Genomic DNA, 144,179 nt, shown 5'->3' on the forward strand with positions numbered 1-144,179 from the left:
ATTTGAAAATGGGTGTGCTTAATCCTTGATTTTGGATGAGTTAATGTTGTTAAATTGTTAGAGTTTATGTTTTAAAAGTGTTACTAGCATCTTTAGCATCAATTTGATGTGTAGGTTGATTTGGAACACATCATTAACATGATTATTGGTTTTGTGATTCTTGATTAGGGTTTGATGAACTCTAAAAGGAAATTTTGATGCTTTGAATGCCATGAAATGTTATTAGTTAGTGATTAGTTGTATTGTATGTTTCATTACCTTCAAAACGGCATATCATATGTGTGAATTGCATTCCCGAATCTTAAAATGCGTTTTGTAAACTTGAAACGATGATTTTGAACATTTAATGACCACTTGACGAGATTTTTGGCTATTGTAAATGATGTTTTTGCTTGATGAAAAGTGGTTAGTTGTATTCCTTGTCAAAATACCTTTCCAACGATATAAGATACTTGTTTTGGATGTTTACGGTTTAGGATTTATGGGTATTTGAAGTTGGATTCGTGGTTGAGTGTGAAAACTGCCAGAATTCTCTGCACAGGTAATGGCGCGGCGCGCCATACACCCGCGCGGCGCGTTGATGATGTGCGAGGTGTATATAAAATAGTTTATATTTTTACTAGGAAATACTATTAAATATGCTACAATTTTAGACAAGTTTTAATTATTTATTTACAAATGGGATATACCTAAACCTTGCTACAACACTATAGGCAGTGTACCTAATCGTAGAGTAGTATAGTTTTTAGTAAGTCCGGTTCGTTCCACAGGGAGCGGGCTTATTGCACACTATATTTTTAAACAACTATATTTGTACAAAATATATATAATTATATATAATAATATATAAAAGGGGGTTTACCGTTTAATGACCGGTTTGTCGATTTATATTTTAAGCGAAGCGTATAGTAAATGACGATATTTAAATAACAATATAAAATAAATAACAATAATTAAAATGACAATAAATAAAAGTACTAGGAAAAATGAAATAAAATATATTATGCTTATTTAAACTTCCGTAACCATGATGGTTGACGTGTTGATTTTAGTTTTATGCCCATGGGTTAATTGTCCTTTGTCCTGGATTATTTAATATGTCCGTCTGGTTTTTGTCCATAACAGTCCATCAGTCATAAATATAAAGTGCGAGTGTCCTCGTCAAATTATTATTATACCCGAAGTTAAATATTCCAACTAATTGGGGATTCGAATTGTAACAAGGTTTTAATACTTTGTTTAATGAATACACCAGGTTATCGACTGCGTGTAAACCAAGGTTTTACTACTTTGTTAACAATTACACCAATTACCCTTGAATGTAATTTCACCCCTGTTTTAATTATTCTAGTGGCTATTAATCCATTCCCGTGTCCGGTTAAATGAACGATTATTCGTACATATAAATACCCCGCCCATCGTGTCCGATCGAGTGTATATGGTAATTTATAGGGACGCCCAATTGTAAATCTTTATATTAACATTAACAAACTATCATTTAGTTAAACAAATATAAAGCCCATTAATAGCTCATAGTCTAATTTCCACAAGTGTCGTTCTTTTGTCCAAACCCCAATTATGGTACAAAGTCCAATTACCCAATTTTAGTAATTAGCCCAACATCATGATTACTTCGGCTCAAATAAGCATAATAATAACTTAGTTACGAGACATTAATTTAAAAAGGAGAACATAACTTACATTGAGTATTTATCGCGTAGTGTTACACGAACAGAATTTCGACTTCAAAAACCCGTAAAATAACCTTTACATAACCCGAACTAATCTAATATAACACTAATCTATACTATATATATATATATATATATATATATATATATATATATATATATATATATATATTATATATTTATTTATTTATTATCTTATGGAGTATTATTATTATTATTTTTTTTTACTCGGCAGAATTCGCGACCTTTTATAGGGATTCTGAAATTTCTGTGCTCCGCGAGTCGCGGCACTTTGTGCCTAAGAACTCCGCGAGTCGCGGGGATATGGAATACAGCTCACACCCCTTTGGATCTTCTTTGCCGACGTTTTATATATATAAATATAAAATATAAATAATTAATATAATTATTTATATATTATATTATATTCTTGTGCATAGTAGACTTGTAATTTTTAGTCCGTTGCGTCGGGCGTTGATAGTTGACTCATGTCCTGGTTCCGGATTTTCGAACGTCCTTGCGTACAATTTAATATCTTGTACTTTGCGTTTTGTAACTTGTACTCTTGTCATTTTTAGACGTTTTTCATCAATAAATTGAACCTTTTGAATTGTATCTTGAACATTTGAGCTTTTTGGACGTTTGTGTCTTCAAATCTTCGTTTTCGCCTTTTATCTTCGCACTTATTTATTTAAACAATTACAATGAAAATATAATACAATTACATATGAAAACCTATTATTTAGGAGGGATGTTGCTATGAAATATATGTTCCTTTTTAGCCTTATCACGCGCCAAAGTGGGCTGTCCAATTTTGTCAATTTTCGAATAATGTTTGCTATGCTACGCACCCCCGATTCACATGAGACTTGTTCTAACATGCTTATACATGAATAAAAACCTCAGAAAAATAGTTCGGGACCGAACCCGAACGTGTTGACTTTTTCGTTGACTTTGACCGACCAAAGTTTGACTTTTTGTCAAACTTAACCAAATGAGTATGCAATCTTTCTAACATGATTCTTTACTTGTATCTTGCATGAAACTTGATAATTTGATTCACATGCTATATAATCGAGTCATAACGAGCCATAGGACTAATTGAACACATTTCACCCGACCTTGTGTCGTAACCGGTTAATTGATACAACTTATTTGTTTAGGTCAAGGCTAAACAACTATCATGCACACGTTTACTTTGTGAAGTACTTTTATACTCGTGCACTCGAGGTGAGATCATAGTCCCACCTTTTCAACAACTTTATATACTTTTAAATTGTGGGCTGAGAAATATATACTTTGTTACATTTTGTACTACTTACTTTTATACTTTGAACATAAGTACGATGAAACAAACATTCCACAGCGAGTTAGAACAAAAATCCTCAATTCGATTATCATTAGTTACACTTGCAGGGTGTAAGCGAGAACTTATATTGTGTGGCCATACGGGTTTGACAAACCCTCATTCAAACGGTTCACTACCGTTTACGAATGGAATATATTTTCGAGAAACAGTGTATGTTCTAACACTATTGTGATGGGGTTCTATGGAAGGAATGTTAAGCATTGATAATTGGGTGCTCGCGAACCAACTTTTGGAATGCAACTTTTGGATGATCAATTTATGGAAATACTAAATCTTGTGGTTCAAAATATAACTTTTATTAATACACCTATGATTTCACCAACGTTTTTCGTTGACAATTTTCTATATGTTTCTCAGGTTCATACATGGCTATTTGATACATGCTTCCGCGTACTTTCATACTTGCTTGGGGTCAAGCATACATACATACTTACGCTATTTATAGCAACTGTGATTTTCAATTAATTATGTCGCAAGTTATTTCATTTATACATTACTATTTTGTAATCTTAAACTTGTTGTCGATCCTTTTGGTAAACTGAACTTTGCGAGTCTTGTACTTTTCAAATGAATGCGACGTAATTTTGGTCAAACGAGTCTCATATAGGGACTACGACCACGTAACGGGACCTAAGTTAGCGGCGCCGTCAATGACGATTTTGTCGGGTCGCTACAACAAGCATCACTTTGGTGAATGTGGCAAGCTAATTTGCCATCGGTGCCAAGGAGTTGGTCATAAGGGCAACGAATGTAAAAGTGTCGCCCCCATCGCTCAAAAGGGGCCCAATACACCAAAGATGGGCACTTGTTACGAATTTGGCCAAACGGGCCATTATAGAAATGCATGCCCGAAGAAGAAAGATAACCCCAATACGCGCGGCCGAGCTTTCAACATCAACACCGAGGAAGCCCGAGATGACAATGAACTAGTCACGGGTACGTTTCTTCTCAACAACTCTTATGTTACTTGTTTATTCGATTCGGGTGCCGATAAATGCTTTGTATCCAAGACTTTGACTCATTCTTTTAGCACTCCACTGCTTCCATTAGATACCACTTATACCATTGAAGTGGCCAATGGGAAACTATTGAGTGCCGACACATATTACCGGGGGTGCACATCAAACATTTTGGGTAATGAGTTTGAAATTGACTTGATACCCATGGAACTAGGAAGCTTCGACGTAATAATCGGTATGAATTGGTTAGCCAAAACAAAATCTCACATTCTTTGTGATCTTAACGCAACCCGAATTCCTATCGAGAATGGTGAACCTTTGATTGTTTATGGCGATAAGAGTTGCACCGGACTCAACCTCGTTTCGTGCCTTAAAGTTAGAAAACTACTCCGTAAGGGTTGTTTTGAAATTCTTGCCCATGTTAAGAAAGTCGAGTCCGATGAGAAGCATATCGATGATGTGCCAATTGTTAGTGACTTTTCCGATGTATTTCCCGACGAATTGCCGGGTCTTCCACCTCATCGACCGGTTGAATTCCAAATCGATCTTATTTCGGGAGCCGCACCCGTAGCACGTAAACCATATAGACTTGCTCCATCCGAAATGCAAGAATTGCAAAGTCAAATCCAGGAACTACTTGACCGTGGTTTTATCCAAACTAGCCATTCACCATGGGGCTCTCCGATTTTGTTCGTTAAGAAGAAAGACGGATCCCTACAAATGTGCATTGATTATCGTGAACTAAATAAATTGACGGTTAAGAACCGATATCCCCTTCCTCGCATCGATGACCTCTTTGATCAACTACAAGGGTCTTGTGTATATTCAAAAATCGATCTCCGCTCGGGTTATCATCAATTAAGGGTTAAGGGGGAAGATATCTCCAAAACCGCTTTACGGACTCGTTATGGTAGTTATGAATTTCTTGTTATGCCATTTGATCTCACTAACGCACCGGCGGTGTTCATGGATTTTATGAACCGCGTGTGCAAACCGTATCTTGATAAATTCGTTATTGTGTTCATCGATGACATCTTGGTCTATTCTAAAAGTGAAGGAGAGCATGAACAACATCTCCGACTTGTGCTTGAACTCTTGAGACAAGAACGACTCTATGCCAAATTCTTCAAGTGTGAATTTTGGTTGAAGGAAGTTCAATTTCTTGGTCATGTTGTAAGTGATCAAGGTATTAAAGTCTGTAGTGACCCGAACTTTTCCATGTTAATATATATATTAAATGAAATTGTTATTTACATGATTAAGTGTTTCTAACATGTTAAGCAATCAAACTTGTTAAGACTTGATTAATTGAAATAGGTTTCATATAGACAATTGACCACCCAAGTTGACCGGTGATTCACGAACGTTAAAACTTGTAAAAACTATACGATGACATATATATGGTTATATATATAGTTAACATGATTTTATTATAAGTATGTATCTCATTAGGTATTTTAACAATGAGTTATATACATAAAAATGAGACTATTAATTTAAGAAACTCGAAAATGATATATATAACGATTATCGTTATAACAACGTCTTACTAGGTACATATGAATCATATTAAGATATTGATACACTTGGTTAATTATGTTAAATGATAAGTAAATATATTATTAAGTGTATTAACAATGAAATACATATGTAAAAATAAGACTATTAACTTAATGATTTCGAAACGAGACATATATGTAACGATTATCGTTGTAACGACATTTAACTGTATATATATCATACTAAGATATATTATATATCATAATATCATGATAATATAACAATTTAACATCTCATTTGTTATAATAAACAATGGGTTAACAACATTCAACAAGATCGTTAACCTAAAGGTTTCAAAACAACATTTACATGTAACGACTAACGATGACTTAACGACTCAGTTAAAATGTATATACATGTAGTGTTTTAATATGTATTCATACACTTTTGAAAGACTTCAAGACACTTATCAAAATACTTCTACTTAACAAAAATGCTTACAATTACATCCTCGTTCGGTTTCATCAACAATTCTACTCGTATGCACCCGTATTCGTACTCGTACAATACACAGCTTTTAGATGTATGTACTATTGGTATATACACTCCAATGATCAGCTCTTAGCAGCCCATGTGAGTTACCTAACACATGTGGGAACCATCATTTGGAAACTAGCATGAAATATCTCATAAAATTACAAAAATATGAGTAATCATTCATGAATTATTTACATGAAAACAAAATTACATATCCTTTATATCTAATCCATACACCAACGACCAAAAACACCTAAAAACACTTTCATTCTTCAATTTTCTTCATCTAATTGATCTCTCTCAAGTTATATCTTCAAGTTCTAAGTGTTCTTCATAAATTCCAAAAGTTCTAGTTTCATAAAATCAAGAATACTTCCAAGATTGCAAGTTTACTTCCAAGTTTTCTAAATCCATTCCAAGTAATCATCCAAGATCAAGAAACCTTTGTTACTTACATTAGGTTATCTTTCTAATACAAGGTAATAATCATATTCAAACTTTAATTCAATTTCTATAACTATAACAATCTTATTTCGAGTGGAAATCTTACTTGAAATTGTTTTCGTGTCATGATTCTGCTTCAAGAACTTTCAAGCCATCCAAGGATCCTTTGAAGCTAGATCTATTTTTCTCATTTTCAGTAGGTTTATCCAAGGAACTTGAGGTAGTAATGATGTTCATAACATCATTCTATTCATACATATAAAGCTATCTTATTCGAAGGTTTAAACTTGTAATCACTAGAACATAGTTTAGTTAATTCTAAACTTGTTCGCAAATAAAAGTTAATCCTTATAACTTGACTTTTAAAATCAACTAAACAAATGTTCTATATCTATATTATATGCTAACTTAATGATTTAAAACCTGGAAACACGAAAAACACATAAAACCGGATTTACGCCCTCGTAGTAACACGGCGGGCTGTTTTGGGTTAGTTAATTAAAAACTATGATAAACTTTGATTTAAAAGTTGTTATTCTGGGAAAATGATTTTTATTATGAACATGAAACTATATCCAAAAATTATGGTTAAACTCAAAGTGGAAGTATGTTTTCTAAAATGGTCATCTAGACGTCGTTCTTTCGATTGAAATGACTACCTTTACAAAAATGACTTGTAACTTATTTTTCTGACTATAAACCTATACTTTTTCTGTTTAGATTCATAAAATAGAGTTCAATATGAAACCATAGCAATTTGATTCACTCAAAACGGATTTAAAATGAAGAAGTTATGGGTAAAACAAGATTGGATAATTTTTCTCATTTTAGCTACGTGAAAATTGGTAACAAATCTATTCCAACCATAACTTAATCAACTTGTATTGTATATTATGTAATCTTGAGATACCATAGACACGTATACAATGTTTCGACCTATCATGTCGACACATCTATATATATTTCGGAACAACCATAGACACTCTATATGTGAATGTTGGAGTTAGCTATACAGGGTTGAGGTTGATTCCAAAATATATATAGTTTGAGTTGTGATCAATACTGAGACACGTATGCACTGGGTCGTGGATTGATTCAAGATAATATTTATCGATTTATTTCTGTACATCTAACTGTGGACAACTAGTTGTAGGTTACTAACGAGGACAGCTGACTTGATAAACTTAAAACATCAAAATATATTAAAAGTGTCGTAAATATATTTTGAACATACTTTGATATATATGTATATATTGTTATAGGTTCGTGAATCAACCAGTGGCCAAATCTTACTTCCCGACGAAGTAAAAATCTGTGAAAGTGAGTTATAGTCCCACTTTTAAAATCTAATATTTTTGGGATGAGAATACATGCAGGTTTTATAAATGATTTACAAAATAGACACAAGTACGTGAAACTACATTCTATGGTTGAATTATCAAAATCGAAAATGCCCCTTTTTATTAAGTCTGGTAATCTAAGAATTAGGGAACAGACACCCTAATTGACGCGAATCCTAAAGATAGATCTATTGGGCCTAACAAACCCCATCCAAAGTACCGGATGCTTTAGTACTTTGAAATTTATATCATATCCGAAGGGTGTCCCGGAATGATGGGGATATTCTTATATATGCATCTTGTTAATGTCGGTTACCAGGTGTTCACCATATGAATGATTTTTATCTCTATGTATGGGATGTGTATTGAAATATGAAATCTTGTGGTCTATTGTTACGATTTGATATATATAGGTTAAACCTATAACTCACCAACATTTTTGTTGACGTTTAAAGCATGTTTATTCTCAGGTGAATACTAAGAGCTTCCACTGTTGCATACTAAAATAAGGACAAGATTTGGAGTCCATGTTTGTATGATATTGTGTAAAAACTGCATTCAAGAAACTGATTTCGATGTAACATATTTGTATTGTAAACCATTATGTAATGGTCGTGTGTAAACAGGATATTTTAGATTATCATTATTTGATAATCTACGTAGAGCTTTTTAAACCTTTATTTATGAAATAAAGGTTATGGTCTGTTTTAAAAATGAATGCAGTCTTTGAAAAAAAAACGTCTCATATAGAGGTCAAAACCTCGCAACGAAATCAATTAATATGGAACGTTTTTAATCAATAAGAACGGGACATTTCAGTTGGTATCAGAGCGTTGGTCTTAGAGAACTAGAATTTTGCATTAGTGTGTCTTATCGAGTTTGTTAGGATGCATTAGTGAGTCTGGACTTCGACCGTGTTTACTTGAAAAATGATTGCTTAACAAATTTTGTTGGAAACTATATATTTTTAACATGTGAATATTATGTGATATATTAATCTCTTAACGCATTTGATATTATGTGATAGATGTCTACCTCTAGAACAAGTCCCATTGACTCACCTAATAATAATGAAGAGTCAAATGTAAATTGGAATGATTCGTGGACTGATTCACAAGTTCCCGAAGAGGAACCGGAAGAAGAGTCGGAACCGGAAGAAGAATCGGAACCGGAAGAAGAATCGGAACCGGATGAAGAAATAGAACCGGTGGGGGAAATAATAAAACGGTTAAGTAAAAGAAAATCCTCAACCAACCGACCAAGGTTAATTATGGTCAATGGTGTTTCCGCCAAGGAAGCAAAATATTGGGAGGATTACCAATTCTCCGATGAATCGGATTCCGACGAGAATTCCGATGATGTTATAGAAATTACCCCAACAGAATTTAAAAAGGCAAAAGAAAAATAATAAGGGAAAGGGCATAAAAATAGAGAAATCTAATTCCAACCCCGATGAACTTTATATGTATCGTCAATCCCCGAAGTCCTTAAGTTGTAACAATGACCCGGGAACCTCTAAACCACCAGGTTTTTCTAAACCAATGTGGAAAACGACGGCTCGTATTAGGGGAACATCATATATCCCTAGAAACTTGGCAAAAAGAACCAAAACCGAAGAAGAAGAAACAAGCGAGTCGGAATAAGATAGTTGTATTCGTGTGGTGTAATATATGTAATATAGTGTGCTTATGCTTTATGATATATGTAAAAATTGCTTGTATTAATAAGTATTTTTTTTATGAATCTAACTCTTGTCTATTTTACAGTATAAAAACACAAAATGGATAGACAACCCAATATTTTAAGAGACCTACCCGGAGACATGATTGATGAAATCTTGTCTAGAGTCGGTCAGAATTCTTCAGCACAACTATTTAAGGCGAGATCAGTTTGTAAGACATTCGAAGAACGTTCCAAGAATGCCTTGGTTTATAAAAGGCTTTCGTTCGAAAGATGGGGGATATCACATTGGGAAATCCATAAGTTACGATGTGTTTACTTTGACATATATATTGCGGGGAACCCAACTGCTATTTTACGCAATGGGATAAGAAATTATTTTGACTCAATATATCCGAATATTGGACTTCGTGATTTAGAAAAAGCGGCTAACATGCAACATAAAGAAGCATGTTATGCTTACGGATTAGTAATGTTCGCTTCTCACCAAAGTGAGAACAAGAACATCGGGCTACAACTATTAAACAAAACGTTCCCACAAGTGACGGAGTCGGTAATTGGGGTAAGAAATGAGGTTTTTAGATTGTTACGGGACTGTTGGACATTACGTAACCCTCGTCCCTTTGACGACGTTACAACACGCTATCTTATCAATGGCCATAACGGTTATGTTCCACAAGACTAAGGATGGGAAGTAATCCTAGTAAAACCAGAATGCATGACTTGTTTCTGGACGTATAAATTACGTGTCTTTATTGCCTTTGCTGAACGACTTGTGTACTAGCTAGAATTATCTTCACAACCATCTTGTATCAAATTTATTGTGTGCTATATTTCATGCTATATGTAAAATAAGCGGTATTGTAAGTTTGTAAAATATTGTGTAAAAGTTTGAACGCGAAATATTATTATAATCAGTTTTTCATATAGAATTGTAGTAGTTGAATTGTATATTAGCTACTAAGTATGAACTTAACGGGTAGGTACTACCCGAATTTAAACTTATAAAACGCTAATATGAAGAAAAAGCTTTTATAAATGAGTTCATATTATGCTACGAAATACTATTAACTACTCTTAATATTCTGTATGATTAACTTGTTCCATTTGACTATTTTGAAGGAAATGGCACCGACTACTCAACACACCGTGAATATGAATGAAGAGGAATTCCGTACTTTTCTAGCTTCAAACATAGCCGCAGTACAGGCTACGCTACATACCAACAATAACCTTGGATCTAGCAGTACAGGAAATCGTGTAGGATGCACCTACAAAGAATTCACTGCCTGCAAACATTTGGAATTTGATGGAACCGAAGGACCGATCGGATTGAAACGGTGGACCGAGAAGGTCGAATCGGTGTTTGCCATAAGTAAGTGTACTGAAGAGGACAAAGTGAAGTACGCTACGCATACCTTCACAGGTTCTGCGTTAACATGGTGGAATACCTATCTAGAGCAAGTGGGACAAGAAGATGCGTACGCACTACCGTGGTCAGCATTCAAGCACTTGATGAACGAGAAGTACCGTCCCAGAACCGAGGTCAATAAGCTCAAGACAGAACTTAGAGGGTTACGAACCCAAGGATTTGATATTACCACGTACGAAAGACGATTCACAGAATTGTGCCTATTGTGTTCGGGAGCATTCGAAGATGAGGAAGAGAAGATCGACGCGTTTGTGAAAGGATTACCGGAAAGAATCCAAGAAGATATAAGTTCACACGAGCCCGCCTCTATACAACAGGCATGTAGAATGGCTTACAAACTAGTGAACCAGATTGAAGAAAGAATTAAAGAACAGACTGCTGAAGAGGCCAATGTGAAGCAAGTCAAAAGAAAGTGGGAGGAAAACGGTGATAAGAATCACCAATACAACAACAACAGCAATTACAACAATAATCGCAACAATTATCCCAACAATCGCAACATCAATCGCAACTACAACAAACGGCCCAACAACAACAACAAAAACAACAACAACAACAACAGCAACTACAACAATCATCCCAACAACAATAATAACCGCAACAACAACAACAACAACAATCAGAAGCAGCTATGCCAAAGGTGTGAAAAGTATCACTCGGGGTTCTGCACCAAATTTTGCAACAAGTGTAAAAGAAATGGTCATAGCGAGGCGAAGTGTGAGGTCTACGGACCAGGGGTTAATAGAACGAAAGGAACAAATGGTATCGAAATGAGTAATGGCGGAGCAAGTAGTGTCGGAGCAAGTTATGCCAATGTAGTTTGTTATAAATGTGGAAAACCGGGACACATTATTAGAAATTGCCCGAACCAGGAGAACACGAATGGACAAGGCCGCGGAAGAGTTTTCAATATTAATGCGGTAGAGGCACAGGAAGACCCGGAGCTTGTTACGGGTACGTTTCTTATTGACAATAAATCTGCTAACGTTTTATTTGATTAGGGTGCGGATAGAAGCTATATGAGTAGAGATTTTTGTGCTAAATTAAGTTGTCCATTGACACCTTTGGATAGTAAATTTTTACTCGAATTAGCAAATGGTAAATTAATTTCAGCAGATAATATATGTCGGAATCGAGAAATTAAACTAGTTAGCGAAACATTTAAGATTGATTTGATACCAGTAGAGTTAGGGAGTTTTGATGTGATAATCGGTATGGACTGGTTGAAAGAAGTGAAAGCAGAGATCGTTTGTTACAAAAATACAATTCGCATTATACGAGAAAAAGGAAAACCCTTAATGGTGTACGGAGAAAAGGGCAACACGAAGCTACATCTTATTAGTAATTTGAAGGCACAAAAACTAATAAGAAAAGGTTGCTATGCTGTTCTAGCACACGTCGAGAAAGTACAAACTGAAGAAAAGAGCATCAATGATGTTCCCATTGCAAAAGAATTTCCCGATGTATTTCTGAAAGAATTACCGGGATTACCCCCACATCGATCCGTTGAATTTCAAATAGATCTTGTACCAGGAGCTGCACCAATAGCTCGTGCTCCTTACAGACTCACACCCAGCGAGATGAAAGAACTGCAAAGCCAATTACAAGAACTTTTAGAGCATGGTTTCATTCGACCAAGCACATTACCGTGGGGAGCTCCTGTTTTGTTTGTCAAGAAGAAAGATGGTACATTCAGGTTGTGTATCGACTACCGAGAGTTGAACAAACTTATCATCAAGAACCGCTACCCACTACCGAGAATCGACGACTTATTTGATCAACTACAAGGCTCGTCTTTTTATTCAAAGATTGACTTACATTCCGGGTATCATCAAATGCGGGTGAAAGAAGATGATATTCCAAAGACTGCTTTAAAAACACGTTACGGTCATTACGAGTTTATGGTCATGCCGTTTGGTTTAACTAATGCACCAGCTGTGTTCATGGACCTTATGAACCGAGTGTGTGGACCATACCTTGACAAGTTTGTCATTGTTTTCATTGATGACATACTTATTTACTCAAAAAATGACCAAGAACACGGTGAACATTTGAGAAAGGTGTTAGAAGTATTGATGAAGGAAGAATTGTACGCTAAGTTTTCAAAGTGTGCATTTTGGTTGGAAGAAGTTCAATTCCTCGGTCACATAGTGAACAAAGAAGGTATTAAGGTGGATCTGACAAAGATAGAAACTGTTGAAAAGTGGGAAACCCCGAAAACTCCGAAACACATACGCCAGTTTTTAGGACTAGCTGGTTACTACAGAAGGTTCATCCAAGACTTTTCCAGAATAGCAAAACCCTTGACTGCATTAACGCATAAAGGGAAGAAATTTGAATGGAATGATGAACAAGAGAAAGCGTTTCAGTTATTGAAGAAAAAGCTAACTACGGCACCTATATTGTCATTGCCTGAAGGGAATGATGATTTTGTGATTTATTGTGACGCATCAAAGCAAGGTCTCGGTTGTGTATTAATGCAACGAACGAAGGTGATTGCTTATGCGTCTAGACAATTGAAGATTCACGAACAAAATTATACGACGCATGATTTGGAATTAGGCGCGGTTGTTTTTGCATTAAAGACTTGGAGGCACTACTTATATGGGGTCAAAAGTATTATATATACCGACCACAAAAGTCTTCAACACATATTTAATCAGAAACAACTGAATATGACAGCAACGTAGGTGGATTGAATTATTGAATGATTACGACTTTGAGATTCGTTACCACCCGGGGAAGGCAAATGTGGTAGCCGATGCCTTGAGCAGGAAGGACAGAGAACCCATTCGAGTAAAATCTATGAATATAATGATTCATAATAACCTTACTACTCAAATAAAGGTGGCGCAACAAGGATTTTTAAAAGAGGGAAATTTAAAGGATGAAATACCCAAAGGATCGGAGAAGCATCTTAATATTCGGGAAGACGGAACCCGGTATAGGGCTGAAAGGATTTGGGTACCAAAATTTGGAGATATGAGAGAAATGGTACTTAGATAAGCTCATAAAACCAGATACTCAATACATCCTGGAACGGGGAAGATGTACAAAGATCTCAAGAAACATTTTTGGTGGCCGGGTATGAAAGCCGATGTTGCTAAATACGTAGGAGAATGTTTGACGTGTTCTAAGGTCAAAGCTGAGCATCAGAAACCATCAGGTCTACTTCAACAACCCGAAATCCCGGAATGGAAATGGGAAAATATTACCATGGATTTCATCACTAAATTGCCAAGGACTGCAAGTGGTTTTGATACTATTTGGGTAATAGTTGATCGTCTCACCAAATCAGCACACTTCCTGCCAATAAGAGAAGATGACAAGATGGAGAAGTTAGCACGACTGTATTTGAAGGAAGTCATCTCCAGACATGGAATACCAATCTCTATTATCTCTGATAGGGATGGCAGATTTATTTCAAAATTCTGGCAGACATTACAGCAAGCATTAGGAACTCGTCTAGACATGAGTACTGCCTATCATCCACAAACTGATGGGCAGAGCGAAAGGACGATACAAACACTTGAAGACATGCTACGAGCATGTGTTATTGATTTCGGAAACAGTTGGGATCGACATCTACCGTTAGCAGAATTTTCCTACAACAACAGCTACCATTCAAGCATTGAGATGACGCCGTTTGAAGCACTTTATGGTAGAAAGTGCAGGTCTCCGATTTGTTGGAGTGAAGTGGGGGATAGACAGATTACGGGTCCGGAGATTATACAAGAAACTACCGAGAAGATCATCCAAATTCAACAACGGTTGAAAACCGCCCAAAGTCGACAAAAGAGCTACGCTGACATTAAAAGAAAAGATATAGAATTTGAAATTGGAGAGATGGTCATGCTTAAAGTTGCACCTTGGAAAGGCGTTGTTCGATTTGGTAAACGAGGGAAATTAAATCCAAGGTATATTGGACCATTCAAGATTATTGATCGTGTCGGACCAGTAGCTTACCGACTTGAGTTACCTCAACAACTCGCGGCTGTACATAACACTTTACACGTCTCGAATTTGAAGAAATGTTTTGCTAAAGAAGATCTCACTATTCCGTTAGATGAAATCCAAATCAACGAAAAACTTCAATTCATCGAAGAACCCGTCGAAATAATGGATCGTGGGGTTAAAAGACTTAAGCAAAACAAGATACCAATTGTTAAGGTTCGATGGAATGCTCGTAGAGGACCCGAGTTCACCTGGGAGCGTGAAGATCAGATGAAGAAGAAATACCCGCATCTATTTCCAGAATATTCGTCAACACCTTCAACAGCTTAAAATTTCGGGATGAAATTTATTTAACGGGTAGGTACTGTAGTGACCCGAACTTTTCCATGTTTATATATATTAATTGAGATTGATATTTACATGATTAAATGTTTCCAACATGTTAAGCAATCAAACTTGTTAATACTTGATTAATTGAAATATGTTTCATATAGACAATTGACCACCCAAGTTGACCGGTGATTCACGAACGTTAAAACTTGTAAAAACTACATGATGACATATATATGGATATATATATAGTTAAAATGATACTATGATAAGTAAACATATCATTAAGTATATTAACAATGAACTACATATGTAAAAACAAGACTACTAACTTAATGATTTTTAAACGAGACATATATGTAACGATTATCGTTGTAAAGACATTTAATGTATATATATATCATATTAAGAGATATTCATACATGATAATATCATGATAATATAATAATTTAAAATCTTATTTGATATTATAAACATTGGGTTAATAACATTTAACAAGATCGTTAACCTAAAGGTTTCAAAACAACACTTACATGTAACGACTAACGATGACTTAACGACTCAGTTAAAATGTATATACATGTAGTGTTTTAATATGTATTTATACACTTTTGAAAGACTTCAATACACTTATCAAAATACTTCTACTTAACAAAAATGCTTACAATTACATCCTCGTTCAGTTTCATCAACAATTCTACTCGTATGCACCCGTATTCGTACTCGTACAATACACAGCTTTTAGATGTATGTACTATTGGTATATACACTCCAATGATCAGCTCTTAGCAGCCCATGTGAGTCACCTAACACATGTGAGAACCATCATTTGGCAACTAGCATGAAATATCTCATAAAATTACAAAAATATGAGTAATCATTCATGACTTATTTACATGAAAACAACATTACATATCCTTTATATCTAATCCATACACCAACGACCAAAAACACCTACAAACACTTTCATTCTTCAATTTTCTTCATCTAATTGATCTCTCTCAAGTTCTATCTTCAAGTTCTAAGTGTTCTTCATATATTCTACAAGTTCTAGTTACATAAAATCAAGAATACTTTCAAGTTTGCTAGCTCACTTCCAATCTTGTAAGGTGATCATCCAACCTCAAGAAATCTTTATTTATTACAGTAGGTTATCTTTCTAATACAAGGTAATAATCATATTCAAACTTTGGTTCAATTTCTATAACTATAACAATCTTATTTCAAGTGATGATCTTACTTGAACTTGTTTTCGTGTCATGATTCTGCTTCAAGAACTTCGAGCCATCCAAGGATCCGTTGAAGCTAGATCCATTTTTCTATTTTCCAGTAGGTTTATCCAAGGAACTTAAGGTAGTAATGATGTTCATAACATCATTCGATTCATATATATAAAGCTATCTTATTCGAAGGTTTAAACTTGTAATCACTAGAACATAGTTTAGTTAATTCTAAACTTGTTCGCAAACAAAAGTTAATCCTTCTAACTTGACTTTTAAAATCAACTAAACACATGTTCTATATCTATATGATATGCTAACTTAATGATTTAAAACCTGGAAACACAAAAAACACCGTAAAACCGGATTTATGCCGTCGTAGTAACACGGCGGGCTGTTTTGGGTTAGTTAATTAAAAACTATGATAAACTTTGATTTAAAAGTTGTTATTCTGAGAAAATTATTTTTATTATGAACATGAAACTATATCCAAAAATTATGGTTAAACTCAAAGTGGAAGTATGTTTTCTAAAATGGTCATCTAGACGTCGTTCTTTCGACTGAAATGACTACCTTTACAAAAACAACTTGTAACTTATTTTTCCGACTACAAACCTATACTTTTTCTGTTTAGATTCATAAAATAGAGTTCAATATTAAACCATAGCAATTTGATTCACTCAAAACGGATTTAAAATGAAGAAGTTATGGGTAAAACAAGATTGGATAATTTTTCTCATTTTAGCTACGTGAAAATTGGTAACAAATCTATTCCAACCATAACTTAATCAACTTGTATTGTATATTATGTAATCTTGAGATACCATAGACACGTATACAATGTTTCGACCTATCATGTCGACACATCTATATATATTTCGGAACAACCATAGACACTCTATATGTGAATGTTGGAGTTAGCTATACAGGGTTGAGGTTGATTCCAAAATATATATAGTTTGAGTTGTGATCAATACTGAGATACATATACACTGGGTCGTGGATTGATTCAAGATAATATTTATCGATTTATTTCTGTACATCTAACTGTGGACAACTAGTTGTAGGTTACTAACGAGGACAGCTGACTTAATAAACTTAAAACATCAAAATATATTAAAAGTGTTGTAAATATATTTTGAACATACTTTGATATATATGTATATATTGTTATAGGTTCGTGAATCAACCAGTGGCCAAGTCTTACTTCCCGACGAAGTAAAAATCTGTGAAAGTGAGTTATAGTCCCACTTTTAAAATCTAATATTTTTGGGATGAGAATACATGCAGGTTTTATAAATGATTTACAAAATAGTCACAAGTACGTGAAACTACATTCTATGGTTGAATTATCGAAATCGAATATGCCCCTTTTTATTAAGTCTGGTAATCTAAGAATTAGGGAACACACACCCTAATTGACGCGAATCCTAAAGATAGATCTATTGGGCCTAACAAACCCCATCCAAAGTACCAGATGCTTTAGTACTTCGAAATTTATATCATATCCGAAGGGTGTCCCAGAATGATGGGGATATTCTTATATATGCATCTTGTTAATGTCGGTTACCAGGTGTTCACCATATGAATGATTTTTATCTCTATGTATGGGATGTGTATTGAAATATGAAATCTTGTGGTCTATTATTATGATTTGATATATATAGGTTAAACCTATAACTCACCAACATTTTTGTTGACGTTTTAAGCATGTTTATTCTCAGGTGATTATTAAGAGCTTCCGCTGTCGCATACTTAAATAAGGACGAGATTTGGAGTCCATGCTTGTATGATATTGTGTAAAAACTGCATTCAAGAAACTTATTTTGTTGTAACATACTTGTATTGTAAACCATTATGTAATGGTCGTGTGTAAACAGGATATTTTAGATTATCATTATTTGATAATCTACGTAAAGCTTTTTAAACCTTTATTGATGAAATAAAGGTTATGGTTTGTTTTAAAATGAATGCAGTCTTTGAAAAACGTCTCATATAGAGGTCAAAACCTCGCAACGAAATCAATTAATATGGAACGTTTTTAATCAATAAGAACGGGACATTTCACCGACAACATGGATAAACTCGCACAACTTTACATTAAAGAAATCGTAGCCCGACACGGTGTACCCTTATCGATTATCTCTGACCGAGATGGCCGATTTGTTTCTAGATTTTGGCGTACTTTACAAGAAGCGTTGGGAACACGTTTAGATATGAGCACCGCGTACCATTCGCAAACCGACGGACAAAGCGAACGCACAATTCAAACCTTGGAATACATGCTACGAGCTTGCGTTGTCGACTTTGGAAAAGCTTGGGATAAGCACTTGCCTCTCGCCGAATTCTCCTACAATAATAGTTATCATGCGAGTATTAACGTCGCACCATTCGAAGCTTTATATGGCCGAAAATGCCGTTCACCTCTTTGTTGGGCCGAAGTAGGTGACACACAAATCACCGGACCCGAACTCATTCATGAAACAACCGAGAAAATCGTTCAAATCCGAGATAGGCTTAGGACTGCCCGAAGTCGTCAAAAGAGCTATACCGACAAATGACGTAACGACCTCGAATTTCAAGTCGGTGATCGTGTAATGTTAAAAGTCGTACCTTGGAAAGGTGTAATCCGTTTTGAGAAACGCGGGAAGCTAAACCCGCGGTACATTGGTCCTTTCGAAATCTTGGAGCGTGTTGGAACCGTTGCTTATCGTTTAGATCTTCCGCCTCAATTGATCTCCGTTCATCCTACTTTCCATGTATCTAACTTGAAAAAGTGCCTTGCCGAACCCGATATCGTCATCCCTTTCGAGAAGCTTACCATTGATGACAAACTTCATTTCGTGTAGGAACCGGTTGAAATTGTGGACACCTCCGTCAAAACGTTAAAACAAAGCCGAATTCCAATTGTCAAGGTCCGTTGGAACGCCAAAAGGGGACCCGAGTTTACTTGGGAAAGACAATATCAAATGCAAAGGAAGTATCCTCATCTATTCGCGAATTGGGAAACGCAAAATCTCGAGGAAGAAACAACGACTACTACGCCTACTTAAATTTCGGGATGAAATTTATTTTAAGGGGTAGGTAATGTAACATCCCGCCTTTTTCCGTTCACTTTTCCGTTTATTTATTTTAAGTCTGTTATATGACTATAACATCTTCCGTTAAAATGCGTTTTAAATTATCTCGTTTAGGTAATTCACGCACCCGCAACCGAACTCGAGGGACTAGTTTCGCCAAGGGAGCAAAGATGTGACTAGCTTTTGACTAGTCAACACCCACCTCCCCATTCTTTTCCATTTTCATTTTCATTTTCTTTTCGTACTTCCACATTTTCTTTCAATTCTCCATTTCAAAGATTTATCATCTAAATCAAATCGATCAAGCTTCAATCCAAACAAATTGCATATTTGGGATCCTTGCAACTTCCTCTTCGATTCCATACCGATTTCATTACATTTGGGTAACTTTCTAAAATCACTAGATTTTGTGTTCTTGATGTTTTTAACTTATAAAGTTGTTAGTTAGTGTCTATGGCTCAAGTCTAACATGAATATATGATTTATATGCTCGATCTCGTTATTTTAGTGTAACTAGCATGAACATGAATAGTGTGTGTTTGATTTTGAGTTTTGGATGATTTAATGTTGTTGTTATGATAAAGTGCAAGTATTAAATGTGTTCTTAGTATCACTAGCTTCAATTTGATGTGTAGGTTGCTTTAGAAAACTTCATGAACTTGATTAGTGATTTTGGGGAAATTGGGTTAGGGTTTGATGAACTTGAAATGGACTTTTGATGCTTTGAATGACATGAAATGTTATTTGTAAGTGTTAGGTTGCATTGTATGCTTAATCACCTTCGAAACGGCATATCATTCATGAAAATTGGTTGCCGAATCATCGAATTTCATTTATGAACTTGAATGCATTAAATGAGGAGCTTTGAATGTGATTTTGGTTGTTGTAAAAGTAAATGTGATTGGTGAAATGTGTTTAGTTGTTTTCCTTGTCAAAATACCTTTCCGATGATATAAGATACATGTTTTGGTTGTTTGCGGGTCATAAATGGTGATTGTTTGATGTTAGGTTCGTGCATTAAACTTGAAAACTGCCAGAATTTTCTGTACAGGTAATGGCGCGGAACGCCATATACCCGCACGGCGCGCCAAAGTGGGCTATCTAACTTGGTCAAATTATAAAAAATGTTTGCCATGCTACGGACCTCCGATTCACATGTAACTTGTTCTAACATGCTCATATATGATTAAAACCCTCAGAAAAATAGTTCGGGACCCGACCCGAACGTGTTGACTTTTTCGTTGACTTTGACCCGACCTAAGTTGACTTTTAATCAAACTTAACCAAATGTTTGTGTAATCATTCTAACATGCTTTTATACTTGTACCTTGCATGAAACGTGACAATTTGACTCACATGCTTTTGTAATCGAGTCGTAACGAGCCATATGACTAATTGAACGCTTTGACCGACCGTGTTTACCGATATTGATACAAATCTATTTGTTTAGGTCAAGACTAGCATTCGTTCTTGCACACGTTTACTTGTTGAAGTACTTTTACATACGTACACTCAAAGTGAGATCATAGTCCCACTTTTACTCTTTTGAACTTACGTTTGGGATGAGAAAACATAAACGTTTCTTTTTACTAAGTGAACACAAGTACAGGAAAACAAACATTCTATATACGAGTTTGAAAAAAAATCCTCAATTCGATTATCATTAGTTACACTTGCCGGGTGTAAGCGAGAACTTATGTTATATGGCCATATGGGTTTGACAAACCCTCATTCAAACGGTTCGCTACCGTTTACGAATGGAATATATTTTCGAGAAACAGTGTATGTTCTGACACTATTGTGATGGGGTTCTATGGAAGGAAATGTTAAGCATTGATAATTGGGTGCTCGTGAAACAAATTTTGGAATGGTTTACTATTATATCAATGTTGCAAATCTTGTGGTTCACTTGTACTTACTTACTTAAACCTATGATTTCACCAACGTTTTCGTTGACAGATTTCTATGTTTTTCTCAGGTCCTTGAACGTTTTGTGATACATGCTTCCGCTCTTTACTTTTGATACTTGCTTGGATGTCGAGTATACATGCATACGTGGAGCGTCTTTTGGTTACTTTTAAATTGTGTCCCATATGTTTCATTTGTACTTTAAACTTTGTAACGTAACTAGTTGTCGAATTACTTTGTAAACCTTGAAACATCTTTACTTTTGAAATGAATGCGACATACTTTTGGTCAAACGTTGTTTTAAAGACTTATGACCACGTAACGGGACCTAAGTAGACGGCGCCGTCAATGACGATTTTGTCGGGTCGCTACACTCTGACTCCTCACTCACTGTATAATGCGTTATATTATTTCTAACATTTGATGATTTCATCATCAAATTCAACAAATATATTTTATTGTGACTTCTTCTCGAAGCCTATTTTATTTTATTTTTATTATAAAAGTTATAAATTATTATAATTTAATTGTAAATTGTAAATTACTATCTTATAATTTTATTTTAGGTAGTTAAAGACTTACGATTTCGCAGATCTTATTGAATGATGATATTTTAAGACAATCTTCAACCATGATAACACAAATAAACAATATAGCATTCACAAAGTTCAAATGTATTCAAATTTAAATAACAAATCTTGTTCATAATATAACAGATTTGAATAGGTATAAGGTTTAAAGAAGCGGCTGCCAGCTTGCCATTTTAGGGTTTGATGGACTCACATGGAGATGAAAGAAGAGAACAGAGAAAAAGAGAGGCGTGATTTCGAAGTATATTGAAATTTAAAAATAATTATTTTATTTTTCTTAATTATATTTATAAATATATTAATTTCTCTTAATGACATCACTAACTCCATATCAAATTGTTTCTTTTATGAAGGAAAAATGCCTATTTATGACTCACCATGTTACTGTTTCTATAATCTTGAGTTAATTCGATTAGATACTAAGTATATACTAATCTAAATCTAAATATCTAAATAAATTATAAAATGATGATTATGTTATAATATAATATAAATGTAAACAAAGTCAAATATGGATGATCAATTTTTAGTATAAAAACTACATCAATGTAATCTTTTAAATACACAATAATTTCATAATCAAAATTCTCTACTTAGTCTCATTCTCTTTGTTCATGAATATTAGTAAATAAGTCTTGCTTGCAAAAGTATAGACCTTAATAATTATTAACAATAATTAGAATTATAACACGTTATCAGTACGAAGTGCTCTGTATAATCAAGGTTTATCTAAGTAAGCACAAGTCACTAATCAAGGTAAGAAATTCTTTAACGATATCTTCTATTATTTATTAGTAAGGTAAATATTATTATCATCATAAGTAAAATTATATTTCTTTAATCTAACTTTTATTAACTTCACTAACATTTATATTTATGTTATTTAAGTTATATGTGGTCGGTTATACCGCCTGAATTATATTTCTGTAATCTAACTTTTATTAACTTCACTAACATTTATGTTTATGTTATTTAAGTTATATATGGTCGGTTATACCGCCTGAATTATATTTCTGTAATCTAACTTTTATTAACTTCACTAACATTTATATTTATGTTATTTAATTTATATATGGTCAGTTATACCGCCTGAATTATATTTATGTAATCTAACTTTTATTAACTTCACTAACATTTATATTTATGTTATTTAAGTTATATATGGTCAGTTATACCGCCTGAATTATATTTCTGTAATCTAACTTTTATTAACTTCACTAACATTTATATTTATGTTATTTAAGTTATATATGGTCGGTTATACTGCCTGAATTATATTTCTGTAATCTAACTTTTATTAACTACACTAACATTTATATTTATGTTATTTAAGTTATATATGGTCGGTTATACCGCCTGAATTATATTTTTGTAATCTAACTCTTATTAACTTCACTAACATTTATATTTATGTTATCTAACATTTATGATTACTTATGCAATTAATCATTATTTATTTCATGCATACTAATGATTATTATTAAAATTTATTATTTATGCATAATATGTTTATTCTCTTAACCTTCATATTTATACTAAACGTATTTATACTAAATGTATTTATACTAAATGTATTTATAGTAATCGTATTTATACTAATAAAATTCTTTTATTAAAATTATTATTAATACAACGAGTACATAACAGTCGTTAACGTCAACTAACGACGTTACAACGGTCATATATACATAACGGTTGTTAACGTCAACTGACAACGTTACAACGACTATATTTTTCAAATATAAAATAAACATCTCTGTTTTCACATTTTCACAAATCAATCTTCATTTTCTCAGATTACCACTCTAAAAGAAAAAATATATTTTGTAAAGATGATTCACACAAGGATGATTTTTCCTATTGTATTGGTCATACTAACTATCATCATTGTTGCTAATATACCACCGGGTGAACCTATATTCTACCATGCTCTTGTGGTTTTATCATTTGTAATCATGCCATTATTCTATTGTTTGCTACTTATGAATTTAAAATGATTCTAATTTCATTTTATTATTTGTCTATGAATAGAAGTTGATTATGATTATGATTTATGTTGTTCATCTTTTTAATAATTGAAAATGTCGAATTTGAAAAGGCTTAAATTTGCTCATTTAGAATCAAGTGGGAACAACTACTTAACATGGGTAATGAATGTAGAAAAACATCTCGAATCAATCGGTATTTTAGAAACCCTTGATGAAAATAACAATTGTTCCAAAAAAGAGAAAGCAATAACAAGTATTTTTCTTAGCAAACATATTGACGAGTCCTTAGAATCTACATATTATATGATCAAAGATCCAAGTGTACTATGAAAAATACTCAAAGATAGATACAATATTAATTATCAAGAAATAACGGTGATCCATGAAAGAATAAAATTGGAGATGTTAGTAGACGCTCTTATAAGAATTTCGGAGATTCTTATTGATGATCTTGTAACGTGGATCATCAGTCTAGTATTTCTTGAATATATGAACATCTTGTTTAGCTCTACAAATAAGTCCCAAAAGAAAAGAAAACGAGAGTGAATCTGTTAAAAAAATCTTGATTAAATAAACCCTGAGCTACCTTGAGACTTGAATGGTTTGAATTTTCTAAGATACCTAGCTTGTTATGTATCACTCATAAATAAATGATTTTAGACCATAATGCATATGTTTATTAAATGTTATCTTTTATGTACTTCAGATTGTAACTTGTTTGCAGGTAATATACTTTGATTATCTTGCTGAAATATAACTCATTATTTGCTTATCTTATTTGAAGTTTTAGTATGAATCTTGCTAAAATACAACATCAATTAAATGGTAAACACCTATGTATTGCAGATAGTGGTAACGTACACACTATGATCAAATCTAAGAAATATTTCATTGATTTAAATCAAATGAAGGAATTATAAATACTATATCAGGTCTTGCAAACTTGATATTAGGAACGGAAAAGGCAAAAATTCATATTACCAAATGGTACGAATTTTCTGATAAACAATGTCTTGTTTTCTCTCAAATCAAAGAGAAATTTGTTAAGTTTCTCTGATATATATCATAATGGATATGATTATCAGTCAATGATAACCGGAAATGAGAAATATCTATGTAGCATCGAAAAGCGCATATGATTAAAAGCGCATATGATAAAAAACGCACATGATGAAAAGCGCACATGATGAAAAGCGCATACGATGAAAAGCGCAGCGCATATGATTAAAAGCGCATATGATGAAAAGCGCAGCGCATATGATGAAAATCGCATATGATAAAAAGCGCATATGATGAAAAGCGCATACGATGAAAAGCGCAGCGCATATGATGAAAAGCGCATATGATGAAAAGCGCAGCGCATATGATTAAAAGCGCATATGGTGAAAAGGATATATGACGAAAAGTCATATGGTGATTAATGAAAAAGCACATATGGTGATTAATGAAAAGCACATATGGTGATTAATGAAAAAGCACATATGGTGATTAATGAAAAGAATATTGAGAAAGAATCACCAATGTTTCTTGAAAGAATTCAAGGTTATATATATGAACCAATTCATCCATCATGTGGACCATTTTGATATTTCATGGTTCTAATAGACGCATCTAGCAGATGGTCTCATGTTTGTGTGTTATCAAGTGGTAATATGACATTTGCAAAGTTTCTTGCACAAATTATTAATTTGAGAACACATTATAGTGATTACACCATTAAAAGGATGAGACTTGATAATGCTGGTGAGTTAACATCACAAGCATTTAATGATTATTATATGTCTACAGGGATTGTTGTTGAACATCCAATTGCTCATGTGCATACACAAAATTGGTTTAGCTGAATCAATAGATAAACGCTTGCAGCTAATAACTAGACAATTGAAAATGAGTACAAACTCTCAATATTTATATGGGGACATGTAAATTTACATGATGCGACATTAATTCGCATTAAACCAAGTGCAAGTCATAAATATTCTCCATTACCAATTTAATTTTGGTCGAGAGCCAAATATTTTTCATCTTAGAACATTTGGTTGTGCAGTGTATTTTTAATTGCACCACCACAACAAATGGTTCCTCAAAGAAGGATGGAAATATATGTTTGATATGAAACACCTTCAATCATAAGATATATTGAACCCATGACGGGTGATGTTTTTACATCACGTTTTGCTGATTGTCACTTCAATAAAACATTGTTCCTTAGATTAGGGGGAGAAATGAAAAATAAATAAAATGATGTTTCATGGTGTGAACATCAATTAAGGTATCTTGATCCTCGTACAAAAGAATGTGAAACGAAAGTTAAAAAATAATGCATATGCAAGAACTTGCAAATCGATTACGTAATGCATTTAAAGATACAAAAAGAGTGACTATATCATATATAATAGTAGTAAATGCTCCAGCTCGAATTGAAATTCCAAAAGCTGGCAATAATGTCACTCTTGAGTCTTTGCCACGCATCCGTGGAAGATCAATTGGTTCCGAAGATAAAAATCCTCGAAAATAAAATCAGCTGATAATGAGGTAAAATAAAGTGTTCAAGAAGAACCAAATTTCAATACTCCTTCTGCAGAGGATATTGGTAATAAATACAGAAATTGCAATAAATTATTCAATATTATGGAATCGAAACGGAATGACAAATATTGATGAGAATTTTTCATATAATGACATCATGAATAAATATGATGATCTAGAACCAAAATTTGTCATTAAATGTCAAAATACACATGGCTAAGCTCAATGGAAAGGAGCAATACGAGCTGAATTAGAATCGCTCAATAAAAGAAAAGTTTTCAGATCAATCGTGATCATTTTTAAAGATGTGAAACCTATGGGATACAAATAAATTTTTTTTTTATTCGAAAAAGAAATGAGAAATAAAGTTACAAGATATAAAGCTAGACTTGTTGTTCAAGGTTTTTCTCAAAGACCAGGAATTAATTATGAGAAAACTTATTCTCCTGTTATGGATGCAATTACTTTTAGATACTTAATCAACCTGACAATTTCTAAAAATTTAGAAATGCATCTCATGGATGTTGTGACTGCTTATCTATATGGATCACTTGATAGTGATATATATATATGAAGATACCTGAAGGATTTAAGGTATCAGAAGTAACCAATGCAAAACCCAAAGAAATGTACTCAATCAAGTTACAAAGGTCTTTATATGAGTTGAAACAATCGGGTCGCATGTGGTATAAACGATTAAGTGATTACTTGATAAGCAAAGGGTATACCAATAATCTTATTTGCCCATGTGTATTCATTAAGAAAACAACATCCGGATATGTGATCATAGCCGTTTATGTCGATGATCTTAACATCATAGGTACAAATAAAGAGATCCATGAAGCCATTCAACTTCTAAAGAAAGAATTTGAAATGAAATATCTCGGAAAAACCAAGTATTGCCTTGGTTCGCAAATTGAGCATATGCCTAATGGTTTACTTGTACATCAAACAACTTAACGGAAAAGATTTTAAAACGTTTCAATATGGACAAGGCAAAACCATTAAGCACTCCTATGGTTTTTAGATCACTTAATGTTGACACTAATCCATTTCGTCCCTGTGAAGATCATGAAGATATCCTGGGACCAGAAGTACCATATCTTAGTGCAATTGGAGCTCTTATGTATCTTACAAATTGTACAAGACCTGACATTTCTTTTGCAGTTAATTTGTTGGCAAGGTTCAGCTCAGCTCTACCAAAAGACACTGGAATGGGATCAAACAAATATTTCGATACCTTCGAGGAACTACTGATTTAGAATTATTTTATTCTAACGAATCAAAACAAGATTTGGTTGGTTATGCAGATGCGGGTTATTTATCCGATTCACATAAAGCTAAATCTCAAAATGGATATGTATTACTAAATGGAGGTACCGCAATATCATGGCGTTCTCAAAAACAAACACTTGTTGCAACATCATCAAATCATGCCGAACTGATTGCATTACATGAAGCTGCTCGGGAATATTTTTGGTTGAGATCAATGACACAACTTATTACTGATTCTTGTGGACTAGAACGCGATAAAAGTCCAACAATTATCTATGAAGATAATGCAGCTTGCATAGCACAGATGAAAGAAGGGTATATCAAAAGTGACCGAACACAACACATATCTCCTAGATTCTTCTCATACACTCAAGATCTCATTAAGAACAACCAGATTGAAATGAGATATGTTCAATCCAGCAAAAACTCTGCTGATCTTTTCACCAAAGCACTCCCAACTGCTATTTTCAGAACACACGTTCACAATATTGGTACGAGACATGTTTAAAAGATGTAACAGCTCAGTAATATATACTTGGGGGGAGTCAACTCTATGCTGCACTCTTTTTCTCTTAGCTAAAGTTTTTCCCACTGAGTTTTCTTTAGCAAGGTTTTTAACGAGGCAGTACTAGTTGCTATTTAATAAAATTGTCATTCAAGGGGGAGTGTTATAATATAATATAAATGTAAACAAAGTCAAATATGGATGGCCAATTTTTAGTTTAAATACTACATCAATGTAAGCTTGTAAACACACAATAATTTCATAATCAAAATTCTGTACTTATTCTCATTTTCTTTGTTCATGAATATTAGTAAATAAGTCTTGCTTGCAAAAGTATAGACCATAATATAATAATTATAATTATGTAGTAACAATAATTGGAATTCTAACAGATTATATCAATATCAAGTACAGTAGTAATTTTACTATTTTACGTGAAATTCATTTTTTTATTTTTATTGTTAATAACTTGAAACTAATATCCGATATGTACCAAACTCTGCAACTTGCACACGAGTATATTGATGTTTCCCAACTTTATCACCTGTTCTTCTAGAGTACACATCCGTGCATCGATTCCCTCTCACATATACACGCTTTCCCCTTTTTAAATCAGTCAATCAAAAATTAATAAACATAAACCCTAAAATCAAAAGCCCCCAAAATCAGCTCTTCTCTCTACTAATCCAATTTATATATCCAGTTAACTACTTTTTTTTTTTTAAAATTGTTCTGTGGCTAATTAGATTTATTTATACTTAATTTCGTTAGTCGTTTTAAATAAATTGCATTGCTTTAAGCCTTTAAGTTCGCAATGGTTCCTTGGGGCGGAGTAACTTGTTGTTTGAGTGCTGCTGCTCTTTATCTCCTTGGACGAAGTAGTGGAAAGTAATATTTCATCAAAACCTAACTTTTATGATTTATTATGTTCTTATAACTGATTTTCAGTTGATCTGTTAGTGATTGTGTTTGAATCATGGTTTAGGGATGCTGAGGTTCTTAAATCTGTAACTCGAGTTAATCAATTGAAGGATTTAGGTTAGTAGTCTCATGCATTTCATGCTTATCCGTTTATTAAAACGTATTTTGTTTCACATTTTTGAAGTGATTGATTGTTTGTGAGTTGTAAAATTATAATGAGAAAAAAGTGATTCGATTTATTGTTATGTACAGTTATTGTTCAAAAGCTTTCATCCTGTTCATGTGAATATGATTTTTTACAACGTAGGCCATTACAATTGCAAGTTTTTTCTGCTTCCTTAACAGTTAACACCTAGAATTGTAATATTGTTAGCCAAAAATGTATCTTTGTGAACATCATTGAAAAATATGAGTTGTTAATAATCTGCTCTTCTGCATTTCAGCACAATTACTAGAAGCTGCGAACAAAGTTTTGCCCTTTGTCGTGACAATATCTGGTAGAGTTAGTTCAGATACTCCAATCAACTGTGAGTATAGTGGTTTACGAGGAGTAATTGTGGAGGAGACGGTAATGATTCAATTAAAATGCATACACCAACACACACACACACATACCGCGACTTGTTCAAGTTACCCGTGAGGGTCGAATTACTTTTTGTCCAAAAGTTACAGTTTTTTGGGTCGCAAGTATGACAACTAAATTGTTTTGTTTCATAATAATCTTTACATATTGAATATGTTTTGTTTTGGGAAAATTACATCTTGGACGAAGTATGACTATTAAGTTGTTTTGTTTTAGCTTTTGTTATTATTATTATTATTACTTCACCAGTTAAACATTAAACATAAATCTGAATTGAAGCAATTTTAGGTAATGGGTTGTAAGCACTAGGTACCACATTTAATATGCTTTATGGTTTTATGAGCACTGAGAAAGTTTAAGGCGCCTTACTTTATTACCATTTTCAGGCAGAGCAACACTTTTTGAAACATAATGATGCTGGTTCATGGATTCAAGATTCTGCACTTATGCTATCAATGTGTAAAGAGGTTCCTTGGTACTTGGTAAGCACTAAGCAGTTGTAATTTTTTACTCAACTGGTCTTTGGTAATCATAATACCTATATTCACCTGGTATAACTTGAAGACTCTAAAAGTGGATATATCTATTATATTTCTTTTAGTAAAGGTGACGGTACCCAGACAAACTATATACATAATGAAAATGCGAACATACTTGGAAGTGAACACGTATGTATACCTTTTGTTGTGGGTCAATGCAGGTTGGGCTGACTTGCCAATACCTTTCTATCTGTAATTTTATATCTCATAAATTATTTTAAAAACAATTGCATAAGCTGTTATTAAAATATAGATATTATTATATATATGTGAAAGGAATTTGCAATATGTAAACTCACAAGAGTATACAACTGTCTGTTATGTTATCAGACTGATTGACTCATTTCATTTTTGTGGTTAACATCAATAGTTTGTACCCATCTCACTTATTAGCAGTAGAATTGAAGTATATCAATCAATGTGACTCTTTATTACATAAACGTGTTTTTTCTAAAAGGGATTTTTTTTTTTTTTTTTTTTGCTTACATCAATGTGTTGAATTTACCCCCAAAAACGTTGAATTTTTTGTATTAGGATGATGGAAGTGCGCGTGTATTTGTTGTTGGAGCACGTGGTGCTGCTGGTTTGGTATTAACTGTTGGGAGTGAAGTGTTTGAGGAGTCCGGACGGTCACTTGTTCGTGGAACATTAGACTATTTGCAAGGTCTAAAGGTAATGTTTTAATGTGTTATAATTTATTTATTCTTGCACATGCAAGTGAATGCACTTTTCAGTTATTGGTTATGTAACAATATCACTGTTTTGAAGATGCTTGGAGTCAAACGAATTGAACGTGTTCTTCCAACGGGCACCCCATTGACGGTTGTTGGCGAGGTATGTTGTTTTCATGCGATTTGATAAATTTTGCACTAGCTAAATTAAAGAATACTTTTTTAGTACACTTGTTGGTTTGATCTTTTTTGAAAATAATGTTCACCAAAGTTGCTTTTAAATATATAAGACGACGTTCTTAAATAATACTCGACTTGTAATTAATGGAAGACGCTAGCCAAATTCGGATAGTTTGTTTGCATTAAAAGTAATATTGGCTCTGATCTTAAATATTTGGTTTTGGTTCGCGATGATAATGTGGATATAGTTGCAATTTGCCTTTCTTTTTTGAAAATAATGTTCACCAAAGTTGCTTTTAAATATATAAGACGACGTTCTTAAATAATACTCGACTTGTAATTAATGGAAGACGTTAGCCAAATTCGGATAGTTTGTTTGCATTAAAAGTAATATTGGCTCTGATCTTAAATAGTTGGTTTTGGTTCGCGATGATAATGTGGATATAGTTGCAATTTGCCTTTCTAATACTCCAAAAGTCAAAAGGACATTAAGTAAGCATGCATTTGTTGTTAACTATGATTATATGAATCTAAATCTATTTGCTGGATTGAATTTACCCTTTATATATATTTTTAAGAGATCTTATTTTTATTGGTCCCATTATTCTTTTGTGAAACTTCATTTAGAGTCTTTTCTTGAATTGCAGGCTATTAAAGATGACATTGGAACTGTTCGGATACAACGGCCTCTGAAAGGCCCATTTTATGTCTCTCACAAAACCATTGATCAACTCATTGCAAATCTCGGGAAATGGGCCAGGTTATCTTCTATTCACATTTGTTTAATATAAACTTTTTTATTTATTATTTATTATCCTTCTAAGTTTTACTGATAATACTGCTCATTCTAGGTGGTACAAGTATGCCTCAATGAGCTTCGCTGCGTTTGGTTTTTACCTGATTGCTAAGCATGCTTTTCAGTACATAATGGAAAGAAAACGCCATTGGGAGTTGAAGAAGAGGTATGAGTAGTGTCGGTAAAAATTTTCATCTGGCACATTCACTTATAAATGGGCTGGTTTGTGTTATGTTTTGTCTCTAATGGGTCAAACATAAATTTTAAAAGTTAGTTAAAGAGGAAATGGTTTAAAAGTCCCTCAATGTATATTTTAGGCGGCATACGATCTAAAAGATTTAAAACAGAGAAAACTGTTCATAGCATATTATATTAACACACTAATAAGTTATAAGTTATAATAAATAATAATAATAATAATAATAATAATAACAATAACGACGACGACGACGACGACGACGACGACGACGACGACGACGACGACGACGACGACGACGACGACGACGACGACGACGACGACGACGACGACGACGACGACGACGACGACGACGACGACGACGACGACGACGACGACGACGACGACGACGACGACGACGACGACGACGACGACGACGACGACGACGACGACGACGACGACGACGACGACGACGACGACGAGAAAGATTTTGGGTCAACCAGACAGGTTTTAAGCCACACAAAAATTACCAATTGTGATCTCCTGCCTAGACCATTTTGAAACCTTACAGTTTTTAGTCTATATACAAGTCGAAAACGTTACAAATGAAAAATTTGGAACTGATAGTAACTCTTTACCACCTTTTTTTATAATTTTGTGATGAAATGAAGTGTTCTTTTAATTTATACATCTAAATGCAGAGTTCTTGATGCAGCAGCCAAAAAAACAAATTCAGATAACGAAGGTTAGTTCATCTGTTTGATATTCATGAGCTTAGTCCTTGAGAACGATGTTTCTCTGTTCTAACAAAAAGGTCCTCTTCGACCGTTAACAAATAACTTTCAGGCTCAAATGGTAATAAGACAGAAAGTGGAATCAATGGTACCCGAAAGGATGGGCAAATGCCTGATATATGCGTCATATGCCTCGAGCAGGAGTACAATTCTGTTTTTGTCCCGTAAGTTTTCATAAATTTTTTATATTCCTTCTTTTAGAAAAATTTCTTATAGTTCTTACTATTTTACAAGGTTTTTGACTGATCACATTGCCACACAGTATATAATTTTGGAATATCATTATCATTATTAGTATTAGTATTAGTATTAAAAAAGATAAATTAGTATAATGGTCCATGTGGTATACCTTAAATTATGAATCTCATCTCTAGGTTGGGTATTGTGCGCCCCTTGACCGGGGTTCCGTTTCACTGATTGTCCCTTTTCCTATTGGTTGCTAAATTTGTTTGTCAACTCGCATCACATGTCTCATACAAGGGTAAATTACTTTTCCCAGGGATAGGGTGTGTAAATGTTCAACTAAGATTTTAAATTACTTAACACGTGGAAGCGTTATATATGTTTATCAAAACATTAGTAACTAATCATTAACTGAATTTTGCAACTTCAACTCACAGTAATCAGATCCAAAACGCAAATCCATGCACGCTGATATCGCCAAATATATACATGTTTTACACGTCCAATCATAGCAATAATTTGAGCAAGAAACGAAGAAAAGTCCAAGAGTTATGAAAGAAGGTGGTTTTGAGTATTTTAGAGGCTAAAAGATGTTTATTGATTAAGTTTGAAAGTAAGCAATTTTTAGAAAGTTAGAGTTTAAAAATCGAACAACGAGTGTACATTAGGGAGACTTCACGTTTCAGCATGGTTCCTCGAGTTTCAGTATCCTCGCGGAACGCGAGGATGGTTTTACCAGAACGCGAAAAGGTTGGAAATCACCTTTTCGCGTTCTCGTAAAACCATCCTCGCGTTCCGCGAGGATACTGAAACTCGAGAACCATGCCGAAACGAGGTCTCCCTTATGTACACTCGTTGTTCGATTTTAAAAAAAACTTTCTCCAATTTGCTTTCTTTCTTTCAAACTTGATCAATAAGCATCCTTTATCCTCTAAAATACTCAAAAACATCTTTTTTCATAACTCTTGAACTTTTCTTCGTTTCTTGCTAAAACATAATCAAAATGAGATCGATATTGCCATGATTGGACGTGTAAAACTTGTATATATTTGGCGATATCAAAATCCCCCATACTCGAACCTTGCTTGTCCTCAAGCAAGACTAAACTCAAAAACAAATTTTCTCTTCAACTTTGACAAACATCTTCTCAATTGAACTTTCATAGAACTCTCGAACTCAACAATTACCAAATGCTTCATACGGGTGGAATTGAGTTATAAGGTGGTGTGCCATTCCACAGTTGTCTTCGGTTCAAGACAAGAACACTACTTCCTCACGCGTCCATTTATCTCTTGTGATCTAGAGTAAGCACAATTGGAAGAATGGTCATGGTTAAAGTCCCATGTGACTTGGTACAATCGTTTTAGCTTGGCCCCAAAAGGCTTTCGTTTATGGTTTTAGCACCCAAGAAGGCTCTAATGTACGGGTTAACCGCGACTTAAGGCATGTGTATTCAAAGTTATCCCGATAACGAACAACACGAACACCATACTAACCCAATATATTACCTTTCGTTAAACTACCTCTCGGTTTCATCGAGAAGCGATGGGAAATCACTTGTCAATTGTGAGAGTTTAGTATCATCCACAGCCAATCTCAGTGACATAAGAGCATGTATCAAACCCTAATAAAATCTCTCCGGGATAGGAGAAAGATGGGAAGGATACAAGAATGACATTTTGTACATTTCAATTCATGGGTTACAACGGCGAAGACAATGCTATCGCATGGTATAAAACTTGCTCCAGCTTTACACTGTAATCAGTCATGCACTGGATAGCGGCCCGAATTACCCCACTAAGCAATTTTGGGTTGAAGGTTCAAGACCCTCTCTTCTCACGGTACCTTTACATCTTAAAATGATGGTGGTATGAAATGATATAGTTCAGGAAGGAAGTATGCTATACCAAGTAAAACAACACTCAGGAAGTATGCTATATCAAGTAAAACAACACTCAGAATACTTTACTTCTTATTAAGATGAAAAGAAACATCCTTTCAAAAAGTAGCTCAGTTTTGTTCAAAAATTGTTTTAAACTTCAGCCAAAAATTTTAAAAGCGGGTGAAAAACGTGATCAAAGAAAATTCACGAGAATTTAAGTCTCCCGCCGCACTTAAGATCATGTAATGTCCCCATTTACATGAAATCAGATAAAATAAAAAAAATTCGAGGGAACAAAAGTGAAAAGAGAAGAAAAGAAAACCCGAAATTTTTAGATCAACAGATCGTGGAAAGAAGGTGCACGATGGCGTTGGACTGACTGCCAGCATAAGAACATCGGCATCCACTCGATCATCATTACACATCAATTATAAGCAAGTAAGTTGCTGAACTTAATGTCAGTCTTTAAAAGATAAACACATTCCATCATAACCTTGTATCAAACAAAGATAGTACCATAACATGCATAGGGTAGTGGGGTGGTACTACCAAAGTACTTAACGCCCCACCTAATTAATCCACCTACTAAGTACATCACACAAATATAGTTAAGTTACAGACATCATGAAAATAGAAATAAAATACGAAGTCTAACATGCCCATACAAATCCATCAATAATAATAATAAGCATCTCCATACGGGCCACCACGTCCTAGGCGCTAGATTCCCTGATTGGGATGTGAGCTCGAAGATGCCCGCTGAGTCATCATCTCATCCATTATTACATGAGCTGCATCCCTGTCATAAATCCGCAAGGGAGCCGTGGACTCTGGCGACCAAGGCTCACGCGTACCATAAGGAGTAAATATGACATTAGGAGAGTACAACTCCATGTTATGCCGACGCCAATCATGATGATACAACACTTCGCTAATACCGTATGTAGTCTGACTCTCCACTCTACCTTTAATCTCCCCATTATAGATCTGCATATTCCGCATTTGCTCCATCTAAGTCCCAGTTAGTCGGTCTTGGTCCCCTATTACCCTGTCGATTACTCGGCTCAGTCGATTACTCGGCTCAGGTACATCATGGTCACCTTCAACCATCTCCTCATCATTAGCTTCCACATGTTCAACCCGTCGACGACATCTTACTTGGAATGGAATCGCCCTCTGATGCTCAATCGAAATCACCTTAACACCTTTGAATATACTCTCACCATCTCACCAACTACACTGACATCCATAACAATCATCTCCAAATCATCCCTAGCAAAATTAAAGGTATATGCGATACGGGTAATGAAGTGACCCCCTCGTATCGGGCTATTAGAACGTAGCCCACTTGTTTCAAGAAATACGCAACCCAATAAGCGATAGAAACCGTTCTTTTAAGTCTAAACTGGTGAAGGTACCAATCTGGTAAGGACATTTTCTCATTCCCATTCCGAGGATGAGTAATTGTATGGGCAATCATGCGGTAAGGAGCTCGGAGTCCCAAATTAGTGATATGACTACAAGTGCAATTACTTGGACTCCACTTTATACCGTCAGGTGCTAATTCTCCCCAACTTTCGAACCGGATCAAAGACTCGCGGGTCATGAATTTCACTCACTTTCTCGGCATTTGTAATACATTTGAAGTAAGGACACCTCATTTCGTCACCCGTGTAGATTCCCAAACACCAGGCTAGGGACATTTTTCGATTGACCCCTCCTAGCCTAAATTACATAAAATTCGGATCATCCGCATCTCTTGAATTTTGCTTAAACTCGTATGTTGCGTAGATCTCAACAACCAGTTCCCTATAGATTATCTCGTTCAAACTGAAGAAAGCTACCCAATCATTATACACCTCAGATTTCCATTCAAACATTCCATAATTTCTTGTTGTAAACCCCCTTGTTCCAAAGGAGACCAATCAACTACTCGGTGTGGTTCAAACTCCTTTCGCATAAGTTCACCTACATCTGCCCTACGCCTTTCCGCATCATTTCCATTACCCGTAAATCTCAAATACGGATGAAGACCTGCAGATGAAGAAGATCTAGAAGAATCTCATCCGCCTCTCTGTAAAATATCATCACAACAAAAGTATATTCCAATGGATACGTTAGCGTTAGTCATAAAACAATTACCTAACACCTTCAAACACGTAATAGTCACATAGTTTCAAAGTTCACTTAGCATCATGCTCAAAGCCTTAAAGTAATCGAGTAAATGTTGCATTTTCAAAAGCATCATGCAACTCAACAAAGACAATTCCCACAAATCATGAAGTCATAACAATAAAATCACCCTTTCATGGTAAGAAACATTTAAACTATATGATGATTCATATGCAATTTTAAACTCAAAAGTCAAAGCAAGTCAACACAATTCATCATAAACACATACAGAGTCTAAAAATGTAATTCACAAAGTAAGCATGGAGTCTAAACACATCACTAACATAAACATTCCCTACCTAAAAGTCAAACCGAATCTCAGCCAACAAAGTCAAAGTCCCCAATTCTCATGAACCCTAAAAATCAAAATAGCAATCTAAACAATCAAAACATGGATTCTTGGCAATATGAACATGTATAATGAACAAACAATACTCAATTTCATCTAAAACATCTCAATTGATCCCGAAAATTCGAAATCTCCAATTACACATAGTTATGAACTTTAGAAATTAAATCATGAAATTAAAGAACAACAAGCATGATAATCAAAGTGTAAACATGTTAAACATAAATAATCATCAACAAATTCGGTCATAATTAGACAAGAACACCCCCACACTTGTTCATCTCATAAACCCAAGAGATTACCATGAAATTAACACTAAAAAGTAAGAAAACAAGTAACAGTTATGTTAGATCATACCCCATACATGTTTGATTGTAAGATTATAGTAAAAAACTTAAGGAAATTGTAGATTTGAAGATGAGTTTTCGTGGGTTTTAGGACAGAAAAACGTAAGTGTGAAAGGGGAATGAGGAATGAATTGTGAAAAGTAAAAAACTCGATTTTTGGGACCTGAAAATTTCCGCGTTTCAATACTTGCCCTCGCATTTGAAACAAGATTTCGCGAAACGCGAGCCTAGCCCAGGTTTTAAAATAGGAGTTTTTCACTTTTTCAAAATTCATTCCTCATTCCTTTTTTCAAACTTACGTTTTTCTGCCCTAAAACCCACGAAAACTTATCTTCAAATCTACGATTCCTCAAGTTTTTCACTCTAATCTTACAATCAAACATGTCTAGGGTATGATCTAACACCACTCTTACTTGTTTTCTTACTTTTTAGTGTTTCATGGTAATCTCTTCGGTTTATGAGATGAACAAGTGTGAGAGTGTTCTTGTCTAATTATGGCCGAATTTATTGATGATTATGTATGTTTAACATGTTTACACTTATTGTGCTTTAATTTCATGATTTAATTTCTAAGGTTCATAAGTATGTATTACTTTTTAGTGTTTCATGGTAATCTCTTCGGTTTATGAGATGAACAAGTGTGAGAGTGTTCTTGTCTAATTATGGCCGAATTTATTGATGATTATGTATGTTTAACATGTTTACACTTAGATTATTGTGCTTTAATTTCATGATTTAATTTCTAAGGTTCATAAGTATGTATAACTGGAAATTTCGAATTTTTGGTATCAATTGAGATGTTTTAGATGAAATTGAGTATTGTTTGTTCATTGTACATGTTCTAATTGCCATGAGTCCATGCTTTGATGGTTTAGATTTGCTATTTTGATTTCTAGGGTTCATGAGAATTGGGGACTTTGACTTTATTGACCGAGTTGACTTAGTTTGACTTTTAGATTGGGAATGTTTATGCTAGTGATGTGTTTGGACTCCATGCTTACTTTGTGGATTACATCTTTAAAGTCTATACGTGTTTATGATGAATTGTGTTGACTTGTTTTGACTTTTGAGTTTTAAATTGCATATGAATTATCATGTAGGTTGAATGTTTATTACCATGAAATAGTGCATTTATTGTTATGACTTCATGATTTGTGGGAATTGTGTTTGCTGAGTTGCATGATGCTTGTGAAAATGCAACATTTACTCGATTAATTTAAGGCTTTGAGCATGATGCTAATTGAACTTTGCAACAATGACTATTACGTGTTTGAAGGTGTTGGGTAATTGTTTTTATGACTAACGCTAACATATCCATTGCGATACACTTTTATTGTGATGATGATCTTCTTCATGTGCAAGTCTTCATCCGTATTTGAGATTCACGGGTAGGGCAGACGAACTTACGCGAAAGGAGCTTGAACTACACCGAGTACTTGATTGGTCTCCTTTGATAGTCTATAGGGAACTGGTTGTTGACTTCTATGCAACTTAAGAGTTTAAGCAAACTCCCTTAATTTTATGCGGACGATCCGAATTTTATGCAATTTAGGCTAGGAGGGGTCAATAAAAAAATGTCACCTTTTTTAGCTAGCCTGTTCTTTGGGCATCTACCTTTAATTTTGCTAGGGATGGTTTGGAGAGGATTGTTATCGATGCCAATATAGTTGGTGAGAGTATATTCAAAGGTGATTTCGATTGAGCATCAGAGGGTGATCCCATTCCGAGTAAGACGTCGTTGAACAGGTGGAAGCAGATGACGAGGAGATGGTTGAAGGTGACCATGATGCACCTGAGCCGAGTAATCGACAGGGTAATAGGGGACCAAGACCGACTAACTGGGACTTAGATGGAGCAAATGCGGAATATGCAGATCTATAACGGGGAGATTAAAGGTAGAGTGGAGAGTCAGACTACATACGGTATTAGCGAGGTGTTGTATTATCATGATTGGCGTCGGCATAACATGGAGTTGTACTCTCCTAATGTCATATTTACTCTTTATGGTACGCGTGAGGCTTGGTCACCAGAGTTCACGGCTCCCTTGCGGGTTTATGACAGGGATGCAGCTGATGTAATATTGGATGAGATGATGACTCAGCGGGCATCTTCGAGCTCACATCCCAATCAGGGAATCTAGCGCCTAGGACGTGGTGGCCCGTGTGGAGATGATTATTATTATTATTGATGGATTTGTATGGGCATGTTAGACTTCGTATTTTATTTCTATTTTCATGATGTCTGTAATATGTGGATTTATTAGGTGGGGCGTTTGGTACTTTGGTAGTACCACTTCACTACCCTATGCATGTTATGGTACTATCTTTGTTTGATACAAGGTTATGATGAAATGTGTTTATCGTTTAAAGACTGACGTTAAGTTCAACAACTTACTTGCTTATGATTGATGAGTAATGATGATCGAGTGGATACCGATGTTCTTATGCTGGCAGTCAGTTCAGCGCGTGCACCTTCTTTCCGCGATCTCTTGATCTAAAATTTCGGGGTTTGCTTTTCTTTTCTTTTCACTTTTGTTCCCTCGAATTTTTCATTTTATCTGATTTCATTTCAATGGGGACATTACATGATCTTAAGTGTGTGGGGAGAGATAAATTCTCGTGAATTTTCTTTGATCACGTTTTTCACCCGATTTTAATTTTTTTTTTGTTGAATTTAAAAACAGTTTTCGATCAAAACCGAGCTACTTTTTGAAAGGATCCTTTTCCATCCTAATAGTAAGTAAAGTCTTCTGAGTGTTGTTTTACGTGATATATCATACTTCCTAAACTATATCATTTCATATCAACATCATTTTAAGATGTAAAGGTGGGTCTTGAACCTTCAACCCGAAATTGCTTGATAGGGTAAATCTGGGCCGCTGTCCAGTGCATCATGCACTGATATACAGTGTAAAGTTGGAGTAGGTTTTATATAGCGCGATAGCATTGTCTTCGCAGTTGTAACCCATGAATTGAAATGTACAAAATGTCATTCCTGTATCATTCCCATCTTTCTCCTATCTCAGAGAGATTTTGTTAGTGTTTGATTCTTGCTCTTATGTCGCTGATTATTAAGATTGGCTGTGGATGACACTAAACTCTCACAATTGACAAGTGCTTTTCCATCGCTTCTCGTTGAAACCGAGAGGTAGTTTACCGAAAGGTTATATACTGGGTTAGTATGTTGTCCGTGTGGTTCGTTATAGGGACAACTTTAAATACACATGCTTAAGTCGCGGTTAAACCGTACATTAGAGCCTTCTTGGGTGTTAAAACCATAAACGATAACCTTTTGGGACCAACGCCAAAACGGTTGTACCAAGTCACATGGGACTTTAACCATGACTCTTCTTCTAATTGTGCTTACTCTAGATCACAAGAGATAAATGGACGCATGAGGAAGTAGTACTGTTGTCTTGAACTCGAAGACAACTATGGAATGACACACCACCTTATAACTCAGTTCCACCCGTATGAAGCATTTGGTAATTGTTGAGTTCGAGACTTCTATGAAAGTGCAATTGGGAAGATGTTTGTCAAAGTTGAAGAGAAGATTTGTTTATGAGTTTAGTCTTTGTTTGAGGACAAGCAAGGTTCAAGTATGTGAGATTTTGATATCGTCAAATATATACATGTTGTACACGTCCAATCATGGCAATATCGATCTCAGTTTGCTTATGTATGAGCAAGAAACGAAGAAAGTTCAAGAGTTATGAAAGAAGGTGGTTTTGAGTATTTTAGAGGCTAAAGGATGTTTATTGATCAAGTTTGAAAGAAAGAAAGCAAATTGGAGAAAGTTCGAGTTAAAAAATCGAACAACGAGTGTACATCAGGGAGACCTCGCGTTTGAGCATGGTTTTCGAGTTTCACGAGTTTCAGTATCCTCGCGGAACGCGAGGATGGTTTTACCGGAACGCGAAAAAGTGTTTTTCCAGCCTTCGATCCCTGCCAGATATCTCTCACGTTTCATGTTCTCGAGTTTTGATAGCCTCGCGAAACGCGTGGCATTCAGATTTTTGGAAACATTGTAAATACTTCAATTAAACCCAACCTAAGCGGCAACTTTTTAGTTATGAATTTTTTCCCCAAGGTTACGAATTTTTTCCCCAAGGCTACGAATTTTCAAGGGTTTTGAAGATTAGTTATTCAAGTTTATTACTTTCATCATTGTTAACAATTGGTATTTTATTTCCCCATTAATTTTAGTTTTGTAATCATGAAGTCTTCTATCTTTAATTATTTCATTATTATTTGCACTTTAAATATGCTAGGCTAGTTCATTAGTGTGTTTGCTTGAATGTGAGTTACACTATTGAGATGCAATTTATGCTTTAACACTTAGGTTATTTAGACAATTAGATAAGTGATTTCAAGTGATTGTGTCATATGTTTAATTGGTAATCATGTGTTTCAAGTGATTATTATAGTTTGGGTTTTACGTGAGTTTAATTCAAATCAAGTCTCATTAATTTTATCAAATATAGTTTAATCTTTTGAAGAAGGTTTACTTGAGTTTATTGACTTTAATTGATTTAGGCTTTGTGAGAAGTCATAAAACTATATTCTAGGCATAATAATCGGTAATAATTGTAAAAGAACAATCCGTATCGATAGTGATCATTCAAGTAGAAACCTAGACACTGCTTTCTCTTTATTGGTTAATTCATTTATTACTTCACGTTATTTCGTTATTTGAAATTGAAACTCAAAACTCCCCTTTTATACTTTAGGATAATTACTAGTTTTTAGAATCTTAATTAAACTGCTCTATGTGGAATGAACCGGTCAATTTACTTGTTAGTTACTGCATGATCGGGTTTAGTTGCCTCATATTGTGTGAAAATTGTTAAGTTTTTAGGTAGTTATCTAAGGTACGATTTCACATATCACACGTAGGGACGACATCGGGTCGGGTTTGGGCCGGGTTTGAGCCGGATTTTTGGTGATCTCGTACCCGAAGCCGATTAAAAACATTTGTCCTAAACCCGGACGCACATACGTCGGGTCCCCATTTAGTCACTAACTAGCGGGTAAACGGGTTTCCCCACGGGTATCTGGGTCCCCATTTACTTACGAACTATCGAGTAAAAAGGTTACTACACGAGTATTCGAGTCTTTTTTCAGGTATACGGGCCGGGTTATCAGGTTTATGGGCCGGCTATATGGACTCAGGTATTTTTACGTGTATACGGGCCAGGTAATCGGGTTTGTGTCTAAAACCATACCTGGACCCGGACCCGCGAAAAATATAAAAAACATCCCCATACCCAGCCCAAGACCCATTTACCCGGCCCGGCCCGAACCCGACCCAAAAATATCGGGTTTCGGGTTTCCCATCGGGTACGGGTTTTTTTGCCATCCATAAATTTACACGCCTTGAGTTAACGCAAATCCATACACTTGTTAACATTTTTTCTTTTCGTCTGAGATATTTGTGTATTCGTAATATGAAATTAACGAACTGTTAATGGTTTGCAGGTGTGGTCATATGTGTTGTTGTGTGACATGCTCTTCACACTTAACAAGTTGTCCGTTATGTCGAAGTCGAATCGGGCAGGTGGTGAAGACCTTCCGTCATTGAAAAATTGGCTGCTTTGCAAATACAAGCACGAGTAATTGTGATCTTAAGGTCAAACTGATACTTTTGTTGACCATGAATTCAATACGTGGTCTTGCAAATTCCTCTTCGCATCTCTTTCAATGCATTTTGCTGGTGAACTCTTATTTTTTTCATCTTCTCAATAAAACTAGCATCAGTTGTATATTAAATGTCACTCCGTACATGTCATCTTTTCAAATTCTTCTCATTAACTCAATGGTGTAAATATATATTTCTAGCAATGATCAAGTTTTTCTAAGAGGAAATAAGATCACACAGATATTAGTCGAATGCTAAACGTATTATTCAACATAAAATGTACAGGCAAAGTAGCAACTATGTTATAGACTTATAGGAGCGATTGGTAAACAGTATATTGCTTGTCTGTTTCGATGATGATTTATTAAGGTTTCATTTAAGCATCATTAGAAGGGATGGTCTGTCCTATCCGAACACTATGCATACCACCATCCGATTGGGTTTGAAAAACTAATGGTCCACATTTATCTACATTAAGACGTGTTTTTTGCACATGTTAGAAACAAGATAGTGCTATCTGGTTTTACATAGGAGGATTCGGCATCTATATTTGGTGTCAAGTCATGGACCTTTGCGGATAGTGGTGTTATACTAGTGAGAAAGTAACCACTATCGAATTATTGGTTGTAAAGTGTCAATATTCCATACAGTAGATGATAATTAGGCTAAGGTAGTAAACTTTTTGAACGTTACATATTACATATTTACATTTACACTTACATTATAATCTAGTTATAATTATAAATTCTTCAGCTTTTGTTGTCAGGCTTGAAAAGGTTTTCCAGAATCTGATTCTGCACATTTGATAATTGGCCATTAACAGATTGTAACATCAGAAAAAGATGGAATTTGATTCTTTACCCATACCCAATATAGTAATATTACTTTGAAATTTATAATTAGAATACTTCCTAGTTACCCTTTGAGAGGAACCCTATGCTAATCTCTTTTCACATCATTCATAATGTGTAGCTAACTATATATCGGTTAGTTAAGCTTTAATATTAGTTAGACATAAGCAAGATAAGTTACGGAGTATCTTCCTTTGACCTGTAAACTTCGTTCTATATAGTTTATGTGGTATTTATGGTTAAGAACACTATTATCACAATAATAATCAAAACTAGCCAATAAAATGATGTGTGAGATTTTACACATATAGATAGACTTTGAAATGTTGTGAAAGTCGCTAGCCGTGGACTATTCTGACGTTGACCAACTTTGACTTTAGCTGTTTTTGACCTAATAAATCGACTTTTACTGATTAGATCCAACTTTTGAACGATTTTGACCCGTTGACTGGTGACTTTTGACCGAATTGGCCTCGAACTAGTTCATAATTCAGACTAGTTTACTTCTCTTGTTTAAGGTTTATGCATTTTCTTTTTAGATAACTCTTGCCCTCCTATGTGATGACGTTGACCAGTTGGAGATTAAAATGATCTGTTGCCAGATTCTTATGCTTAGAATATATTGTAGGTACCCTTACACGAGAATCTTAATCGAACCTTTTATGACATTTTCAATACGCACACTTTGAAACTATTAATCAATTGACCTGTTATTCCTAATTTGTTCGCTTCACTTGTCTCATAAATAGCCACACATTGTTACCAAATTGCTTCATATCACAGTCTTACTTTACCCGATGGCGAAAGATCAATCAAGCAAAAGCCTTTCAAGGAATTCATATCTTGAGAAGATATCTAAAGTCACCTTTGGTTTCCCACGTCGAAAATCACACAATCCCAAAGACAGTTACATTCCAAATCCTTCGTATGTAACCATTGATCCTCCGACCCGTTTTGTCACACACACCACACCAGTTTCTTCTTACCGACCCGTGTCAGGTGAAGTGAACCCAACTCCTAAAGACGAGCCTTTTGTTCCTCCTGAAGTAAAGCCACGCAAAAAGTTTGTGCGCTTTTCATCTGTTAACGTTAAGAAAAACGGAGATGGTGGTGTGAATAGGAACGAGTTGGCTGGTCAAAAGACTTTTAGTGAGGAGAAGTACAATAGTTATATTGATAGTGCAAAGATGAAGATGAGAGCTCCTTCAAATGTTTCAAATGAAAGAACGCTTTCTAGGCGTGAAACGATCAACGATATGTTTTCTAGTTATATTAGCCGAACAAAACTTAGGTTGAGAACTACGTCTAGTGTGGACAACTCTTAGTGAGCTTATAGATAAACACTCGAGACTACTAAAATAAGAATAGGTGGTGCCACAGTCGAACATCGTTACGACCTCCTCCTTTGTGTTTTATTGTTCAAAATACTTGGATGTTTCTTATTTGTTTGATTTTGTATCATATCACTGTGTGCTATGTTTGATATATATTCGCGCTAGACTAAGATGATGTGCATCAATTTATAAAAAAGGTCAGTGCGTCATCCTTCGCACCCTTCCTAAAAGGACCCTCCGCTCCTGGTCCTAACCCTTAGACCCGTACATGGTCAAATATGGTCCTCGTCTTGTTATATATGTTCAATTGTCCGTTCGATTTTGTATGTCATCCATGCTTTTAAAAACCGCTTCTCGGAAAGTACTCGGTCGGGACATTTTAGAGAGTAATCGGCAACTCAGGGTAATTGGATGTTGACCAAGTTTGACTTTGATTGATATTGACCGATTTTTCATGTGATCCCGAATTTTAGCCGAGTAATCCCCGCTGACCGAGTTTTAGTCTAGAGGGCATAAGTAAATCTTTGGTTTGGTTGGACACTTTGGTTCCATATAGGTTTTTATTATGATCGTCAGATTACTATAAATGTTTGTTCATCCGTTTTTTTGTATCCTATTGTATTCTTATTTATTTTGTAATTTGAAAGTATTATAGTTAAAACTTAGGATACGTGTTTTGTTAGGTTAATATTGCATCCTATCATTATGTGTTACTCCATCTTCTAAAGTATATACCTTTGCAATATTATCTTGTGTTACTGATTTGGATGATGATGTCATAATTGTCTTTCACTTATTTTAATCCATTGATTTCGAGTTCAATCATTGCCCTGTATTTCAACCATTGATTTGATAATTAAAAAAAAAAACTACTTTATTATTTTTAATTATTAAATCATAATTGATGATTTCATTTATTATTAATTATTCTGCGTAATGGGAGTTAAAACAAGTTAGATAACAATATTGTGTTAAGTCTTATCATTATTGCATAACCCTTTGTTCTTTGAAGTCTAAACTCTAAAGTGCGCCACTAATCAGCAGTTCCCTTTGAGTTGGTGTAAGTTAGGTAAATTTGGTATAGTGATTTTTTATTATTATTATAATTTTTTTTTTTTACTTGTATATGTTATGTATATACACTAAAATAAATAGAAAACTATTTAGCTGGTCTCTTTGACCTTTTATATCAAGCATGTCAAAATTTTAAGCCATTTGAACGGATTGTAGTTATTTTTAGACCAACATATGAGTGAAATTCTTGCACTTTGTGAGAACTAGCGAGAATCTTTCCACTACAATTTACCTCAAGGTTGATGTCATGAAGCAAGATTCTTTATCAAATTTGATATAATTTAAAATACTTATTTTTCTCCACAAGGTCACAACTTTAATAAATTCTTCCTAATAAATGTATAAACATACTACGGAATACTATTTATTTCTTGTTGATTGTAGCGTTGCATCCTGTAGACATCCACTTGTGCTGCTAGAAAAAAAAATACGGAAAATACAAAAAGCCAAAGCCTCGTGTCATCTTAGTGAAATTGCAGAAAAAATAAATAAATATAGTTGAAATTATATTATATCTTGTACTAAAGCATGTCATAAACCCCTCTAACAACAAGTACATTGGCTCCTTCATAGACGGTAAAATTTCAGGTAATTTACGTGTTGCAATTTACGTTAGAATTGTACATAAAATATATTTTTACTATACAATTATTTTATACACTCTTGTGACAAATTCAAAATAAAGATATACTTCGAATTTATGTGTGACAAACCATAAAAACTAATTTTAGAAATGAACCAAGAGAATTAATATTAATTAATATTTAATGTAAATATAAATATTACAAGCGTGACCTAAAGTTAGGTTGGTTAGATGATTAATTTTGAAGGCTCGCCATCGACTTTAATCAAAAGCCAAATGGGTCTCGCATGTTTACTCGATCTTGGCTATTTCCTAAAAGGAAAAATTGTCACAAAATTCATAATGTTTGACGGGTCCCTCAAATATTTAGCCACGTTGATTTCTCTCCTTTAATTTCGTGTTATTTCATGACTTTAAAATTTGATTGATTCTTGAATTTTTATTTTTGAAGCCCATTTATCTAATCTAATACATATTATATTATATTACTAGGTTTTTGAGCCCGTGCGTTGCACGAGTTTGTAAAAATCACGAAAAAATGTAATTTGCAGTTCATATTGGTATATAAATATCAATACTAAAAAAATAGGAAAAGTATAAGAGTTATTTAAGAGCTCGCAGTGTTGACAATTTTTTATATATATATATATATATATTTTTTTTTTTTTGATTTTAAGAGCCCGTGGTGTTAACAAATTTTAATAATTTTTTTTAGTTAAGAACTCGTGATGTTGACAAATTTTAAAATTTTTTTGAGTTTAAGAGTCCGTGGTATTGACAAAAGTAAAAGTTCTTTTGAGTTTGATTCCATGGTATTGACAAATTTTAAAAGTGATTTTGGGTGGCGTTAGTAACTTAATGACTACAATTTTGTTCACCATTAATATCTTTTTAATATATATATTATATACTACGTAATATTTAGAGTAAATTGAAAATTTGTAATGGAACGTAAAATTAGTAAAATATAAGTTATATTATTTTAGAATTATTATACACAAATTATTTTTTTTGAATAAAAGTGTAACCCGCGAGGTTAATTTTAGAAAAGTTTTTAGTCATTTCAACAAACTAATGGTACTCGGGGGACTCGTCATGTATAATTAATATTGTAATAGTTATATATGCGTGTTGATAAATATTTTATCACTTCCATATTTATTGATAAAAAGAAATGATTCGTTGGTATTGTATTGAAACTCTGTTTTGAATACAATTTATTGCGTCTTGTTCGTAAAATTATTTCGAGTTGAACGGCGATGACGGTGGAACATAACTCACGTTGAACAGAAAGAAAAATCCGTTAAAAATTTTTGATGGGTTTTGTTTGGTGAATTTATATTAAATATTGAATTTAACTTTATACCCCTAAAAATATATTTTATACTTTAATAAATTATAATTAAGAGGAAAGTAATTATAAATTTAAAGACAAAAAGGAAAACTTAAATAGTAATAACGAAAACTTAATTAATAAATTAAGTTTATAACCCGTGTTTTAAGTGGAATGTTGGATTAAGATAGGAATATACGGAGTATATTAATTATTAAATTAAATTATGTTATCTTATACTTCCCATATCATTATAATTAGATCATTATATACGGGATATATATTTATCTCTTAAGGTAACTATAATTTTTTAAGGTAACAATCTCCCATATTTTATTAATTATCCTAATATTTAATTTGATTTAATAATAAATTGACATGTAGGATTTTCTAATTCATATTTAATAGTAGAATGACACGTAGGACAATTTAAATTAGATTAATTGAGGAGATGACACGTAAGTATAAGTGCACGCGCTTTATATTAATGTATAGATACCTATATCTAAAATAGAGAGGGATAATGAATAGTTCTCAAGGGCATTTTCGACTTTTTTTTTTAACTTAACTAAATTTCATTTGCACAACAAACCCCCCACACTTCCTTAAAAAAATCAATTCGACCCCTCATACAAGGGGTAAAGTGTCAAATTACCATTTTCATAAAAAATCTTAAATAAACTCCACCCAAATATTCAACGAGCCATATCTTCTCGCTCGCAACGAGTCAAATTTTTCCGACACCATCGTTAAACTCGAAATAATTTTAGAAACACAATGTCACTAGCTATACCCAAAACGGAAGCTTTTTAAAAAATGCTAAATATTTGGGGTACTTTTCATGCACGTTGATTTTGCGTTAAATTTTTAAAAATCGACAATTCCATAGCGAAACGCGGAGATACACATATATTGTTAATTTAAAATAATATTTAAATCTTTCACGGGTTATACCTTTTAGTTCGACTCGAGTTGCGCTTCAACGACATCATCGTTAGCCACAAAATAATTTTACAAACTAAACGCAATAAAATACATTGAAAACCGAACCCCCAGCGCGAAACGAGGGTTCGTACACTAGTTAACGCTAAATGAAATTCTATCAAATTCATTCTGACGTGGTGGCCAAGTATGTTAAAAAAAACAAAAAAAAAAAAAAAAAAAAAAAAAAAACTCACTTTTGATAGAACTTTCAAAATCATTTCCTAGCACGTTAGTAAATATTAACGTTCCGAGTGATAGAATATTAAATAATATTTGACGTAAATCATAGATAAGAAATGTGTAAACATATATAAATCATTTCGAATCTAAACTGGCCACAACGCTATTTTCTTATTTTAGTTGTCCATTTTATTCATTTAATTAAAATAAAGTTAATTAAATAACAATAAAAATAATATATTATTATTATTATCTTATATATTGAGTTACTCCTCTACTTCTCACTTTTAAAGTTCATGCATAATTTTAAACTGAACATTGAGGTGACGCTTCGTCACTCCTTGTTCTCGAACACTTTTATAGCTTCATTTTTTTTTCACATTTTCGTGGTGACTTGTGAGGTTTCATGGCAGACGAGGTACTCATGCTCTTTTATTTCAGATTTTCTATTGATGATTCGATGTTTTATCGGGAATGCTTATAGGTGTTTTCAGGATTTAAAGTTTATCCTTGTTTATTTTTAGCTTGCCATAATTGTTTTTCAACCTTCTTGGTGATTAAACGTTTGTTTGGTTTATCTTGTTACTTTTTGTTTTATTGCAATTTATTTTTAGACTAGATTTCTTGTTCTCGATAATTTTATTTGTACTTTTTATCTTTGATTCTGTTATTTATACTGTTGTTTTTTCAAACAAAAAAAAATACTCACAATTAAATGAAATGTGTGAAATATAATTTAGCCACAACCATAAATAAAAATTGTTGCCAATTTAGTCAACATATATACACATCAGCAATAGTCAACTAATTAAATATCAACAGCTCAGCACACCCTTCAGTCCCTTCCACCCTAACCTAACTATCCCCTTTCAAATGCCCCCTTCTCCAAGTCTTTTATTTTATTTTATTTTATTTTTCATTTTTATTTCTTCAATCACGATATTATCTTTTTTATATTTCCACATGCATATATATACATACACATAAACATCTCCTGTATACATCTGTTATCTCTATTTCTCTCTCTAAAGTCATTAATTTCGTTAATATTTATTTATACAATTTATCAGAATGTCGCCGGCAGCCGGCGTTTCGTCAGTTTCCGATCTATCTCCGGCGGTAAATTCGGTAACGATGACGTCAGATACGGTCACGAAAGACGCAACGATCACGTGGTTCAGAGGAGAATTTGCGGCGGCGAATGCGATAATTGACACGTTATGCGGACATTTATCACGATTAGAAAACGGAAAATGTGAATATGAATCAGTATTCAGAGCGATACACCGCCGCCGGTTAAATTGGATCCCGATTCTTCATATGCAAAAGTTTTTTTCGATTGCTGACGTCACTCTCGAACTGCAGAAACTTGAAGATGAGAAAATGAAATGTAAAGGATGTGATGATATTGAAGAAGTTGTTCATGTTTCGTCGCTGGTGAAAGAAGAGGTTGTAAATTGTGATAAAAATGGCGGTGATGAAGCTGTTGATGATGATAGTTCACCGAAGAGTGAAATTACTGATACTGATAATACAGGTAATAATGATGATTATATTCGTTATTGTTCTTACATATTTATTTAACTTTTTTTTTTTTTTTTTTTGGAATTATAGATCATAGACATATGTACACATTTATTTAATTTAATTTAATTTTAAACGGAAGTTAGAAGAAATAGTATTTGATAAAATCAAATCTCGAATATTGTGATTTTATAGTATTTCTTTTTATTTAGATAATATAATAATAATATAAATCGATTAGTATGATTTTTTAATGTGTATAGTAGAAAGTATAAAGTAATTTATTATACTATTCGAATATATAATTTATTATTTTGAACTAATAACTAAAATCACATTTTTATTTTATACTTTTTATTTTTTACAATTGGGATCAAATTTTTTTAAAATAATAGATTTATATCGTTATTCTCTTCAGTAAAAGCGATAAATTAGCGGTTGTTGATATTTTCCCGAGGAGTTTTTGTTGGAGTCAGAATGCCGAGATTCGATTTAATAAAAATTGTCTTTACTTTTATTGAAATCTGTGTGGGTTCATTACTTTATACTTTTGCTAATTTATGAATTAATGTAGTAAAAGTCAAATTTTCCATTGTTTAAGAAGTGTTAAAATTGCAATAAGTTTATGTTTAGTTGAGTATTGGAGCCAGGTTTTATTGGATTAGGATTAGGATGTCTCAAGCTCCAATCTTTTCAACTTTTTTAAAGCCACAAGTTGTTAGGGAATAAAATAGCAAGCTTTTATTTTGGTTAGTACTGAGGTGAGGTCAATTTAATTTAATTTATTTTAATTGAACTTTGAGTGGATTTTAATCCGATTTTATTTAACTTGATTTTGGCTCAAGATTGTAGAAATGTATAACCAAAAAATTGAAAACTCAGCTTGCTTAATGGCTAATAGAAGGTGCATTTAGGGAGGAATTCTGCTAGTGGTGCATTTTAAGGGGCTACTTTTTGATCCATGTCATTTTGGGACAAAACCTAGAATCACGATTTTTTTAGTTAGCTTTACATTATTGACATTGTTTTAGAAGCCATAAGCTATATATTAACTGCTTTCGGGTTTAGTTAGCTTTAGTTCAGATTTTATCGGTAGGATTAGTTTACTGCCTTTGAGCCCCGTCCGCGTTTTCTGTTTGTATCTTGTTTTTCCTCTTTAAGCGAAATAGATTTTGTTATAAAGTTTTCGTTTTTTCGCCAAAAAAAAAAAAACCTGTATATTACTAACACCTCAATTTCTCAAATCTCTGTTTGCATGATTGTTTGAAGGATTATAATTTGATTGCTTTTACCAACTGAGATGTAGGATCTAAAGACGTGCAGATGTTGGTAGAAAACAACAATATATGCTCAAACCAAGAAGATTTGGAGGCCCGAAAAGCTCAGATCCAGTTGACAAAAGGGTTCATAGCCAAAGAGTCTGTAAGAGGACATATGGCAAGTTCTTGTTCAACTAAAATTTTCTATCTTTTAACAAAGTCTAGTATCAGGATGCATAAACTTAAACATACATTTATACGTGACAGGTAAACGTGGTTAGAGGTTTGAAGTTGTATGAGAACATACTCACTGATACAGAGTTTACTCGTTTGACTGATTATGTGCATAAACTTCGAGTTGCTGGCAAAAACGGAGAACTCTCAGGTGGATCCTGTGCTTCGTGATGCTTTTATAGTTAAAAAACTAGTTCATCCCTTTTCCGACTGAAGTTTTGACCTAGTAAGGGATTGAACAGGTTTGACAATTAATTTTCCATGCAATTAGAATTAGTATACCTTTATATATTTTAGAACAAATTCATTAGTCTTAAAAATAGACCGTAAATATATCTAGAAGAATTCATTAGTCCTCGTTTCTTTATTGAGGTTTTGATAAACTCTAGACAATGTATTATAATCCTTGGTTTCATTTATTTTTTTTCAAATTTGGATGTATTTACTATTGATAGAGTGATGCACCACAACCCTTTTTTGTTGACTTTCTGATGTTATAATTTAATGTCATTATTAGGTGAGACGTTTATTATGTACAACCAGCAGTCGAAGGCGATTAAAAGAGAACTGATTCAGTTTGGAGCACCCATATTTGACCCGATAAAAGACGATGGAATAAGCAAATCCCAAAATAGTAAGTAGATGCAACATTTTAAATATGTACAACTTTTTAAAAATTCAATTTAAAGTTGTTTCAAATATTATTATGTAATCATAGTTGACATATTAACTACTAATGAATGAATGGCCAAAAGAGTTTGGAGGTCAGCCTGACCCATTTTCCATCACACCCATATTACCACCTCTGATAGTAAGCAGTCTTTGAGTTTTCCTAACGTAACATGATGTCTTCCCTCGGTAATTAACATGTCAACAGGTAATATCGAGCCAATTCCAGCTCCTCTTGAAGGTGTCATAGACCAGCTGATCAAGTACAGTTTGATTTCGGAAAATAGACGACCAAACAGCTGTATCATTAACTTTTTTGACGAGGTATGTTATATATCCATTATTATAAGTAGGCATTCGATTACTATAATGCACTAACAGACGGCGGATTACTTTTTATGCAGGGGGAATTTTCACAGCCGTTCTTGAAGCCACCTCATTTGGACCAACCTATCTCTTCCCTTGTTCTCTCCGACTCAGTTATGGGTTTTGGGCGTACTCTAGTTTGTGATAAGGATGGAAACTATAAAGGACCACTCATGATTTCTCTTAAAAAAGGGTAATTAGCATATTACTACCATATTCACTGTTAAAATCAGATATGCCAAAATGGCATGTTGGGTTGGTTTTGAAACGGGTAAAACGGGTGGGGTTCAAAAGAGTTGTGTTTTTGTACCAGTAGAAACAGTTCAGGTTGGTTTGGCCTGAAATTCTCTTTGGCCCAATTATTGGAATTATATGAATAACCGGATTACAAGGTTTTAAGCATTAAGTATATACGTACTTTGGTCTATTTTCGACCCGTTTAGTCTGCCTTTTTAATAACTTTTTATTTCTACAACATACTACAAGAGGCCACGGTGAACTGACAAAAAAAGCCCCTGACTTACTGTACATAGCAGGGACAATCTGGTCATTTTGCTGCCGTCAAGATGATGCCACATGACTTCATTTTTTAAAGGTTTAGGTATAAAGGGCTAGAGGCCATGTTAAAATCAGATATATGCTGACATAACCTTTTGCAACCCCACAGGTCGCTGTTAGTGATGAGAGGAAACAGTGCTGATATGGCCCGTCACGCCATGTGTCAATCTCCAACTAAAAGAATCAGTGTCACCTTCTTCAAAGTTCGTATGGACTCCAACTTAAAGAACTCATCAGCAACCGGTGCAATAACAGTATGGCAGCCTAGTGTTCCAACACCATACCCAAGTAACCGGATACCAAACGGAACCGTTAAGCGATACGACTCATTGAATGCTGTTTCCAAATGGGGTGTATTTGGTGCACCACAACTGCTTATGCTACCACCAGTTCGTCCAATGGTCCTGACCCCAAGAAGGCTACCATGTGGTGGAACCGGGGTTTTCTTACCGTGGAGTGGCGGGTCAAGAAAACCAGCTAAAAATATACCTCCTCGTGCCCAAAGAGAACGTCTTCTTACCCTTCCACCACCCCCGGCTGAATCATACAAAGTGGACTTGACCTCTGTTTCAAGTCTTAACTAGCCATATCTAGCCTGTTCAGGTCAGTCTTTTCGTCTATAGCAAGGTGTTGGTGTTTGCTAAACGAGTCTTTATATTATTGGTGGTTACACTTTTAGTCAGTTGAAGCAGGAGATTACTAGATTAGGGTTAGACATTGGTGAGTGTTCTTTTCTTTTGATATCACGGCGAGTAATTTTTTTTTTTTTTTAGTGAATTGTAAGTTTAAATTTTGTGAATTATTATTATTACTATTAATATCCCCTGAATTCATGATTAGAAAGGTTCAATCATCAATCAGTTTCTCTCTATCAGCAATAACTGATTAGGTTCCAGATTAGATCTGGCAATGCAAGGAGGCTGCTATATAGTCAAACAGTTGCAATATGGGCGGGTTGGGTTGGGTTGACTGTAACACTTTTTCCAAATCTCTTTTCCAAAAGAGTTACAATATTCACATCAACAGGATTTGTTTCAGTTTCACTCGAATCAATTTCTTCTTTTACATCGTCATCGTCAACATCCCCACTTAATTCTTCATCATCAACACTCAATGATCTCATATAACCAGCATGTGTCACCAAAGTTTGAGGACCTACGGTGCAATTTTGTCTTTCATTCATTATATTCATCAACCTCCTCAGGTTCTTCACAATAAGTCCTAACGGGCTAATATCATTTTAAGATCAAAGGTTGGTTTTTGTCTTCCATATACACATGAACTGTGCATCCGTAAAGTTTTTAATGTTATTATCAAAATACAAATATAACTAATGCTAGCAACGAAAACAGACCTTCAATTATACAAGTTATGTGTGTCATTAAAAGTTTGTGACGTATCCAACTCATTAGATATGGTTTATCTGATCATCTTCTTGAACGTCATTATCTGATCATATTCTTGAACGTTCATTAGTGGTCTAACATTTGATGCTTGAATATGACTCCGGAAGAAAGATAACGAGTGTTGGGATTTTTTGATGTTTAGATGACAAGAGTTGTGATTCCAACACCATCAATTTTTTTTATACGTACACCACTAAATATATTTTATAACTAGGTTTTGAGCCTGTGCGTTGCACGGTTGCTCAAAAATCGTTTCAAATTAAATTAGTTATATATAGAGCTAAGTTTTATATTCTATGAGGAAGTGCAACATTAAAAGCCTATATATTTGAAATACTAAGGAAACATTATAGTTTATAAAAAAATATGATATAAATACTCGTTCAAATACAAGTATTTATTTATATCCAATTATATATGTCAACGACCCAATAGTTGGTTCATGCAATCATGCATATCATAGGCTCATTAAGTCCTCAACTTTTTAAACCTGAAATAGATAATACCAGGTACTTAATTTTATTACAACAATAGATATGTGAATGCTTTGAATAATGTAATAAAAGAGCCTCAATTATTTTAAATGATAAACAATTTGTATACAACAATAGTCTCGGTATGCATCCTCTTGTATGCATATATATATATAGGGAGAGGATCCAGTGAGAACTCAGCATGTGATATATATATATATATATATATATATATATATATATATATATATATATATATATAGGGAGAGGATCCAGTGAGAACTCAGCATGTGTGAGAACCTGAGAACTCCAATTAGAACAATTTTGGTGAAATTCGAGCAATTTTGATGAAATTCGAGCAATTTTGGTGAAATTCGAGCAAAAAAATATGGCGGGCGAGCAAAAATGGTGAAATTCGAGCAAAAAAGTGAGCTGCAACGAAAATTGTAGAACCTAATTTGTAGAACACCAAAATGTAGAACATGTTCGAATTTTCAAAATTTGTTCAAATTGGACATGATTTTGTTCTAATTATAATTTTGTAGAACATAAATGTGTTCGAATTTTTCCAAATTTGTTTGAATTTCACTTGTCTACATTTAAATCACTTGTTCTACAATTATATAGTTCTACAAAAAAGATGCAAGTAGATGCATCCATTCTTCATCCTCAAAAAACTTGTATAACATGTTCGAATTGAAAATTAATTGTTCGAACTCATCTTTTTTTCTTTGTTAGAATTCTGAAATAGATGCATAGATGCATCTTCAAGAAAACAACAAATTCAATTTAGGGATCTGCTTTCTTCAAAAACGCTAACCTGGATGATACTCTTTGTATATTTGTTATCGTTCATTTGGATTTGTTTCAAGAACTTGATCTTCTACTTCAACACTTCAAAGCTCAAATACTGCATCTTTTTTTTTTTTTTGCAATAGATTAGCTGTCAAATGAACAATCTTCGCTTACTGGGATTAATTTGGCTATGTTAAATTGTGAAAAAGTTAGTTCACATTCAATTAAACAAGAGTTGAAGGCATGATTACGAATGAAGTCCAAGAACAATGATTAAAGTAGCTCCTGGTTGGGCCTTGGAAAACAGAGTATCATACTTTGTGCTTTGATATTATCTAACATATGAGTATCATACTTTGAGATCCATTATTTGATAGTTTGTAGTTTTGGTTTTAATTTTTTTTTATTGTAAGAAGGAAATGATTATAGAGATGAAGTTTTTGATTGGGCCCTAATTGAAAGTAATTGGGGATCTGATAGTTGACCGCACCTTTTTTTTTGTTGCATCTTTCCAAACTGTTCGACTAACTTCCAATTTGTTCGTCCGCCCTTTTTTTTTTTGCTCGAATTTCGTGTTCTCAGGGTTCTCAGGCTAAAAAAGTTCCCATTTGATCCCTCTACTATATATATATATATATATATATATATATATATATATATATATATATATATATATATATATATATATATATATATATAGGGTAATTGTTGAAAATACACTTTTTTTTTACTTCAAACAAAATACACTTTTTAAAAAAAAATTGTCTTTTTACACCATTCGGTAGAGGGGATTTCCGTCTACCACCTTTATCTGTCGTCTACTACCATTTTTACAAAGTAGTCGACGGTGAGATAAAGGTGGTAGACAGAATTTACGAAGTAGTCGATCGTCTACTGCCTTGTTGTTGCTGTCTACTGCCTTGTTGTTGCTGTCTACTGACTTATAGACACTAACAAGGGAGTAGACAACAACAACAAGGCAGTAGACAGCAACAACAAGGCAGTAGACGGTCGACTACTTTGTAAATGTCTGTCTACTGCTTTGTTCTCGCTGTCTACTAACCCTGCCAGTAGACGGGAATTCGTCTACTACCTTTATCTCACCGTCGACTACTTTGTAAAAATGGTAGTAGACGACAGATAAAGGTGGTAGACGGAAATGCCTTGTAGACACTAACAAGGGAGTAGACAGCAACAACAAGGCAGTAGACAGAAACAACAAGGCAGTAGACGGTCGACTACTTTGTAAATGTCTGTCTACTGCTTTGTTCTCGCTGTCTACTAACCCTGCCAGTAGACGGGAATTCGTCTACTACCTTTATCTCACCGTCGACTACTTTATAAAAATGGTAGTAGACGACAGATAAAGGTGGTAGACGGAAATCCCGTCTACCGAATGGTGTAAAAAGACAATTTTTTTTAAAAAAGTGTATTTTGTTTGAAGTAAAAAAAAAGTGTATTTTCAACAATTTCTCATATATATATATATATATATATATATATATATATATATATATATATATATATATATATATATATATATATATATATATATATATATATATATAACTAAAGGTTGAGTTGACGTTTTTTGTTTAAAAAAAAAACCCCAATGTCGCTTTGGAATTGAATCACTAATCCCAATCTAGATAATATCATCTATGAAGTTTGATGACGCGTGATTTCAACACACAATAGAGAACTAACAGTACAACATTAGTTATAACTATAATGTCAATACAACATTAGTTATAACTATAACTCAAGTGTAGTAGCCATAAATACATACTGTGTAATAGCTAGGTAGTGTATATAACTCAAGTGTAGTAGTCATAAATACATATTTTGTAATAGCTAGGTAGTGTATACAAAATTGATTTTAACTATGTTCCATTTTATACTTGTCATCCGTTTTTTTCTAAATCAATATACATCAATATACGTAGTAGTATCAATTACTATCACTTATAATTTATATTATATTTATATTTTCTTTATCTAAAAATACGTTTGACTTTATCAATCTTTCTTGACTGTTCCAAGTTTTAAAGGAATAGGTTTATGGCCTTTGATTTAATTAATTTCATTAATCATTAATTACTAATATCAAATTATTAAAAGTTAATTAATATTCATAATAATTGTGATATGAACATGTGGAATTAACACTTGGCATAATATCCTATAATTAAGCCCATAATGACAAGTCATCTATTTTAAACTCTCTTTTATATAAGTATGTAGATGTAGATGTAGATAGATAGATGTATTATACGTCTTCATAACAACATACCGTTAAAAAGATGTGAATCATCTCCCAGAGGACAATGCTTGGTTATATAAGGCGAAGCAACTGTAACTAATTACGCTCGGCAGACTCAAGTTAATTTCTCAAAAAAAAAAAAAAAAAAAAAATAATAATAATAATAATTTCTCAAAACAATATTACGCAAAACAGTTTCCTAAACACCATTAATGTTTCCTGGATCCACAGAATTATATAGTTGGTATTTTGCACCATATATACCTTCAATAATTTAGACTGCCAAAAGACCGTGAAAAAGCGCATGGATTCTCAGTTTCTCGCCATGGTTAGTTATCTATATGTGATGACAAAATTATGATTCCTTAAACGATCGTCAACCAGCTTCTTCAATTGAAGTTGAGTCACTTGTCTAAAAGAGCATATAGTACAACTGACTTTTGTAGATCTCGGTCCACCTTGAAATGTGCATGAAAGAATCTTTTTCTCTGGCAATCACAACACAGATATGGTTTAAAGAAATTATGAAAAATGAGATCATAAAACGTACTAATCTTAAAGTTGCAAGGAGAAAATTTTACCTCTACAAAAGAATGTGTGAAAAGAAAATCTTTAAGATGTTTTTCTTCATTGTCGAATAGTATAATATGACTTGGTTGAGACCAGTTTTTTGCAAATTCTGACATGAAACCAATTGGGTCCATCATGAACGTGTCGGACTCATCAAGAAATCCCTTCACTTCACTGATAACGGAAGACCATAATATATTTGTAATTAGTAGAGAGATGGAAGATTCGACACATTTACTTTGTTCATGGGTCAATTCGGGTTACATTGATCTCTAGCGGGTCAAAAGGGTGAACTACTGAACTAAAATGAAATTAGCTAAAGAGGACACGGGTAAAACATACAAATATATGTATTCAGGTGTGGGTAAAGTTTGTACCTTTTTATGAAAGAAGTTACCTTTATGATGATGAATCAAGAAAATGGGCAGTAGCAAGTTGAAAGTTGCAGTGAGGAGGTAAGATAATTCAAACAAAATTTGGTTTGAGCTAACCCAACCCAACCCGAATGTCCTGTCTTGACCCGGTACCCAACCAACTTGGCACTCTATAGGGTTACATAAGGAAACCACATGAACAAATAATATATGTAGAACAATACATTAATATTGTGTATACCTTGGCGAGCAATCTAAGAAACGCATAGGAATATTTTGATGCAAGGTCGAGTAGTACGGAATAGCATGACATGGTGTTAAGAACAGTACGTTTTTCACGTTCCCATGTTGAGCCTCTTTAGCTAGATAATTCATAACGTCTTCACTTCCTCTCTGTATTATTTTCATTTTTATAACCAACGCTCAAGTAAAATGAATGTAACGGTAACTCAAGGAAAGAATGACATTTTCAAGAAACTGTTAAATTTTGATGTACCTGATGAATCATACTCATGTAAATGGCCATGGGAACATTTGTTGTAAGCAAGAAAAAAACAGCTAATTGTATTTTCCATGAGCTTTTAGTGCGATTGTTTGTAGTTTTCTTCCTTTTTTTACTAGATGAATCTCGACGGCTTAACATGGCTAACGAATACCCGGCGAAAGCTAACGATATTGGAAGTACGGGGAGGACAAACCTGTAAATTTAACTTCTATATAAAGAGTATCATCTATTTCGACCCGTTTACATACATATAAGCACAAATGGGTCAACTACAAGAACTTCACAAGTCTTTCAATAGAATGTTTTGTTTTTAAGCACACAACCACCAAAATTGCTTCATCCATATATTAAATTAATGTTCTTGTAATATTGTTTTATTAATCATAATTCACACTATTGTTCACAATCACTAATTCTTGTATTAAGTCGAACTGCTTTTACTTTATTGTGAGAATGATGATTTGTTTGTGACAAAAACTCAAAACGGAGCAGCAGACGAACCTGAATTCTTTGTGCCCTAATACACTATATAGCACTAAAACCCACAAAATGAGTCCTGATAGCTTCAAGTTTTTAGACTGAAATATTCCAATCACCAAAAACGGTAAAAAAGTAAAGATCATGACAGTAAATCCCTGACTGAAGTACCAATGCCATGGATGAGTTCCATAATAGTCACCTCCAGAGGAAAGAAAATTAAATTTTAAAAAGTTGAGGGGCACAAAAATCCATGAACCGTACATTAAACGGTCAAGTAGAAATGTCATTCCAAGCACAACAAACCTGACAAAAAATTTAGAAACGTAAGAAAATTCATGCAATCAACTATATATTCTTGTAAATTCAGGTTTAAGTTTAAACTCCAATGGTCAAATGGGTAGAATCGAAGTGATTAGAAAGGATGCAGGTCAAATGGGTGGAACCGGTCGAAACTCACACCAGGTGTAATTTTTATTGCATAAAACATACTAAATCTTTGTTATTACAAACATCATACAAGTCGATTTTGACACAGTAACTATTTGTATATTCTTTTGAAAAGTATTTCAGGCCAACATAAAGTGACCCGTATGAAAAACATACAGTAGGTATTTTGACCTGTATCCATTTATCTGACCTGTTTTCCCACATCTACTTGTATAACATGAATGACGATTTTAAGACCTACCCAATAGGAACGACTTCAAGAAAAATAAACTTCAGCCTATCACGGGACACAAAAAGCTCCATAAGACCAACATAAACCCATATAATTGCACTTGTGGGCCGAATGGCACAGGCTATGGCAGCTGCAACCAAGGCCCAATGTCTAGAACTTGGTGAAACATTGCTATAATTGACCCTCAAACAGGGCCAGTAATAGAGACTAATAACCGTAAGAACAGTCTCTAAACTATTGGATAAAGTGCGTGTAATACAATAAAACATGAACCAGTTTGTCAACTGTGCGAAGAGCTGAAATAGAGTTAAGTTTACCGTATGATACACTAATAAAGATTATAAAATTTAGTTTCAAGCATCAAAGCATGATTAAAAAAGGATACAGCCCATTGGGCAACATGACCACCATACAATACGTACGAGAATTTAAACAAGTAGAGATCACCAGAAGAAGACAAAATAGAGTGAAATAGTCGTGGAGCCTTAATCTGCGTAAGTAAAAAAATTACATAAGTATAGAAGAAAAAAAAAGTATCTTTCGTTATAAGATGAGCATATTAACATATGAATAGAGGTGTGATATCATACCATGAAAAGCGGAGTATCAATATGTAAAAAGGAAATAACTTTATAGAGAACTGCAAATAACATTGGATGTACGTAGCTACGTATACCCTTCGACCACTCCCATGTTAAATGTCCATATCTGTAAGTTAAGCAATAAAGTTAAACCTTATTTGTTTACAAGTAAACATACAATAAATCAACATACATGAAATCGAACGAAAAAAAATAGATATACCCAAAGGTGATTCGATGTGCAACTTCAAGTGCTTGCCAGTGCTCATCCGGGTTAAAATAAGTTTGCACAAAAAAAGAATTTGCCATCCTGAATATTAAACAGATTAATAAAACTTTCTTGGATGATGGAAATTGCTTTTTATCTTCTTGCGATGATTTGAAATTCGATACTCCATCTCTATGTGTCAATACATCAGCATTTGTCCGCTTCCTCATTACTAAATCAATTTTACCAAATAGTTAACCAACTAATAGATAACTAGAAGAAAGGTATAAAAATCCTAAATTTGAATATTTGAACTTACTAATAAATACTGTTTGTAGCAGATATATCGTCTATCAGTGGCGTAAAACTTCTATCAATGCAAGCAGTTGACTTCATGTAAATCATCCAGTCAATATTCAATATTAAACTTCAGCACTTTATGATAATGAGCAATTTAATCAAACTAACATTACAATCATGTGATAGTAAACCCTAACAATAACACAAAACACAACCTTCAATCAAATTTAAAATCTCAAATGGCAGTAATAGCTAAATAATTTGTTAAGGACTTAAGGGCATTTAGTCTATAGCATTAGCATGCAATATAATTAGACCTCATTTTAATTTTCTACTCACTGTGCATATAGCAAGATAATAATTACAAAGAGTAACACTTTATTTTCTACTAAAGATATATATAACTCACCAAACTTGCATTCTCTAAGGACTTTCATCGAACACCTTGGACGCACAAAATCTATATAAATTAATCAATATTCTTAGTAACAAATCCAACATGATAAGATAAATATTTTGTGTTTGATTTTACATATACGCTTAAAGGAGTACAAAAATAACACTAAATTACCATGCTGGGGTGAAGTTGTAGATTCAAACGAGAGCAAATTGAATCGGCCTCAAAATTAGCAGTGGTAGTCTTATTTATGTGCATAATTTGCAATAACTAAAGTTTATAGGGATAAAAAGAACTTTTCTGCAAGTTATATTTCGGTTTACCTTTTAAAAATTAAGTCCCCTTATTTACGGAGTTTGTCTTTAAACGACAGTTATTTACAGCCAAAATACCAACTTTAAATTAGCCTGTTGGGGTGATTGGATTTGCTTTGGGGTGTTTGGGTCGTTTTGTTTGGAATCGAATCGAGTGTTAAAGTCATTCCGGGTAGAAGGATATTTTAAGATCAATGTATCAGCGTGTAACGTTTATGATAATTTTTCTGTTTGAAGTTGATCTTTTAGCGTCATTTGAGCAGTGGCGGGTGCACGTGACTCCAGTTAAAAAGTCGGTAACACTCTCGTATCTGTATGTACTCTCGGTGAGTTATGGTTGTGTCTTCATTTAAATATTTTAGTTAGAAGTAATGAACTTTTGTACTAGATACTGTGAACTTGTTACACTACTCTCAACGGCATCGCCGATGCCGTTGGAACTTCTTTGGTGCTTCCTTTCAACGGCTCCATTGCTAGCGAATGTCTTTGAAGCTTCGTTGGAAAACCGTGGTGGAGAAAGTGATTAGATAGCATATATGAAAACGGAGCCCAAAACTTTTTTTTGTTGTACATTACTGATAAAAAGTGGTACATTGTATTAATTAATTAATTTTGTTGGGTCCATTTTATGGTAAAAAGGGTATGTCATGAATGTCAGGGAGTGTGATGGGTTATGTGATAGGAAGAAATTGATGAGGTGACGCTGACGTGGTACAATGTGGTTGTATGACGGGTGTCATGGTTGAAAGTATTCTTATATAAATACCTATCTAGATTATCTTTATCCATAAGTTAAATGGGGTTTTCACACTACTCGTATCATTTTACTTGGCGGCTAATATACTATGAGTGCATTGAGGTTCACATGTTCGTGTCCATAACATGTGAAGAATACGCTAAATATACTCAGTAACATTTTTCTCTATATTATTAAACTTACAATAATATTTATATCTTGATCTTATTTATAATTTAAAAAAGGTACAAGGTTTTTCTTGTTCAGACTATCCGGAAGGACGAGTAATCCGACCTCATACTCTGATGTACGCAACTCAGCAGGATTTCTCCATGACTGTTTCCAACCCACCCCTGACCACCACTAAATATTCGTTATATATGGGATTCGAACCTGAAACCTCTTGTGTTATTAACTTGTTAGTTTCATTTAGTGAAACCAACGATAAAATTTTCTGGCTTTGCTGACGTCTCTTCTTTTAAACATCTATCTAAAGCCTTTGAGTGGAAGGAAGTTTAGAAGAAAATGCGTCATTTTTAACTATTATAATTTTTAATTTGTGTTTTTCTCGGTAATACAATAATTATTTGTCTTTTAATTTTTTTTGTCTAAATGCTTTATTGTTTTTTTTTATCATATCCAATAGATAGATTTGATATGTGAACTAATTTGTTTATTAGGCCAACTATTATAGATATTTGTTTAGTGCTATTTATCAATTTTCAAGAAAAAAAATCTTATTCGATATAAGGAAGCACATGGTATAGAACGGTACCGAACAAGTTAGGTTTTGGTAGTGTCTCGACTCTCGAGGCCCAGTTTGTAATAGAAAGTTTGACCAAGGACTGAAGCATATATTTTCGGTTCAGTCTAGTTCAGTTATTGCTCACTTCCGTTTGGGATCGGTTCGATTCCTCATTAAGGGTTTGATTCGCTTCTTCAGTTTTGCTCGCAATATGCACACCTCTAATTCGATAAAAGCCATCATTCAATAGGCATGACTTGATAAATTTCTTCTTGTTTAAGCTGAGCACGTAAATCGATTATTGTGGTAAATTATCATATAACATTATTTGACTATAGAAAAGTAACATATTTAAAATGAATTAGTATAAGTAGGATCGTCCCCGGGGGGGGGGGGGGGGGGGGGGGTACGTATAACATACTGTGGGCATGTGACGCCATCCAATAACCCACTAATACAGAGCCCAATAGTTACTTTAGTGAAAAATAATTTGGCTGTGTATATGTGACACCATCAAAAAATGTGCACCATCTTTATACTAGTCCGTACTAAGCAAGTAAGCAGCTTAATTTTGCTAGTAGCCCAACAATTTTTGTAGGATGCCCAACTAGCCATTATTTATTTATTACTCCGTATTTATAATTTTTTAAACTAAAAAAAAATTTTAGTCAACAAAATATAATTTTAGCAGATGTAAATTTATCTTTATACACGTAGCTTAACAAATTTTCAACGATACATCCATATTTGTTTTAGGTACTGTATATCAATTTTACTTATATTTATAGTAATTGTTATAAAAGTAATAATTGGATGATAATTTTATTATTATTATAGATATTGCATAGTATATTTTTTTGAGTATAAATAGGTGTGTTGAGTTAGAGTTTATTGTATGTATTTTTTGGTTAACAAAAACACACTCTCTCTCTAGATTCCAAATGCCATCAAACTCTCATTGTACATTTTTCTATAAATAAAAAACCAATTACTCATACCTTTTGTTCAACCTTTGTTTTCTCCGTTTTACAGTATCTCTATCTCTATATACCTTCTACAGTCAAGAACCACTAAAGGTAGTTATAAGCCTACTGAATTATAACACGTTATCAGCACGATTATCTCAACATTTATACTAAATATGGTTGGCTCTGCCACCTAACTAATATATGGTCGGTTATACCACCTAAATGATATATGGTCGACACTGTCGCCTAATTTACATTTATGTTATCTAACATTTATTTATGTATACTAACATTTACATTTATGTTATCTAACATTTATTTATGTATACTAACATTTACAGTTATGTTCACTAACATTTATATTTATGTTATTTAAGTTATATATGGTCGGTTATACCACCTGAATTATATTTTCTGTAATCTAACTCTTATTAACTTCACTAACATTTATATTTATGTTATTTAAGTTATATATGGTCGGTTATACCACCTGAATTATATTTTCTGTAATCTAACTCTTATTAACTTCACTAACATTTATATTTATGTTAATAAGACCTCATGATTGTACGCAACACGTCATTTGACAACACGGTACTTTATGTACGCAACACGTCATTTGACAACACGGTACCATGGGTCGAGATTAATTCCGATCAATACGAATACGATGGGGTCTTTATATGTTATCTAACATTTATGATTACTTATGCAATTAATCATTATTTATTTCATGCATACTAATGTTTATTCTTAAATTTATAATCTTAAAAGTTAAAATAAAAAAAGTAGTTTGTATTTTTATTAAAAGTAAATCTTAAAAGTTAAAATAAAAAAGTAGTTTGTATTTTTATTAAAAGTAAATCTTAAAAGTTAAAATAGAAAAAGTAGTTTGTATTTTTATTAAAAGTAAATCTTAAAAGTTAAAATAAAAAAAGTAGTTTGTATTTTTATTAAAAGTAAATCTTAAAAGTTAAAATAGAAAAAATAGTTTGTATTTTTATTAAAAGTAAATCTTAAAAGTTAAAATAAAAAAAGTAGTTTGTATTTTTATTAAAAGTAAATCTTAAAAGTTAAAATAAGAAAAGTAGTTTGTATTTTTATTAAAAGTAAATCTTAAAGGTTAAAATAAGAAAAATATATTATAATAATATATATTATAACTTAATATATATTATAATAATATCATTAATAATATAATATAATATGAACCTATATTCCCTTATGATTTTATTATTTGTAATCATACCATTATTCCTTTGTTTACTACTTATGAATCTAAACTAATTCTAATTGCATGTTGTTATTTATCTACGAAAAAAAAATATTATGATTATGATTATGATTATGATTTATGTTGTTCATCTTTCTGAAAATAGAAAATGTCAAACTTATCAAAGCTTGAGTTTGATGCCTTAGACGTATCGGGAACAAACTACACATCATGGGTTATGGACGTAGAAATAAATCTTGGATCATTGGGTATTCTAGAAACTTTAAAAGAAAATAATACTTGTTCCGATCAAGATAAATTAAAATCAATTGCTTTTATTCGCAAACATATTGATACCACCTTAAAACATATGTTTCTCACTATCAAAGATCCACATGTTTTATGGGAAAGTATCAAGAGTAGATTCGATAATCAAAAGGAAATATTACTTCCAGCTGCGAGGGAAGAATGGAGAAATCTAAGGTTCCAAGATTTCAAAAAGGTAAGTGAATACAGCTCGGCCATGTTCAAGATCCGTTCAAAGCTTCAATTCTGTGGTCAAGAAATAAGTGATGCTGATATGATGGAGAAAACTTTCTCCACAATGCATTCTGCAAATATAACTGTGCAAGAAAATTTAAGATTGCAGAATTATAAAACTTTTTCCAAACTTCAAACTTATCTCTTAGTTGCAGAAGTTAATAAAGAATTACTGATGAAAAATCAAGAATCTCGTCCTACCGGTGCGCTAGCATTTCCTGAAGCTAATGCTATTAACAATAATAATAATAATAATAATAAAAGAAGAAATGCACATGGACGAGGGCGTGGAAGAGGTCGTAGCCATATTGGCCAAAACCATCATCATGGAAATTACCATAACAATAATAAAAATCATAACTATGTTCGAAATCACCCTTATGATAATGGTCGTGGTGGTGGTCGTGGTCGTGGTGGTCGTGGTGGTCGTGGTCGTGGACAAAGAAATAATAATCCACAAAATTATAAAATCCAAACACCATACAATCCCACAAATCACAATGTTGAAGAAGGCTCTTCAAAGAATGTTGAAGATTCTTGTTACCGATGTGGTAAAATTGGCCACTGGTCTAAAAACTGCCGAACAAATCAGCATTCTGTTAATCGGTATCAAGAATCCCTAAAGGGAAAAGGAAAAGAAGCAAATCTTGTGGATGACCTTGATACAAAAATCACTGAGCCAACTTGTGACTACTTTAATGAATAAATTTCTAATATCTATATATATATATATATATATATAGATATCCTATTATATGTTCTCGTTAAATAAATGGTTGTAGATTTTCAATCTACACCATATCTAGTTTACTACATATTTCCTTATTATGTGCTATCGTTTGTAACATGTTTTGAATGTAATATATTGATGAATTATATACTCATTATTTGTTTCTCATATTTTTTTTGAAGTTCATGATGTATACTGCTGGAGTAAAAAATCAGTCAAATGGTGGAGATATTTGTATTGCAGATAGTGGTGCCACTCACACCATACTCAAATCTAAAAAATATTTCACAGACTTGAAAGCAACGGAAGGAACTATACATACTATATCAGGTCCTGTGGACTTAATAAAAGGAATGGGAAAGGCAAAATTCATGTTACCAAATGGTACGAATTTTCTGATAAATAATGCCTTATTTTCTCCCATGTCAAAGAGAAATTTGTTAAGTTTCTCTGACATATACCAAAATGGATATGATTATCAGTCAGTGACAACAGAAAATGAAAAATATTTAAGTATCACTGATAAGAATCGTGTAATTGAAAAACTACCAAGACTTCATTCTGGTTTACATTATACACATATAAATGTACCTGAAGTAAATGTGGTAGTTAAAGAAAAATTATGTGATCCTGTAATGATCAGTTTGTGGCATGAGAGATTAGGTCACCCAGGATCAACAATGATGAAAAGAATAATACAAAATACACATGGACATCCATTGGCGGATCAAAGGATCCCTCATGATGCACTTATCCCATGTACATCATGATCACTTGGAAAGTTGATAATAAGACCATCACCTCTTAAGGTTGAAAAAGAATCACCAATGTTTCTTGAAAGAATTCAAGGTGATATATGTGGACCAATTCATCCACCATGTGGACCATTTAGATATTTTATGGTTCTAATAGACGCATCTAGTAGATGGTCTCATGTTTGTCTATTATCAAGTCGAAATATGGCATTTGCAAAATTTCTTGCTCAAATTATTAAATTGAGAGCACATTTCCCTGATTATACTATTAAAAGGGTGAGACTAGATAATGCCGGTGAGTTTACGTCTCAAGCATTTAATAACTTTTGCATGTCTATTGGGATTATTGTTGAACATCCCGTTGCCCATGTGCATACACAAAATGGTTTAGCTGAATCATTAATTAAACGATTGCAGCTAATAGCTAGACCATTGATAATGCGAACAAAACTCCCAGTATCTGTATGGGGCCATGCAATTTTGCATGTTGCATCATTGATTCGCATTAGACCAAGCGCAAGTCATACATATTCTCCTTTGCAACTTGCTTTTGGTCATCAGCCAAATATTTCCCACCTTAGAACATTTGGTTGTGCGGTTTATGTCCCTATCGCACCACCACAACGCACTAAAATGGGTCCTCAAAGAAGGATGAGAATATATGTTGGATATGAAACATCTTCAATAATAAGATATATTGAACCCATGACGGGTGATGTTTTTACAGCACGTTTTGCTGATTGTCACTTTAATGAAACATTATTCCCTAGATTAGGGGGAGAAATAAAAAATAAAGAAAATGATGTTTCATGGTGTGAACCTCAATTAATGTATCTTGATCCTCGCACAAAAGAATGCGAGATCGAAGTTCAAAAAATAATGCATATGCAAGAACTTGCAAATAAATTGCCTGATGCATTTACAGATACAAAAAGAGTGACTAAATCATATATACCAGCAGCAAATGCTCCAGCTCGAATTGAAATTCCAAAAACTGGCAATAATATTATTCTTGAGTCTTTGCCACGCCAGAAACGTGGGAGACCAATTAGTTCCAAAGATAAAAATCCTCGGAAAAGAAAATCAGCTGATAATGAGGTAAAAGAAAGTGTTCAAGAAGAACTACAAATCAATACTCCTTCTGCAGAGGAGATTGATGATGTCAATACGGAATTTTCAATCAATTACGCACATTCAAAAATATTATGGAACCGAAATGAAATGAAAAATCTTGATGAGATATTTTCATATAATGTTGCATATGACATCATGAATGATGATGATGATCCAGAACCAAAATCTGTCATGGAATGTCAAAATAGACATGATTGGGATCATTGGAAAGGAGCAATACGAGCTGAATTTGAATCACTCAATAAAAGAAAAGTTTTCGGATCTATCATTCTCACACCTAAAGATGTGAAACCTGTGGGATATAGATGGGTTTTTGTGCGAAAAAGAAATGAGAAAAATGAAGTTACAAGGTATAAAGCTAGACTTGTAGCTCAAGGTTTTTCTCAAAGACCGGGAATTGATTATGAGGAAACTTATTCTCCTGTTATGAATGCAATTACTTTTAGATACTTAATCAGCCTGGCAGTTTCTGAAAATTTAGAAATGCATCTCATGGATGTTGTGACTGCTTATCTTTATGGATCACTTGATAGTGATATATATATGAAGATACCTGAAGGATTTAAGGTATCAGAAGCAACCAATGCAAAACCCAAAGAAATGTACTCAATCAAGTTACAAAGGTCTTTATATGGGTTGAAACAATCGGGTCGCATGTGGTATAAACGATTAAGTGATTACTTGATAAGCAAAGGGTATACCAATAATCTTATTTGCCCATGTGTTTTCATTAAGAAAACAACATCCGGATATGTGATCATAGCTGTTTATGTTGATGATCTTAATATCATAGGTACAAATAAAGAGATCCATGAAGCCATTCAACTTCTAAAGAAAGAATTTGAAATGAAAGATCTCGGAAAAACCAAGTATTGCCTTGGTTTACAAATTGAACATATGTCTAATGGTTTACTTGTACATCAAACAACATATACTGAAAAGATTTTAAAACGTTTTAATATGGACAAGGCAAAACCATTAAGTACTCCTATGGTTGTTAGATCACTTAATGTTGACACTGATCCATTTCGTCCCTGTGAAGATCATGAAGATATCCTGGGACCAGAAGTACCATATCTTAGTGCAATTGGAGCTCTTATGTATCTTACAAATTGTACACGACCTGACATTTCTTTTGCAGTTAATTTGTTGGCAAGGTTCAGCTCAGCTCCTACCAAAAGACACTGGAATGGGATCAAACACATATTTCGATACCTTCGAGGAACTACTGATTTAGGATTATTTTATTCTAACGAATCAAAACAAGATTTGGTTGGTTATGCAGATGCAGGTTATTTATCTGATCCACATAAAGCTAAATCTCAAAATGGATATGTATTCCTAAATGGAGGTACCGCAATATCATGGCGTTCTCAAAAACAAACACTTGTTGCAACATCATCAAATCATGCCGAAGTAATTGCATTACATGAAGCCAGTCGGGAATGTTTTTGGTTGAGATCAATGACACAACTCATTACTGATTCTTGTGGACTAGAACGCAATAAAAGTTCAACAACTATCTATGAAGATAATGTAGCTTGCATAACACAGATGAAAGAAGGGTATATCAAAAGTGACCGAACAAAACACATACCCCCTAGATTCTTCTCATACACTCAAAATCTCATTAAGGACAACCAGATTGAAATGAGATATGTTCAGTCCAGCAAAAACTCTGCTGACCTTTTCACCAAAGCACTTCCAACTGCTATTTTCAGAACACACGTTCATAATATTGGCATGAGGCATGTTCAGAAGATGTAACAACTCAGGCGTTGCCTACTTGAGGGGGAGTCAACTCTATGCTGCACTCTTTTTCCCTTAGCTAAAGTTTTATCCCAAAGGGTTTTCTTTAGCAAGGTTTTTAACGAGGCAGTACTAGTTATTCACTAATAAAATTATCATCCAAGGGGGAGTGTTATAAAAGTAATAATTGGATGATAATTTTATTATTATTATAGATATTGCATAGTATATTTTTTTGAGTATAAATAGGTGTGTTGAGTTAGAGTTTATTGTATGTATTTTTTGGTTAACAAAAACACACTCTCTCTCTAGATTCCAAATGCCACCAAACTCTCATTGTACATTTTTCTATAAATAAAAAACCAATTACTCATACCTTTTGTTCAACCTTTGTTTTCTCCGTTTTACAGTATCTCTATCTCTATATACCTTCTACAGTCAAGAACCACTAAAGGTAGTTATAAGCCTACTGAATTATAACAGTAATTAAATTTTGTACTTTAAATATCCAATATATCCAATGTTTTTTTAATGACGGTTAGAGTCACTGACAGGCTGGAACGCGATGTTGATACCCACCCACCGGATCATATTCTTGGTATGAATCATTAAAATTTTATCACCCCTCATGAAAAAATCTCACGACGAATCCATACAAGCATCACGTGTGGTAATACCCCCTCAGGTGAGGCCCGAACGCAAGACGTCGGAAACCTCCGAGGCTCATGAAATGGGCGGGGTAACAAGGGAAATTTTTCATTGAGTAAGAGTCGAACTCTTGACCTTTCATATGGGAAAGCAAGTCACTACCACTACGCCAACTCATTATTGTTATATTCGGTGTTAGTTTGTGACACCAACCATTTAAAATTCTTGCTCCGCCCCTGAGTAGTAGGATAGTTATAATAATTATGCTATTGATGTAAGCATTTGCATTTAGATACCTTGCTTTTTGCAATAAGATTTACAGATGTAGTTGCACAATACAAAAACAAATACGGAGTAATAAAAAGCGTATATCCGAAGAATCCAAGTCCGGGTCAGACCCGAACAATTCTTATATGAATAGGGTTTAGGGTTTATTCGTGTGTTTGTTTGTTTGCTTTCTCTCTCACTGAATTCAAACAACAAACACAAAAATGAGAGGAATGGAGTTATCATTGAATCAAACACAAAAAGTAAGACTAGAAAAAGCACTCGAATCACTCGATTCTGGAAACAGTTCCACCGCTTCCGTCACCGTCGCCGATATCATTCCGGTTAATCATGAAGACGGCGTTCTCAAGTACGTTTCCTAAACCCTAATTAATACTTACATAATTACATTCGCCTATACGTATATATACATACTACTTTATACAATTAGAAGTTTCAACAAATTAGCATATTGTACAATTAGAAGAACAACAATGAAAGCCTGCTAGTTTGTTGATATTAATGCTTCAATATTTTGTCAAACAGTTCAATTGAGATATAAACTTGTTAACTTTTATGATTTTAATTGTGATTTTAACTAGTTTTTGAGCATTTTAATAATGTACAGTATCTAACTATAATTATGTTTATTTTGTTTCTTTTTATTATATAATGTAAATAATGTAATGCGTATTTAGGAATAGATTTTTAATAAGAAGGCATTATGTATCTTGTTTGTGATGATTGTAATGTTATTTGTGTATAAAAAGTTTTAATTTTAATAAGAGAATGATGTATTGTTGTTGTTGTAATGCTATTTTGTGTGGTATTTTGTTACTTGTTGTTATTTATATTTATATTTTTTGTTGTAATAATTTAGGGGTCATGGGACTACTGAGCATGAGGGAGAAGTTGTGGCAACTGTATGTGGAGTAATCGAACGAGTAAATAAATTGGTTTACGTTCGTACATTAAGAGCAAGGTATTTGGGATACTGTTTATTTGAAGTGATCTTGTTAGAGTTACAGGTCGATGATGCGTTTAATAATGCTGTAGGTATAAACCTGAAGTTGGTGATATTATAGTAGGCCGCGTTATCGAAGTAAGTTACTATCGGATCTTAAGTTATTTATATGTCTACTTATTTTTATGATGTATTTATACGGACACTCTTATTAGCTTAATCGCTTATATATTCACGTCGTCTCAAATGGAACCATTAGTTACTTAGTAGTGGTTTGAAAGTTTTGGTTATCGAGTTTTACATTAAATTTTGATGATTGGAGGTTTTTCTTGATAAAGGTTGCTCCAAAGAGGTGGAGGTTGGAGATTAATTTTAGCCAAGATGCTATATTGATGCTTTCTTCGATGAATTTGCCTGATGGCATCCAGGTACATATCTCATACTATGTTGTGTGCTTCTGTTAATCTCAGTAATATCTTTTAATAATTGGTAATTGGAAAATTAGAAAATTCAATTTGGATCTTTGCAACTCTCAAGTTAAGAAATAATGCATAATGTCAAATGTCAATTGGCCTGCCCCTTGGGATGGTTTAAAGGATCAGGCGCCTGTAATGTGGTTCGGGTTTCTGCTCGAAAGCGCGTGTGTGCGTGGAAAATGATCGGGTGGGTGGGTTATTCCCCCGTCAGTGATTCCAAATACTTCCAAAAATAACAACTCAGTAATTTGCTCCGTGTATTATTAACTCTTGATGATGGATACATATCAACTTTGTTTCTGTGCTATCTCCAAACCTATCCCGATTGGTGCGGTTTTCACTTTTCTTTTCTTGTTCCATCAATTGCTAGAGACGGCGAACTGCGGTTGATGAGCTCAATATGCGTAGCATTTTTGAAGAGAATGATGTCATCTGTGTAAGTTCAACCTCTTTTTCTAGTATATTATTTTGCTATTTATTCGACAAAATTTTAGTTGATTGGCTGACACAGACTTCAAAACGGTATTCTTACTGCAATAATCGTATGGTAAATTTTTTGTTATAATAGGCTGAGGTACGCGATTTTATGCGAGACGGGACACTACAACTGCAAGCAAGGAGCCAAAAATATGGAAAGGTTTGTACTATAAGTTATATTGTTTGATGTCACTATCTTTAACATAATGAGATATGAAACAGTATATTGTACTATATCTGTAACACAGTTAGAAAAGGGTCAAATGCTTACAACATCTCCATATTTAGTGAAGAGGCGCAAACAACACTTTCACCACCTAGAACAATACGGAATCGACTTGATACTTGGATGTAACGGGTTCATATGGGTCGGTGAGCATGTTGAAGTCAAAGATAATATGGAAGAAGACGAACCTGGTAAACTTGACCTGCAGAACGAAAAGTACAAAACGTCATTGAGTCTTGAAGAACAAGAACAAGTTTATACTCCCTTGGAAACTCGACAAAATATTTGCAGGATTGCAAATGCTATTAGGGTATTGTCGACATTGGGTTTCAGTATCACCATTGATGTGATTTTGGAAATTGTTGATTTAAGCTCCGATAAGGGTATTGATATACATGAGATGCTTGGTGCTGAGTTTTGTGTTTTGGTTGCTGAAAAAGAAGCTGAACGGAGAAGCTCGACTACTCGAAGGAAACGATAGGTTCGAGTTTTGATGTCATTTGGTTATTTTTAAATTGTATTTCGAGAAAAAAGTAAACATAGTCTGTAATCATGAACAGAAAGTAATTTGTATTATTACTGATAGATTTTTAATGGGATCAGCTTGAATTTAATTATCGTCACATTTGTTTCAACATTTTTTTGCTGTGTTTCCATTTCATGAAATTTACGAGTTTCCATTACAGTTCATGTCTTAGGGTGTCGATAATTCGATATACACGGCTATTATGTGGTAACGTTTGTTGGACACCAAGAAAGGAGTTTTTCAGGGGCAGGGAGGGGCGTGCCCTACAATAAAAATGAATCTTGTAAGTCATTTGAGTAACCAACGCTTGATTTTTTGAATAAATCAAATCGAAGTCTATATAGATGAGATATTATCAAAATGGTAAAGACTTGCAAAATTTACAAGTAGTCATTGTTTAGGTCATATCTCTTTGACTCTTTCATACATATTCGCATTTAGTTGATTCAAAAGTTAAACGCTCGTACCTTAAAGGGCTACAAGTTTCTACTTTATGGTTACCTTAAATCTAGGTCCTCCGGTCCGAGAGAGGCCCTATCTAGGATATTACCAACATACTAAAATTTATATTGTACGCTAAAACATTTGGTCTTTATAATAATCATGTTATATCTTGCCCAGCTGATAAAATTCTACAATCTCTGTCACTGTTGGGGCCACCACAAACTCAAAGTACTGATGGAGAAACGCATCAAGTGAAACTAAACCTTACTTCGAGATAAGATTGATGGTTTTCAAAACCCGAGAATTCAAGCGTTTTATGCAAAACTGTATGCTACCCACTCGTAGCTCTTGTCTCTTTAATCGTTTGATAGCGATAACGATCAGCCATATTGGATAAATTAGTTGAGTTACTAAGAAATGTATGATAACTTTATTGTTGGACGTTGAAATATAGGTAAATACATGAAGAAAACAAACAAAATAAAATAAGAGGACTAAACATGATAAAATGTAATTTATAGAGGTTGATGTTGCATACAACCATAGTCACGGGGCTAAATTTACAATCAAGTCACATAACAATATCCGGTATCAAACACACTTTCGCAAATCCAACTAAGCCCCTGCCGTGTTACTCCTCCGGTCACCGGCGTTTTCCGATTGTTTTACCGGTAATTTCTTCCCTCAATTCTTCTGTCTGTAGTTAACTTTCTGTATTTCATTTTACGAGTTTAATTTATGAAAACTGTATATTGCTATATGTTTTATTGCGTAATTTGGACTCAATTTACGTCGATAGTTACCTTAGGGTTTTGAATTGTTTCATTTCAATGGTTCATGTAAACAAATGATTTTTCTTCTTCATGTATTCCTTTTTTTAGTTTGTACATGAACTGGATTTGATGGTAGAATTCATGTCTGTATGTTTAATGTACTGATGCAATAGTTGCATTTTCATATTTGTTGTGAATTATTGACCTTAAATCATCTGTAATACTTAATGAGCCACCAATAATTGTAATTTTTAGTATGTTCAATGTGCTGTTAGAAAAATTGCATCTTTTGTTGGTGTTTATCCTTGGGTTTTTTATCTTCCTGTTTATATTTTATTTATGGCTATTATCTTCACTTATTAACAGTTCAATAGATAACTATACCTTTATTACTGGCATTATCATAATTTTTATTTTTATTTTTTTTAATTTTTTTTTAATTTTTTATTATTATTATTTTTTAATTTTTTTGTAATTGTTACATTTCCATGTCATTGTAAAGAGTGGTTTTTTTTATTTATTATATAGTACTCGTTTCAAGCACAAGACTTCTAATTTGGAAGCTTTAGGGTGCAGATTCTTTTGGATTTGCAGTAAGCATGAAGATCGTAGGCTATAATTACATTCCAAAATCAAGTATGTTAATTGTGCGTCACGAGATGTCCACTCTTACAATTTCAAATCCCCAAACAGCTGCCACATCAACTTTTTTGAATCAAAAGAGAATAAATTTTATCAAGAATTTGCAGTGTTCTATTTCCAGTAGATCATATACATCCCGTTCAGTAGTTTCGCCCACTTCAAAGTCAGACTCTGCACGTACGAGTCGAAAACAAGGAGGATCAGGATCCTCGTCTTTATATGGACGTGCTAGCTTATTAGAGATGAAAAACGAGAGAATCGCAAATCGAGCCCGTGTTTATGAATTTCTAAAAAGTATCGGTATTGAACCAGACGAGCTTGATGGTTTGGAGCTTCCAGTTACAGTTGACGTTATGAAAGAGCGTGTTGATTTTCTTCACACGTTAGGGTTAACAGTTGAAGACATAAATAATTATCCTCTTGTTCTTGGTTGTAGTGTCAAGAAAAACATGATCCCTGTTCTTGATTATTTGGGTAAATTGGGCGTTAAAAGATCTACATTAACCGATTTCTTAAGAAGATATCCACAAGTTCTTCATGCTAGTGTTGTTGTTGATCTTGCTCCGGTTGTTAAATATCTCGAGGGCATGGATATTAAACCAAACGACATCCCTCGAGTTCTTGAAAAGTATCCCGAGGTGTTGGGGTATAAACTCGAGGGTACAATGAGTACATCGGTGGCTTATTTGGTTGGAATTGGAGTTGCAAGACGAGAAATCGGTGGGGTTTTGACTAGATATCCAGAAATTTTAGGAATGAGAGTTGGGAGAGTGATTAAACCGTTCGTTGAATATCTCGGAAGTTTAGGAATCCCGACTTTAGCAGTTGCTCGATTGATCGAACAACGACCTCACATACTTGGGTTCGGATTAGAAGATAAAATCAAACCAAATGTAAAGTTTTTAACCGAATTTGGGGTCCGGGAAACATCTATTTCGTCTGTAATTGCACAATATCCTGAAATTTTAGGACTGGATCTTGGCTCAAGGCTACAAAAACAACAAAGTTTTTTCAACTCTGTTATCGATTTCAACCGTGAAGATTTCGGGAAAGTTATAGAGAAAATGCCGCAGATTGTAAGTTTGACTAACGCACCTGTGGTCAAGCATGTTGACTTTTTAAAAGCTTGCGGATTCTCGTTGGATCAAGTGAAAAAGATGGTTATCGGTTGTCCACAATTACTTGCTTTGAATATGGATATAATGAAACTCAATTTCGATTATTTTCAAAGCAAGATGGGGCGGGATTTGGATGAGTTGGTCGAGTTTCCAGCATTTTTCACTTATGGTTTGGAGTCGACTATAAGACCAAGGCATCGGATGGTTTCAAAGAAGGGACTTAAATGTTCACTTGCATGGCTACTTAACTGCTCTGATGCGAAATTTGAGCAAAGGATGAATTATGACACGATAGATATGGAGGAGATGGAAGATGATTCATCGTTTGATATGAACACTTTGATGGAACCTAGAAATCATGAATCAGATTCTGAGTATGATGATGATAGTGATGAAGAGTACTTGTAGTTCATATTAAGTTTTATTGAATTTATAGGGCATTGTAATACATCATGAGGTTAGATTATATAATCTACAAGTTTTGTTGTAATTTGACATTTTAAGTTTGTTGAATTTACATATATCAAGTTTTGGAGAAATATGAAAAATTGCAGATTATATCATCACTGTCTTGGAGAAATATGAAATTCAGTATTGAGTATTTGAGTGTTTGACTTTTGACTTTTAAATTGCAGATTATATCATCACTATCTTTGAGTACCTGTAGTTCATATTAAGTTTTATCATTAGGTCCCATGAAATTGCAGCTTTGATCACTGCCTTAGAATGTTTGACATTGAAAGTCAACATGGTAAAGTCAACGATTACTCTTTGTATGAATTTTGGTTGAAGCTTCTCTTGGCAACTAGAGAATACAAATGATATTAAAACTCACAAACGACAAACCAATCAACAATGCTTCGTTTTCATTATAAAATTGCAGAAGGTATACATTTCATTCTACACAATGTAAACTTACATACAAAGCCTATGCAATTACAACATTACATCACATAGGGAATGAATATCCATATACATTTTTTTTCTAGCCTATTGTAAGTATGAAGTTCCAAATTTCAGCTGTTTTTTTTCAGAAAGATCTTCACAGCGAATCTTGATCATTTTTCTGTAGCCACCCAAGCTGCATAAAACATTTAATCAAATATACTAGTAGTTAGTTAACAGACAGACTGTTATTAACATAGTGAGTGTCTGTTTCAAGTTTGATTTTTATATATATATATATATATTTTTTTTTTTTATTTGTGTAATTAATATGGAAATGGAAGTTGAATGTGATGTGCCAGACATACTACCTTCCATGCATACATAGCAAAAAAGGCTACAGTATCTGCAGACCAAACGAGCGCAAAAGATTTCAAGAAAAACGGGATGGTAACATTCAGCAATGGGACAAGAAGAAACAGATAGTTGAGAGCTTCCTTCTCATTTTTTGAGCAATCTCGTGCACGAAGAGAAGGAATAGCTGTACAAAGTCAAACTTTCAACATCACGGTACAACTAAAAATAAAACAATGCGACTTAAATAACAGGTTGGGTAGGTTATGAAACTGGTAAAAAAAAACTTTGGTCAATATGGGTAGCTATTAAGTTGGGTCGAAACAGTAGGGTCAACACCCAACAATTATTTGGTCAGTTTTTCATTAAATAATAATGTAATGCATACAACATAATAATCAGTTAACTCTTCTTACTAGTTTTAAAATTAAGTTGTACTGTAAATTGGTTTGGTTGGGTAACTATGACCCGTTCTACCCATTTAACCCTTTTCATTTTAGCTATGTTCATTGATTTTTTTAGGAGTACATATATCCTATCAATCTCCATAAATCAGGTTACACAACTTGCTGCAGATGCAGGGGCGGAGCCAGGATTGATGGTCAGTGGTGTCACCGGTTAAAACTCAAAAAAATTTCTACTAGATGTCTTATTTCAGTGGTGTCACTAAAAAAAATTTACACTATCCATTGGTGTCGCAAGTTAAAAACCCAAATTTTTTTCCACTACATCGCGTATTTCAGTGGTGTCCCGTGCCCACCTTGGACTCTACATAGCTACGCCTCTGTGCAGATGTATATAATAAGATTAGAAAGTGGTATGTACTTACTGAACATCCAAATTGACCACATCCCCATTAATCTCCATAAATCAGGTTCATTTGAAGGGAATATAAGGTTAAAAGACAGGGCCCCACCTACCAACATTGATGCGTACGCTTGAACCTCAAAAACGGTGTATAATGTTGACCCAGGTACCGCTGGGTTCTTTGAAGCTGTCGACGCCCTGGGTGCAAACGTTGCAGCTGTTTTCTGGACAACCTGTTAGAAGTATAGAAAAACCACATAGAGATAAGATTCAGGGCCGTCTCATTAATTTACAAGTCCATGTTCGAAATATAAAATTGGGCAGTTATAGACGTTCATTTTTTAAATAAATATAAAAATGTAATACTACTAAAACATTATCATCATTATAAATAAAAAACAAGTTATCATTGTTTCCGAAACCTCTCACTCAAAATCATTTCTGACTAGAACAATTTGGGTCGAATTTTTTTTTTTTTTTTTTTTTTTGCTGTAGGTTATTTTTTACTTGTACTAATAGCAAAACAAACAAGTATAAAGAATTTTTTAAAATTTTGGGCCATGTTTGATGGCCTATCTTGCACATACTGTAAGAGAGATTAAGACACCCTGATAGGATTCTGATCATCTTTGCATAAAATAATTTACACAAGGATTATATAACACTAAAAACATATGCAAGTTGAACAAGTTTTTTGCAATTATTTTTTAAGTTAATCATTCATAAATCATAAATATGTTTGAGCTTATATATGGGAATGGGAGTACCTTTTTAAGGTCTTTCTCTATATCTGCACTACTAGATGAAGTTGTGCCAACTGAACTCTTGTTTAGTAGTTCCTGTTGATTGCTTTCATTATCATCAACTGTTGTTTTTGCATCCAACTCATTTGAAGATGATGATGATGATGCACTAACAACATTAAAGTAACTAGTGCCTCCAATTCTGGGATTTAATCTAACAAATGAAGAAGAAGGATTAATGGAAAAGAAATTGGATGTTGGGAGTAAAGTATTCATGTTCTGAAGGAAGAACAAAGGGAGGGGGATAAGGAAGGGGAGGTGTAGATTGTGTCAAGTATTCATGTTCTGATTACATTAATTTACTGTCTAGACCCTGTAGTTGGGATAAGTTGCTAAAAGTTAACCAAGTCTTAAAAGTTCGTATTTTGAGCCCGGTTCTATAACTCATACACCCACTATCACAAATTAATTTAGGAATAAATTGTTCTATCCCATGATTTAATACATTAAACTTATAGTTGAAATAGTCACCTATATAGCGTTAACCTAATGATCCTTTAGCAATGAGTATATTAATATATAGATATATTAATATATAGACTACTCAACTGTTGCATATAGTGAATCAATTAAAGTAATTATCCTTACATAATACCAATAGATAGTGTTCTTGAGAGTAATCATATTAGTGTATTGACCGGTCAATATGAATGTAGTGTTCTTGATATTGGTCTCGTTGAATGTATTGACCGGTTAATATGATCAAATACAATGTACTCAAAGCACTTGCATTAATAGAGCAGTGGTACATCGAGGTTTTCGGGTTCATGGGATGAGAACGTTGTGTGTTCTAATCCAGGAGGAGTCATCCTCAAATTGTGCTTTATGTACAGTTAATTTAGGGTTTCTCCTAAACAGTTTTCTCTAAATTGTGCTTTCTGAGCATTTAATATGGGGTTTCCTTTTGATACGTGATACATATATGATTGGGTAGGTGACTTTTGCCCCCTCGCTAACTTTTAACATGTTTAAAAAAAAATTACAATGTACTCGATACTTAATATATTCATATGTTGAATTGCCCCTTTCTTTTGTGGAATATTTTATGACAGCATGTTTATATGCTAATTGGTCGTTATAAGCTCAAATTATCTATTTAGCAAGTACTGACATTGTGTAGTTGAGGTCAATATGTGTATATACATTTTTTTTTTTTTGAGAGTTTTAGTAGATTTCGAATAAATAGAGTATCATACAAATTAACATTGTGTTGTAGCTCATGTGGTAGCGGTCTGTCTCTCTTAGCTAGAGGTCAGGAGTTCGACGCTCGTGATATACAACATTGCACACAATGTTGCCCCTTTACCCTTGGATTTTCACCCAAGGGTGTCTTCCACACATCGCGTTGCCAGGGCAGTGGGGGAGGGGGAGTTTTACCGCCCATGCCCCCGGATTGGGCCGGGTTTCCTTCTGGGCAGCAGTTGGGGGCGGGTTATGCAACTGCAGGGAGATGAACGTGTGGGTGATTAAGTCCCTCTGGGTGATCCCGTACTGCTATAAAAAAAAAAAACAAAAGTATCATACAAATTTGAGTAACTTTACTAATTGCCTTCTGTAGCTACATTTATATCTCAGATGTGTAATAGCTCCACCGATAGAAAAACCTCGTCATGTTCATCCTTACCTTTTTTCGAAAGTCAGTATATTTATTAATAAACCAACGAAGACACAGAGAGTATTTTTTGCTCACTATACTCGGCAGAACACTAAATATGTTTACAACATCGCAACACAATACACTCGAATGCTAAAAGGTGTTAAGGTGCCAAGGTAGCAACTCAATAATAGCACCATAACTATGCATTACGAGATGAACACTTGCGGATTATGAAGCCAATTATGCCAATCAATAGTCTTTGAAGACCTCATTTAGTGCGACCGGGACATTCCAACTTTTATTTTTGAAGACCTTTTGATTGCGTTATTCCAAATTAAGTAACAACACAACCACACCACCGCTTGTCAAATACATTTACCCAAATCCGAACTTGGTTGCCTCGAATTATCTTGAAAAAGTTCACCAACATTAACAAAGTGAAACACCACCGCACCCCCACCAATCGAAGACTTTACACCACATCATACACTTGTGAACATAAGATGAGGGAGTGATCCACCGATTCTATATCTTCATCATATAGAGGACAACGAACCGAGTGCAGATCAATACCTCTCTTATTCAATTCCGACAAGACCGGAAGCCGCTTCCTCCTAGCTCTCCACACAAACAATAAACAATACCTTTTTAGGGACCAAATTGTATCTTAGAGTTTCACGTGAATAAGGACCTCCACTAAGTACCTTCGTATTAATAAGTCTGAAAGAATGTTTGTTGTGAATAACCTGTTACCACTTGCTATCCAACTCCACGAATTAGCCATTTATGGGCTGATAACAGTTGCATTTAGAAAAGCATTAAGCTCTTCCAACTCGCCATATGCTCGACCTGCTGGAAGTCGAGATCAACACCAATTCCTAACACATTTCGAGCCATCCCACAAAAGTCTTTGTTTGACCAAAGCTGATAAATTAGTCTCCATGCATGATGATCTTTTGAATTTGTTTTTCAGCATGTCGTTTCCAAGCCGTACATTATTCTAAAATGAAGTATAGCCCCATCACCTATAACAATGACAAAATAGTTCCTGAAAGGTAAACCAAGTGTTTTTATACAACAATCTGTTTTAATAATGTTAGTCCATACGGAATGATATGAACCACAACGCAAAGGATCATTAGTTAATAGACCACCCGACATACCAGGGGCGATTCTAAGTATAGACCAGTAAGGTCACGGGACACCGCTAATTTGAAATTTTTTAGTAGAAACTACTCTGTAAATTGTATAGGACACCATTAGATTTAAATGTATGACCCCATATATATTTTTCAAATCTATAGTTTTTCTTTTGAATTGGGCTTTTTTGCTCAGTTGGTCCCTCTATTATACCCCAAATCGCTGGTTTGGTCCCTCAGTTTTTAATTTGGCAATCAGAGTCCCTTTATTATTTTAATTTTGCAATTGGAGTCCCTCCGTCAACTGGACATCCAAATCGAACGTTAACTCTCATCATGTGAGTTACACGTGATGGGTATTATCGGAATTAAATTTTTTTTTTTTGGTATTTAATAACGCCAACGGGTAAGGTCCCCACTTTCATCCTCCGCTTTTCACTCTCTTCTCACTTGAAACCCTAATTCATTTACATAACGTATTAATCAGAAATTGGAGCTACAAATCGATAACAATGGAATGCTGGTGTGGTCGACCTTGTGTAATTCGAATATCTGGCACTGAATCTAACCCTGGACGTCGATTCTATACATGTGAAAAAAAGGTAAGATTGTTTATGTTGTTTCGAATTTTATGAAATAATTAACAAGATGTTAGCATTTCCTGTTTATGTTGTTGCTCAGATCACTAGGTGCGACTTCTTTGCTTGGTATGATCCTCCAAATACAATCAATGCCCTAGCTACACTTATGAATGCCAAAATGGAAGTGGATGAAAAGCTCAAAGATGCAGAAAAAAGAGAGACGAATTGGAAGATGATGTGTATATTTAGCTGGATTGTGTTTGGTATTTATTTTTTTAGTCATTGAAATTGTGGTGTATGTATGATGTACTTTGTAAAATGGTAATGGTAATGGAATGAAGCTTGTTTTGTTAAATTTTGCATCTGTTTTATATCTGTATCAGTAACCTTACAACACAAGACAATGACTCCAAGTGTAGACAATAAATTGTAACCAAAGTCATACAGTGTAACCAAAAACACAAGACAATACATTGTAACTAAAGTGAAATGACAAACATACAGACAATACATTGTAACTAAAGTGAAATGACAAACATACAAGCATTACCAAATGTCATAGATTCCAAAAGTCAACATAAGTACGTAGTACCAGTTACCAAATGTGCTTAAACTTACCAAAAGACAACAACACACCTTAATAAAATACAAACATTGTACCAAGTCACATAACAAGTTTTAAGTAGACATAAAACACATGATTAAAACACAAACCACCACCAACATTCACTTCTTCTTCTTCCCTTTTCCAACTACCATTGTCTTCTTTGAAGGAGATAGCTTAACTTTCACTGTCTTTTTTGTCCACTTGTTATCCACATTCCCACTTCTTTTCTTCTCACCTGTACAAGTACTCTTATTGTGTCCATAAGTACCACATGTGCCACACTTCTTTAGCTTGCCTATAAATATTAACAAAATAAATACCATATTAATTGAAATGGTACTAGATGTAATTAATAAATAAAATGAGCATACCTTTTGAGCTAAGTTTACCACTATCACCAATGACATCAACTTCATTTTTGGACAACCTTCTTTTCTTTTTTGGACGACCAGGTGTGGAAATAGTCTTTGGTGATACCAGAGTGAACATGCCTTCTGCCTTTGGCCATAAGCTTCTCCCATTCAATGGCTCAATGGTGTATTGGTAAGTTTTGATCCATGTATCTAACAAATACACTGGATGAACCCATGTTTCTGGTTCACCAGTTTCCAAACCATTTTCACTCATGTTATAAAACACTGCAATTGCATGCTTACAAGGTATCCCTGTTAGTTCCCACTTTCTACAAGCACATGATCTAGTCTCCATATCCACAACATATTGATTAACTTTTCCACTCACTTGGTACCTTTGATCTCCACCCCATAAGACAGTACACTGGTGAGCCTCAGATTTGATTTTCTCAAACAATTTGGTGGCTGCAGGTGTTAAAGGGCCATTAGTCTTGGAAATGTTTTTCTTTACATTAACAATTCTCTTCATGCAATACTCTCGGATGTATTCTAAAGCTGTAACTATGGGTTTGTCACGTGCATCAACTAACCATCTGTTGAAACACTCACACATGTTACTGAGCAACACATCTGATACAGCCCTTCCTGTAAAATGACTCCTTGCCCACTGATGGGCAGGAATTTTAGCTAACCAAACAAAAGCTTCATTATCAAACTCTTTCAATTGTTGCATAGCCTGCTCAAACTCAGGAACTGTTGTTACACTAGCACATCTCCACAAGTGATTCTTATAAGCAACACCCCTGAAATCCCCTTTCATATTCCCATGAATATGTCTAAGGCAATGTCTATGCTCAGCACAAGGAAACACATTTGTAACAGCTTGTATTAAACCCTAACAGCATAAAACAATAAAAGTTAAAGTAACTAACCATTAACAAATGTAATGTAATTAAATTAAATATGAATTAAACAAGTAATTTTTACCTTTTGCCTGTCACTGATAAAAGTAAAGTTAGAATTGGTAGACAAGTCAAGATCTTGACCCAAGCACTCTAAGAACCAAGTCCAGGATGAACCACACTCTTGTTCAACAATGGCATATGCTACAGGATATATGCCATTGTTTGAATCAACCCCTACAGCACTCAAAATACAACCAGTTGCAGGTTGTTTCATAAAAGCACCATCCAACCCAAGTAGATCTCTACCTATTGCTTTAAAACCCTTCTTCAATGGTCCCAAACAAATGTAAATTCTCTTGAAAACCCTAGTTTCAGACTTTAGGGTTCCTGGCTCAACCTCAAACTTAACAGTAGTATCAACATTACCTCTCTTTAATTCACAAACATAATCTCTGAGCTCAGCATACTGAGATTTATAATCCCCTTGAATCATCTTTGTTGCCTTTCTCACAGCACGATATGCTTTATGCTCACTGATGATTAATTCAGTTTCTGTTTCCAAATATGATCTGACAGCTTTAATTGGTATCTTTGGATTCTTTTGAATTTGAGGTACCAACCGATTTGATAAAAATTGGTAAGTGCAGAATTTTAGTATTCTTGCAGGTTGACATTCATGTTGGTGTCTGTAGGTTCTAACCTCCCATTCTTCACTATCTTTTTCTTTGGATACCAACAACACCCACTCACAAACAATGTGTAATTCCCTTTTTGCCCATTTGTTAGTCTTCCCACTACAAGATTCCCCTGCTTTTTTAATTTGACTAGTCACTTTGTCTTTACTCTTCCCAACTACACCACCTTTAACTCTTAAGTTACTGGGCCCCACATCACATTTTGTCTTCTTTGACAAATCACTTTGACTAACTATCTCACCACCTTTTGAATTTATACACAACCCTTCACATTTAACCCTAATTCTTCTTTTGTCATTCTTAATAATAACTAGCTTTCTCCTAGTTTCAATAGCATGCATTCTCACAGCTTCCCTAACCTCTGATTTACTTTCAAACTTTTGTCCAAGATAGAAGAAAGTTTTTCCCACTTGAACACTACCTTCAACCTCCTTTTTATGATTACAAATTCTCTTCTTCCTTACCCCTTCTTCATCACTTTGAGAATCATAGCTTTCAAAACCATCATTGTTCAACACTTCCAATTCTGTACCCTCAATATTGACCTCATCATCTTCAAATGAGTTACAGCCATTTCCCATAAACTCTACATTCTTATCAATGTTAAAATTAAAATCTTTCATCTCTACATGAACATCCAAAATCTCATTTTCATCATCAACAATGTAATCACTATCCTCAGAGTCACTACCTTCACTGTTATCACCCTCTACTAAGCTCCCATCACTGTGAACACCACCAACTACTAAGTTATCATTATTAATTTGTTCTGACCATAACCTCTTCCCTTTAATATCCTCATGTTCAGCATACACATCAATTTGCCTATAAATCACATCACCATCTTCTAGACAACTAAGCAAATAGTCCCTATGTTCATTATCATTTAAAAGATTTAACCCAGTATCCATGTTTGTATTGGGTTTAAGAAAACGATATACCACAGACCTGGTGGGATCATAACCTAATTCTTGCATGACTGAATCCAGTTGTCCTAAACAAAACTTTTCAATGTCAAAACAATCAATGTAATCAGTTTTACCTTCTGTGTACACAACTTCACTACCCATTCTAAAATATCCACCATGATGTAACACAATCGTGAACAAATCAGGGTATACATCTGAAAAATGTGTAAAAAATTAAAGTTAACAAAACAATTACCTAATAATATTTAGGGTTCCACAGAATTATGAGCTTTGGGTGCATAAAACATACCGTATAATTGGTCGATAGCCTTTTGATTAGTTTCTGATGTACGAATAGTCCATGAATCATCCATTGAATCATCCATTGATAATCAATTTTGCTTTTAGGTTTTACTTCGTGGTTAACACTATTTGGAGGGATGAGTGTGAAAATCGGTGGATAAAAGTGGGGGACCATACCCGTTTGGGTTTATTCAGTACCAAGAATTAAAATTAATTCCGATATTACCCATCACGTGTAACTCACGTGATGGGAGTTAACGTTCGATTTGGATGTCCGTTAGACGGAAGACTCCAATTGCAAAATTAAAATAATAAAGGGACTCTGATTGCCAAATTAAAAACTGAGGGACCAAACCAGCGATTTGGGGTATAATAGAGGGACCAACTGAGCAAAAAAGTCTTTGAATTGTATAGAAAACCACTGAATTATACTACTCGTATCCCATATATTTTTCGAATTTCTAATTTTTTGAAGGTAAACTATTACTAAAATAACAATTTAATATAATTGGTACTGAAAAAAAATTTTGGGACCCCATTAAGTTATAATACTGGAATCGCCACTGCAACATACCATACCATAATACCATAGATACTCATAACTTTGACTCACAGGGCGGTAGTTTAAGTTTTAAACCTCCACCAATACTTCCCGATCAAAGCTAAATTTTTGCTTTTTAAGTGAACCCAAATAGTTTTACTACATAATGAAGATTTCTAGCCTACAATCAAGAAGCCCACCTTCTAGATGTTCAAAGAAGCCTTCTTTGAACACCATGTAGAAGAAGCAAAGATGATAACAATGATGGCTAGCAACTTTGTTCTCCGTTCACACCATTCCAAGGAAGTAGCAAAATTAAACTCAAATACGGCTAGCCACCATATTGCGTTCACACTGATCTGCGTTCACACCTTCCACCTCCTCAATGTTTTTCTATAAATAAGGGTGTAAACCTCATTTGTAAAGCATTCAGAAAAGTGTAATCACACCTAGTTAGTGTGTGTGAGTTAAATGTGTAATCATAACCTAGAGTGAATACATGCCTAGAGAGTGGTGAGAATTTCTAGTGTGTTAGTTTGAGAGTTTTTTTTTTGTTTTTTTGAGTTTTGTAATACTCTGTAATCTATTCTTGTGAGTAATAGAGTTATTTTCTCTCAAATTTGTGTGTACCAACATCCAGTCGATCCCCTCTTAATCACAACAAGTGGTATCAGAGCCAGGTTAGAGGCGTTGGTTGAGTTTTTGAGTTTTCTGAAGTTTTCAACCCCGTTTGTGTTGAAAAATTATTTATAAGGTGATAATGTCCACGGAAGAGTCAGGATCATCTTCCGAAGCCATGATTATGCTCACTGCCACCAACTACACGCTATGGAAACCTCAGATGGAAGATTTCCTCAGCTGTAAGGATTTGTTTAACCCTATTGAATTAAAGGGTGCAAATCCTGATTCCCCCAAAGAGAAAGAGTGGAAGAAGTTAAACCGAAAAACTATTAGTCAAATCTGTCAATGGATTGATCATAGTGTCTTCCACCATGTTGCACAAGAGACATACTCATATGTCCTCTATAAAAAGTTGGAGGACATGTACCAGGCCAAGACTGCTCAAAATAAAGCCCTGTTGATGAGGCGTTTAGTCAACATGAAGCTTAAAAGTGGAACTTCAGTTACCGAGCATACCAGTGAGTTCCAGAGCTTGGTTAACCAGTTATCGTCTGTAGAGATGCCTCTTGGCGATGAAGTTCAGGCGCTACTGCTACTTAGTTCTCTTCCTGATAGTTGGGAAACGCTGGTCGTTACACTCAGCAACTCAGCCCCGAATGGCAAACTTACCATGTCAATGGTCAAGGATGCCCTATTCAGTGAAGAGGCAAGGAGGAATGACATGGGCACAGATCAGACTCATGCCTTTGTCATCGAGAATCGGGGGAGACAATGAATGAGTAGCAAAAACAAATGAAGAGGCAGAAGCAAGAGCAGGGGCAGGTCTGCTGATGGCTAAAAACCAATATATAAATGCCATCATTGTGGATTAGAAGAACATATGAAGAAGAACTGCTACAGATTGAAAGAGGAACAAGATCAGAGCAGTTCACAGTCGAAGAACAAGGGTGGAGAAACATTAGTTACTATCACTGGTGATGTAGCTTATTGTTCAATCCATGATGAGACATGCATTCATGTCTCATGAGAAGATACGGAATGGGTGGTAGATACTGCAGCTTCCTACCACATGACTCCATACAAGGAATACTTCACAACATACAAACTGGTGACTTTGGAGCTGTGATGATGGGAAATTCCAGTTCCGCTGAGGTTGTCGGAATTGGTGATGTCAAGATAAAGACAAGTTTTGGGAGCACAATCACTCTGAAGGATGTCCGCCATGTGCCAGATCTTCGACTGAATCTACGTTCTGGAGTAGCTCTAGACAAACTAGGCTATGATAGTCATTTCATTAAAGGCACATGGAAATTTTCAAGAGGCGCTATGATAGTCGCTCGAGGACACATTTGTGGCACACTATACAAAACTCATGTGAAGATCTGCACAGACAGCCTTAATGTTGCAGAAAAGGAGGCTTTCACAAAATTTATGGCACCAGAGACTCAGTCACATGACTGAGAAAGGGTTGTCTACCCTAATAAAGAAGGAGCTTATCAATGTAGACAAGGATGCTGCGCTAGATCCTTGCAATCAATGTATGTTTGGTAAGCAGCATAGAGTCTCGTCTAATTCCTCTTCAATGAGAAGACCAGAGTTACTAAGTCTGGTGCACTCTGATGTTTGCGGTCCCTTGGAGGTTGAATCAATTGGCAGCAACCGATACTTTCTAATGTTTATCGATGATGCTTCTCGAAAGGTGTGGGTATATTTCTTACGGACGAAGGACTAGGTTTTTGATTACTTCAAACAGTTCCATGTCATGGTAGAACGTGAGACAGGAAAGAAGTTAAAGTGTCTTCGATCCGAAAACGGCGGTGAATACTCTTCCAGGCAGTTCGATGACTATTGCAGATCATATGGCATCCGACATGAGAAGACAGTTCCACGTACCCCTCAACACAATGGTATAGAAGAAAGAATGAACCGAACAATCATGGAACGTGTTCGGACCATGCTCAGTATGGCTAAGCTGCCAAAGCCATTTTGGGGAGAAGCAGTCAGAGCCGCATGTTACTTGATCAACCGATCTCCATCAGTACCACTAAATTTTGAAGTTCCGGAGAAACTTTGGTCTGGAAAGGATCCATCATACTCTCACTTAAGAGTATTTGGATGTTTGGCGTACGCACATGTATCCAAGGAGCTCAGGCAGAAGGTGGATGCAAGGACCACTTCATGCACATTCATAGGCTATGGATATGAAGAATTTAGATACAGATTATGGGATCCAAAGGAGAAGAAGGTGGTCAAAAGTAGGGACATGGTGTTCCATGAAAGCCAGACAATAGAAAATATTGAAAAGCCCACAATATCTCAGAAGTCAAATGTTGCTGCTCAGGTGCCAGAGGCAACAACAGAATCATTTATGAGAAATGAACGTATAGTGCAAGATGAAGTACCGGAAGTAGAAGATAATGAGGAAAATGAAGGTGCTGAGCAGGGGAGCCACAACCCCATCTGCCAGACGTTCCAGGACCATCATAAGGTGAAGATGATGGTGGATCTCCTCGGTATATTCCAGAAGTTTGTAGATCTGAACGAGGTCGATTTCCATTGAGTGGATATCCGAAATCCGAGTATCTTCTACTTACTGAAGATGGAGAACCAGAGAGTTTTCATGAAGCAGTATCACATAAGGACAAAGAAAAATGGTTGCTCGCAATGCAGGATGAAATGGATTCTTTGTAGGAAAATCAGACTTATGAGATCGTAGAACTTCCACAAGGGAAGAAGGCACTGAAAAATAAATGGGTGTTCAAGCTGAAAAAAGATGGCAGTGAAAAAGTGGTGAAATACAAAGCACGACTTGTAGTCAAAGGATTCCAACAGAAGAAATGAATTGACATTGACGAGATATTTTCACCAGTAGTCAAGATGACTTCAATCAGAGTCATACTTGGATTGGTCGCAAGTATGAACTTGGAGCTTGAACAGATGGATGTAAAGACAGCTCTTCTTCATGGAGATTTACAAGAAGAAATTTACATGGATCAGCCAGAAGGTTTTGAGGTTTCAGGAGATAATCTCGTATGCAAGCTGGAGAAAAGTTTGTACGGTTTAAAGCAGGCACTCAGGCAGTGGTACAAGAAGTTTGACTCGTGCATGGTTGTAAGACCCTGTTTCTGTTTCAGTCCTTTTCAGTTGATTGGGACGCCGTCCAGATTGGAGGACGCCATCCAGCAATGAAGGGTTGGACGCCATCCAAGTTTTGGGACGCCGTCCAACAGAACTGATGGGCCAGCTATGATAAATTGAGTTAATAAGGGGTATTTTGGTATTTTCACTTGAGGGTAAGTTTATGAGCCACAAAACTGATCCATGGGCTATCTTATCCTCATTTCACCTCTTTTCACTCTCACACTTGTATCTAGAGAGAGAGGAAGGGTTTAGAGAGAGAGAGAGAGAGAGAGAGAGAGAGAGAGAGAGAGAGAGCTTGATTTGGAGAAGAAGGAGTCGGATTCTCACCAAGGCTCGGGTTCTAAAGTTGTTCATCTCACTCCTAGCTACGTTGTGGTAGTATTGGTAAGTTCAAACTCCGAATTTCATTTGTTAGATTTGTTATTCAAGTTAGAGTTTGAGCTTGATTAGTTGTGAAACCCTTTTAGATGATGAAGTGGGTTTATGGTGACTAGTTATTGTGGTCACATGGCGGGTTTTGGGTTGTTTGACATTTTGGCCATGATTAGGCTTTGATAATGGGTATAATCACTAGTGTTAGTGATTATGGAAGTGTTGGAACCCATTTGAGGGTATTAGGTCGATTAATTTTGAAATGAGTCAAAATTAGGGTTTATGTGTCAAATTGGGCGAGACGAGTGTTTAACACTTGTATTTGGGTTTATTTGGTGTATTAGGGCCATTTTCACTTGTGTTAGTGATTATTGGTTAGTTTGGGCGCGGTTTGTGCTTGGAAGTGCATTTGGGTCGAAAGTGCAATAAGTGTCGATTTGAGTTGGTTTGTAAATCCACTCTAAGTGTGTTGTTGTATTGTGATATTGGAATAGGTACATTCCATCGGAGAGTTGCGGATTATTCGGTTGCATTCATCAAGGCGACAAGGTGAGTGTTAATATCCTATGTGCATATGTATGTGTAGGATGGGTGCGGATCGGGTGAAGTGGTTCTCGGTTATAGAGCTCACTTCACATATAGGTGGATTCGATGGACTTTCGTATAGGTCCAATTGGCACGGTTGTGCGTTTTGGTTGACCACTTTTGGTGAAGTGCACATTTTGTGTGTACGTTATCACACGTGCTTGTGATGTGGATTATATAACCCCCAATGGCGAAGGGTTGATATTGAGTTGTGAATTGGATAACCCCGATGTGGTGGATTTCATAATCCCGTGATCGTGGGTTTGGATATTGGAGAAGTGGATCACGTGTGGATGCGGATTCACGATGACTCGTGTAGTTCGGTCATCTTATTGAGGTATTGATCTCGTGTGGTTGTGGATTCACTAAGGCTCGTGTAGTTCGGCCAACCTCGATGTTGTTGTGATATTGAAGATAGTAGTCTCGTGTGGATGCGGATTTACTAAGGCTCGTGTAGTTCGGCCAATCTTCTTTTGGTATTGGGTTAAGGGGTTAACCTTGGGCGTTTTACGTTTTATTGTTATATATATATCGTCGTATTGTTGTGATGTAGCTAGCCCTCCGGGTGTAGCTTGTGGGTGTTGTTCATAGCGTCGTTGGTGAATTTACTTGTTGATTATTAGCTTGTTATATAGCGGTTGAACGGTATGCTTAGTTTACCTTATACGTGGATGCTCCGGTATGTGTTAATTGATTTATTCGTGTGGCGTGTTCATTTTATGCATATATATATGTAGTATATTCTCACTCACTAAGCATTAGCTTACCCTCTCGTTGTTTACATTTTTATAGATATGCATGGATGCGGTGGCTCGAGTAAGCGTGAGAACTAGAGGACTTGCGTAGTTGCTTAGAAGACGTGCTTTTGGATTTGATTAGGATTGGGTAGCGTATCCCCAATCACCATGCTCTGTCTTCGTTTTTGTGTTAAAACTTATATGGTCGAAAACTCGTAATTTTGTACGAAAGTCGTAAAACAGCCGATGTGGGCCCGGTGTCGTAAAACTCGGCTTTATCGTGGAAAACTCTTAGTTTTAATTATTATAACATATTTTTAAAATGTTTTCGTGTGAAAGTGTCAGGAAGCGGGTTTTTCGCTCGCGTGTAAATGTAAAACAGATCAGAATCTTTTAGTTCATTTGGACGTCGTCCAAAAGGCTTGGACGCCGTCCAGTCCTTCAGAACTGGACGCCGTCCAGATGTACTGTCCTACAAAAAAAAATTTAAGGCGTGTTTTTGGTCGGATAACGGGTTGGGTCGTTACAAGTGGTATCATAGCATGGTCTTAGGGATTTAGGTGACTTGAGATAGGTGCTTAGACTTAGACTTTTGTGTGTGTGCTTATTTGTTGCGGGACTTGTAGGTGTACGGGTCGGAATGGGAACTTGGTTAGTGCCATAGCGTGTAGGTGGACTAACTTGGATTTTTGGCTTGTGTTGTGATATAATTCTTGCGTATGGCGTAAAATTTTTATTGTGTTGGTTTATATCATCGAGCGAGGCGGTCGTTGTACTAACAAGTTAATACGGTGTGTATGCGTAATAAGGATTTGCAAACCTTATTACGGGTGCAAATCGTGTCTAACAAGTGATGTACGACGAGTGTTTAGCAAGATGGGGCGGTGTTGTACGTGTGGATTTATACGTTCGTGGACTAATTGTTTTGCATTCTTTAGAATGACAACGCGAAACGAGATCAAGACGAATGACGTTGAGTTTAATGCTAGAGTTGAGGCCGCCGTTGTGGAGTAAATGGGTGCGTTTCGAGAAGAAATGGATAGGAAGTATTCTGAACTTCAAAGTAGTGGGGAAATGGAGCGTTGTTTTAAGAGCTTCATGAGGTCTAAACCCTCGATGTATGACGGGAAACCGAATCCTTTGGTAAGCACAACTTGGATCTCGGATGTCGAAGGGTGTTTTCGTACTATTGATTGCCCTCCCGAGAAGAGGACAAGACTCGCTACTAGCTTGTTGCGGGCTAGGGCGAAGGATTGGTTGGATGGTAAGATTGATCTTGTCGGTGTTGAACCATTTATTGAAGCGACCCGTCCTAATCCATAAGGACGGATACAACAACATATGATTACATTGCGAGGTTCTAACCTCTATATGATACATTTTACAAACGTTGCATTCGTTTTTAAAAGACAAACTTTATTTTCATCGAAAGTTGACAGCATGCATACCATTTCATAATACATCCAACTATAATTGACTTAATAATAATATTGATGAACTCAATGACTCGAATGCAATGTCTTTCGAAATATGCCATGAATGACTCCAAGTAATATCCTTAAAATGAGCATATGCACAGCGGAAGATTTTCTTTAATACCTGAGAATAAACATACTTTCAAGTGTCAACCAAAAGGTTGATGAGTTCATTATTTTATCATAAACAATCATTTTCATTAATTTAATAGACCACAAGATTTTTATTTCCATCTCTCATAAATATACATCTCATATCAGGCATTTCGCAAACTGCATAGAGATAAAAATCATTCACATGGTGAACACCTGGTAACCGACCTTAACAAGATACATATAGAATATCCCCATCATTCCGGGACACCCATCGAACATGATAAACTCGAAGTACTAAAGCATTCCAAATTCCAGAATGGGGGTTGTTAGTTCCCGTAGATCTACCTTTAGGATTTGCGTCAATTAGGGGCCAGTTCCCTAATTCTTAGGCTACCAAGCTAAAAGGGGCATATTCGGTTTAATAATTCAACCATAGAATGTAGTTTCGATTACTTGTGTCTATTTCGTAAAACAGTTATAAAATCAGCGCATGTATTCTCAGTCCCAAAAATATATATTGCAAAAGCATTTAAAAAGGGAGTATGAAACTCACCATACTGTATTTTGTAGTAAAAATACATATGACATCATTGAACAAGTGTAGGGTTGGTCTCGGATTCATGAACCTATATTATTCATATATTTATTAATACACATAATCGTAATCGAACAACTTTATTTATTATATCTTAATTTATATATTATATATTTAATTTGTGTATATATTCAAAATGATTTAATATCTATATAGTTATATTAATGTATCCATATTTATTTATATACATTATTGTTTAATAGTATATTTAAAATTAATAGTCTGTTATATGTGTGTATTTAAATAAATAATATTAGTAAGTTTGATTTATACAGTTATATGAAATATTAATATAATTACAGTATATGTAATAAGTATCTTTTATGTACCAAATATGTATCTGTTTAAAAAGATAGTTTTTGATAATAATAATAATAATGATGTACTAATAATAATAAATATAACTTTATTAATAATAATACTAATAATTAGTAATTTACTTAAATTATAATTTTATCCATAATTTTTAAATCCATACATTTATATATATTCTTATAATCTTAATGATAATATATTTAAAACTTTTTCTGTCATAATAATAATACTTTTAATAATAATGATATTGATCATACTACTACTACTAATAATAATGATAGTAAAGATGTTATTTTTTAATGATAACATTAGTTTTAACAAAAAAAAAAAAAAAACGACAGGTTCGAAAATAAAGTTAATTTAATAATAATGGTTGTAATAATATTATTATTACTGATAATAATAATAACTTTAATAATTTTACTACTAACGATAATAGTGATAATGATAATACTAATAATAATAATAACATTGTTAAGAATGATATTTATGTTAATAATAATAATAGTACTAATAATGATAAGTTTACTACTAATAGTACTATTAATACTTTTAATGATAATAATAATAATTGATTATAATACTTATACATATAATAATAATATTAATAATTTTAACACTAATAATAACAATAATAATAATCACAATACCAAAAATAACTATAACAATAATAATAATAATAATAATAATAATAATAATAATAATAATAATAATAATAATAATAATAATAATAATAATAATAATAATAATAAAAGATAGGAATAATACTACCTTTAAAATCAAGTCTTAAAAAGAAAACGCCACTGCTCAGGTTTGAACCCGAGACCTCTCGCTCCCCAAACACTCCCCTAAACCATCCACTCTGGTTTGCCTTTCGGTTTTAATTAGCTTGCTATTTTTATTTAACCCGATATTTAAACTGTTCCTCTTCTTCCTAAAACAACACCCAGAACTATTTATCGTCATCTTGAATTTTTATTTCATCAACAAATTAATATCATCATTCGTCAATAACTGTATAATCATTATCTAAACCGAAGCAGAAAGTAACGAAGAGATATTTGTATCATCATATCGAGATCACCTCATTATCAATATCCTTCATCACCGTATACCTCATCATCGTACTCATCGTCCCTCATCATCAATCTCACGATATCACCACATCATTATCATTCATTTTCCAACAATAATCAAGAACGAACATGGCTGTAATTACAGGAAATGAATAGTAGTAGTCGAGATTGTCTGGGTGTCGATTGCACCGAAAGAAAAAGAGAGGTAGAAACAGGATAATAGTAGTTGCAGTTTAACTGGTGTTTCTCGTGTGTTAGAACTCAACAGAAATAGCTGTTGCAGAACGGTATTTGCGGTAGACCACCATCACTCATCATCTTCGAATCTTTATTATCATTTTTCCATTACCATCATCGTATTTAGTTTCACTGTATTACTATTGTTATCGTAATATCACCACTCCATCCCTCATCCCTTTGTTAACACATAGTAATAGAATAGAAACAGAAGTTGTATACAGTAGCAGTTCGCGACAAAATGGAAGCAACAAAAAGTGGGTTCAAGGTGACGAGGTTGACGGTGGTGGTTTAAGAAAAAAAAAATAAGATGGTGGTGGTTTTGAGTTGTTGGTGGTGGTTCACGAAGAGGGTGAGTGAAGTGGTAGTGTGGTGGAGGTTCTTCGAATGGCAGCAACAATTTAGGGTCACGACGATGTTCGATAGTTTTGAGTTCCGATGGTAGTGAATTGATCGAGAAAAAAAATAAAAATAAAGTGATGAGTTTGATAGATGGTTAATGTTGGTGGGTGTTCATGGTTGAATAGAGTAGTGGTAACATGAGGTTGATCAAAGAAATAAGATAAGTGAAAGTAGGGTGGTCTTTTGTTGGTTTGGTCAGACAAAGAAATAAAGGAAGAAAAATAAAATGCAAGTAGTAATCACAAGTGGATGTGATGATTATCTCTCATCATGTATGTATATCTATATGTAATGTATATATTATATAGATTGAATGATACAGAAACTTTAACATTGAATTAATAATAATAAATAAAGCATGATTCCTCAATCAAGCACAGTATAGTTTTTGGAGTCGAATTGAAAAGAAGGCAAGTGGGTTTCTTGAAAGGAAGAGATAGTTCAGTTTAACTGAACGAGCGAACACAACAAAAATAGTAAAATTTACTTTAATAATAATCTAATTAAGGTAATCACAATATAAATGAAAAAACGTGTTACACTAAAACACACAGTAAATCTTAATTTGTTAATATATGCCGACAGTTTTCAGAGACTGTGTATCGTTCGAAATTAGTGACAGATAAAAGTGTTCAGAAAAATCCCATATTTTTAAATTAACTATATTTATTTATTTTGGTCATTATGGTATAAAATTCGATCATTATTTATTAAATAAATTTTACATTAATTATTCACTCCCAACCCTAAGTAAAATATAATTTTTTTTTTAAAATTTATCAAATAACTTCTAAATGTATTATTAATAAGCTTATAATTTATAAAACTCATTTTTGGATCACCGATTATTTTAAAATCACATAAGTTTAAATTTAACTTGCTTAATATCAATCGAAACATCAAATAAGTATTACAATCATTTAATATTTATTTTTAATATACTTTATTTATATATATAGATATATTTAAAATAATAATTATTATAATATCCTATTTTTTATTTTATTAATTTTTAATAACAACAACATATAATACTTTAAATTAAATTTCGAATTATTATTTATATATACATACACACATATCTATTTACAATTAATTGTTCGTGAATCGTCGAGAGCATTCGAAAGTCAATTGAATATATGAAACAGTTCAAACTTTTGAGACTCAACCTAACAAACTTTGCTTATCGTGTTGAGATCATATAAAGATCAAAGTTTAAATTTGGTCGAAAATTCCCGGGTCGTCACAGTACCTACCCGTTAAAGAAATTTCATCCCCGAAATTTGATCGAGGTCGTCATGGGTAACAATAAGAATTTTTTCATGACAAATATGAGTTGATAAATAGAATTTTATCATCATTGAATAATATGGATAAAATAATTCGATTACTCGAAGCGTATGAGTGAAGCTATCACGAAAAAGTGAAATGAGTAGATGCAGGTTTATCTTAACCGGTGACGTAGTCACGATTGATTTCTGGAAATCAATGAATTTAGAGGAAATCTTCGTAATCTTTAAAAGATTTGATTCTTTGATGATTAAGGAAATTAAGATTCTCTTTGCTTAAATGCGATAATCTGTTTTGATTTCTCTGTCGGATATTTCACTATGAATCCGCCTTCTTCATTTCCTTATTTTCACAGCTCTCATCTTTTATTCTTTCTCTCTCAATTCAAACTTTGTTTTCTCTTCTCGACTTTAAGTCAAGCGAATAATGGTCTAGAATTCGTAGGTATGAAGTTTCGAATGAACATGTCAAATGTTCTAAAAGAGAAGTTGTAATAGCACGAGCTTGATTGGTTTAGTTACCAGAATTCAAGAGGAAAGATAGAACTGTCAAGAAAATATGTTCTTGATATGTTTATAGATTAGATAGAATGTAAGAGTCGTGTAACATGGCACATGATGACGTTATAGTCTGTGAATCATCACGTTTCATTAGAAACTCAGCATGACTTACTGTAATATAATCACGTTGATCAAGTGTCATTATATTATACTAATTCATGCATCAATTTCTTTACATTTCTCCAGAATTCATTCAAAAATTAAACTTAAATTTTACAGGAGTTTCCAATATAATGAAACACAGGAAGCACGAAGAGATATATAATTTTGGACGAGAATATTTATGAAAATATCCTCAAAATATCGAAGATATTTATGATGATATTTTAGAATTTCCAAGTTCGAAGGTTGATGAAGAAAAATTTTTCGCAAGATTTTAACATGATTTCGGAGCAAGATATTCTTTAAAGATTTCAACGGATTCAGAATTACCTGGATTCTTTGAATATAGGGTATGGTCCTTATATTTGTCCTTGGTCTCCTTCGTGGTTACCTCAATCCGTTTTCCAGCTCCAACTTTTCTGAGCTTTTTCAACACTTCATTCTTTATCATCAAACTTTTGACTGTTAAGGCAGTCTTCAGTTTTCACTGCTTCATCAGCTCTTTCAGAACTCAGAGTATTGATTCGCAGACTGGGTGCTTTTCAGAATTTCAGAATGGAAGATCATAATTCTAAGAGATAAATGTTATATGTATACATATAACTGTTGATATAGAAACGTTGCGAGATTCAAAATACCGATTGCTGATTCCCAGTAATTGGTATGGTAATTCTCGTTATAAGATGTGGATGAGTATATGATAAGGTTTCGATTAAGATAATGATTTTTCAAAAAATTAAGGATCAACAAAATTGTTGATAAGTTTACTGCTAATGTAGTGGGACATAAACGGCTCCCTGGTAACGATGGCGAAAGGGCAACGTATATATCGAGGTTATAATAAGGTTGTTTCAAATGAAAAGTCGAAGTTGACTTGCTGGAGCTGTGACAAAATTGGCTAATTTGAAAAGGAATTGCAAAGTTATTTTCGGTAATAACAATGCCAAAGGAGCTAGTACAGATATGTGTTAAACATTTACTCAGGTTCTGAGTGTTTCAGGTGCATAACTATATGCATCAATCTTTTCTTCCGTAGATGAGGTGCGGTTGGTTCATCCTCTCGATTGAGGTGTTTTCAAGAATCATGAAATGTTTGAATGCAGATTGTAATCGTCAAGATACAAATGAGGTTTATGATAAAATCAAGTGGCAAACTTGAAGAATTGTTTAGTTTCATATGTTATAATCAATATTTTAATTCATTTTAATTGTCCAATATTGGCAGTCCACAGTTGATAGTCCACAGTTAGCAGTTCAATAATTCATATATAGTTTAATATATAATATTCGAATTAATTAATACGTATCGTGACCCATTGTATACATGTGTCAGACTCGATCACAACTCAAAGTATATATATTATTATAGAATCAACCTCAACCCTGTATAGCTAACTCAAGCATTACTGCATACGTGTCCCGATAAAGTGTCTATGGTTATTCCAAATAATATATATAGATGCGTCGATATGATTTGTCAAAACCTTGTATACGTGTCCCGATATTTAAAGTGCGTAAAATAAATAACAGAAATTAAATGACGATAAATAAAATTGAGAGAATATAAATTGCGATAATTAAACTGCGATAATAAAATGTAATCAGTTAGCTAGGAACAGTTAGCGTAGATTCTTAACAAAATTTCTCATACTTAATTTGTTTGTTTCTAACAGATTTTATTTTGTCCAATGTTTTCTTCATTATGCCACTTGTTGGATTCTGATAAGTCAAAATCCAAATATAAAATTGAATAAAAATGGTTATTTTGCGGTGAACGGATTCGTATATCTGTGGATGTAAGTAGGATAGTAAATGACTGTTGAATCAGATTCGAAGAATCTACAGTGTAACTTATTAATGTGAAAACTAAATATTCCTCGGGTATTACCTACACGTTAAAAAAATTTCACCATTAACAGTTAACAGTTTGTACGAATGAATTTTTAATTACAATCTTTATGAAAAATACATATACATATATATTTCTTCAGATGTAATCATGGATTTAATGAGTTAATGTGATATTAAACTCATTTGATTTTCGGTTTGAGCTAGAATAAGTAATCTCTAAAAATTTTAGAAACCACATATTCTTCGTAGAATATTTCTTAAATGAGGTTATGGATCAATACTTCATCGTTCATTGTTGTTGGTACTCCTTGGTATCTATGGTGCGTATGACGTTGATGCTCGAGGTACAGATTATGATGTTGAGGTGTGGGATGCGGATGTTGTGGATGGCGGTACTGGTCATGCTGCTGGTGCTGCTGATGGTGGTACTGTTGTTGCCGGTGTTGTCACTGGTGCTTGTAACCCTTGCACCATATTCTCCAAAGCCACTACCTGAGCGCAAAGCTCGTTGACTTCTTCTATTACACCAGGATGATTGTCGGTTCGGATGAGCGGATGAATAAGATCTAGGATTCGAGATAGTATATAATCATGACGAGATACTCTGGAAATGAGAGAGAAAATGGTATTACGGACAGGTTCGCCGATAAGTGCTTCAGGTGAAAGGATCCGTTCATATACATTATAAACGATTCACAATAGTTGATTACATTGCGAGGTATTTGACCTCTATATTATACATTTTACAAACATTGCATTCGTTTTTAAAAGACAATCTTTCTTTACATCGAAAATTGACAGGCATGCATACCATTTCATAATATCCACTATCCAACTATAAATTGATTTAATAATAATCTTTGATGAACTCAATGACTCGAATGCAACGTTCTTCGAAATATGCTATGAAAGACTCCAAGTAATATCTTTAAAATGAGCAAATGCACAGTGGAAGATTTCTTTAACACCTGAGAATAAACATGCTTTAAAGTGTCAACCAAAAGGTTGGTGAGTTCATTAGTTTATCATAATCATTTATTTCCATCATTTTAATAGACCACAAGAATTTCATTTTCAGTTCTCATAAATATACGTCCCATGCATAGAGACAAAAATCATTCATATGGATTGAACACCTGGTAACCGACATTCACAATATGCATATAAGAATATCCCCATCATTCCGGGATCCTCCTTCGGACATGATATAAATTTCGAAGTACTAAAGCATCCGGTACTTTGGATGGGGCTTGTTGGGCCCAATAGATCTATCTTTAGGATTCGCGTCAATTAGGGTGTCTGTTCCCTAATTCTTAGATTACCAGACTTAATAAAAAGGGGCATATTCGATTTCGATAATTCAACCATATAATGTAGTTTCGATTACTTGTGTCTATTTCGTAAAACATTTATAAAAATTGCGCATGTATTCTCAGCCCAAAAATATAAAGGGTAAAAAGGCAAATGAAACTCACCATACTGTATTTCGTAGTAAAAATACATATAACGTCATTGAACAAGTGCAAGGTTGGCCTCGGATTCACGAACCTATATTAATTATATATATATTTATATGTTGGTCAATATTTGTATAGCAATTTAGGTCAGGTCATAGTGTAATCCTATCCTATAGCTCGAGTCTGACTCTACAGTATAGTAACATGTTATATTACTCATGCTCAATTAAGATTCTAGTAAAAGGTGACGTGTGAAACAACGTAACTCAAATGGTTTCATAATCATAAAATAGTATTTTAGGTTTTTTTTTTTTTTTTAGAGAAAATCAACACAAAAAGTTAACTGAAAAGTTAACAGGAAAAGTCAAAGTTCAAAGTCAAAAGTCAAAGGTTAAAGTCAAAAGTCAAAGTAAAAATGAGGTCGCATGCAAATATATAATAACTTATACAAAAATAATTTTCAGTCAAACATGACTAAACGGGCCACTTCAGCTATTTTTAGAAAAATTATCGGAACTCCGATTGATAAACGGCCAAAGATAAAAGTTACCCATTACCAAAAAGATTAAGCATAAATATTACAGAAGTAAACTAAACCTAGACAACTCGTAGTTGCCAACGCGTTTTCGGCGTTTCAAAGTTAATTTTTCAGCTTTAATAAATTTACAAAAGTGACCGAGTAGCGTACTTTGGAGATTTTTAGAAAATTCCTCAAAACTCGTATTGACAAACGGTCAAAGCCTGCAAATTCTCGTTACCACAAAGATATAACATGATTTTTGGCAAGAGTAAACACATATCAGGCCGACCATGACAACTGATACAAAACTGACATTTTTAAATAAAAAAGTTTCAGCTCTTTTTAGAATTTTAAAATGTGACCAAACCGTCAACTTTGATAATTTTTAGAAAAATCGTCGAGACTCGAATTAACAAACGGCCAGAGTCGTTTGTTAGACCTTACAGCGAAGAATTCAGTGGTATTTTTTTTTATATATGAAACAACGCAGATCAGCGAGAATTTCAGTTCCCGTTTCTACATTTCATCAAAATTTGCAAAACTTCTTTTGTCCATAACTTGACAACCGTTCAACGAAACGAGACGTGCTTTATATGAAAATTCATCTACTCGACGAGTAGAATCCAAATAACCACTTTTTATAACCCAAAAAATTAGTTCACTAATTATCATCAGCAATTTTAATTACGAAATTAATTATGCAATTTGTTTATTTCATAACTTTCTAACCGTTACTTGGATTCAAGTGATTCTTAAGCCAAAATTCAAATATTTTTCGCTAGCTTTCCAACGAAATGCATTTCTTATACCTTATCTCAATCGTATATGTAACTAATTCAGGAATCAACATAACCTATCTAATGGCAATATCAAAAGTACAAGCATGCATAATCCTATATACTCGAGCACTAGTCAGGGATACACTATTAGTATGTAAAAATTAAATTATGAGTACTCACATATCAATATTGAGATTCAATATTGCAGGAAAGGTACGTAAACGCAACGGAGATGATAAACACTATATTGACCTCACGAGCATACCCATGAACCATACTCAATCACCTCCATAGCTATAACCCATAATTTCCTTAATCCTATCCCACTCGAAAAAACAACTTCGAAATCACTCGGACAGCACTCCGTCGTAATATTTTATGTATACTAATAATATCTTGAGATAATACGGAGTAAATATATATATGTAAATCGATTGAGAGAGTTTAGAGAAAACTATTTTCAAGTTTCTATGAAATAATGAAACCTATTGAATTCTATTTATAATAGATTTTTGAATTATTAAAGTGAATTATTAAAGTATGAATTATTAAAGTGAATTATTAAAGTATGAATTATTAAAGTGAATTATTAAAGTATGAATTATTAAAGTGAATTATTAAAGTATGAATTATTAAAGTGAATTATTAAAATATGAATTATTAAAGTTAAAGTAAAGTAAAAATAAAGTAAAGGTAAAGTTTAAGTATAGTAAAAGTATAAAACTATGTACGTATAATACGCGTATAAATATATATAATATTAATTTAAATCGTTATATATATTTAATAAAATAAAATATAAATATCGTTATCTTTATCATACTAGTTAAGTAATGAGTTGTCAAAAGTGGTTCTAGATATTTATAAAAGTTATATACGTTTTAATAATAAAGTTCTTTTTAAACTGAAAACGTTTTTGTACGTTTGAAACTAAATAGATCAATCGAGTCTTTATGAGATTCAATCTTCCACTATCCTTTGTCTAGTTCTCAATGATTGACAATTTGTTTATATTTATAAATCACTTTACCATTTTCCGAATATTGTTAAAATAAAAAGATTTCTCAAATCAACGTGGGCCTTTCAACAGAGACTTGTAATCATAATTCAATATATCTGATAATTCAATCATTTGATCTTATCTTCTAATTCCATTGATAAACATTTTGAAACAGATACAATCATATAAAGTATTTAATCTAATATTTTGTTTACGTTTCAAGTTATAATATATATACACATATACATATATAATCATATTCGTTTAATGGTTCGTGAATCGTTGGAACTTGGTAGAGGTTGAATGAATGTATGAACATAGTTTAAAATTCTTGAAATTTAACTTAACAAATATTGCTTATCGTGTCGGAAATATATAAAGATTAAAGTTTAAATTTGGTTGGAAATTTCCGGGTTGTCACAGTACCTACCCGTTAAAGAAATTTCGTCCCGAAATTTGAGTGGAAAGGTCGTGAATGATAATAAGTATGTTTTCATGATGCATACGGGCTGAAAATTAGAGTTTTATCATCAGCGAATACTTTGGATAAACAATCCATTTATATGAAGAGTACGAATGAAGGTAACATAGAAGAGTGAAATGAGTAAGTGTAGATTCATCTTATCATTTGACGTAGATATGATTGATTCCCAGATTTTAAGGGATTTGAAGAAAATCTTCTTAATAAGATTTGACTCTCCGGTAATCAAGGGAATTAGGATCCGCTTTAAATGCGATCGTCCATTTTAATTGTTCTGTCAGAGATTTTCTTATAAATTCACCTCCTTCGTTTCCTTACAACTCACACCATCTGTTGATGCATTTTATGCAAGTCCCTAGACATCTACCCACGTCCATTGCAGGTACAACAGTTTACAAGCCACCATGATTGCTCGTTATTATCCTATCCGTGTTTGTATGTGGTTACAGGAACTGCAGGAACGAGATTTAGATGTTTGACTATGTTAGACTTAGTCAGACGTACGAGTGAAGCCTCACTAGTACGGCTGACAGGCTCATACGCATGGTTGATGCTGAGCTAAGTCACAATTACAACCTAAATGATAAGACACGAGTGAGTGATCACCCGTACGGTTGATGAAGCCAACTCGTACGTGTGATGAATGAATCGTATGGGTGTGTCAACAGCAGAGGTATATAAAGTCTTATGTTCTTCATTTTAGGTTAAGCCTCTCATTTGTTACACACACTCAGATCTAGTGAGCTCCTTCAATTCTCTCTCAGTCCAAATCACCCAGGTGGTGAATAATAGCTCTAGGTGTTGATCTAATCACACTTGATTTAGTTGTGGTTTGACTAAATTAATCAAAAAAAACTTAACCTATTCACTAGAGGGGTTGATTCACTTATTCTGCCATTGTGTGAGTTAAATCTGTTGATTTCTAAGTTCCTAGTCATGTTTCATCACCTTCTATTCTTTCCCCCTCAACTCATATTTTAAAGTATTCATCAATATGCTCCATCCAGTTCTGATTCTCGATATACTTCTAACTTTCATATCGGTCATTCTTCTTTTTTTCATCTACCGCCGGAAGAATCTATTTACTTCTACTATACTCTTGGGTTTATAGTGTTCCTAGTTCTCCCGTGTCTTTATATTGCTATATGCATCGATATATATGGTTTATAATTTCTGGTTTGTCGTTGGGCTTTATATGTTCCCTTATATTTCAAAGTCTCTGCTTTTGTCTTCTATAATCATTATCATTCACAGTTAATGCTCTCTTTTATTTGCTGCAATTTATACCCCAATTTCTATTTCGGAGTTTTGTCCTTTCGTTTCTTCTTCTTGCGATTAAGCACCGCTTGTAATGGTCAAGAATTCACAGATATGAATTTCGAAATAAACATTGTTAATGTTCTAGGAAGGAAATTGTGATGGCACGATCTTGACTTGTCAAATTACTAAAATACCTTGGAAAAGGCCGAATCATCAAGAAATATTTTCTTGATATTTTAGAGGTTAAATAGAATACAAGAGTCGTATAACATGGCACATGATGATGTTATGATCTGTGAATCATCACGTTCCATTTAGAAACTCAGCATGACTTACTGTAATATAATCACATTGATCAAGTGTCATTATATTATACTAATTCATGCTTCAGTTCTCAACACTACTTCAAAATATTCCTATTTTAAACTTGAATGTTTCAGAATTTAGAAACTAAAATAGTTTCTTTTATGATGTAATACAGATAGCGCGAAGAGGTAAATGATTTCAAATAAGAAAAATTAAGAAAATATCTTCAGAAATATGGAGGATATTTATAATGAAAGATATGATGATATTTTAGAATTTCTAATATCAGAGGATGATGAAGAATATTGTCCGCAGGGGTTTAGAGTCAGGAGCAAGGTATTCGTTAATGACTTCAGCAGATACTGAATTATTTGGATCCTTTGAAGTCAGGTTCAGTCTTTGTAATTTGTCCACAGCCTCCTTCCTACTTTGCTCAATCCGTTTTCCAGTTCCAAGACTTCTCTTTTTCTGCGCTTTGCCAGCACACCTATTCATTATCATCAAACTTTTACTGTTAAGGTCATTTATAGTTTTTTTGCTGCTTCATCAGTATTTTTCCATTTTCGGAGAACCAATTCGTAGTTCGAAGTGTTTTTCAGAATCTTCACATTCAAATTAATTCCAGAAGATAGACGTTATATACACATATAACTGTTGGCGTAGACATGCTGCGAGATTTCAAAATACTGATTGCTAATTCCCAATGATTCGTATGGAAATTCTCATTACAAGATGCGAATGAGTAAATGATGGGGTTTCAATGAATAATTATAATGACTTTTTGGAGAGGCTAAAGTCAAAGGGTAATGAAGTTGTTGATACATCTGTTAATAATGTGGTGGAATGTAAAAGGTTCCCTGGTAACGATGGTGTATATCTCAAGGTTATAATAAGGTTAGTCTGACTGAAAAGTCGAAGTTGACTTGCTGGAGCTGTGACAAAACTGGCTACTTTGAATAGGAGTCGCAAAGTTATTTTTGCTAATAAATGCTAAAGAATCTGACGCGGATACGTTGTTTAAACTTTTACTTTGGTTTCAAGAGTTTTCCGGGTACATAACTGTGGGTAACATGTGGTTGGATCATCATCTCGATTGCTCATCATTCGAAGTGTCTTCAGAAATTTTCGAAGGGTTTGAACACAGATTGTAATCGTTAACATATATTTGATGTTCTAACACAGTTTTGAAGTCAAAATATAGCTTGTGAAAGATGTAAGGATCTAAGAGTGATGATTTTGGTCATATCTCAAGTTGAATTTTGAGATTTCAAAATCAGAATATGTAATTAAATTTTGAATGAGTATGGTTGTTTTGATTTCTATAAAAGAATGTATATTGTTGTGAAAGTAGGGAGTATAATTGATAATTTGCTTAATCTGATTCGAAGAATGTAACATATTAATTGTGAATTTATATATATCTCTCGGGTATTACCTACCCGTTAAAAAAATTTCACAATTAATATTTTGTACATAAGAATTTTATTACAGTCTTTATGAAAATATATATATATATATATTCTTCTCAGATGTAACATAGATTTTAATGAGTTAATACTAAATTAAACTCATTCGATTTACGGTTGGAACTAGAATTGAATAATTCCTTTAAGGCTTTAGAGGTTACATAAGTATTTCTTCAATAATATTGAAATTATGAATCAATACTTCGTTATTTGTTGAGATGTGATGCTGGTTTTTGTTAAATTCTTGTGAACTTCGCAAAGTACGAATGATGTTATCTGAAAAGTTTTGGTTACATCAATGATGAAGTGTAAAATCAAATATATACTTGATTTATTAGGAATTGGAATTTGTTGAATTGAGACAGAGATTGTAGTTAACGATGGTTAAGTCGCGGGTGAGGGACGTTTATTATTGCATATTTGTAATATGAATTAACCGAGTAGTTAAGATTCACACACAATAGCTTTAACACGGAAAGATTTATTTTTTTATTTCAAAATATATATATATATATATATATATATATATATAATATATATAATTTCTTCAGAGGGAATGAGTTAATTCTTCATAACTTGTTGATACAATACACACGTTATTGATTCGTAATGATGTAAACAGTGATTCTTGAACTGACGGAGTTTGTGATGTTATAGGTGTTGTTGATTCTGATGTTGACTGTACTGACGATGCTGGTGACGCTGACGGTACTGTTGATGCTATTGGTAAAACAAGTTTAACTTGTTAATCACACTCCATTTTTGTCAGGGTTTTTACTCTTCCTTCTATCATTTTGGTTCGCTTAACTGATTTATGGTTAGGGCTAGATTAGATAATCTCTAAGACTTTAGAGATTATATAATCGCCGCGGAATGTTTCTCCAATGAAGTTATGAATTAATACTTCGTCAGTTATTGTTGTTGGTACTCCTTGGTATCTATGGTACGTATGACGTTGATACTCGTGGGACAGATTGTGAAGTTGAGGTTTACAACGCGGTTGTGGTTGGAGGTGGTAATGGTACTGTTGGCGTTGATGATGGTGGTACTGGTTATGTTGCTGATGCTGCTGCTGGTGTTTGTAATCTCTGAACCATATTATCCAAAGCCACTACCCGAGCGCGAAGTTCGTTGACTTCTTCTATTATTCCAGGATGATTGTCGGTCGGAACGAGCGGATAAATAAAATCTAGAATTTGATGTAGTATATAATCGTGACGAGATACCCTGGAAATGAGAGAGAAAATGGTGTCTCGGACAGGTTCGCCGGTAAGTGCTTCAGGTTCTTCGCCAAGAGGGCAATGTGGTGGATGGAAAGGATCGCCTTCTTCTTGTTTCCAATGATTGAGGAGGCTACGAACCCATCCCTAATTCATCCAGAATAGGTGATGACTGATTGGTTCATCCATTCCGGTCACACTGCTTTTAGAGCTTGAGTGAGATTCTATTTCGGAATCCGAGTGACTTGAACTGATGACAAATTCCATTTCGTACGATTGGATAAAGGATTTTTCGATATAAAATGATTTTTCGGCTATCGGGTGGTATTCTATTTACCTAGGATATCTATATATAGAGATCAAAAGATTTCATAGATTACGGAGGAATTTGCGGGATATGTCAGGCAAAGTTTAAAGTAACAGATACGATAAGATATGATTTAGCAGATACGCTAAGATATGAATTTTGTCTATACACTACTCATGCAATTAATGTAGCAAGACGTGTCTAGACTAATAATGATAAGCAGGTAATTTCCTATGGATGATAAGTAGATGATTTCCGACTAGAAATGATAAGCAAAACTTTTGACATGCAGACACGGTCGAAGTCCATACTCACTAATGCATCCTAACGACTTATCAGTTAGACACACTAATGCAGACCTGGTTCGCTAAGACCACCACTCTGATACCAACTGAAAGGACCCATTCATATACATTATAAACGATTCACAATAGTTGATTACATTGTGAGGTATTTGACCTCTATATTATACATTTTACAAACATTGCATTTGTTTTTAAAAGACAATCTTTCTTTACATCGAAAATTGACAGGCATGCATACCATTTCATAATATCCACTATCCAACTATAAATTGATTTAATAATAATCTTTGATGAACTCAATGACTCGAATGCAACGTTCTTCGAAATATGCTATGAAAGACTCCAAGTAATATCTTTAAAATGAGCAAATGCACAGCGGAAGATTTCTTTAACACCTGAGAATAAACATGCTTTAAAGTGTCAACCAAAAGGTTGGTGAGTTCATTAGTTTATCATAATCATTTATTTCCATCATTTTAATAGACCACAAGAATTTCATTTTCAGTTCTCATAAATATACGTCCCATGCATAGAGACAAAAATCATTCATATGGATTGAACACCTGGTAACCGACATTCACAATATGCATATAAGAATATCCCCATCATTCCGGGATCCTCCTTCGGACATGATATAAATTTTGAAGTACTAAAGCATCCGGTACTTTGGATGGGGCTTGTTGGGCCCAATAGATCTATCTTTAGGATTCGCGTCAATTAGGGTGTCTGTTCCCTAATTCTTAGATTACCAGACTTAATAAAAAGGGGCATATTCGATTTCGATAATTCAACCATATAATGTAGTTTCGATTACTTGTGTCTATTTCGTAAAACATTTATAAAAATTGCGCATGTATTCTCAGCCCAAAAATATAAAGGGTAAAAAGGCAAATGAAACTCACCATACTGTATTTCGTAGTAAAAATACATATAACGTCATTGAACAAGTGCAAGGTTGGCCTCGGATTCACGAACCTATATTAATTATATATATTTATATGTTGGTCAATATTTGTATAGCAATTTAGGTCAGGTCATAGTGTAATCCTATCCTATAGCTCGAGTCTGACTCTACAGTATAGTAACATGTTATATTACTCATGCTCAATTAAGATTCTAGTAAAAGGTGACGTGTGAAACAACGTAACTCAAATGGTTTCATAATCATAAAATAGTATTTTAGGTTTTTTTTTTTTTAGAGAAAATCAACACAAAAAGTTAACTGAAAAGTTAACAGGAAAAGTCAAAGTTCAAAGTCAAAAGTCAAAGGTTAAAGTCAAAAGTCAAAGTAAAAATGAGGTCGCATGCAAATATATAATAACTTATACAAAAATGATTTTCGGTCAAACATGACTAAACGGGCCACTTCAGCTATTTTTAGAAAAATTATCGGAACTCCGATTGATAAACGGCCAAAGATAAAAGTTACCCATTACCAAAAAGATTAAGCATAAATATTACAGAAGTAAACTAAACCTAGACAACTCGTAGTTGCCAACGCGTTTTCGGCGTTTCAAAGTTAATTTTTCAGCTTTAATAAATTTACAAAAGTGACCGAGTAGCGTACTTTGGAGATTTTTAGAAAATTCCTCAAAACTCGTATTGACAAACGGTCAAAGCCTGCAAATTCTCATTACCACAAAGATATAACATGATTTTTAGCAAGAGTAAACACATATCAGGCCGACCATGACAACTGATACAAAACTGACATTTTTAAATAAAAAAGTTTCAGCTCTTTTTAGAATTTTAAAATGTGACCAAACCGTCAACTTTGATGATTTTTAGAAAAATCGTCGAGACTCGAATTGACAAACGGCCAGAGTCGTTTGTTAGACCTTACAGCAAAGAATTCAGTGGTATTTTTTTTATATATGAAACAACGCAGATCAGCGAGAATTTCAGTTCCCGTTTCTACATTTCATCAAAATTTGCAAAACTTCTTTTGTCCATAACTTGACAACCGTTCAACGAAACGAGACGTGCTTTATATGAAAATTCATCTACTTTACGAGTAGAATCCAAATAACCACTTTTTATAACCCAGAAAATTAGTTCACTAATTATCATCAGCAATTTTAATTACGAAATTAATTATGCAATTTGTTTATTTCATAACTTTCTAACCGTTACTTGGATTCAAGTGATTCTTAAACCAAAATTCAACTATTTTTCGCTAGCTTTCCAACGAAATGCATATCTTATACCTTATCTCAATCGTATATGTAACTAATTCAGGAATCAACATAACCTATCTAATGGCAATATCAAAAGTACAAGCATGCATAATCCTATATACTCGAGCACTAGTCAGGGATACACTATTAGTATGTAAAAATTAAATTATGAGTACTCACATATCAATATTGAGATTCAATATTGCAGGAAAGGTACGTAAACGCAACGGAGATGATAAACACTATATTGACCTCACGAGCATACCCATGAACCATACTCAATCACCTCCATAGCTATAACCCATAATTTCCTTAATCCTATCCCACTCGAAAAAACAACTTCGAAATCACTCGGACAGCACTCCGTCGTAATATTTTATGTATACTAATAATATCTTGAGATAATACGGAGTAAATATATATATGTAAATCGATTGAGAGAGTTTAGAGAAAACTATTTTCAAGTTTCTATGAAATAATGAAACCTATTGAATTCTATTTATAATAGATTTTTGAATTATTAAAGTGAATTATTAAAGTATGAATTATTAAAGTGAATTATTAAAGTATGAATTATTAAAGTGAATTATTAAAGTATGAATTATTAAAGTGAATTATTAAAGTATGAATTATTAAAGTGAATTATTAAAATATGAATTATTAAAGTTAAAGTAAAGTAAAAATAAAGTAAAGGTAAAGTTTAAGTATAGTAAAAGTATAAAACTATGTACGTATAATACGCGTATAAATATATATAATATTAATTTAAATCGTTATATATATTTAATAAAATAAAATATAAATATCGTTATCTTTATCATACTAGTTAAGTAATGAGTTGTCAAAAGTGGTTCTAGATATTTATAAAAGTTATATACGTTTTAATAATAAAGTTCTTTTTAAACTGAAAACGTTTTTGTACGTTTGAAACTAAATAGATCAATCGAGTCTTTATGAGATTCAATCTTCCACTATCCTTTGTCTAGTTCTCAATGATTGACAATTTGTTTATATTTATAAATCACTTTACCATTTTCCGAATATTGTTAAAATAAAAAGATTTCTCAAATCAACGTGGGCCTTTCAACAGAGACTTGTAATCATAATTCAATATATCTGATAATTCAATCATTTGATCTTATCTTCTAATTCCATTGATAAACATTTTGAAACAGATACAATCATATAAAGTATTTAATCTAATATTTTGTTTACGTTTCAAGTTATAATATATATACACATATACATATATAATCATATTCGTTTAATGGTTCGTGAATCGTTGGAACTTGGTCGAGGTTGAATGAATGTATGAACATAGTTTAAAATTCTTGAAATTTAACTTAACAAATATTGCTTATCGTGTCGGAAATATATAAAGATTAAAGTTTAAATTTGGTTGGAAATTTCCGGGTTGTCACAGTACCTACCCGTTAAAGAAATTTCGTCCCGAAATTTGAGTGGAAAGGTCGTGAATGATAATAAGTATGTTTTCATGATGCATACGGGCTGAAAATTAGAGTTTTATCATCAGCGAATACTTTGGATAAACAATCCATTTATATGAAGAGTACGAATGAAGGTAACATAGAAGAGTGAAATGAGTAAGTGTAGATTCATCTTATCATTTGACGTAGATATGATTGATTCCCAGATTTTAAGGGATTTGAAGAAAATCTTCTTAATAAGATTTGACTCTCCGGTAATCAAGGGAATTAGGATCCGCTTTAAATGCGATCGTCCATTTTAATTGTTCTGTCAGAGATTTTCTTATAAATTCACCTCCTTCGTTTCCTTACAACTCACACCATCTGTTGATGCATTTTATGCAAGTCCCTAGACATCTACCCACGTCCATTGCAGGTACAACAGTTTACAAGCCACCATGATTGCTCGTTATTATCCTATCCGTGTTTGTATGTGGTTACAGGAACTGCAGGAACGAGATTTAGATGTTTGACTATGTTAGACTTAGTCAGACGTACGAGTGAAGCCTCACTAGTACGGCTGACAGGCTCATACGCATGGTTGATGCTGAGCTAAGTCACAATTACAACCTAAATGATAAGACACGAGTGAGTGATCACCCGTACGGTTGATGAAGCCAACTCGTACGTGTGATGAATGAATCGTATGGGTGTGTCAACAGCAGAGGTATATAAAGTCTTATGTTCTTCATTTTAGGTTAAGCCTCTCATTTGTTACACACACTCAGATCTAGTGAGCTCCTTCAATTCTCTCTCAGTCCAAAATGAGTTGTCTTTAATAAAATAACTTAACATTGGTCGAGGTTGAATGAATGTATGAACATAGTTTAAAATTCTTGAAATTTAACTTAACAAATATTGCTTATCGTGTCGGAAATATATAAAGATTAAAGTTTAAATTTGGTTGGAAATTTCCGGGTTGTCACATCAAGTTCTTCGTCAAGAGGTGAATTCGGTTGACGGAAAGGATCGCCTTCTTCGCGTCTCCATTGATTAAGTCGACTTCGAACCCATCCCCAATTCAGCCAGAATTGGTGATGATTGATTGGTTGATCTATTCCGGTTATACTGTCTTCGGAGCTTGAGTGAACATCCATATCGGAATCTGAGAGACTTGAACTAGTGGCGAGTTCCATTTCGTACGATTGAGTAAAGGGTTTTTTTTTCGGTATGAAATGTTTTTCAGATATTGGATGATATTCTAATTACATAGAATACCTATACATAGTACAGAAGATCCCGTAAATTACGGAGGGAATTAAGGAAACATGCCAGATAAAGTCTACAGTAACAGATACGCTAAGATATGAATTTTTGTCTATACACTATTCATGCAATCATTGCAGTAAGATGTGTCTAGACTAAAAATAATAAGTAGGTAATTTCCTAAGGATGATAAGCAGATGATTTTCGACTAGAAATGATAAGCAAAACTTTTGACATGCAGACACGGTCGAAGTCCAGACTCATTAAAGTATCCTAACGACTACTAATTAGATACACTAATGCAAAACCTGGTTCGCTAAGATCACCGCTCTGATACCACATGAAGCGACCCGTCCTAATCCATAAGGAAGAATATAACAACATATGATTACATTGCGAGGTTCTGACCTCTATATGATACATTTTACAAATGTTGCATTCGTTTTTAAAAGACAAACTTTATTTTCATCGAAAGTTGACAGCATGCATACCATTTCATAATACATCCAACTATAATTAACTTAATAATAATCTTGATGAACTCAACGACTCGAATGCAACGTCTTTCGAAATATGCCATGAATGACTCCAAGTAATATCCTTAAAATGAGCATATGCACAGCGGAAGATTTTCTTTAATACCTGAGAATAAACATGCTTTCAAGTGTCAACCAAAAGGTTGGTAAGTTCATTAGTTTATCATAAACAATAATTTTCATTAATTTAATAGACCACAAGATTTTTATTTCCATTTCTCATAAATATACATCTCATATCAGGCATTTCGCAAACTACATAGAGATAAAAATCATTCACATGGTGAACACCTGGTAACCGACCTTAACAAGATGCATATAGAATATCCCCATCATTCCGGGACACCCATCGGACATGATAAACTCGAAGTACTAAAGCATTCCAAATTCCAGAATGGGGGTTGTTAGTTCCCGTAGATCTACCTTTAGGATTCGCGTCAATTAGGGGCCAGTTCCCTAATTCTTAGGCTACCAAGCTAAAAGAGGCATATTCGGTTTAATAATTCAACCATAGAATGTAGTTTCGATTACTTGTGTCTATTTCGTAAAACAGTTATAAAATCAGCGCATGTATTCTCAGTCCCAAAAATATATATTGCAAAAGCATTTAAAAAGGGAGTAATGAAACTCACCATACTGTATTTTGTAGTAAAAATACATATGACGTCATTGAACAAGTGTAGGGTTAGTCTCGGATTCACGAACCTATATTATTCATATATTTATTAATACACATAATCGTAATCGAACAACTTTATTTATTATATCTTAATTTATATATTATATATTTAATTTGTGTATATATTCAAAATGATTTAATATCTATATAGTTATATTAATGTATCCATATTTATTTATATACATTATTGTTTAATAGTATATTTAAAATTAATAGTCTGTTATATGTGCATATTTAAATAAATAATATTAGTAAGTTTGATTTATACAGTTATATGAAATATTAATATAATTACAGTATATGTAATAAGTATCTTTTATGTACAAAGTATGTATCTGTTTAAAAAGATAGTTTTTGATAATAATAATAATGATGTACTAATAATAATAAATATAACTTTATTAATAATAATACTAATAATTAGTAATTTACTTAAATTATAATTTTATCCATAATTTTTAAATCCATACATTTATATATATTCTTATAATCTTAATGATAATATATTTAAAACTTTTTCTGTCATAATCATAATACTTTTAATAATAATGATATTGATCATACTACTACTAATAATAATAATGATAGTAAAGATGTTATTTTTTTAATGATAACATTAGTTTTAACAACAACAAAAAAAAAACGACAGGTTCTAAAATAAAGTTACTTTAATAATAATGGTAGTAATAATAATACTATTACTGATAATAATAATAATAACTTTAATAATTTTACTACTAACGATAATAGTGATAATGATAATACTAATAATAATAATGACATTGTTAAGAATGATATTTATGTTAATAATAATAATAGTACTAATAATGATAAGTTTACTACTAATAGTATTATTAATACTTTTAATGATAATAATAATAATTGATTATAATACTTATACATATAATAATAATATTAAAAATTTTAACACTAATAATAACAATAATAATAATCACAATACCAAAAATAACAATAACAATTATAATAATAATAATAATAATAATAATAATAATAATAATAATTATAAAAGATAGGAATAATACTACCTTTAAAATCAAGTCTTAAAAAGAAAACGCCACTGCTCAGGTTTGAACCCGAGACCTCTCGCTCCCCAAACACTCCCCTAAACCATCCACTCTGGCTTGCCTTTCGGTTTTAATTAGCTTGCTATTTTTATTTAACCCGATATTTAAACTGTTCCTCTTCTTCCTAAAACAACACCCAGAACTATTTATCGTCATTTTGAATTTTTATTTCATCAACAAATTAATATCATCATTCGTCAATAAATGTATAATCATTATCTAAACTGAAACAGAAAGTAACGAAGAGATATTTGTATCATCATATCGAGATCACCTCATCATCAATATCCTTCATCACCGTATACCTCATCATCGTACTCATCGTCCCTTATCATCAATCTCACGATATCACCACATCATTATCATTCGTTTTCCAACAATAATCAAGAACGAACATGGCTGTAATTACAGGAAACGAATAGTAGTAGTCGAGATTATCTGGGTGTCGATTGCACCGAAAGAAAAAGAGAGGTAGAAACAGGATAATAGTAGTTGCAGTTTAACTGGTGTTTCTCGTGTGTTAGAACTCAACAGAAATAGCTGTTGCAGAACGGTATTTGCGGTAGACCACCATCACTCATCATCTTCGAATCTTTATTATCATTTTCCCATTACCATCAACGTCTTTAGTTCCACTGTATTACTATTGTTATCGTAATATCACCACTCCATCCCTCATCCCATCGTTAACACAGAGTAATAGAATAGAAACAGAAGTTGTATACAGTAGCAGCTCGCGACAAAATGGAAGCAACAAAAAGTGGGTTCAAGGTGACGAGGTTGACGGTGGTGGTTTAAGAAAAAAAATAAAATAAGATGGTGGTGGTTTCGAGTTGTTGGTGTGGTTCACGAAGAGGGTGAGTGAAGGTGGTGATGTGGTGGAGGTTCTTCTAATGGCATGAAAATTTTTAGGGTCACGACGATGTTCGATAGTTTTGAGTTCCGATGGTAGTGAATTGATCGAGAAAATAAAAAAAAATAAAGTGATGAGTTTGATAGATGGTTAATGTTGGTGGGTGTTCATGGTTGAAGAGAGTAGTGGTAACATGAGGTTGATCAAAGAAATAAGATAAGTGAAAGTAGGGTGGTCTTTTGTTGGTTTGGTCAGACAAAGAAATAAAGGAAGAAAAATAAAATGCAAGTCGTAATCACAAGTGGATGTGATGATTATCTCTCCTCATGTATGTATATCTATATGTAATGTATATATCATATAGATTGAATGATACAGAAACATTAACATTGAATTAATAATAATAAATAAAGTATGATTCCTCAATCAAGCACAATATAGTTTTTGGAGTCGAATTGAAAAGAAGGCAAGTGGGTTTCTTGAAAGGAAGAGATAGTTCAGTTTAACTGAACGAGCGAACACAACAAAAATAGTAAAATTTACTTTAATAATAATCTAATTAAGGAAATCACAATATAAATGAAAAAACGTGTTACACTAAAACACACAGTAAATCTTAATTTGTTAATATATGCCGACAGTTTTCACAGACTGTGTATCGTGCTAAATTAGTGGCGAATAAAAGTGTTCAGAAAAATCCCATATTTTTAAATTAACTATATTTATTTATTTTGATCAATATGGTATAAAATTCTATCATTATTTATTAAATAAATTTTACATTAATTATTCACTCCCAACCCTAAGTAAAATATAAATTTTTTTTAAAATTTATCAAATAACTTCTAAATGTATTATTAATAAGCTTATAATTTATAAAACTCATTTTTGGATCACCAATTATTTTAAAATCATATAAGTTTAAATTTAACTTGCTTAATATCAATCGGAACATCAAATAAGTATTACAATAATTTAATATTTATTTTTAATATACTTTATTTATATATATAGATATATTTTAAATAATAATTATTATAATATCCTATTTTTTATTTTATTAATTTTTAATAACAACAACATAAAATACTTCAAATTAAATTTCGAATTATTATTTATATATACATACACACATATCTATTTACAATTAATTGTTCGTGAATCGTCGAGAGCATTCGAAAGTCAATTGAATATATGAAACAGTTCAAACGAGACTCAACCTAACAAACTTTGCTTATCGTGTTGAGATCATATAAAGATCAAGTTTAAATTTGGTCGAAAATTCCCGGCTCATCACATTTATGGCGTTATCATGGGACGAGTTTAAGAAGGAATTCTTCGAGGAATTCCGGACTTCAGTCGGTTTGTCGGAATTGCGTAATGAGTTGTGAAATTTGCAACAGGGTTCTATGGATTTGAATACTCTCAAGACGACCTTTATGGTGAAGGCTCGTTTTTGCCCGGAGTATATGGGGAATGATCGTTTGTTGATGGAAGATTTCTATCAGACTTTGAATGATGACTTGAAGAATAAAATTAGCCGGGGTTACGCGAAGTCGTTTGCGGAGTTATTCGCGGTGGCTAGGGGTTTCGAGTCGTATTCCCGATCAAAGATTGGTGAACCTTCAAGTAAGAGAAGGGTTGTTTCGTATGGTTCTCCAAGTAAGGGTGCAAATGTGAGCACATTTGGTACACGGATGAGTATATCTGATTCTAGTGCGTCTAGGTGTTACAATTATGGTGTGAGGGGTCACAAGTCTTGGGAATGTTCGGTGCCAAAGGGTGATGGCACGGTGTGCTTCAATTGCCAAGAAGAAGGACATCGTAAGTCGGAGTGTCCCGAGTTAGCGGGGACGGGTGCGGCAAGGAGACGTTAAGGTACGTTTCATTTTAATAAATGTCCTTTGATTATTTATTATGTGCCGATTGAGTTCGGGTGTGTTAAATGCCTTATGTTGTGCATAGTATTGTTATGGGTGACGTTCCTAATGGAATTACCCTACGGTGACGTTTTTATTGATGGACGAAGGGCGTAAGACTTGGTGTAACCAAGCATTCCTTAGTGTTGGGAGATGTTTCTACCAAGCCATGTGTATGGGCTTTGGTGTTCGATTGTTAAGAGCATGTTCGCTTTTGTGTTTGGGGTGGTGAACCATGAGGTTCATCGGGCGGATAAAACCCTAAAGATCGAGTGTTTGATCTCGATGTGTATGTTGGTAATGGAGTCTACGTGACGCGATGTTAGGTGCCTCTTTCATACCTACTAGCATGGTATTCGACTCCGATGGTGTTGCGGTTACATTGTACTTAGGGTATCGGAGAGAAACCCTTAGGTACATGAGTGACTAAGTGGACATGTGACAAGCTATGTCAATAGGAGGATTGCAATAATAAAGTTTGTGTAATTTGTGATGAACTCTTCGTTCGAAGTGTTTAAGGATAGGTTAAAATCCTTTGTATGCTCATGGATAGGGCAAGGAATTGTGAAGCGTATATCATGAGATATCTTATCTCGATGACGTGGTTATGAAACGGAGTTCTAAGTAGGGGAGTTTGAAAGGATCCGAAACTAATCATCCGGACGTTGTCCATATTGATTACAAACGAATTACAATAGTTGATAACATTGCGAGGTACTTGCCCTCTATATGATACATCTTACAAACGTTGCATTTATTCTTAAAAGGCAATCTATAGTTACATCCAGAATTGACATAATCGCCTGACATTTCATAATATTCAAATGACCTAAACCGCCATTTACTTAATAATAGTCTCTATGAACTTCAATGACTCGAATGCAACGCCTTATGATATAAGTCCTTAATAGCCTCAAGTAGTATCCTTAGTACGAGCTAATGCACAGCGGAAGACTTAATTCATACCTGAGAATAACATGCTTTAAAATGTCAACATAAAGTTGGTGAGATATAGGTTTAATGCCGGCAGCGATATATATATATATATAGACCACAAGATTTCATATATAAACATTTTCATAAAAATATTCTAAGTGGTTGAGCACTTGGTAACCATACTTAACATTCAATCACGTCGCATATTCCCTTTAATATGAAATCTTACTACACCGTACCAAGTGTAGTCACGAAACGAAGTACTGTGCAACCGTTGAATACTGGTCGTCCAGTCCGGTTGGGGTTGTCAGGCCCGATAGATCTATCAACAGGATTCGCGTTTACAATACCGCTGTAAATATTAGTTACCAAGCTACAGGGAAGTATGCAAGTGGTACAACTCAACGTAGAATATATTTTTCAGTTACTTGTGTCCATATCGTAAAACATAAAATACATGTATTCTCATCCCGAAATATTTAGAGTTTAAAAGTGGGACTATATACTCACTGTTGTCTTGAAGATATAAATATTTTGACTTGGTCTTCCGGTTGATATCACGAACCTATCCATATATAATATATCAATATATTTTTATTTTTAAACAATCGTCACATATATATACTTGTTATACTTTTAATACTTTTAATAATTCCTTAGTCCGTAGTTAGCAGTCCGATGTTAGTAATTCAATTTTAATGGTTCATTTTTAGGTGTTTAATAAACCCCCAATGAAATGAATAAAACCCCCATCGTATATGTATTGGTCGAGATTAATCTTGACCCACGGTACCGGTGTTGTCAAATGACGTGTTGCGTACATAAAGTACCGGTGTTGTCAAATGACGTGTTGCGTACAATCATGGGATCTTATGATTAATCTTCTCGTATTGTTTACGGGTGATCCTGAACCATATAAAATTGAATTATGAGTACATATATATAAAATATCATGTTATCTTAGAAAGATGTGATTTATTTAATTTCTCCCAATTATTTTCGTGGCTAAACTAGTCTTGGATATCCGATTTTGTTTCGGTCATAGTTTCTTCGTTACAACTCCGTTTTTGTTGATTCAACTTGCCATCTCCTTGGATCGAGTCTCTCTTTAAGACTATGAACTGTAAATACCTTAGTTTGTATTCAAAATCACACGGCATAGGTGAAACTTTAGTGAAACTTATGAAGTTAAACATTTTTGTTACAAAAATATCATTTAATGACCATTTTTCTAAAAATACCTATACTTTGAATTAAATCATGAAATTTTTATGTGTTAACATATTTATAGTAAAAATCATTTTTCCAGAAAATAAACCTCCAATTCAAAGTTTAAGATGGTTTTTAATTATCCAACCCAAAACAGTCCCCGGTTGCACTCCGACGTCGTAAAAACAGTTTTTAAGGTATTCTTTGAAAAACCAAGTTTTACCTTGTTAAATTAGCATATATTTAAGTTATATTACAGGTCTTGAAGTATTTTAAAAGTTAAGTTAGAAGGATCTATTTAGTTTGCAAACAAGTTTGAAAACTTTCAAACTATGTTCTTGTTGTTAAAATTTTATACCACAAAATAAGATAGCTATATATATATGAATCGAATAAGGTTATGAACATAGTTACTACCTCAAGTTCCTTGGACAAGGTTGCTGTAAAAGAGGAGTAAGAACCTAGAACCAAAAGGGTGATGGAAGTGGATGAAAGATTGGAAGTAAGTTTGTGTTCTTGGAAGGATTTCTTGAAGTGTTTTTGTATGGTTTTCTTATGGTGATTAAGTAAGGTTTTTGAAGCTAAATGATGGGGAAAATGCTTGTAGATGATCAAGTATGAAGTTAAGAGTATTTTGAGAGAGAAATGGGAGTGTAAGTATGAGAAAATGGGGTGAAGAAATGGTGTGCATGCATAAAAACGTTTTTAGTATATAAAGAAAAAAAATGATACCTAACTTTGTTTTCTTGCTAAATAATTCATGCTACTTGACAAATGGTTGGTTCCACATGTTTCTTAATCATTTAAGGCTGCTAAGGAGCAGATTTTTATTGGTATATACCAATAGTAAATACATCTAGAAGCTGCGTATGATACGGGTACATATACCCTAAATATACGTGTAGAAATCTTTGAGAAAACGGAACGAGGATTCAAATATAGCTATCTTTTGTGAATATACTTATATTGTTTTATGTATTTAAGTCCTTAAAAGTGATTAAATACATTACTTATACGTTATATGTATAAACATTATAAGTCATAAGTATTTATATCAAATAACGTTATGTATGGTTATTGTTTTGAAAACTTAAGTTAGTAGTTTCAAAATATACTTATAACTTATTGTTATTAATACAAAATGAGATATTAAAACATCCATAAACCATGTTAAATATGTATATATACATATATATACACAAACGTATAATTATCATATGTTATATAGTTCGTGATATCATCGGTCAAACTAGACGGTCAAACGTTGTGTAAAACTCTTTTCGAAAACATAAGTCTCAACAATTTGGATTGCTTATCATGTTGGTAAGGTTTAATTTATGTAAATATTAATCTTATAAGTATAGAACGATCGAAAAAGTGCGGGTCAACTTTAGGGTTTTTGCTTATCGTGTCGGAACCATATAGAGATTAGAGTTTAAATTTGGTCGGAAATTTCCGGGTCGTTACAGTACCCATCCGTTAAAGAAATTTCGTCCTCGAAATTTGGTAGAGGTTGTCATAAATAACAATAGGAATGTTTTCATGACGAATATGAGGTAATAATGAAATTTTATCATTATTGAAAGATTTAGATAAAACGATTTGGTTATGTGAGACGCACGAGCGAAGCTATCACAAAAGAGTGAAATGAGTAAATATAGAATTGTTGTAACCGATGACGTGATTATGATCGATTTCCGGGATTTAAGGGTTTTAAAGAAAATCTTATGTAATAAGATTTAGTTTTGCGGCGATCAGGATCTTCTTTGATTTAACGCGGCAATCTGTTTTGATTTCTTTGTCGAATATTTCACTATAAATTTACCTCCTTCCCTTTCTTTCTTCCCACATCTTCTATTCTTTCTCTTTAGTTCCTACTTTAAGACATTCGCTAATATGCTCCATCCCATTCTAACCCTTGTTATATTTCTAACTTTCATATCTTTCATTCTTCTTTTTCATCTATCACCAGAAGAATCTATTCTCTTTTATCCTTTCCTTGGAATTATAATGTCTTTAATTCTCCCGTGCCTTTACGTTGCAATACGTATTGATATGCACGGTTTGTAGTTTCGGGGTTGTTGTTAGGTTTTATACCTTCCCTTATATTTCGATGTTCCTACTCCCGTCCCTTAAAATCATTGTCATCCACAGTTAATGCTCTCTCTTATTTGCTGTGGTTTATGTTCCTATTTCTATTCTGAGGTTTTGTCCCTTCATTTCTTCTTCCCGTCCTCGAGCCAAGCGAACAATGGTCTGAAATTCGTAGGTAGGAAATTTGGAATGAACCTAGCTATTGGTTTTAGAATGAAATTGTAATGGCACGATCTTGATTCGTTAAATTACTCGAATATTCCGAAAAAATAGAACTATCAAGGTGATACGTTCTAATATGTTTGGAGACTTGATAGAAGGTAAGAGCCGTGTAACATGGCACATGATGACGGTACTGTGAATCATCACATTCCATTAGAAACTTAACATGACTTACTCTAATATAATGAAGTTGATCAAGTTTCATTATATTATACTAATTCATGCATCAGTTCCCAACACTACTTTAAAACATTCATATTTTAAACTTGGAGGTTTCAAAATTTAGAAATTGACACAGTTTCTTTTATGTTGTAATGCAGATATTACGGAGAGATAAATATTCTCTGATAAGAATAGTTGTGAAAATATCTCCAGAAATATGGAGAATATGTATAACGGAAGATATGAAGATATCTTATAATATCTAAGATAAGATGATGATGAAGAATATCATCGGGAGAGGTTTAGAATAAGGGGTAGGTTTTTTTTTTACTAATGGTTTCAGCAGGCACTGAATCGTTTGAATCCTTTGAAAGCAGATTCAGTTCTTGTTATTTATCCACAACCTCTTTCATACTTTGCTCAAACCGTTTTCCGGTTCCAACTCTTCTCTTTTTCTGAGTTTTATCGACACACTGTGCTTCATCATCAAACTTTTGACTGTTTAAAATCGTTTACAATTTTCGCTGCTTCATCATCATTTAAAGAACTACTTCATAATTCAGGGTGTTTTTCAGAAACTTCACCTTCGGAGTATGAAATCCTTAGGAATAGACGTTATAGGTATGACTGAGAAGTTTTGTGAGATTTTTAAAATACTAATTGCGGATTCTGTCAAAAAGATGACAAGCTGCTGGTACATGATGTCGTGGAATATGAAAGGTTCTCCGGTAACAATGGTGAAAGGACAAGGTATATATATCGAGGTTATAATAAGAGTGGTCCTACTGAGAAATCAAAGTGGAGCTGTGACAAAATTGACTTATATTGAAAAGAGAAATGTAAGGTTGTTTTTGCCAATGAATGATAAGGAATTTGACGCGGATAAGTTTTAACGATAACTTCGGTTTTGAAAGTTTCAGGTGTATAACTGTATGCATAAATCTTTCTTCCGTAAACGAGGTGCGGCTGGTTCAACTTCTCGATTGAAGTGTTTTCAAGAATCATGAAAAGATTTGAACGAGGATTATAATTGTCGAAGTACAAATGAGGTTTAGGATGAAATCAAGTGGCAAACTTGAAGAATTATTTAGTTTCATATGTTATAATCAATATTTTAATTTAATTCATTTTAATTGTCCAAAGTTAGCAGTCCAATAGTCCGATGGTTCAATGATTCATATATAATTTAATATATAATATTCGAATTAAATAATACGTATCGTGACCCGTATACCGGTCTCGGTGTCGATCACAACTCAAAGTATATATATATTTTGAAATCAACTCCGACCCTGTATAGCCAACTCCCGCCTTCACATATAGAGTGTCTACGGTTGTTCCGAAATATATATATAGATGGGTCGATATGATAAGTCGAAACCTTGCATACGTGTCCCGTTATTTAAAGTGCGTAAAAGTAAATAACAGAAATTAAATGATGATAAATAAAATTGCGAGAATGTAAATTGCGATAAATTAAATGTTAATCAGTTAACTGGGAACAGTTAGCCGGAACAGTTAGCGTGAAATCCTATCACAATTTCAATTAATTAATTCGTTTGTTTCTAACACTTTTTTTATTTTTGTCCAATGTTTTCTTCATTATGCCACTTGTTGGATTCTGATAGATCAAAATCCAAATATGAAATTTGAATAGAAATGGTTATTCTGTGGTGAACGGATACGTATATCGGTAGTTGTAAGTAGGATAGTAAATGACCGTTGAATCAGATTTAGAGAATGTACAACGTAACTTATTAATGTGAATTCTAAATATTCCTCGGGTACTACCCACCCGTTAAAATATTTTCATCATTAACAGTTTGTACGAAAGAATTTTTAATTACAATCTTTATAAAAATATACTTGCATATATATTTTCTTCAGATGTAATCATAGATTCAATGAGTCAATGAAGTATTAAACTCATTTGATTTATCGTTAATACTAGATTACATAACTTCTAAAGCATTAGAGATTACATAATCGCCAGGTCGAACGAAGATAAATGAGGTAAAACGATACGTAAAGTGAAGATAATCGATGTAGAACGATATATAGAACGAAGATCATACTCGAAGTTCCGATGAGGTTTTTGAGGTATGTGATGTTGAGATTTTGGGGGGTGACAAGAGTACTGTCGGCGTTGTTGATAGTGATACAGATTATGCTGCTGGTGCTGCTGCTGGTGTTTGTAACCTTCGCACCGTATTTTCTAAAGCCACTACCCGAGCGCGAAGCTCGTTGACTTCTTCTATTATACCGGGATGATTGACAGTTGGAACGAGCGAATGAACAAGATTCGAAATATGGGATAGTATGTAGTCATGACGAGATACTCTAGAAATGAGCGAGAAAATGGTGTTTCGAATAGGTTCGCCGGTAAGTGCTTCAGGTTCATCGTTAAGAGGACAATTTGGTGGATGGAATGGATCACCTTCTTCTTGCCTCCAGAAATTTAGTATATTACGAACCCATCCCCAATTCATCCAGAATAGATGATGGGAAATTGGTTGATCCATTCCGGTAACGCTGTTCTCGGAGCTCGAATGGAAATCCATATCGGCGAAGCTATCGAAGTCGGAGGAATTTGAGCTGGATGAAGAATCCATCTTGTATGGTCGGAGAAATGAATTTTTGGTTTGGAATAGATTATAGGAGTTGGGTTTGGTACTCTTCAATACATAATTTACATATGTATATATAATATCAAAATCCCATGAATTACGGAGAATCTTTGAAATACGTCAGACAATGTCTATAGTAACAGATACGCTAGGATATGAATTTTGTCTATACACTATCGATGCACTAAATGCAGTAAGACGTGTCTAGACTTAAGAATGATAAGCAGGCAGTTCCCTAAGGATGATAAGCAGATGATTTCCGACTAGGATTGATAAGCAAAACTTTTGACAGGCAGACACGGTCAAAGTCCAGACTCACTTAATGTATCCTAACAACTACTAGTTAGACACACTAATGTAAGGCCTGGTTCGCTAAGACCAACGCTCTGATACCAACTGAAAGGATCCGAAACTAATCATCCGGACGTTGTCCATATTGATTACAAACGAATTACAATAGTTGATAACATTGCGAGGTACTTGCCCTCTATATGATACATCTTACAAACGTTGCATTTATTATTAAAAGGCAATCTATAGTTACATCCAGAATTGACATAATCGCCTGACATTTCATAATATTCAAATGACCTAAACCGCCATTTACTTAATAATAGTCTCTATGAACTTCAATGACTCGAATGCAACGCCTTATGATATAAGTCCTTAATAGCCTCAAGTAGTATCCTTAGTACGAGCTAATGCACAGCGGAAGACTTAATTCATACCTGAGAATAACATGCTTTAAAATGTCAACATAAAGTTGGTGAGATATAGGTTTAATGCCGGCAGCGATATATATATATATATATAGACCACAAGATTTCATATATAAACATTTTCATAAAAATATTCTAAGTGGTTGAGCACTTGGTAACCATACTTAACATTCAATCACGTCGCATATTCCCTTTAATATGAAATCTTACTACACCGTACCAAGTGTAGTCACGAAACGAAGTACTGTGCAACCGTTGAATACTGGTCGTCCAGTCCGGTTGGGGTTGTCAGGCCCGATAGATCTATCAACAGGATTCGCGTTTACAATACCGCTGTAAATATTAGTTACCAAGCTACAGGGAAGTATGCAAGTGGTACAACTCAACGTAGAATATATTTTTCAGTTACTTGTGTCCATATCGTAAAACATAAAATACATGTATTCTCATCCCGAAATATTTAGAGTTTAAAAGTGGGACTATATACTCACTGTTGTCTTGAAGATATAAATATTTTGACTTGGTCTTCCGGTTGATATCACGAACCTATCCATATATAATATATCAATATATTTTCATTTTTAAACAATCGTCACATATATATACTTGTTATACTTTTAATACTTTTAATAATTCCTTAGTCCGTAGTTAGCAGTCCGATGTTAGTAATTCAATTTTAATGGTTCATTTTTAGGTGTTTAATAAACCCCCAATGAAATGAATAAAACCCCCATCGTATATGTATTGGTCGAGATTAATCTTGACCCACGGTACCGGTGTTGTCAAATGACGTGTTGCGTACATAAAGTACCGGTGTTGTCAAATGACGTGTTGCGTACAATCATGGGATCTTATGATTAATCTTCTCGTATTGTTTACGGGTGATCCTGAACCATATAAAATTGAATTATGAGTACATATATATAAAATATCATGTTATCTTAGAAAGATGTGATTTATTTAATTTCTCCCAATTATTTTCGTGGCTAAACTAGTCTTGGATATCCGATTTTGTTTCGGTCATAGTTTCTTCGTTACAACTCCGTTTTTGTTGATTCAACTTGCCATCTCCTTGGATCGAGTCTCTCTTTAAGACTATGAACTGTAAATACCTTAGTTTGTATTCAAAATCACACGGCATAGGTGAAACTTTAGTGAAACTTATGAAGTTAAACATTTTTGTTACAAAAATATCATTTAATGACCATTTTTCTAAAAATACCTATACTTTGAATTAAATCATGAAATTTTTATGTGTTAACATATTTATAGTAAAAATCATTTTTCCAGAAAATAAACCTCCAATTCAAAGTTTAAGATGGTTTTTAATTATCCAACCCAAAACAGTCCCCGGTTGCACTCCGACGTCGTAAAAACAGTTTTTAAGGTATTCTTTGAAAAACCAAGTTTTACCTTGTTAAATTAGCATATATTTAAGTTATATTACAGGTCTTGAAGTATTTTAAAAGTTAAGTTAGAAGGATCTATTTAGTTTGCAAACAAGTTTGAAAACTTTCAAACTATGTTCTTGTTGTTAAAATTTTATACCACAAAATAAGATAGCTATATATATATGAATCGAATAAGGTTATGAACATAGTTACTACCTCAAGTTCCTTGGACAAGGTTGCTGTAAAAGAGGAGTAAGAACCTAGAACCAAAAGGGTGATGGAAGTGGATGAAAGATTGGAAGTAAGTTTGTGTTCTTGGAAGGATTTCTTGAAGTGTTTTTGTATGGTTTTCTTATGGTGATTAAGTAAGGTTTTTGAAGCTAAATGATGGGGAAAATGCTTGTAGATGATCAAGTATGAAGTTAAGAGTATTTTGAGAGAGAAATGGGAGTGTAAGTATGAGAAAATGGGGTGAAGAAATGGTGTGCATGCATAAAAACGTTTTTAGTATATAAAGAAAAAAAATGATACCTAACTTTGTTTTCTTGCTAAATAATTCATGCTACTTGACAAATGGTTGGTTCCACATGTTTCTTAATCATTTAAGGCTGCTAAGGAGCAGATTTTTATTGGTATATACCAATAGTAAATACATCTAGAAGCTGCGTATGATACGGGTACATATACCCTAAATATACGTGTAGAAATCTTTGAGAAAACGGAACGAGGATTCAAATATAGCTATCTTTTGTGAATATACTTATATTGTTTTATGTATTTAAGTCCTTAAAAGTGATTAAATACATTACTTATACGTTATATGTATAAACATTATAAGTCATAAGTATTTATATCAAATAACGTTATGTATGGTTATTGTTTTGAAAACTTAAGTTAGTAGTTTCAAAATATACTTATAACTTATTGTTATTAATACAAAATGAGATATTAAAACATCCATAAACCATGTTAAATATGTATATATACATATATATACATAAACGTATAATTATCATATGTTATATAGTTCGTGATATCATCGGTCAAACTAGACGGTCAAACGTTGTGTAAAACTCTTTTCGAAAACATAAGTCTCAACAATTTGGATTGCTTATCATGTTGGTAAGGTTTAATTTATGTAAATATTAATCTTATAAGTATAGAACGATAGAAAAAGTGCGGGTCAACTTTAGGGTTTTTGCTTATCGTGTCGGAACCATATAGAGATTAGAGTTTAAATTTGGTCGGAAATTTCCGGGTCGTTACAGAGTTATACTCTCGCACGAAGGTGTTCTAGTGTATTGATATTGGACGATGCTCGTATGGACTCGGAGCTAGCGTTGAGACCTACGTTGGTCGATTGTGGTAAGAGTACAATTTGGAATGAATTGTACTTATGGGTTTAAATTTAAATTATCACCGAGGTGGTAATGTGGTGAATCTCATTTAGAGATAATGGACGTGTTTTACGAGCAAGTGAGATCCCTCGGTTAAGGGATGTGTGTGGCGGATTCTCTTATGGAGAATTATTGTTTTGTGCCTATGTGTGATATGGGCAGTTTGTGATGACCCGGGAATTTTCGATCAAATTTAAACTTAATCTTTATATGATTTTGACATGATAAGCAAAGTCTGTTAGGTTTAGTCTCAAAATTTGTGAACTGTTTACATGAAACCATTTGACCTTTGACTGTTCCTGACGATTCACGAACAATTGTGTATAAGTATATATATAGTTTCTACACCTAATTAATATTATATGTATATTGCATTATATATAAAATACATAAAAATTAAATAATCGATATGTGTTATTATATATATTAGATATTATTAAACATTACATACTTAATAATATGTAATATCAACTTATTAAATTTACTTACAAACTTAAAACATAATAACATTATTATTACTTACATTAAAATAAAGATTAATATTAATACCAGAATTGATAGTATTATTAATATTATTATATAGATATAAAATGTGATACATTAAATTGTTATAATTATTACTAATATTATTGCTACTATTATCAATATAATTATTATTATACTTAGTAGTAAATTATAATTTTTGTCATTAATATTATTATAGTTATCATTATATTTATTATTATTATTATTATTAATATTATCATATTATCTTTACCGTTAATATTATTATTATTATTAACATCATTATTATTAATAATTATTATTACCATTGCTATTAATATCATTATTATTATTATTAATTATATTAATAACAGTATAATAAAAATATCTATATTTATAAATGAGTAATAATAATAAAGCAAATAAATATTTACATCAGATACAAATAAATCTGTTATATATCGACATCCCTTTGTTTTTTTTTAGTTGATTTCTTGTCTGGTGGAAATATTCCTGTCTTAGTTGTTACATGTCGAAATCGAGATTTCAATACAAACAACCTGATCAATAGTAGAAATCGTACGATTATGTTAGCCATCATTATCTGACTTATTACTTTCTTGTTTTCTTCTTCTTGTCTGAAGAACCATGTTACATGTCGACTTTACAATTGTAATAAATTAATGTTATGGCATCAATCAACTACACCATATAACCCTCGACTAATCTAGTGCTATTTAGAAAGGAAGAAACAGAAATTAAAAGAACCACCCTATTGAACACCCATCACTGATTTCTGCTACATACTTGTTTCTTCTTCAAAGGTACCTACTATTGCCTTCATATTTCATTAACTACTGTTGTTTCTTATTCGATCGAACAACCAAAGATCACACAAACTTCCTTTCTTTTGTTTTCTAATTCATATATATACAGATCGTCACCTTTAATCATCAATCTCTATCTTGTAACCACCACCACCATTAAACCAGTTGAAATTTTATATAGCATTTTGTTTCTCATTCTCTCTTTATGAACCCACAAACCTCATAATTTAGAATTAACCTAAACCGCCACCAACAGTATATTATTGTTACTGCTGTACAAATTAAAACCCCATTTAAAACCATTTTTTTTTCTTTCTTTCTCTTTACTCTTTCTTCTGGGACGGTTTGAAGCTAAATCTATTAAACTGTTACCTGTTGTTGACTTGGCTGCTGCTTTACGAAAACCAACCCATATCCTCACTAAGGTTAATGAGAAGGTTAAATGATGAAATAATAAACATGAAAGACGAGTTACGCGAATAAATGGCAACGAAATTACTTTTCTGTTTTAAATACTCAAGTATTCTTTTAATGCTTTCAAGCTGTATTGGTTTGGGAAACTACTTAATGGCCGACAATTGTGACTCATTTCCCTTCATTATTTAGTCGCTGCTTTACAAGATGAATGGAACTACAAGTGGCCGCTAGATTCTAAAAAAAAAAACATAAAGCCTTTTGAATTATAAAAAGGCACGAAGTCTTTATTATTATTTGCTGTGGGATCGGACGAATAGAAAGAGGAGAAAAGAGAATAAATTTCTTATCGTTATGTTATTGGACTCAAGTGGATTGTGGTGGGACTAGATATAAGAATTGGCAGACAAAAAGGAAAATTAAAAAGGTGTGCTTGACAAATATATATATTAGTATTAGTATTTTACAGCAAATTCAATTAAGCAAGTGGGACATGGGGGCTTCATAGTCGACCATAATGGAATACAAGGGAGTCGTTGTATTTTTTTTAATCCTGCTGCCATTCGATATCAGATCACACCCATATTAATCGCTATTGGGCTATTAACATGATTGGCCCGATTATTTAATGTTGGGCCGAGACCCATTTATGTTGTTGGACTGTGAACATCAAAACAGAAACTGTGCTTAAAAGAAAATGTCATCCTATCTAAAGTAGATGTGAAGGGGCAGATGAATGGTTAGAGGTGTTTGGTTTAGCTGAGAGGTCATGGGTTCAATCCCTTACTATGGAATTCCTTTTTAGAAAAAGAAGAGGATTAAGGACTGAAATAATACGAGGTATAAGTAATTGGGTTGAGTATATTGACAGTAAAACAGAATTGGAGTAACGGGTTTAGGGGTGTTTCATGTTAGCGAGAGGTCGGGAGTTTGAGCTTGGGCAGAGGCAAGTCTTTTTAGGAAAGCTTTTAAGGTAGTTTTAATAATTATCATTATTATTATTATTATTATTATTATTATTATTATTATTATTATTATTATTATTATTATTATTATTATTATTATTATCAACATTAGTAATAGTATTATAATTAGGAATATTATTAGTGTTATCATTATTATAAATTTTTTTTTTTTACTTTTATTAAAACTATCACTTTATATCAAAATTATCATTTCTATTATTATCATTATTATTATTATTATTATTCTTATTAGTAACGTTATTTTTATTATCATATTTATTTATAGTATCATTTTTACTAAAATTCTAAAAATTATTAAAAACTACCATTTTATTATATTATAACAAATAAAGATTTATACATAAAATATATATTTATATTGCCTATAACTATATATTAAATATATTAACATATCTTTATATATATATATATATATATACATATATATATATATACATATATATATAAAATTTAAGATATAATATATAGACAAAATATAATATAAATTCTATATAAACTACAACACTAAGTACATAAACCTTATATAATTAATAGATGTAATTATTTGATTACCATTATATGTGTTAATATATATAGTATTGATATAGGTTTGTGATTCCGAGATCAACCCTACTTGTTCAATGTCGTCATATGTATTTTTACTACAAAATACAGTAAAGTGAGTTTCATTTGCTCCCTTTTTACTCTTTACATTTTTGGGCTGAGAATACATGCAAATGCGTTATTAACTGTTTTACAATATTTATATGCGTGAGTTTCATTTGCTCCCTTTTTACTCTTTACATTTTTGGGCTGAGAATACATGCAAATGCGTTATTAACTGTTTTACAATATTTATATGCGTGAGTTTCATTAATCCCCTTTTAAATGCTTTTGCAATATATATTTTTGGGACTGAGAATACATGCGCTGCTTTTATAACTGTTTTACGAAATGGATACAAGTAATTGCAACTATATTATATGGTTGAATAATTAAAATCGAATATGCCCCTTTTTATTAAGTCTGGTAATCTAAGAATTAGGGAACATACACCCTAATTGACGCGAACTCTAAAGATAGATCTATCGGGCCCAACAAGCCCCATCCAAAGTACCGGATGCTTTAGTACTTCAAAATTTATATCATGTCCGAAGGAGGATCCCGAAATGATGGGGATATTCTTATATGCATATTGTGAATGTCGGTTACCAGGTGTTCAATCCATATGAATGATATTTTTGTCTCTATGCATGGGACGTATATTTATGAGAACTGAAAAATGAAAATCTTGTGGTCTATTAAAATGATGGAAATGATTATTTATGTTAAACTAATGAACTCACCAACCTTTTGGTTGACACTTGAAAGCATGTTTATTCTCAGGTACGAAAGAAATCTTCCGCTGTGCATTTGCTCATTTTATAGGTATTACTTGGAGTCATTCATGGCATATTTCCAAAGACGTTGCATTCGAATCGTCGAGTTCATCAAGATTATTATTAAGTCAATTTTAGTTAGATATATTATGAAATGGTATGCATGCCTGTCAACTTTCGATGAAATGAAAGATTGTCTTTTCAAAAACGAATGCAATGTTTGTAAAATGTATCATATAGAGGTCAAGTACCTCGCGATGTAATCAACTGTTGTGAATCGTTTATAATCAATATAGACTTCGTCCGGATGGATTAGGACGGTCCTTTCAGTTGGTATCAGAGCGGTGGTCTTAGCGAACCAGGTCTTGCATTAGTGAGTCTAACTGATAGTCATTAGGATGCATTAGTGAGTCTGGACTTCGACCGTGTCTGCATGTCAAAAGTTTTGCTTATCGTTTTTGTCGGAAATCATCTGCTTATCATCCTAAGAAAATTACCTGTTTATCATTCTTAGTCTAGACACATCCTACTGCAATGATTGCATGAATAGTGTATAGACAAAAATTCGTATCTTAGTGTATCTGCTAATTCATATCTTAGCATATCTGTTACTGTAGACTTTGCCTGACAACTTCCGTAAATTCCTCCGTAACTTATGGGATTTTAGTATTATATATGCATATGTAAATTATGTATTGCAGGGTACTATTCTACATCCTATAATCTATTCTTATCGAAAATCCTTCATCTGATCGTACGAGATGAATCTCTCCACCACTTCGAGTCCCTCAGATTTCGATAGCTATTCCGACATGGATATTCACCTAAGCTCCGAAAGCAGTGTCACTAGAATGTATCAACCAATCAGCCATCCCTAATTCATCTGATGGGATTGTAGTCGACTTAATCAATGGAGACGTGAAAACGGCGATCCTTTCCACCAACCGAATTGCCCTCTTGGCAAAGAACCGGAAGTACTTACCGGCGAACCTGTTCGTAACACCATTTTCTCTCTCATTTCCAGAGTATCTCGCCATGACTATATCACAAGCCAGATTCAAAACCTTATTCATCCGCTCATTTCGACCGACAAATCATTCCGGAATAATAGAATAAGTCAACGAACTTCGCGCTCGAGTAATCAATTTGGAGAATATGGTGCAAAATTTACCAGCTTCAGCAACATCACTGGCACCAATAGTATCATTAATAACAGCACTAGTACCATCAACAATCCATTCCTCAACGTCTCATTCTGTACCTCGAGTATAATCATCGTTCTACGTATCGTTCTACATCATTTATCCTCGTTCGACATGACGATTATGTAATCTCTAATGTTGTAGAGATTATATATATTCTTGTTCTAACGGTAAACCAAATGAGTTTAATATCATATTAACTCATTAAATCCATGATTACATTTGAAGAAAATATATATGTATATATGTATTCATAAAGATTGTAATTAAAAATTCTTTCGTACAAAGTGTTAATTGTGAAAATATTTTAACGGGTAGGTAATACCTGAGGAATATTTAGATTTCACATTAATAAGTACACTGTACATTCTTTCAAATCTAATTCAACAGTCATTTACTATCCTACTTACAACCACCGATATACGTATCCGTTCACCGCAGAATAACCATTTTCATTCAAATTTCATATTTGGATTTGACCTATCAGAATCCAACAAGTGGCATAATGAAGAAACATTTGACAAAATAAAATTTGTTAGAAACAGACAAATTAATTATAAGGAATTTTGTTAAGAATTCACGCTAACAAAATCCTAGCTAACTGTTAATTCCGTATTACATTTATTTATCGCAATTTTATTTATCGCAATTTATTTATCGCAATTTAATTATCGCAATTTTAATTCTCACAATTTTATTTATCGTCATTTAATTTCTGTATTTATTTTACGCACTTAAAATATCGGGACACGTATACAAGGTTTTGACATATCATATCGACGCATATATATATATATATATATATATATATATATATATATATATATATATATATTATTTGGAATCACCATAGACACTCTATATGCAGTAATGATCGAGTTCTCTATACAGGGTTGAGGTTGATTCTCAAATAATATATATACTTTGAGTTGTGATTGAGTCTGAGACATGTACACGGGTCACGATACTTATTAATTAATTCGAATATTATATATTAAACTATATATGAATTATTGGACTATTACTGTGGACTGTGGACTAATAACATTGGACAATTAAAATGAATTAAAATATTGATTATAACATATGAAACTAAACAATTCTTCAAGTTTGCCACTTGATTTCATCTTAAACCTCATTTATATCTTGACGATTACAATCTGCGTTCAAACTTTTCATGATTCTTGAAAACACCTCAATCGAGAGGATGAACCAACCGCACTTCATCTACGGAAGGAAAGATTGATGCATATAGTCATGCACCTGAAAACACTCGGAACCTGAGTAAACGTTTAACACATAGCTGTGCTAATTCCTTTAACGTTGTTATTATCGAAAATAACTTTGCAATCTCTTTCCAAATTAGCAAATTTTGTCACAGCTCCAACAAGTCAACTTCGAATTTCATTCAGATTAGCCTTATTATAACCCTGATATACAAGTCTGCCTTTCGTCATCGTTGTCGGGGAACCTTTTATATTCTGCCACATTAGCAGTAAACTTACTAACAACTTCATTACTCATTGGCTTAAGTCTCTTCGAAGAACCATTATATTTGTTCATTAAAACCTTATCATATGTTCGTCTGCATCTTGTAACGAGTATTTCCATACCAATTACCGGGAATCAGCAATCAGTATTTTGAATCTCGCAACAATTCTACAACAACAGTTATAGGTATACATATAACCTTTATCTCTTAAAATTATGACATTCCATTCTGAAATTCTGAAAAGCACCCAGTCTATGAATCAATACTCGGAATGTTGAAAAAGCTGAATGAAGCAGTAAAAACTGTAAATGATCTTAACAGCCAGAAGTTTGATAATAAAGAATAGTATGTTGGAAAAGCTCAGAAAAGTTGGAACTGGAAAACGGATTGAGCTAACCACGAAGGAGGCCAAGGATAAATACAAGGACCAAACCCTATATTCAAAGAATCTAGATAATTTTGTATCCAATGAAATCTTTAGAGAAAACCTTGCTCTATACTCATATTAAATCTTGTGTAAAATCTTTCTTCATCAACCTAAGATCTTAGAAATTCTGAAAATATTATCATAAATATCTTCGATATTTCTAAGGATATTTTCATAAATCTTCTTATCCGAAATTAGTTATCTCTTCGTGCTATCTGTGTACATCATAAAAGAAACTATTTTAGTTTCTAAATTCTAAAACCTTCGAGTTTAAAATATGAATAATTTTGAAGTAGTGTTGGGAACTGAAGCATGAGTTAGTATAATATAATGACACTTGATCAACGTGATTATATTACAGTAAGTCATGCTGAGTCTTTAATGGGACGTGATGATTCACGGATCATAACGTCATCATGTGCCATGTTACATAACTCTTTCATTCTGCTTAACTTCTGAACACATCAAGATAGTATATTCTTGATAGTTCTATTCTCAGTGATTTTGGTAATTTGACAAATCAAATCATGCCATTACGTTCTTTTTTGTTTAGAACATTAAGTTCATTCGAAGTTCCATACTTACGAATTCTGGACCGTTACTCGCTTTACTAGAGATCGAGAAGATAATAAAAAGGAAAAGAGCTCCAAGATATAAGAGAAAATATAAAGCCCAATAACAACACGGAGGTTACAAACCGTGAATATTAATACGGATAGCAATATAAAGACACGGTAGAATTAAGAATAGTATTACCCCAAGGTAATAGTAGAAGTAAACAGATTTTTCTGATGGAAGATTGAAAAGAAGGATGATAGAAATGATAATTAGGAAAATATCAAGGATTAGAACTGGATTAAGCATTTTCACAATCCTTTGGATGTACGAACTAAGAAAGAAAGTATTGGAATGGTGAAAATAATGGAACAGAAGAAGTTCATTTATAATGAAAATACCTGACAGAGCAATTGAGACAAATGATCGCATTTAATTAAAAAGATCTTAATTTCCATAAATCCCGAAGAATCAGATCTTATAGATTTCATAGATTTTCTTTTAAATCTCTTGAATTCCGGAATTCAACCAAGACAACGTCAAAAGTTAAGACGCAACTTATTATCCTAAATTCAACTCTGACTCTGTCAAAAGTTAAGATGAATCTTTACTTTTCTATTTCACACTTTGGTGATAGCTTCATTCGTACTCTTCGAATAATCGAATTATTTCTATCCATATTACTCAATGATGATAAAACTCAATTTATCAACTCATATTCGTCATGAAAACATTTTTATTGTTAGCCATGACCACCTCACTCAAATTTCAGGACGAAATTTCTTTAACGGGTATTTACTGTGATGACCCGGGAATTTCCGATCAAATTTAAACTTAATCTTTATATGATTTCGACATGATAAGCAAAGTCTGTTAGGTTTAGTCTCAAAATTTGTGAACTGTTTACATGAAACCATTTGACCTTTGACTGTTCCCGACGATTCACGAACAATTGTGTGTAAGTATATATATAGTTTCTACACCTAATTAATATTATATGTATATTGCATTATATATAAAATATATAAAAATTAAATAATCGATATGTGTTATTATATATATTAGATATTATTAAACATTACATACTTAATAATATGTAATATCAACATATTAAATTTACTTACAAACTTAAAACATAATAACATTATTATTACTTACATTAAAATAAAGATTAATATTAATACCAGAATTGATAGTATTATTAATATTATTATATAGATATAAAATGTGATACATTAAATTGTTATAATTATTACTAATATTATTGCTACTATTATCAATATAATTATAATTATTATTATACTTAGTAGTAAATTATAATTTTTGCCATTAATATTATTATAGTTATCATTATATTTATTATTATTATTATTATTAATATTATCATATTATCTTTACCGTTAATATTATTATTATTATTAACATCATTATTATTAATAATTATTATTACCATTGCTATTAATATCATCATTATTATTATTAATTATATTAATAACAGTATAATAAAAATATCTATATTTATAAATGAGTAATAATAATAAAGCAAAAAAATATTAACATCAGATACAAACAAATCTGTTATATATCGACATCCCTTTAATTTTTTTAGTTGATTTCTTGTCTGGTGGAAATATTCCTGTCTTAGTTGTTACATGTCGAAATCGAGATTTCAATACAAACAACCTGATCAATAGTAGAAATCGTACGATTATGTTAGCCATCATTATCTGACTTATTACTTTCTTGTTTTCTTCTTCTTGTCTGAAGAACCATGTTACATGTCGACTTTACAATTGTAATAAATTAATGTTATGGCATCAATCAACTACACCATATAACCCTCGACTAATCTAGTGCTATTGAGAAAGGAAGAAACAGAAATTGAAAGAACCACCCTATTGAACACCCATCACTGATTTCTGCTACATACTTGTTTCTTCTTCAAAGGTACCTACTATTGCCTTCATATTTCATTAACTACTGTTGTTTCTTATTCGATCGAACAACCAAAGATCACACAAACTTCCTTTCTTTTGTTTTCTAATTCATATATATATAGATCGTCACCTTTAATCATCAATCTCTATCTTGTAACCACCACCACCATTAAACCCGTTGAAATTTTATATAGCATTTTGTTTCTCCTTCTCTCTTTATGAACCCACAAACCTCATCATTTAGAATTAACCTAAACCGCCACCAACAGTATATTATTGTTACTGCTGTACAAATTAAAACCCCATTCAAAATCATTTTTTTTCTTTCTTTCTCTTTACTCTTTCTTCTGGGACGGTTTCTGAAAGGATCCGAAACTAATCATCCGGACGATGTCCATATTGATTACAAACGAATTACAACAGTTGATAACATCGCGAGGTACTTGACCTCTATATGATACATTTTACAAACGTTGCATTTATTCTTAAAAGGCAATCTATCTTTACATAAAAAAATTAATAAACTCGTCAAACATTTCTCGATATCCAAATGACCTAAACTGTCATTTACTTAATAAATGTCTTTAATGATCTTCAATGACTCGAATGCAACGTTCTTGTATCATGGCTTAAATGGTCCCAACTAGTATCCTTAATATGAGCTAACGCACAGCGGAAGTCTTAATTCATACCTGAGAATAACATGCTTTAAAACGTCAACATAAAGTTGGTGAGATATATAGGTTTGATGCTAGCAGCGATATAATGATGGACCACAAGATTTCATATATAAACATTTTAATAAAAATATTCTAAGTGGTTGAGCACTTGGTAACCATACTTAACATTTAATCACGTCGCATATTCCCTTTATTATGAAATCTTACTACACCGTACCAAGTGTAGTCACGAAACGAAGTACTGTGCAACCGTTGAATACTGGTCGTCCAGTCCGGTTGGGGTTGTCAGGCCCGATAGATCTATCTTTAGGATTCGCGCCTACCAGTTCATAAACCAATAGTTAAAGTTACCAAGCTAGGGGATTTTTGATTCTAACCCATGTAGAACGTAATTTTAGTCACTTGTGTCCATAGCGTAAATCATTTATAAAAATAGCGCATGTATTCTCAGCCCAAAAATATTTAAAGTTCAAAAAGGGATCTATATACTCACTTTCGTCTTGAAGATATATATATAATTTGACTTGGTCTCCGGTTGATATCACGAACCTATCCATATATAATATATCAATACCTTTTCTTTTTTAAACAAACGTCACATATATATACTTGTTATACTTTTAATACTTTGAATAATTCCTTAGTCCGTAGTTAGCAGTTCGTTGTTAGTAATTCAATTTTAATGGTTCATATTTAGATGTTTAATAAACCCCCAATGAAATAAATAAAACCCTCATCGTATATGTATTGGTCGAGATTAATCTTGACCCATGGTACCGGTGTTGTCAAATGACGTGTTGCGTACATAAAGTACCGGTGTTGTCAAATGACGTGTTGCGTACAATCATGGGATCTTATGATTAATCTTCTCGTATTGTTTACGGGTGATCCTGAACCATATAAAATTGAATTATGAGTACATATATATAAAATATCATGTTATTTTAGAAAGATGTGATTTTATTTAATTTTTCCCAATTAATCCCGAAGTTAAACAAGTCTTGGATAACCAATTTTGTTTCGGTCATAGTTTCTTCGTTACAAATCCGTTTTCGTTGATTCAACTTGCCATCTCCTTGGATCGAGTCCCTCTTTAAGAC

The 144,179-nt window shown here is 33.4% G+C and overlaps 7 protein-coding genes across 10 annotated transcripts; 4 read left to right on the top strand and 3 right to left on the bottom strand.

The window, feature by feature from the left end:
* The first annotated feature begins 28,856 nt into the window (after positions 1-28,856).
* On the top strand, positions 28,857-43,801 carry LOC139899339 (E3 ubiquitin-protein ligase SP1). The gene is made up of 11 exons (XM_071882169.1): positions 28,857-29,219; positions 29,317-29,369; positions 29,696-29,820; positions 30,222-30,317; positions 30,909-31,046; positions 31,143-31,208; positions 31,873-31,985; positions 32,077-32,187; positions 32,898-32,941; positions 33,043-33,154; positions 43,401-43,801. The coding sequence occupies exons 1-11, from the start codon at positions 29,146-29,148 to the stop codon at positions 43,501-43,503; spliced, it is 1,035 nt and encodes a 344-aa protein (XP_071738270.1). The 5' UTR covers positions 28,857-29,145; the 3' UTR covers positions 43,504-43,801.
* Positions 43,802-50,917: 7,116 nt separating this feature from the next.
* LOC139899340 (RNA demethylase ALKBH10B-like) lies at positions 50,918-55,346 on the top strand. The gene is made up of 7 exons (XM_071882170.1): positions 50,918-51,436; positions 52,730-52,860; positions 52,950-53,067; positions 53,434-53,550; positions 53,794-53,909; positions 53,990-54,144; positions 54,619-55,346. The coding sequence occupies exons 1-7, from the start codon at positions 50,971-50,973 to the stop codon at positions 55,091-55,093; spliced, it is 1,578 nt and encodes a 525-aa protein (XP_071738271.1). The 5' UTR covers positions 50,918-50,970; the 3' UTR covers positions 55,094-55,346.
* Positions 55,347-59,454: 4,108 nt separating this feature from the next.
* LOC139899341 (mannosyltransferase APTG1-like) lies at positions 59,455-63,981 on the bottom strand. Of its 2 annotated transcripts, XM_071882171.1 has the most exons (12): positions 63,715-63,981; positions 63,553-63,603; positions 63,163-63,233; positions 62,859-63,075; positions 62,645-62,762; positions 62,440-62,544; positions 62,064-62,350; positions 61,397-61,678; positions 60,887-61,088; positions 60,632-60,783; positions 60,028-60,190; positions 59,455-59,934 (listed from the first exon to the last, which is right to left on the bottom strand). In XM_071882171.1, the coding sequence occupies exons 4-12, from the start codon at positions 63,071-63,073 to the stop codon at positions 59,851-59,853; spliced, it is 1,608 nt and encodes a 535-aa protein (XP_071738272.1). In that variant the 5' UTR covers positions 63,074-63,075; positions 63,163-63,233; positions 63,553-63,603; positions 63,715-63,981; the 3' UTR covers positions 59,455-59,850. The 2 variants fall into 2 exon arrangements, with proteins under 2 accessions (XP_071738272.1, XP_071738273.1); XM_071882172.1 differs by lacking the exon at positions 63,163-63,233 and having other exon boundaries at positions 62,859-62,945.
* Positions 63,982-73,429: 9,448 nt separating this feature from the next.
* On the top strand, positions 73,430-76,096 carry LOC139899342 (exosome complex component RRP4 homolog). The gene is made up of 7 exons (XM_071882173.1): positions 73,430-73,709; positions 74,220-74,321; positions 74,396-74,441; positions 74,642-74,731; positions 75,150-75,215; positions 75,348-75,416; positions 75,505-76,096. Exons 1-7 carry the CDS (start codon positions 73,564-73,566, stop codon positions 75,961-75,963), a joined length of 978 nt encoding a protein of 325 aa, XP_071738274.1. The 5' UTR covers positions 73,430-73,563; the 3' UTR covers positions 75,964-76,096.
* Positions 76,097-77,046: 950 nt separating this feature from the next.
* LOC139899343 (transcription termination factor MTERF4, chloroplastic) lies at positions 77,047-79,548 on the top strand. Of its 3 annotated transcripts, none has more exons than XM_071882174.1 (2): positions 77,047-77,123; positions 77,802-79,548. In XM_071882174.1, the coding sequence occupies exon 2, from the start codon at positions 77,825-77,827 to the stop codon at positions 79,391-79,393; it is 1,569 nt and encodes a 522-aa protein (XP_071738275.1). In that variant the 5' UTR covers positions 77,047-77,123; positions 77,802-77,824; the 3' UTR covers positions 79,394-79,548. The 3 variants fall into 3 exon arrangements, with proteins under 3 accessions (XP_071738275.1, XP_071738276.1, XP_071738277.1); XM_071882175.1 differs by having other exon boundaries at positions 77,065-77,123; positions 77,795-79,548; XM_071882176.1 differs by having other exon boundaries at positions 77,087-77,123; positions 77,754-79,548.
* Positions 79,549-79,828: 280 nt separating this feature from the next.
* LOC139899345 (protein RESISTANCE TO PHYTOPHTHORA 1, chloroplastic) lies at positions 79,829-82,085 on the bottom strand. Its single transcript, XM_071882177.1, has 4 exons — positions 81,799-82,085; positions 81,054-81,264; positions 80,242-80,411; positions 79,829-80,066 (listed from the first exon to the last, which is right to left on the bottom strand). Exons 1-4 carry the CDS (start codon positions 82,048-82,050, stop codon positions 80,028-80,030), a joined length of 672 nt encoding a protein of 223 aa, XP_071738278.1. The 5' UTR covers positions 82,051-82,085; the 3' UTR covers positions 79,829-80,027.
* A 3,612-nt stretch (positions 82,086-85,697) lies between these two features.
* On the bottom strand, positions 85,698-89,005 carry LOC139902614 (uncharacterized). Its single transcript, XM_071885222.1, has 4 exons — positions 88,930-89,005; positions 87,099-88,834; positions 86,130-87,006; positions 85,698-86,053 (listed from the first exon to the last, which is right to left on the bottom strand). The coding sequence occupies exons 1-4, from the start codon at positions 89,003-89,005 to the stop codon at positions 85,878-85,880; spliced, it is 2,865 nt and encodes a 954-aa protein (XP_071741323.1). The 3' UTR covers positions 85,698-85,877.
* Between the last annotated feature and the right edge of the window lie 55,174 nt (positions 89,006-144,179).

This window comes from Rutidosis leptorrhynchoides, chromosome 3 (genome assembly GCF_046630445.1).
Source record: "Rutidosis leptorrhynchoides isolate AG116_Rl617_1_P2 chromosome 3, CSIRO_AGI_Rlap_v1, whole genome shotgun sequence".
NCBI classification, from domain to species: Eukaryota; Viridiplantae; Streptophyta; class Magnoliopsida; order Asterales; family Asteraceae; genus Rutidosis; species Rutidosis leptorrhynchoides.

What these genes read in the sequence shown, in the direction of transcription:
- LOC139899339 (XM_071882169.1), top strand. Translation starts at nt 29,146, where the DNA reads ATGGTTCCTTGGGGCGGAGTAACTTGTTGTTTGAGTGCTGCTGCTCTT. An exon ending in ACTATTTGCAAGGTCTAAAG is followed by an intron (nt 31,047 to 31,142) that starts GTAATGTTTTAA and finishes ACTGTTTTGAAG; the next exon opens with ATGCTTGGAGTCAAACGAAT. An exon ending in CATTGACGGTTGTTGGCGAG is followed by an intron (nt 31,209 to 31,872) that starts GTATGTTGTTTT and finishes CTTGAATTGCAG; the next exon opens with GCTATTAAAGATGACATTGG.
- LOC139899340 (XM_071882170.1), top strand. Translation starts at nt 50,971, where the DNA reads ATGTCGCCGGCAGCCGGCGTTTCGTCAGTTTCCGATCTATCTCCGGCG. An exon ending in AGTCTGTAAGAGGACATATG is followed by an intron (nt 52,861 to 52,949) that starts GCAAGTTCTTGT and finishes TATACGTGACAG; the next exon opens with GTAAACGTGGTTAGAGGTTT. An exon ending in ATGATTTCTCTTAAAAAAGG is followed by an intron (nt 54,145 to 54,618) that starts GTAATTAGCATA and finishes GCAACCCCACAG; the next exon opens with GTCGCTGTTAGTGATGAGAG.
- LOC139899341 (XM_071882171.1), bottom strand. Translation starts at nt 63,073, where the DNA reads ATGAGGAAGCGGACAAATGCTGATGTATTGACACATAGAGATGGAGTA. An exon ending in TTAGGGCACAAAGAATTCAG is followed by an intron (nt 61,089 to 61,396) that starts GTTCGTCTGCTG and finishes TTAAATTTACAG; the next exon opens with GTTTGTCCTCCCCGTACTTC. An exon ending in TCACACATTCTTTTGTAGAG is followed by an intron (nt 59,935 to 60,027) that starts GTAAAATTTTCT and finishes TGTGATTGCCAG; the next exon opens with AGAAAAAGATTCTTTCATGC.
- LOC139899342 (XM_071882173.1), top strand. Translation starts at nt 73,564, where the DNA reads ATGAGAGGAATGGAGTTATCATTGAATCAAACACAAAAAGTAAGACTA. An exon ending in TAGTAGGCCGCGTTATCGAA is followed by an intron (nt 74,442 to 74,641) that starts GTAAGTTACTAT and finishes TTCTTGATAAAG; the next exon opens with GTTGCTCCAAAGAGGTGGAG. An exon ending in GGAGCCAAAAATATGGAAAG is followed by an intron (nt 75,417 to 75,504) that starts GTTTGTACTATA and finishes TCTGTAACACAG; the next exon opens with TTAGAAAAGGGTCAAATGCT.
- LOC139899343 (XM_071882174.1), top strand. Translation starts at nt 77,825, where the DNA reads ATGAAGATCGTAGGCTATAATTACATTCCAAAATCAAGTATGTTAATT.
- LOC139899345 (XM_071882177.1), bottom strand. Translation starts at nt 82,050, where the DNA reads ATGAATACTTTACTCCCAACATCCAATTTCTTTTCCATTAATCCTTCT. An exon ending in TAGAGAAAGACCTTAAAAAG is followed by an intron (nt 81,265 to 81,798) that starts GTACTCCCATTC and finishes TACTTCTAACAG; the next exon opens with GTTGTCCAGAAAACAGCTGC. An exon ending in GTGGTCAATTTGGATGTTCA is followed by an intron (nt 80,412 to 81,053) that starts GTAAGTACATAC and finishes GACTTTGTACAG; the next exon opens with CTATTCCTTCTCTTCGTGCA.
- LOC139902614 (XM_071885222.1), bottom strand. Translation starts at nt 89,005, where the DNA reads ATGGATGATTCAATGGATGATTCATGGACTATTCGTACATCAGAAACT. An exon ending in TTATCAGTGACAGGCAAAAG is followed by an intron (nt 87,007 to 87,098) that starts GTAAAAATTACT and finishes TTATGCTGTTAG; the next exon opens with GGTTTAATACAAGCTGTTAC. An exon ending in TGGTAAACTTAGCTCAAAAG is followed by an intron (nt 86,054 to 86,129) that starts GTATGCTCATTT and finishes TAATATTTATAG; the next exon opens with GCAAGCTAAAGAAGTGTGGC.